This window comes from Anopheles coluzzii, chromosome 3, assembly GCF_943734685.1.
Source record: "Anopheles coluzzii chromosome 3, AcolN3, whole genome shotgun sequence".
In the NCBI taxonomy this organism is placed as follows: Eukaryota; Metazoa; Arthropoda; class Insecta; order Diptera; family Culicidae; genus Anopheles; species Anopheles coluzzii.
This window is the reverse complement of record NC_064671.1, coordinates 84,578,901-84,723,079: the sequence shown is the minus strand read 5'-3', so window position 1 is coordinate 84,723,079 and position 144,179 is coordinate 84,578,901. Positions and strand designations below refer to the sequence as shown.

The 144,179-nt window shown below is 43.1% G+C and overlaps 6 protein-coding genes, 1 long non-coding RNA gene and 1 other non-coding gene across 11 annotated transcripts; 4 read left to right on the top strand and 4 right to left on the bottom strand.

Moving 5' to 3' along the window:
• The first annotated feature begins 32,183 nt into the window (after positions 1-32,183).
• On the top strand, positions 32,184-70,605 carry LOC120958345 (uncharacterized). The gene is made up of 7 exons (XM_049610417.1): positions 32,184-32,539; positions 42,340-43,158; positions 50,431-50,566; positions 59,193-59,335; positions 65,110-65,443; positions 67,199-67,313; positions 69,698-70,605. The coding sequence occupies exons 2-7, from the start codon at positions 43,089-43,091 to the stop codon at positions 69,860-69,862; spliced, it is 963 nt and encodes a 320-aa protein (XP_049466374.1). The 5' UTR covers positions 32,184-32,539; positions 42,340-43,088; the 3' UTR covers positions 69,863-70,605.
• A 10,997-nt stretch (positions 70,606-81,602) lies between these two features.
• LOC120958421 (uncharacterized) lies at positions 81,603-83,514 on the bottom strand. Its single transcript, XM_040381219.2, has 2 exons — positions 82,758-83,514; positions 81,603-82,693 (listed from the first exon to the last, which is right to left on the bottom strand). The coding sequence occupies exons 1-2, from the start codon at positions 82,962-82,964 to the stop codon at positions 82,088-82,090; spliced, it is 813 nt and encodes a 270-aa protein (XP_040237153.2). The 5' UTR covers positions 82,965-83,514; the 3' UTR covers positions 81,603-82,087.
• A 2,112-nt stretch (positions 83,515-85,626) lies between these two features.
• LOC120957883 (ATPase WRNIP1-like) lies at positions 85,627-88,221 on the top strand. The gene is made up of 2 exons (XM_040380308.2): positions 85,627-86,955; positions 87,325-88,221. Exons 1-2 carry the CDS (start codon positions 85,904-85,906, stop codon positions 88,034-88,036), a joined length of 1,764 nt encoding a protein of 587 aa, XP_040236242.2. The 5' UTR covers positions 85,627-85,903; the 3' UTR covers positions 88,037-88,221.
• Positions 88,222-88,276: 55 nt separating this feature from the next.
• LOC120957884 (uncharacterized) lies at positions 88,277-91,621 on the bottom strand. The gene is made up of 9 exons (XR_005751991.2): positions 91,361-91,621; positions 90,918-90,975; positions 90,604-90,716; positions 90,304-90,372; positions 90,020-90,097; positions 89,700-89,788; positions 89,405-89,464; positions 89,070-89,200; positions 88,277-88,369 (listed from the first exon to the last, which is right to left on the bottom strand). It is a non-coding gene; the product is annotated as an uncharacterized LOC120957884 (long non-coding RNA).
• Positions 91,622-92,157: 536 nt separating this feature from the next.
• On the top strand, positions 92,158-123,592 carry LOC120955405 (sarcolemmal membrane-associated protein). Of its 3 annotated transcripts, none has more exons than XM_040376248.2 (11): positions 92,158-92,406; positions 94,627-95,321; positions 118,651-119,016; positions 119,109-119,264; positions 119,343-119,692; positions 119,770-120,082; positions 120,155-120,292; positions 120,359-120,499; positions 120,580-120,700; positions 120,778-121,319; positions 122,014-123,592. In XM_040376248.2, exons 3-11 carry the CDS (start codon positions 118,654-118,656, stop codon positions 123,181-123,183), a joined length of 3,294 nt encoding a protein of 1,097 aa, XP_040232182.2. In that variant the 5' UTR covers positions 92,158-92,406; positions 94,627-95,321; positions 118,651-118,653; the 3' UTR covers positions 123,184-123,592. The 3 variants fall into 3 exon arrangements, with proteins under 3 accessions (XP_040232182.2, XP_040232185.2, XP_040232183.2); XM_040376251.2 differs by having other exon boundaries at positions 92,159-92,406; positions 120,583-120,700; XM_040376249.2 differs by lacking the exon at positions 92,158-92,406 and adding an exon at positions 92,424-92,750.
• A 3,561-nt stretch (positions 123,593-127,153) lies between these two features.
• LOC120955630 (possible lysine-specific histone demethylase 1) lies at positions 127,154-130,953 on the bottom strand. The gene is made up of 2 exons (XM_040376670.2): positions 129,259-130,953; positions 127,154-128,909 (listed from the first exon to the last, which is right to left on the bottom strand). The coding sequence occupies exons 1-2, from the start codon at positions 130,634-130,636 to the stop codon at positions 127,633-127,635; spliced, it is 2,655 nt and encodes an 884-aa protein (XP_040232604.2). The 5' UTR covers positions 130,637-130,953; the 3' UTR covers positions 127,154-127,632.
• Positions 130,954-132,743: 1,790 nt separating this feature from the next.
• Positions 132,744-140,473, top strand: LOC120955629 (uncharacterized). 2 transcript variants are annotated; one of them, XR_005751802.2, is made up of 7 exons: positions 132,744-133,318; positions 133,448-135,630; positions 135,794-136,233; positions 136,415-136,693; positions 136,915-137,652; positions 138,126-138,317; positions 138,382-140,473. XR_005751802.2 is itself a non-coding variant. In XM_040376669.2 (6 exons), the coding sequence occupies exons 1-6, from the start codon at positions 132,973-132,975 to the stop codon at positions 138,229-138,231; spliced, it is 4,092 nt and encodes a 1,363-aa protein (XP_040232603.2). In that variant the 5' UTR covers positions 132,744-132,972; the 3' UTR covers positions 138,232-140,473. The 2 variants fall into 2 exon arrangements, 1 of the variants encoding a protein (XP_040232603.2); XM_040376669.2 differs by having other exon boundaries at positions 138,126-140,473.
• Positions 140,474-143,832: 3,359 nt separating this feature from the next.
• Trnam-cau (transfer RNA methionine (anticodon CAU)) lies at positions 143,833-143,904 on the bottom strand. Its single transcript has one exon. It is a non-coding gene; the product is annotated as a tRNA-Met (tRNA).
• Between the last annotated feature and the right edge of the window lie 275 nt (positions 143,905-144,179).

The following is a 144,179-nucleotide window of genomic DNA, read 5'->3' as shown; positions in this document are numbered from 1 at the left end:
GAAAAAAAACATCCACTGACACGGTGAGATGGAAGAGAAAAGTCCGTGTAAAGATAATTATACCAATTTTATGAGATGAAAGGTACGATTGTTTCGATTAAGGCCAAGAGTACGATTAAATGATAACCCAATCAGTGGAAATTTTGCTCATTTTGTATTTGAAGCAGTACGTACCATCACGCATGATTACAGCTGACTCATGTTCAGGAAAATCTGTATGATGCTATGTTTTTGAATATCAATAATAAGATTTTAATTACAATCATAAATATCCGTCAATTTTTGGGCAAAATAGTCACAAACAGGAAAAAAGCGTTTCAAAATTTAAGTTACAACATTTTCCTACTAATCGATGTTACCCATTCGGAAGACTACATCAAAGGACAGTGTCTCATACACAAAGAACTAAAATAAGCATGTGATGAACCAATTTATGATTTTGATAAAGCTTACTCTGAGGCGTGTCGTGTTGTAGAAAAATAAACAGCTGCAAATGCAAAATGATTAATCCATGAGCATGTGATACTAATTAATACTGATTGACCGTCTGACACTATGTATTCGGTTGACATGCTTATGGATGCTTAGCTAACACACAGTCACATACACACAATCTGACAGCTCACCGGAAATTATCTCATTTGACACGAGGCTTAGCCACCAACTGATGTCTATTTAACCCTACGTGATAGGATTTGCTCGTTGAATGTTACGCGATAGGATTTGTGGAAAAAATGTTACGTTATCCATATAAAAAAATCCACCTTTATCTAATCCAATTGAAATATGTTTTATACAAGTTATGGCAACGTTTTCGAACATCATGGAAAACAAGGGAAATAATAGTTTTAAAATACCATCGGCATTATTATTTGCGCTGTTTTGTTAACAATATATTCCAAATCCATATTGCTTCGAATCCAATAGGAATTTTTGATTCCATTTGTTCATCATCCTTTGCCAGCAAAACAAATCCATCGGTATTATAAACGAACCCGATAACCATCCTAGTCTGGATATGTTTGGATGCATCTCAATAGATGCAAATTGGTGGTTGCTTTTGCATAAGATTAATTAAAATTTCACAATTCCAACAGCTTCACATACACCTCACCATTAAAAACCTCCACCAGGGGTTGCTCTTGAGATTTATTTTCTATTTTTAAAGGATCCGTCATGTGAAAGGGTTGCACTCTAAGAGTAATTGACAGCACGTTGTGGTACGGTTAAGTGGTCATGTTTTACGATGCTGATTGAATGTGTAGCAAGCAATAGATTCACATGAAGGGTAAAAATATGGTGTTGAGTGGGACTAAAATAGACAAGGAACCAAAATAACCAACATAGGGGGCCTTCACGATTCTAGTTAGTTTTTTGTATGGAGTTTGACAGTTGGAGGCTGAAATCATGTAAACAATCCATACAAAACCACACAAAAAACTAGCCTGCGATTTTCAGTCTAGAAAATTTTAGCCTAAAAGCTAGAATTTGATTCGAGTACCTGCTTGAAAACACAGGTTTGTTTACATTTATCCCAAGGTGCATTAAAGAGATCAGGTGGTGGAATCTGGAATCAAAGTGTATGTAGTCCAGGTGGTCTCATAGCATTTTTTCATAACCAATTTTGAAGATCACTTTTTGACAGAACGAGTGAAGAATTTTGCTCCAACGAGCTTTCAGGAGGCTTGACGAATACTCAAAACAATCTTACAATCTTCATTCAGAAGCAGAAGCGATAAAAATCAGCCTTCTAAATTCATACACCTTGGGATAAGCCCACCTGTATATTATACTCACTTAGATAGCTGCTCGAAAACTGCTATACAATGCAAACAGCTGACAGGCTGAAATTTCAGCCTACGAACTTACAACGGAAAGGGCCCCATATTTCCGTTATGCATCGAATCCAGCGAACATGTCAAATTAGTATGAAACGTTGTGCTTCATTTTTCCATTCCTAACTTTCAACCCATTTTAGATTGTGGGTAGAAATAATTTAACCATCTTTAAAAAAAAGTCCTTTCCCAATGCTCAATCCCAATTCCACCCCAAAAACGCTGTTAGAAAATCAATTACTATGATTCCAGCTACGACAAGCCAAAAAGTCAACCCTAAATTCTCGCGGGATAGGAGATAGATAGGAAGAGTCATGAAAATTTTATCACTGCCTGCAACATTTTGGCATCGCAAAAGGGACACAAAGTTGAGTAACCGAAGGCAAAAATGTCATCCTTGTATGTTTTTCCCCCGGATTTTCTAAGGGAACCGTACGGAACCGGAGTAGTGGCAGTAGTTTCCCAACCCAACGCCGGTGCATAAGTGAAACTGACGTTTTAAATTCGATAAACCTGCCCCAAGCGGTGCACCTTGGTGGTGGGTAGGGGAGGAACGTTTCGCCACCAACGCCACCAACGTGTGCAAGGATGCAAAAATAAATTGAGCTCAGATTCATCCCGTCATGTGTAACTCTGGTAATTGGAAGATGCACGAAGAAAAAGGATGGAAAGGTAAACTGAAGCACGTCCTTTGCAAGACATTGCACTGCACGACACACACATACACACGAAAGAGCTAGATGAACGTGTGTATAAACACACAAGCACATGGGTTGACACTTAAGGCAAAACCCGTGTTGCCGGTTTAAAGAATAAACTTCTTTAAACGGAACCATTTTGTATGGCCTCCCAATCCCCTGTTCGTGTTTGTTTGGTAAAGCAAAAAAAAACACACACACAGGATTTTCTCACAAACGAACTGTTTCGTGCTGGAAAGGAAATCGCCATCACCGAACCGGATATAGAACCTGCTTCGCCCGAAGAGTTGGGTAGTTGTGCATTGTCTGCGCATAAGTATGTCCTGTGCATCCGTCCCTCGACACCGAATGGCTGGTCAACGAGCATTGGCAAATTGTTTTCCAACTGCTTGTGTCCTGCCGGAGTTTTGTCTAGATTGACACTTTCGATACACAATTTAGCGTACCGTAAGTCGAGGGACGTGCACGGGATCGGGCGACTGGATGGAGTCAATTCGTTAGTCATTTTGGACAGTTTTGTGCACACTGTTTTAGTGCATGGTGTTTTGTCTTTTTTTTTGGGGGAATAGTATTGCACATTCTGTCTCGTTATGCTTTGAAAGGGATTTTTCAGAAGCATACACAAATTTCATAGATTGGGTGAACATCCATTTGCATAAAGAGAAGGTTGTTGTGAATCTGGATACGTACTGAAAGGAGAGGCTTCATTAGATCTAAAAAACTATCGAAAAGATTATTTTATTCAAATAATTTAAACCGTATGTATATCCACTGATTGTCATTCGTCTCGGTCATACTACACTCTTCTCATGTCTACTGCTATAGCAACAAAAATAGACTCCCTTCAGAATAATCAAGTAGTCGACTGTTCCGAGCGAAACACTGAACCAAACCTGTCAAAATCGATAGCACGTTGACGTTGACAAATATTTTCATTGGATAAATATATACACACTCACTTCGCCCTTCAAATCCTACTCCAATCGATAGTCCTCTAGGGTGGACAAAAATGGACCCGTCACAGATTGATGTGTGGATTTTTCGTGGCTTCGAATTAAAAAATCCTCTTATACACAACCGGACGCTGGATAGCGACCGCAAAGTGGGACAAAAAAACACATACACTCACACAAAAATGTCAACAAGTGATGACATAAAAATCATCACACCAGAGTGCTGCTCTGAGTATGCTAGACAGGTTGGTTCTGTGGTGACAGCATTTTTGTTGAAGGTTCGTGTGTTTGTTTGAAACCGAAATGGCATTGGCTGTGTTTTGCCAGCAAATAGCATGACAACAGAGAGCCATGGATGGACCGTGTCGGTTGACTGGCCCATAAGGCTAAGGTTCCAAAAACCGTGGCTCGACTAGTGGCAAGGACAGTCTATAATTGATCCCAGGAGAAGCACATCGGGCATCTGCTGCCACTGTGTCGGACATGCAGGACATACTGTACGGGGCAACAGGTGCGAACGTCATTAAGGTCAAATCCTTACCGGCCACATTAATAGCCATTTTGCATAATAATTGTCCCAGAAGGGCAATGTTGTGCCAGTAAACAGTGGTAAAGAGTACAACACGTTACAAACTGTTGCTTGCCCACTCCTGGATAAGCAAGGAAAATTTTGATATCATTTTCTTCTGAATCAAAACGATGGAGACGCCCAGTACTTAACAAAAATCACAACATTTTGTTATCTGTAAATAATATTTAACTCAATACAAAATGTCAATACACAAAGTTTTTGTAAAAGGCATCCTTAACAGACTTCAAGTAATTGCATCACCAGCAATAGAAACATTTATTCCTTAAAAAAAGAGATTACAAACTTTATACTACACGCTACACAGAATACATCACAGTATAAACTTCAGACACCTTACAAGACCAATCGTCAAAAGAAATATTTATTCTTTCATTACGGAACCACTCTCACAAGTCTTGTAAAAGGTTAGCACCCTGAAAGCGCTCCACAAACGAACGATGCTTATTGCAAAAGTTTGACACTTTCAGAGCGCCCGTCAAACCGTAAGCCGTATCTGCTTTCTCCCAGGACACTGGTACATCTCGTGGTTGCTGTTTTTCAGCGTGAAAAGAATGAAAGGATGGGCGAAAGAGAAAGAGCGAGAGAGAGAGAGAGAGAGGGAGAAGTTCACACCAACAAGATGCCTTCCCTTTTTAATGTTCACTGATTGTTTTTTCGATGACAAGCCAACTTCGTTCCATGGAAGATGTCGCGAGAATCTCAGCAAACGGAAATGGAAGCAGTTTGTACATCACTTCCTCTCTTACTCTTACAATGCACGCAACGATCATAATGCTAATGTGCCCAGTGGCTGAAGCACGTGACGCGTTGTTTGGGGAGGTTTAACAGCATTTTCCCATAAAACTTATACTACCCATGGGATTACAATTAAAATGTTTGAGATATTACATGCCTTGTCGCTGCTGTAGCGCGTAGTACAGAGTGTACTCACTGTGTTTTAAAATAAAGGTCTCAAGCTTTCCTGTTTCCAGGGCTTCTTTGTGGTAGGCAGCTTCAGGAAGACGCAGGATATGTAATCTCACGAGGGAATTGTATGTTTTAGCTCAAAAGTATAATACAAATATTATTTTTATGACATTTTGGGACAGTTTTTATACAGATTTGTACATAAAAAGAGGAATGATTATTACCTATTTACGTATAGCGAGATATGAACCAGTTAATAATATAAGATTCATTTATTTCAGCTTTATGTGCCACGTACAGTGACACGTTCGGATAAAGAATTAATTTGATGTCAACTACTTCTTCCAAAGACCAACGTTGAAAAGATCGTAGAGTATGAAATGGTTTGATGTTGTGTAGAAAATATTACTCCTAAAACATGTTATTGAAAGTAGTTTCCTATTAACTCTTTTCTCTGAACACCAGCGCTCTTTGCAGCTAACATCTTCCTCAAGCACTACACAAGCTTCACCATGACGTTAAGTGTCAAGTGAGCTTTCAAAGCGCGTCAACCGTAGCCGGTTCATTTTTGTGCTCCCTCAGGGGCGCAAAGAGGCACAAACCAATTTTTGATCATTTAGAATCGACAGCACCCGAGGGTATGGCACACTGACGACCTCCCGGGAGCGATAATGTGGCACCAAAAATTGCATCACTCAGTCGCGTAGTATGCCCTGCCTGTGTGTCTGTATGTCGGTGACAGACTTTCCGGCCTGCTTGGTTGATCTTTTCTCGTGCCACCGTTGCACCGATGCTCAGTAGAAGCGTGCCCTCCGGGACAAGCATTATAATCATCACGTTTCACAAGCGCCTCTGCCAGACCAGAGTTTCGGTCTGTGTTTTGGGGACACGGAAATGCACCGATCCGGCAACACCGATGAGTTGGTACGGTTGGCAGTAGTACGGGCACGTCTTCTTTGCTCCCGTCCTTTGCAGACTGTGCAGGAAGATTGTCGCTCTACCAGGCTTTCATCTCTTCATTATCGTCATTACATCGTCGTTGAGCGTCCCCCATCCCCCAAGAAGGTCAGTTAATGAAGTTCTTTCCGGCGCACCGACGAGAGCAGTTTTCTCCAGTGCTTTAGAAGTTTCGTTTCTTCTTCGGAAGCGAACGATGCAATCAGCCCGTCGGAGGAACGTATCGAGTGTCAGGCGGTGTATGTATCGCAATTTTGCAGCGTTCGCTGTATGAAAACGGCACTGCAAACTGTCAAAGCTCAACGATTGACAGAGCGCGGACGGGGTCTTGGTGTGGGCGACAAGGTGAAACTACTTTAACGCTCAACCAAACCCGGCAGATGTAGCTTTGTGCCAGTGCTGGTAGCGAAATAGTGCTGTTCTTTGTCGTTGTTATCCTTTGCTTTGCTTGGCCGGTTTCATGCTTTCGTGATGATCCACGCCACACGGCAAGGCAAGACGACGAAACAACACGCCAGTGCATCGTGTACATCGTTCTACCCCAAAAGGTATTGAGCTTCTGTTCAGCTCTTCCTGCCAAAAGAGTAGCGTGCTTTTTAGGGTTTCAGGTACAAAGGAACTAGCTGCTGTCATGTTTTTCCCCCCTTCTCGGTACCGACACATAACCAACAGAAGCAAAGGAAACAAACGTGGCAAAGGGGGAAATGTACCCTTTCTTTACATCATGACACATTTCTTTAAGGATGTGTCCCTCTTCTGTGTAAAGGGTTAAAGGTCTTACCATTGGGGGTGAGGGTCGAGAGCGCAAAAAGTATACAACCGCAATGGTGGTAGCTCATAAATGGGAGTGCAGAATACGAGTTTTCACTTTTCATCCGATGATAGACCGGAAATGGTGGAGGAAGACGCGAATTAACCTGTCGTGTGTACGTAACCCTGCTAATTAGCACCGAAAACGCTACTTCCGTCGTCTGGAATCAAGAATTAACCCGATTTCAGGAAGTTTCAACGGTTCCATTCCTGTGGTACTTTCGTCATGTGTGATCATGACATTTGCCTTCTTTGCACGACTTACTTTAGCTAAGGAGCGTGTCTTGTAGGGAAGAGGAAATGACTAATGAAATTTGATGTTTATCCTATACCGAGACAGATCTGCGCCGGATAATTGAAGATTCACATCCCGTCACACGACAAAACATTCCTACGTGCGGTACAATCGAACAATCGTCGAATGCTTCATGGCTTTTCAGGTTTAATTAAATTGATAAATCATCAGAATTACTCCGGTTGGTACGCCCAAAATCAAGCTTTAAATATGGTAGGGTTACTTGTACTTTAAAAGAACTTGTTTTATCTTTAATTATTGATATAAAACCAGTTATTCCGACCTTTATTTGTAGTTAGGCAATGCCATAATGTCATACGTTTTGCGAGAAGATCGAAAGTGCAATACAGGTTTGGATTGATACTCATAGGGAAACGTCTCGGTTCTTTAACGAATTTCAATTAAACAAACGAAGCATACTCGAGCATACGCTCAGCAAAAGTCCACCCCATGAAGGGTAAAAACCCTATGTGCACCAGCCTGCCCTGCAATTGTGATCCACCACAAAACCCAACGGCAGAGCATGGCGTAGCAAGGAGGAAACAAAAACAAGCCCCACGTGTCCAGCTGTTTTACTGTCGACGGAAAATAAGGATGGATCTCGCTGACCAGAATCCTTAAAAGTGTCAAAAGCATTCCACACACACAAAAAAAAACCCCAAACACTCCACTGCCGCCGTCGCAGTATAATGGCCATCTTACCTTTGTAAGAGGATTAACGCATTTTAGTACGGCAGCAAATTTAGCTCGCTTTTTCTGCTGTGGGTTCGTTCGTCCGCACAACAGCTGCGGGGACATCGTGCCACCCCTTGCGGTCGGTGCTCATGTTGGTGGTGAGAGAAAAACCACACGCCTTTTGCTTTTCGGCTCCAATGCTTGGGGTTTACACTTTTTTGCTTGTGTCTTTGCATCTACGCCGGGCACGAAAAGAAGCCTCCCTCCGACGTAGCTGGCTATTTTCATAAGGACGCAACGGCAAGATAGGAAAGAAAAGAGGGAAAAACTGAAATAGCGCTTTTACCTTTGCCGAATGGAAGGCTGGGTGTGAAAATGGATTTAAATCGTACCAAACGCTCATCCAGAGCTTTGGCGCATCTGACGCTGATTTCGGCCGGGTTTTTTTGTTTGTGCTGCGCTCGCAGCAAGCTTCCCATAAGTGGTGTGGTGCGAAAGTGTCAGTATTATGATACTACAACCTATTATTAGCGTTTATCGTTGCATCGGTACGGGTAGCTCAGCTCTGGCTACTACTGAGCATCCAGTGTGTTAGCGTGCTGTCATAAAAACGGGATCAAGCGATTTAGGCGTAACCGATGTGTGACAGTCTGATAAAACAAGGATGGATTTTGAAAAGTGTTTTCTTTTTGTTTGGCTTTTTGGGTGCGTTTTTTTATCTTTTTCTTACTTTTACAGAAAAACTGATTACCTTTAAAATCAATTTCATTTCGGGCTTTCGGTCTCATTCGTCAGTTATTTTTGTATTTCAATGTTCTGAAATTGATCAAATATTTGTTGGCATATTTTTGTCGAATCATACAAACATAATTCCTACAAAGCGGTATTTAATTAATTTAAGAGAGTTTCAATTTCACACATCCAATACTTCGATCAGTAAAGAAGCAATGGAAGAACGAATGAAAACATTATCCGACGGTGTACAGGATAGCTTATAGTTCTTCTTTTTTTGTTCCTGCTAAAAAACCTTAAGCATAATAAAGGAAGGTATTTTAAGGCAAACTTCATATTCCTCTGAAGCTCATACCAAAACCCAGAGAATGCTTTGGCAATGTGCAATCGCGTGGATTTAAGCGCGAACGGTGAAACTGAGTGAATAAACCATGTGGCCATCATCAGCCACACACACTGCAAAAGGCAACGCAAAAGCTTTTCCATTATCCTTGCATTGCGTTGAATGCCTGCGTTGCGTAGACGTTGCGATACAAGGGCATCAAAACTTCCTTCTTTCTTTCCATGCCTTTTTTTAGCACTTGCACTCGGGTGTAGAAGGTCTGTAAAACATCCCACGCCGGGAGCACCGAACTTAAAAAGGTACCTGAAAAGAAAGCAGACCGAAGGCCGCAACCATATAAAGCATGAACACTCTCGCTCTGCATTGTGTGTAGTGGAAATATGCAATAGAAACCAATACGCTTAGCTAGGTGAAGAGTTTGAAAAGACGCAAACGAGAGGGTCAGTGGCACACAAAAAAACGCTCCACCTCGTTGAATGCGTTCATGAGCACATTCCTTTGTCTATTTAGGGTGTTTTAAGCGCTGGCAAGTGTAAGCTGGTGGTCTGTGTGTGTGGCGCTGCAACACCATGCAAGCAGGTTGAGCAGGTACGTTCGGTTCTGCGGGAATGCAAAGTCTTTCGCCCGTCAGGTGTATTTTTTGTGTGTACATTGTAAACCTTCTTTTCTTCTGTAAAGCAGGAAACGATAACAGTAGCGGCATGGGGAGTTTTTTTTTCTTTTTTTGTAGGTTAGGTTATGGCCGCACGTGAGTGGAATTTGTTATTTAGTGTGCATATCAGTTTGCAGCATTCCGTGGTTTATACGGTCGGTGCGTGATGAACTGCCCGTGATGCGGCTGAGTGGAACAAAAAATGAGTTACCCTATTACTGTGTTTATACATGAAAAAGGGTTCATGATGGTTTTTAGATATGCTTGAGAAAAATGCAGATATGTATTAACATGCAAAAAATGAGAATTTGTGTCTAGTTAAGGTGTTTTAGGAGTAAAATAGCTATAATCGCATGATTCTCGGAACCGAAATGAAACAATTATTGCATTGTGCACTTAATGAAATTGCATGTACTGTAAAAAGCTAGTTCAGCTATGTTTTTAAAACTTATTGCAAATTTGCTAGTTCTTACCATCATTCAATTAGGAAAAGAAGACATAGTAGAAAGTGATGTATTTTTGATTTTGTAGTGTTATTGTAAAGAAAAGAGTTTATAATCGAATAGTTTTAGTTTGTTTTGTGTTCTATTGTATTATATTATATTTATTCCTATTACGACTATTACATTGATACGCGGGAGGATGGTGAGCTGTTGCTCCGAACGCGTCGCGGACCCGAATGCCCCCTAATCTCTTCTAATCTCTCTCTCTCGACCTCTCCCTACGTTCCCTCTCGTTGCCGATCGGTACCGAGAGATCGATCTCCATCGGTACCGAGACAGTGGGCACTCGTGCTCGTCAGCCGACGAGAGATCGCTCTCGCGGAGAGCGCACCTGAGTGCCCCGCTTGTAATGCATCCAACAGTTTGATAGTATAGTTTTTTTTCCTTCAAAATGACAGTTAAACAATGGAAAAACAGAAAGAAAAAAATACAAATAATTGTTAATACATATTAAAAGTCGATTAGATCGTACGGCTGGCTTTCTTTTAAAGTCGACAGAGAGCGCCGTAGATGAAGGTAACGAGAGAGAGCGGCGAACATTGATCGTACCGAGGACTCCCAAATGATTCAATTTTCTCAATCGCAACGCAGGGAATGACATGAAACCACTCTTTCTCCTGATTCAGAGACAGTCTACAAGTGTTTTAGCTTCGTTTCTATAATATAGGAAATAAAAAACGAAATAATAAATATAATAAACGCTGAAAAAAGGCTTGTTTTATTGTTCAATTATGTATTTCGAGGAAAAATGTCATGTTGATAACGTTTCAACCAGATTTTTTTTTAAATTAAATACCCTTAAACACAACACTCAAATGTAAACAATCCACATATGCTGGTAAGAGTTTACATTCAAATACCATCTAGGGTTTTAGGTACACACTAGGTACACACTTTGAATTTTTAAGTACTTCTTCTTCTTATTGGCGTGACGATCTGATACCGGCTTGTACAGGCTTTCGAGACTTATTAAGTACCCCAGTCGGATAGCCAGTCCTTACTACGGGGGGACGGACTTTTCAGTTCGTAGGCCACATTACATCGTAAATAACGTTTTTAAGGGTCAATTTTACTTCCCCTTTAGCTGAAGCCGATCTTGTAGAACACGTATGACTTAACACTCATCATGGGTTCAAGCCCCGAATGGACCGTGCCACTAAACGTAGATATAATGGTAAAGAATAGTCTTTAAGTTATTTAGACCACATACTTTAAGTTACTTGGACCGTTTTTCGTTAAAGAAGGCTCGCAATAATGTGGTAAAACGGTAAAAATAATTTTTACATTTACGAAGTTCTGCGTCAAATGGTTCGTTCATTCGTTCCAAAGTTTTTGCGTCAAATGGTTGTAAGGGTGTAATGAAAACGAAGCATCGACACGATAGTTTTATGTTATGAAACTATTACAAAAGTACAATGAAATCAATCAACGCAACATGAAGGCTAATAGAGCCAGGTAAGCAAAACTTTTCTTCATACAACCCTGTACAACTACTCTCGTACCATAAATCCTCTACCAAAACTGTGCTTCGCAAACGCCATACAACCAATACAAAGACATACAAATTTGCATCCTTTGCAGACGGCATAACGATTAATTTCATTTTTATTTGACATTTATTGCTCATGATTGCCGGTGACCGACGAAAAGTAAATCCATCCAAAGTACAACCGAAACAAAAAGTCATTCAAGTTAAGAACTCAGTTTGTGACAGATTTTAACGACACTCTTTGCCATAGCTGAAGCTAGGAAAGCATTGTAGGGCGTTGCAAAACGGTTGTTCGTGGGTGAAGAAATAAAAGAGTGAAGAACAAAAAAGTGTAAACGCTAAGATCGCACTAATGGAACAACACACCGCGAGTAGCCCCACTGGTGGAAGACTGTTGTTAAAACAAATCCAGTACGAACAAACGACCGTTCAGCAAACAGCACAAAAGCTACACATTTTAATGAAACTAACCTCGAATAATGTGTGTCCCTCGGGGAGGGATACCAGCGCAGAAATGAAGTGTTGAAAGTAACAGGAAACAGTAAGCTTCACCCCAAGCATGACTCTTGTTGGCTTGGAAGCCGTTGAAAGGGTTGATAGTAAAGGATGGATGAGAACTGGTACGATAGTTAGCAAGCGGGAATTGCACTTTTTCCCGCTTGTTTTGGCTTAGCCTTTCGCCCCATTTCCCTACCTTTGAAGGAGAGAGAAAGAAGAAAAAAAAACGCTCGCAACGATTCCCGGGACCTTTTATCCAGAGCTTAACCAGGGAACGGGATTACTGTACGCTCCTTTGAAAAGTATGGAAACTTGCGAGCAATGGGAATGAAAATAGTGCTTAATCGTCGGATAATGCCAACCCTGCAAATGACGTTCGGTGGGCGGTTTGGCAGTCAATGGGAAGGCAGGGCCAGAATGCAATTTTATCTGATGGCATTGCGAAGGTGTCGAATGGTGTCATTGCCAATGGTACGGTACGATGTCTTACTTTACCTTCGCACGGGTGTGTTCTGTGCTTTGTTTTAGGTTGATGATAAAGCTTTATACTTTTTGTGCTAGACTAGCACAACTCTCGAGCCAGCAAAAATGCATACTCCAAACAAAGATGTCCGCCAAAGCGGAAATGTATTTTGTTGAACAATTGTACCACAACCATATTGTAAAAACAGCATAGAAACTTTATTGTAAACCTTTTCCCAGCTTCTCGATCATTCCCGCGGTCTGCAGCCATCTGGTAATGGCATGCTGGTAAGCAATTTCGGTGATTAGCCGTGTGTACGGCTAGGTGAAGTATCTGCTCACACCGGAAATGCACCATCCAAGAGATGCATACAGTTAACACGGGTAAGATGATACTTTTTCTCCCTGTGGTGCACTTACTGCGCGAACTCCCGAATTGATCGTAAAATTTTATTATTATGAAAATGCATCGCAAAAGCTTCCGTCTCCAGTTGAATGAAACCAACTCCTTCGTATCGCACCATAGCTTATCCAGAAACATAATAGGAATGACGGCATGCTGAGGCAAGCCCACGTATTGAAATGGCTTGCAGGCAAAACCCATTAAAAGAAATGGCAAAATCCAACCACTCTCAAAACACGAATCCATTCGTCAAACCTACCTACAATTAAGCATTTATTTTCGCATTAATTTTACTTCCCCCGGCCGAAAGTGTTTCCAGCGATCAGCTTTAGCTTTCGTTCAGGTGTTGGTGCTGGCACAGGCGATTGCTTGGAGTAACCGTTGTTCCCACAAACCATTTATCAGTTAATGGTTAGTCTTTCGTGGGTGGTTTCCTTCTTCCCTAGCAGTCGGTTTTGTTTTGCGGTTCCACTGTTCCCCGCCGATGCAAACCAATTAAATCATCGTTTTCATTAACGTCGAAATGGTTCCGGCAGTGTCCCGCGCAGGCACAGTAGGTACTTCATTTGACTTTCACAGTGATTCGGAATTGAAGGCAATGAAAAGGGGCAAATTAAAAGAAGCTAGACTGTTGCTGATGATGGTGATGAAAATCTTACCCCGTTGAATTTGGGCTTTTGGACACGAGGACGGTGAGTGATTTTTTCTAGGATAATTAATGGCACATTGGCATACGAACGCGATGCCGATAGTGGGAAATCGGCCGGGCGGACGATTTATTGCTTTTTGCACGACACGACACAATGCTGGTGCTTAAGGTGACGACAAATGGCTTTGGATACTTGTTGTGCCCAAGGTTGTGGTGAGTCCAATGTGAATTGCGAAAGCCTTGGAAATTCAGCTAAATGTGGTTGTACAAAGTGACTAGCTGTGGTGTAAATAAATGTTGCTATGGAAACCATACAATTTCTTCACTGAGGCGTTTGTGTATCCCTGCACTGTGCTGTTCAAAAGCATAAAAAATAAAGACATAGTTTAGTGTACCGAGTAAAAAAAGATTAATGTAGCTTCACGACGCTTTACAATTTGTTAACTTGCGAAGAAGATGCAACAGTAAGATAATTCATCCATCCTGATCCAGCTGCTCGTAGACCGGAACATTTTTCGCTTCCCTTTCCATCCGGTCCGAGTGTAAGTTGATTATGCATTCCACCGGTTGTCAGAGAGTGGGCTATTATTCGGAGTCGTTAAAATTAAAAAATTCCCCAACACACAGCACGGAAAGCAAGTGAACGGAAAGTGGACGACAAGGAAGGGTCATTACAAGCCACATCCTTTATACGGACAGCACAGCAGCAGCAGCAGGATGCTTCCGTCGGATATTTGTGATGGATTTGTCTCCTACGAAGCGTAACGTCCGTGTAGAAACAAAGACGCACTAAAGACGCTGGGCTCATAAATCATATCAAAGCTCAACCTCCCACCAGTGCCCGGAAGCCTAAGATGATGTACATGATCTCTTGACCGTGTGTGCCGTGTGGACAAAAGGAGGGAAAAGTAGAGCGTGTTTGTTTATTTTCCTTAATGAACTTTCTTTACGTGCAAGCAAGGTTAGACGAGAGGAAATTTCTTAAACATTCTTATGATTGCTATTGGAAGAATGCAGCTCTCCAGTCAATAAGAAAATCTTCCACCAATTGGTCAATAATGAACATCATCAAGCCTCTTGAAAAGTACGTTAAATAGGATTTACACAACAAAGGATAAAGCCTAAGTCAAAAACGAAAGCGATATGGCCATCATCGAAGCTTTGCGTTCATACGAGGAATGATTTTCAACGCTTCGGATCGTGAACCGTGATTGATAGTACCATTCCCAAATGGATTGTCATTAGCCATGTTCAGAGAGGCACAAGTAGTTGCGAGCTTCCTCTAAACGTCCCCAAAGGCCACACAAATCGTCACATAAGTCATTACATTCCCATCACGCGGCAAATATCAGCAAATCTACGGCTACAGCCTGCAACCAACGGATGTGAAGCTTCGAGACGTGAATGCGAAGTAAACAGCACTTCAAGAGTCGCCAGCCAAGAACACCAGTCAGATACGAACGAAACGGTGTAAGCCTACTACGATGTGAACGTACTTTGGTCTACAAACAGATCGGCGCCTGAAAAGGGTAATCATCGAATTTTGGAGCAACTGCTGCACAGCACCGTCATGCCGGGGAATCGTCCTGTCCGATTGTGCTCTCCTTTGGTCTCGTGAGGAGGTTACTCCATTGCGGATATTTTACTGATACACGTCACATGTTCACATCCGTAATGACAAATGTTGCCCTGTCGGGTCGGTGCTGTCGTCTTTCCCCTCTCCAAATGCACCATCCATCATCGATGGCTTTTGATGCTTGTTTTGCCCCCCTACAACGACACAATCCGACGGAGAAGAGGTAGTCTTTGTTTTGCCTCGCAAGCCTACCCACAGAACGACTGTGTGACTTTGGGACCAACACCACGTAGGCAGTATGAATGTGTGATTTTTAGCATTGCGAACGCACATCACGTCTCAACCAGCCCTAAGTACGAGAGCGTCTAATTTCTTGCGAAGAGGATTTTTATTGTCCTGTAGTTTGTGCGATGCCACAGACAGTCCTCTTTCGCAGTGCTCTTTTGCAGCAAGCTCTGTTCCAATTACTGGGTCACCATTTAGCCGCTAGTGGCGAATCCCCTATTCAGTGAAATTGTGCCTTTTTTGGGTTAATTTCATCGATCGATTCAACAGATTCCGCATGCAAACACATACACTTTTTAGATGCTAGAAAGCAAACACCCAACGTTTCGGTTTGTAAATGCACACCAAGTAACGACGCCCATGCATTTGCCATTACTCACATGTGCCGTAATGTACTGCAACCAAACAAGGGACAATAAAAACTGGTCCCCAAACGGGTGCCTTCCATTTCGATAACTCAAGGTACTGTTGCGTTCGGGAACGTGGAACCTAGTCTAGTTGCAAGCACACTCTTGTGGGAATGGTTGTGACTCCTTTGGGGCGATTTATAATCCTTTGCCAGCCTGCAACTCCTTGCAAACGCTCAATTTCTACGTTCTAAAGAGCAGTGTGCTGCCAGCACGTTTAGGATGTAGTTAAACTTGGTTGCCGTTTCTGGTTTCTGCCGAACTAAAGACAACAAAAAGTTCACTCTAAACCACTGTTTCCGAAAGAAGAAATTTCGTGACCGGGCAAGGTAACGTGGAGTTTTTGGGTGATCGGTTTTAAGTGTTAGAATGCTACCTTCATTTTAAACCATTAAACGATGTAATTTATATTACCACACAGTGGAACAGTGTGGTTTATTTGTATTTGTATGTGACGGTAATTGTAAATGTAGCTGGAAATATTCTACAGAATGCTAAATATCAAGTTTTTTGTAGATATTTACGCCATACGGGAAAATACTGTGCACTTATTTACACAAAACAAATCAATAAATTCAAACTAAACCCCTGTTTAGCAAAGGATCATACGAGCATAAAGATTAATCAATAATACCTTTCTTTTCTTCTTAAAACCATTACCACCACAAAACGATCCGTAAGTAGGGTAACCAACTTTAAAGCAAAAGGTGACAAAACACCTTTGCGTCCCCTCCAACGAAATCGAAAGTTCAAAGTCTGGGCCAGTTTGTGGTCACCAACCTGGTTCCCACGTACAACACCACCACTCCCCCAATGTCAACCGATCCGTAACCGAGAATATGGTTCAACTGTTTGACAACAGGGCATGGAAGGAATGGGCCCACGTGAACGCCCGAGTCAGCAGAGCTATAATCTTCAGTTCGTTTCAGAGCAGTCGCAGGGAACAAAGTTGACCCGAAGTGTGACTACTTCTTCACGCTAGCCCCCACCTCACCTCCCCGCTTTCAATGACAACCGGGGAGTGCAAGCCATTTATCAACCGGAACTCTCGGTGTACGTGCCTCGGTTACCTCGGCAGGCAGGCGTTACGGGCCGATTGTTTGCCTTCATTTTCACCGTAAGCCATTCGTATCCATTTCGGAAGGCGAGCGTCGCTGGTGGTGGTGCTTCATTGACGCCTCCCCCAAACCATATCCACGGGTCCCGGGCTGATGCCGTTCGGGAAGTGGATCCTGTTATTTCCTTTGAGAGTTGATCTCCCCGAACGAAGGGTGACTTGCTGCTGCTACCCGGCCTACTTATTTTATTCGGTTGATTTGGCTTAATTTTAACAGTCCACTCAAGCGGCGACACATAATCAGTAGGCGACAGGCGGGCTACATCTAGCCAAAGATGGGACCGGTCGAGCATAATGTAGCCGCTTCTAACAACTGGGGGCGTTTTTGGTTGGTTGAGTAGCAACAGCAGAGCTTTAAGCTGGTTAAAAACGACGATTTCATAGGAACATACGACAAAGATGATACAGTTGACCACTCAAAAGACTTGTTTATTGTATCAATACTAATAGTTTAATACTAACTCTTCAAATAGTAACTTATTAGAACGCTAACTGACTTTAATGAAATCTAAAATCATTATAGCAACCTTTCCAAAGGTTTTTCCGTATTAATGCTGAAAACCATCAACCAGGTTGTGACGCATTGATTGTGCTCTTTGGCACGTTGCCGCATCGCGCTTTTCACAAGCAACACAAACCAAGCATGGAACGTTCCAGCACGCGTCACAACCACCTACCGCGTGCCTGGTTGGGTAAATGAGTTTATACGATTTTCCGTGACGTGTGCGCTGCATCATCTATTGTGTTAACAAATTTATTTCCCACAAACGCCCACAAACCCGACCCACCGACCGACCCGCCGGCGTACCGTGCGCTTTGCCGTGCTTGTCAGTGTCTTTCAATTTTCAATTCCACACCCACGTTGATCTCACGCCACGCTCCTCGGATGGAAGCAACGGTACCGTACAACGCAACCCCGTTGTAATAATTTCCCCGACAATAACGAAGCGCAGCGAAGAAGGATTGTGTTTACGGGCGTACGAACGTCGGGGTGCTTTTGTTTCTCCTTCCACCCCAAGTTTCCGCCATCCCGGGCCGGGAAGTGTAATGAATTTATTTTCTTCCCAATCACGATGTTTCGTTCGCGAGAATGTTTTGCACCTCTCGCGTTTGGCACCGTTCCGTCGGTAGGGTTTTGGTTTGGTAGGTGCAAACAGTGTGCCAAACGCAAAAGGAGCGTCAAGCGCAGTGAAGCTTGATGAAAGTCAATTTTCTCGATCGCTCCGCTTGGAAGAACTTGGTAGAGTTTTATCATTTCAAAAATTGTACGTTTTGAGAAAAACGCGTTGAAGCAGTAAGCATAAATTAGGCTTAATTTGTGCTTATCGAGATCTTCATTGAATCCAGAGAGCTCGATTTGCTAAAAAGAAGCTGGCCATATAATCAATTACTTAAACAATTTATAACTCTTCAGTATATCCATTGAGGAAACTGTGAACAATTCTACAAACATATTATTAAAAAAACTTACTTAAATTTTTTTTCTTACTATACTTTTGTATATTTCTGCTCTGCATAGCATATTACCATAAAACCTTGATATTTTGTCAATTTTTGGAATATACTCCAAATACAAGTCGTACAAAATAATCATATTAACTAAGACTGAAAGATTCTTAAGACTAGAAACAGATCTTGGTACAAAAGTGGTCGTTTCACCTACAATACAAAAGCGAACTGACTGCAAAAGTGCTCTCACTCGCACAATGTATACCCAAACCTTCTCCATCGTCGGCTGCCAACAACTACCAGTAAAAGCAATTCCGTGACTGAGGGCTGAGCAGGCGAAAATAAAGAAAATTCTATTAATTTTATTACCATATAAATGAAATAAAATAAAAATAAAATTGATCGCAATCAAATCGAATGCTCTTTCGATGGTGTGACCGCTGCAGATAGGGAGGTGTGAACCCCACACCATATCCAATCGATGCTATCGATGGTGTGTGTGTGTTTAGCACGATTGTATTATCGGTACGATAAAAGTTTATGGGTGGCCACCGTGTGCGTTCGTGTCGCGTTGGGCGGAAATGGCAAAACAAAACAAACAAAAAAACCGAACAAACCATTGGCCGTTGTCATCTACGCCTGAAAGGGAGGCGGTTGGGAAGGATCCACAAAAATGCGATCGCCCGGCTGTGTTGAGCGACACAGCCAAAACAGGAAATATCGCAAACCACACGCCACCACCAAATTGGTCGCGTTAGCTGACGGAAGTACTGTTTCCCAGGAACACCAGGTTGAACGAAACCATTGGAATGATATTGGGCCATTCTTTGTTTATGTGCTCGACATGGGAAGCTAGAAGTCAGTGTCATGATAAAGGGAGCAAATGAGTGAACGATACGGTACGATAAAATCAGGATCAGTTTACTGTATTGCATTGACAAAGTGTCATAATATCGGTGCTATAATATCAAAATATCATCAATCACGAACACAAGTAATCTCATCGGACTCATTTATCTGATTGCATATATGACCGCATTAGGATTCAGTGTGAAATAATTGTAGAGAAGAATAAAGAGCCAACTCAAAAGGAAAAATCATCAAAAACGGTATTTTTTAATTCAAGTTAGATTTTAACACGCGAATGACATTAAGATGTGCTTTCCTGCGCGTAGTTCTAATGACGATCTCGGAATATAAGGATTTCCATCTGGTTTTAATCATTGGTACACCTTAAACAGCTTGCCACTCAACGATAGTAAGTGCACAGTTATTTCGTTTACTCGCTCGAGAACTTCTTTAAGTTTTAATTATGTTATTTCCGAAACTCCAATGCCTCGATCTACATCTGTTAGGGACACAAGTATTTTATTAGACACTAAACTTTATTTAAACAAACAATTTGACGACGTTATTGCTAGGGCTAGTAAGACTCTCGGACACATAATTAATACACTTTACTGTGGCTTTGTTCGTCTTGTGACTGAGTAGGCATCGGTTGCCTGAATTACAGAGGAAATAGCTCGAATTGAAAGGCTCGAGAAGATTCAAAGGAAATTTACTCGTGTAGCCATTAAGCGGCTTCCATGGAGATATAAATATGTGCTATCATCTTATCGCAAGAGACATCAGTTTGTAGGCCACGATACACTTGAAAAGAGAGGAAGAATTGCCCAAGGAATTTTCATGTTAACATTGTTAACTGGACGCATTGATGTACCTCTATTGTTAATAAATGTAAATTGTATGTCCCTATTAGGCCTTTAAGAACTCGACAATTTATAATGACTGATTTTCGTTACTGTCTTTTCTGTGCTTTATTATTGATGTCCAAGAAATTTAATTTGTTTTCAAGTGTCATTGATTTGTCTTTTCGTGTCCCGAAATATACAAGTGTCATATGAAGTTTTATTATGTCTAACTTTAGGAGCTCATAGTTAATAAAACATTTGTTGTAATTGTGTATGTAAGCCACGGAGGATCGATTCCTTAATAAAAAAAATGATTAATACTCAAATTAGTTTACATAAAACTAATAAAATATAAGTAATAATACAAATGAACACTAGTAGTAAGCGAGAATCACTCGACCACCACATAACTGCAGTGCAATAAATATTCGCATTAAGCTCGTAACATTGGCATTTCGTTGCTCTCAGACTCACTTGGGTGTCGTTTGGACACCCCATGCAGCAGCAGCAGCAGCAGCAATAGTCGGAGAACATTCTTTCTGCAGCGCACTGGGAAAATATTTTCATTACTGCGTCATGGTTTGTGCGAGACCGAAACGACCGTCCTTATTGCAATGCATTCAAAAAGAATGCTTACTTAACCCGTGCGATAGTGTGTATTGTTCTATAGTGAATGGCATTTTTTCTTCTTTCAAGTGTGCACAGTACACAGTGGCCATGTGTGCTTGGGAGTTTTCATATTCTCAAATGGTAAAGCGTTTTACTTCCTCAACACTGCAGCATAAGGTGTCGTCAAGTCAAATCAACTTGGTTTGCTCTAATAAAACGAGGTAACACATTGTTGGAAATTTGGAGGAAAGCAAAATAGTGAACGATGCTGGAGCAGCTCGAAAAACACACGCAAAGCGATGAACAACCTAGCCCATATGTGGAGCAATTTTTATGCCCCAATGAACCAAAAATCAGCCGTCGGCGTAAGTACAGGTACAGCAAAGTACATGGGCATACACCATCGCCGCTACTTCGCTGTTACCTGGCAAAACCGTTAAATTTCCCCCGGTGCAATCCAGGAATTGTGGCAGGATGCTGCCGCCAGACTGCTGTCGGCGCACCGGGACGTAACGATGTGCAAATGGAAAATGTAAATTTTTGCTCGCCCACCCACGTTTCTGCAGCAAATGTTTGCACGGGTATGGATGGATGGGAATGGGATAAGTCGATTGTTTTGATTTGCTTTCTTTGATTTTATTTTATTTTTTCGGCGATGGAACATGTCGAGTTCTGTTTCTGCGCTTTCGCTCGATTTGATTTGATTGATATGGTGAAGGTGGGAAAAGAAAACTTGCCTACCCGCCGGGGGCAATCAATGATCCGTGCACGTTGTGTTCAAATCAGGAACGATTCGTGATTGAGTCGAAAAGTTCGGACCAGATGGTGTTGGAAATAGAGTTTATGGAGTTTATAAAGTTTGGACCGATAATAGTGCCATAGGTAATTGAGAAAAAAAATGCTTTGAAGAGTAACTTTTGTGACGAAATTTTGGAACATTTTTTATTTCTTTTTCTTTTTCACTTTCCTTTGCTCGGTCTTTCTCAGACATTTTGCTTGGATCCTGGAGCAAAACAGTTATGGCAAATTTTTGTATACAGTAAATGTGTTTATTAAGCTAAAATGCATATTTAATCCACCAAAAATAGTAAAATATAATCATTTCTCTCATGTTGCATACCTTCAGGCGTTTAACATGACGAGGCAAGGAAGCAAGGTAAAATATAGTAACTACTCTCATCATGTCTACCTTTAGGCGTTTAACGTGGCTAGGCACAAAGGCAAGAAACCTCTTTAGCCCTGTTGCAATGCAATACCTTTAATAGCCATCTAAACAAATCGAAACAGATATATCTACACCGTTAGCACAAATTGAATTATTTCCGCCATTACACTTGACAATTTTCCATAATGCGTTACGATTAAAGTGATCACTAAACAAGCTATAAAAGCGATTCAACAATCCCGTACGGTTCATAACATTTATGTTTGAGCGTATCACTTCTGTCGCGTTGCCGAGGGTTAAGCGAAATCGGAAAACAACAGTGGAACAAACCATACGATATCGCTTTTTTATCGTTTTGTACCATTGAAAATGGCACCATTTCGTGAATGTGTGCCGTTCGCTTCGTAGCGTTCGATCAGGACGATATTTCAAATCGTCATTTTCACCACAATCCAGCCAAAATTTATGAAACAAAGCCAGCCGACCCACAATGGTGTCTGAAGTGTTTGGAGTGTCCTTTGCGAGCTTCGAACTTCCGTTCACCCATTGGAGAGAAGCGGGCTGTCGGGCAATGTCATGGCCCAAGTTTAGATTGAAGCTGGAATAGCCCAAGGCCATAAATTTATCTCTTTACTTCGACAGTCTGACGGTTTTGGTTTGGCGTTGGATGCTTTATCGGCAACGATCCAATCGACAGTGACTGTGCCTGTTGGAAGGTCGTGTTTCTCTTCGCCCTATCCCGTAGGTTGACCGCAAGCCACCTCTGCCGATGTTCGATTGTCAACAAATTTATTTAGAATTTATGTTTCTCCGAGGTTACACACATGCTGCCCATTGGCTCGTATTGGTTGCAGGGGATGGAATTGAATGCCACGGACCAGTTGTGAAGGGTGTAATGGGAGGAAGGATTCGTGACGTCTGTTCTGTTCGTCACACGCTTTTACATCCACGCTTAGCTTGGAAACGATGGTTGACAGCCAGTTGTACACCATCCAATTTCTATTTTTTTAACTGAACTGAATAGAAAACAGTCACAGTTGGCAACACGTTCCATCATGATATAGCTCAACGTGAGCATGGTGTAAAATCTATCGCATTGGATCTTATTGAACCAATTGAAATGAAAACACTGTTTTAGGCGATGTCGCTGAATGCAGTTTGCTGTTGACGGATCAAACGACGATGAGTTTTTTTCAATAATTCTTTAGAATAGATGTCTTTATAACAGCTCGGTGATGTATGTTGATATTAGTAGTAACCTTTTAGATGAAACGAGGTTTCAAAAGTTTCAAAAATCTTGAACATGTGTTATTTCAGTGTTACTATTCAAAGATTCAGATTTAAATTCAATGTAATGTTACATGTACAATCAAATTGAATGACATTTATTTGAGTACGCAAAAAATATGCAAAAGCACATTCGGCTTTAAAAAATATTTTAACGTCTGGTATTACACTAAATTTGTATGATGTTTTATAGAAAAGGCATGGAAGTAGCAAGCTTTAATGTGTACCTGATGTGTGGTTTATCTATTGTAGTTGAACAAAGAATAATCGATACAAGCATTCCCATTCAATTTACGTTGTGGTAGTTAGACATTTGCATTGAGTGGTTCCAGTTAGTGGTCCAATGATGTGATAAATTTTTAATGGAAACATTAAATCAACACGTGTTGTGTATGAGAGAATTGAATTAATCCACCCAACTATGCAACCTTTAAACTGTTTCAATTCAAGTGCGTTATGATATGTTTTCAAATAGATATTACCATGTGGATTGATTTCGTGTACCTATCTTCATTACTGAAAACATCTGGATATCTGTAAAAGCTTAATGCATGACTATAAATAAGTTCCAATAGAAACTTTAAGTCTCTTTGTAGCACACTCCACCAATCACATTCATTCTAGCGCCTTAAACGATACCAGATCGCATCTAAAAACTTTATTCCAACCTTTAAACTACAAGTACAAGCAACTTAAACATGGAAAATAAAAACAAGAAAGAAAAGCATAAATTTTCAATAAAAATGTTGATGATTTATTAGCCTGTGCCAAAGTTGCGCCAGTCAAACTAAAGAGATTGGAAATATGATGAATCGGGCACGGGTGTTTGTCGGGTGTTTTGGGGTTGAAGTTTGGTTAGAGCTAAAAGAAATGCGCGCTACAAATTCTCTCTCAAGCTCGTGTCTGCTAGCCTGAAGACGAACCATTCCCTGCAAGGTTTGCAAGAAGTTTGTATCGTTCTCGTCTAGCCCGTCCAAGTTCGAAACATAGTTGGAAGATGCGCGTTTATTTGCAGCAAAAAGAAAACAGCACCATAAAACATACCACGAATGAGGGATGATAACGGGGTTCGGGTTCGCGGACGATTGCCTCGGATGTTGGTGTCTGGCTGAGATATTCAGATTTGCACAACCAATAAGCGGGCTGCTGCTGGTGAAACGGAAGAAGCCGGAACCGATTGGAATCCACCGATCCAAAGATCGTTAGCAACTCTTCCATCACGCGAATGGGGTACAGATATGGACGGTCGTCCTCGCGAACGTAACTCGCGATGGTAAAGCGACTGCCGACCTGGAAGTCATATCTTCCAGTCGAATAAAATTGATTGAATTCATAACTTTGTAGTTGGCTGCCAGCAATGTTCCTCTGGAATGGAAAGCGCGATACTCGAAGAAGTGCAGAGATGCTTGTACCAGAGGCACACACTGTTAACCCTTCAGTAAAAAGTTTGTTCGTTTCTTTCCTCTTATTGCTGTTGTGCATGACCCGGCACAAAGGCAACATCAGCTCACCTATTGCAACATTTTGCATGCGGAAACATTTTAGTGACGGGTAGAATCCGCGTTTTCTTATTTTACTCTTGCTGCAACATGTTTCCAACCGATTGCCTCAGTCATGTTGGGATGCTATTTTGTAGTGAGCCGGTAACGTCTCATCGTTGAGGTTATGGTTATGACATTTAAAACTGCCACCATTCCCGATGCAGTACTTGCTGCTGGTAGATGGTAGATTTAAGAATTATCTGAAAATTAGGTAATAAGCTTTACGAACATGTCCTAATATATTTTCATTTATTGCATTTCATCATAGTGAAAGAATGCTTTGTTTTGCAAACGGGAATAAAATACTCTCATCAACACTATACGCCCAAATGTATGTAAACCAAGACTTTTTGCAAAATGACGTAGCTACAGTTGTACGCCTAAATGTATGCAATATGTTCAGTTTATTAAATCTAAGTTAGAATGCCTCTATAATAACACTTAATCTTACTAATCTCAATTCGTTTTATCGATTCAAGTTGGCGTGTCGTTAACTTGTAACTTGTCATAATCTTATCTTTAATAGTTTGTATGAATCAGGAGTTCAACGATTCGATTGCATGTTAAGCCTTGATTAGATTGATCAGTGCTAGCTTATTCAGATAAGAAATGTTGATAAGAAAGATAGTTTAACTTGCATATTAATCGTAAAAGATATGTGAGATAACTTCTTGGATGAAGATGACCTTGATGTTCCTGGGTTTAAATGAATTAAAAACATTTAGTCATTGCAACATTGAATTTGACCTTGCACATGCACATCATTCAACTAATATTGAAGTTAATATTGAAAAATCCACCCAAAATCCATTCCTTTAAAATGTAATTCATTCCTATTCATCCACTGCCGTACTCTGGCTCTTCACGCCATATCCAGCCCATGTGCGTCCTGTGCACATTCAAGTCATCCGGACGGATGAATGGTGTAACGTCCTGCTGTCAAAGTGTGTCCCGCCAGAACGGAAGGATGCATGTCCTATCCTCTACCCATAAAGGGCAAGCGTTTGTGACCGATTAGAGATAGAAGCCAAAAAAACGCCCGACGCTTCCATCACAATACAGGCGCTTGCATGCCTAAATGGAACGAATATTTTAAAACGGTTTGCTCGGAACGATGCGTAATAATGGCGAAGTGGCGAACACACGTGACACGAATGTTTTGGCAAAATGCCAGCCAAAAAGGAAGATTACTGCAAAGCGCACGGCACATAAGCTCCGTAGGCTTTGTTCTGCTGACCAGAATCTTTCGCTGCGCCCGTAGGTCAGTTTGATCCATCATCACTCATCAGGGTGCCGTGTAGCCGTAGCCTCGTCGTTCAACGGCTCTGTCCAAAGCGATGCTGGAAGCGTTTTCCAACGAACGATGCCTCATACAATAGGGCGCCATCACGATCGTATGGGTGATCCGTGATGGAAGTGTCCCGCATTGCATAGCTCGTAACCGCTGGGGAACGAACAAAACGTCGGTGTTGGTAGTCATCCCGGTTCGCAGGACAATGCTGGACACCCGGCATTTGACGTTACTGTGCGGTGCAGTTTCACGCGAGCTTTTAGCATTTCCAAAAGAATGGGCTCCTGAGTAAGGCCATAATGCACATTTGTGCTGAGTTTATGTTATTAATTTACGATACGACGTCTCGGTGACAGCGTGGTTGCGGACTTGAATGCATTGGTGACAGCCTCGAATGGGTAAGCGCTATAACTGTAACTGGGGCAATTGTTTTTGAGAATTATTTCCCGTGCAACCCTGATGAATGGGAAAGGGCCAAAATCCATTTTGGTATTAATTTCTCCAGCTTATCTCTTTTGACTTTGTTCTGTGTACTGTAGATATTTCACAGAAAGATAAACACGAGCAAACACGAAAAGAACATTTTTTCTTAAATAAAGTCCATACATTACTGTCTCGCATAGGTTTTCTTTGGATGGCTGCCAAGAAAAGAAGGTTTTTTATTTGAATACAAAAATGATCGGCTCTTTGATGACCAACTTTACTATTTTTTCTATCATCTAACTCTAACCATCATCAAACTAGAAGTAATTAAAAAAAATATTTTCCAATAAACAATTGAACAGTCTTTTGATTAATCTTCTTCTTCTTCGTCTTTGGCTCAATTTTGATTAATAAAACAATAAAAATCAAATTAGATTAGCTAGTTATATTTAATAACTGTATGACTTTTTAACTATAGATTTGATAAACCTAAATGTTAAACAATTTTACTTAAATAACCATGTATTACAAAATAAACGTACATTTGAAATACTTGTTTCATTATGAAAATTTCCAATGAAATGTTGATAAAAAAAGATAAAAAACAGAGAAAAAAACAAGTTAAACAATCTAAACAATCAATAATCTAAAAAATCTGTAATCGAAATACAAGCAATTTTTAATCGAAATAAATTATAGTTTTAATGCGTCAACTCTCATGCATCCACGTCACTCCCCAAACATGTTTGAATCAATTTATCGCATTCCATACCTAAGCCCATTTAACACCTCCCTTAATCCCCCAAACCAGAAACAAAGCGTAAATCGGCATCTCAGTCTTAAAACTCGCCTACCATAAACTCGAGGTAAGAGACACGTTACCGTACTCAAATGCTTCAGCTCGTCCCAAAACCACGTGGGAATTATAATTGACACCTCCGCACACGCAAATGTCACGCAAATAGTGTGTGCCGACGTAACAGTGCATCGTGCTTCACCGCGAACGCATACGCGGTTATGCGTCATTTAAAATTCAATTGTTTTCAATTAACATCAAAAACTAAACCACCAACACAAGGGCGGGTGGGGGGAAGGGAAAGAAGGGAAGAGCAAGATCCCGTCATTAGGGCAGCTTGCGTGAATAGTCTTTGATGCATAGTTTGGCTTCAAGCGACAAAAGTTGGTTTCCACACCAGCTACAAACGTGCGGGAAGGTACGGCCGTCGTTAGTTGAGACTATGAGGCCATTAATTAATACAGCCAGCCAGGGATGGGATCGGTGTGGCACAGTTTAGAAAACCAGAACGGTGAGAAAGCCCTGCTCCCCTCCTCCCTTCACTCAAGATCGGTTTTATTAGATGAGACAGGGAAAGGTTAAACTCGCCTGCATACATCAATCTCTTATTGGCTGCAGTGTGATGCAACACACTTGCGGCACACATGCATCCCCTTCATTGCATTACCAACAAAACGTTGCAAATTTGAGAAGCGCAATAGTTCGCCCCACATTCAAACTCACAAGCGATTTATAATTCAAACCAGCCGGGGCCGTTTATGCTTTACATCATCAGGCATCCAGCATCCGATTGCTTTCATCACCACCGTCAGCAAAAACTGTGTCACTCGTGCACGGCAGAGTTCATTATCATAACGCTGCATTTGCGCAAAATGTGATCAAACGTGTACGTTTGGCGCTGCATCCGGCGCTGGCATCAATGAAAGACTTCGCTCGTGACAGTAGAAGCGCCACAGTTGAATATGGATGTAGCGCTGGGAGCAATTTCGCGCGACTCACAAACTAAACTCATTCGAAACCGTCTGACCGACACCTTGAGACTGGGATTGTGGGGGACAAAACAGGGCCTTGGCGTACGAGGTGAATCGTTGGTGGATTGAATTTGTTGGCGCCTGAAAGGTAGGCAACGTGACAAAACTCTTGCCCGCATGGGGCCCGTAATGCCTACTTTCCCGCGTTTTGAGGTTCGGGATTGAAATAAATTGCTTTTCACAAGGGGTCAATAGGTTTGAAGCGTATGCCCAGTACGGTAGGTAGTGGCGGCGGCATATGCATAACTTATCTGGACGCCCATTAAACTCGCCCGTGCCGCAGCATTCAGCAGTGTCGGTGCGAATGAATTAAAAGTAAAGTTAATTAAAGCATATTAAAAATCATGACCACCGAAAAGTTCGACCCAACACCATCAGCGGGCGATACATGACGGGTGGCGATGATGATGATGATGCGGCGTGTGGGAAACTCGGAAATAAATTTAATGCATATGAATAAGCAACGAAATAAAATTTATTAAAATTGTATAACGAAGTTTCAGCGTGTTCGGCGGTGTTGCCACTTGCCGATGCTATTTCCACACCGTCCCCGTTTTATTCTTCCACCGCGGTACCGTCGATTGGATCGCAATCTCTCGCAACACTTCTGCTGCACCAGGTGTTGCACCACTTTCTTCACCCAAAGCAGGTACAGGCACTTGTGTCGGTGGAAATTGTACACATGAAAGGTGCTCTCCACTCACACACGATTCTGTTGGGTTTGTGTATGGTTGTGTATGGTTTTGGCTCAGTCGTGTTCATCATAATCGAAACATCAAGTGCTGGCGTTATCTACGCTGTTGTGTACGCTTTCTGTGCGCTTTCGGTGCAAAGGGGACGAAACGGCATAATAGGGTGAAATGCTCATTCTTGAAATTCCTCATCATCAGACAAGGGAAGTATTTTGCTCGACAAGTGAAGGAGACAAAATAGTCAAGAGTTTTTGGAGACAAAATTTTCAAGATTTTTGGTTTTCGGTTTTTGGGCAAATTTAAAATTAATTAATACAACTCTCTTAGCATGACCATGCAACCCCATTCTCCTCCACGGTTGTTAAGTTGTTTCTTCTGGCAAATGGAAAAAGGCGGATGTAGGCTCCGCGTTTGTGTCGGTGGTGAGTTTATTTTAATGCAATTGTACAATGCATCCTGTTTCGTTGTTAGAGAACCATGGAAGGAGCTGCTACGAGCAGCTAGCAAGTTTGTTGCAGTAAAAAAGATAGGCACAAAGTAGGCTACGGTTTCTGCTACAGCGCAACCGCTGAATATGATGAGCTTAGCAGCGGAAGAAAGCTGTCGAGCGTGGGAAGCAGCGCTTGTACTGGGGCGTATTTGAAACCAACATGATTAATGATCATGCTGCTTGTCATTAGCTTTCACGTGAGCTCTTCATGTTATGAGCAAACCTTTTTTTCTGAGCTTTCGCAACGCCTGCAGCTTATGCTAGGGAATTTAATTTCAGGCGTTTTCAGAAACTTTCATTTCAATTAATTATTTTAATAAGAATTATTAATAGTAATACAATTATAACCTCAATCAGTTTAAAATTATTCACGGCTTTTTCAACTACCAGCAACAGAAAACGAATCCCCGTTTCATTATAACCAGTGCCAGTGGCTTCTGCTTCGGCTACAAACCCTCCACAAAGAATCGTACTGTTCTGTTGAATGAGCCACCAATTGAAAGACCATAAATTAATTAAGCGGTCATGCTTTACTTTGCCCCTCCAGCAAACGAAAATGGTGCTCCCTTACGATGTTAAACGACTTTTTGTGGGCTTTCGCTGATTTTGAATCACTGGATCTAACTCAATTTACAGCACCAACTGGGAGGAAACAAACACAAAATGATTGGGCCGACCTTCTCACCTTACGCTGGTTATAAACACTGCCTGCTCGCTAGTTGACCGGAAGAGAGAAGCCACAGCTCATAGCTGCCCTGCAATAAGCCGGATTAGCGACGAAATGGTAAATCCCTTCCCGTTGCGCTTCAAAATATCTTACGCTAGGCCATGGATCAGTGACAACTTTGCTGACACCGGGGGAAAAAATAAACAAGCACGGTAAATTTATCCCATTACAACAAAAAAATTGCACCTCGAGGCCAGTGACGTCAAATTAAAACTTCCACAGGGGAAAGCAACAATTGTGTTTGGTGCGTGCGGCTAAGCTTAACGCCAGGTTTGCATCCACCGCGACTAAACGAATTGGCGCCCGGTCGGCGATTAAAACGGTCGGACGCTGTTAATCAATTTTAATCAAAATCCAACGATTAACAATCTAACGCTCACTAATCTGGGCGCTCGGCGGGGCCGCCAATGAGCCGTCAGAAGTGCCGCCGCTACCGGAACGGTTTCTGTTGCGCGGGATCGAGCGTTGCTTTTTGTTTTGCTTTTGTTTTGACAGTACGATTCGTTCGGCGCTTTTTCCTTAACTGATAGCAAAACTTATCAAAATTGAAGTGTAAATAAATAGAACTGTGGGTAATGTTTGTTCGAACTGGAGCGTGAAACATGGAAAATATTTGCAGCGCAAAAGGTTCTATTGTAAAAACAAACAAGTTTTGCATTAGTATGATGTAATCGGAAGCTTTTGAAAGTTATTCAGACGTGGCGAGCGTTTGTGGCATTGAATTTAGACGAGATGAATTAATTAATTTCGTTAATTTAGTTATTACAGTTCTTTATTTTGTGTACTTAATTATTTGTTAATTAATTTGTTTTACTTATGTGGGTTAGTCCTAATGTAGCTGTAAATACTTTTAACTGTAGAGATGGCAACCAAATTTACACACGTTAAGTCGGTAACCAAGATACTTGTGTATTCCATACTGATTTATTGGTCAGTTCCCTGTATAACATAAAAAAGAATATTTCAACCAATTGTCTACATTTTCGCTATGTTCAGCATAATTATTGTTTGTATATTTTTATTTAATATGCATAAAAAATAATACTGTCTTACAGTTAATTATACGCTTTTAATTAATTTTCCTTTTTCTTGGAAACCCAAAGTAGAACTTTTTTTTTTAAAGTATCAACCTAAAGTAGAACGTCGATTAACCGGTGGCGTATTAACCGGTGGGCGGCTTATTCGTGCGAATGAGTTTGAAAACTGTTCAACCGTGAATTGTTATTTATAAATTGAAAAAAAATATATATATATCGGGGTATTCGGTTGCTTGCTTTAAGGTTAAATAAATTGTTTATGCTGCGTAATATCAGGTGCTATGAATTGAAAATAAAATGTACTTGTATATACTTGAACTGTATAGCATTTAATAGAGTATTTTTAAGTTCATGTTGGCGGGACGATTCATGTTTATTGCCTGCTAAACTGCTCGACAGAAGAGGAAAGGTTCATGAAACACAACTCTACTTAAAAAATAAATTAAAAAAAAAAAACAAAACAAGCACAACAGTTTGAGAGCTCCTGCCTACAAATAGTTTAACTACTTATACATTTTCTATTATTCCTTTTGTAATACAAATTGTCCACCTTTTACTTAAAAATACTAGTCACGCATTTTTGCAGCCCAGGAACGAGTTCTGCCTCTATGAAACATCCGAAACCCGTTTGACTCCGGAAACTATCACACCTACCAAGACAACTCGAATACGGATAATTAAAGCCCTAGCCCTATCCACACACCCACCGCACAAATCACACGATGAGCGAAATTTCACTATGAGATGCGTTGTTTTTGTTCCAACATATCCGCTGCCACCACCGCTCTGCAAAAGCGTGACAATTTTAGACAGCCATCAAGGGGACGCTTACCGCACGCTTACCACACACTTTTCCGTGCTAAGAGCAAAAACAAAACATGTTCCACGAGCTTGGCATCCAGTTTCACAAGTGAAGGGGAAGCACCATTTCCACGAGTACGGCACGAAGAGTAAGGATGCTGGCACGGATGCGGACGACGACACGCAGCACGAGGGCGAAATGCGCGGTCATGTTGAAATAGGTTCGGCACGACACGAGCGTGCCACCATAACAATCCATCCGAACCGGTTCCCGAGACAACGCAGCGTTGCACGAAGCTCCGAAGCATTGTCGTTCGGTTCCGGCGAGCATTGGACGGCGTGCAGGGTTCAGTCGTTTTCAGAGCTCTCGTGCGAGCGGCCGTTGAGCTGGAAAACCATCCCAGAGTGGTCGTTTTGAGTTATCGCGTTCGCCACCGTTGTCCAAAACGAAGAGAAAACGTTCTCGATCCTTGTTGGCGGGAAAGTGTTCCACGTGCGCCACGTGTACGTTGTGTAGGCGAGGAGTTTGAACGGTTGCAATCGTTTGGAAGTAAAAGTGTATAGTGTTTCTTTGAATAGTGTCGGAGATTCGGAAGTCAAGTTTATACTTTCCAACGAAACGAAATTCAAAGTCTCGCACAAAAAAATCATCGCAGCGATCGTGAAGAAAAGGTAATATCATATGAACTTCGTTTAAGGTGCTTTTGGTAGTGCTAATTTATCCACGGTTCAAGTGCGCCTAGTTCAAAGTAAGCAAGCCAGTAGAAAGCAGAGCAATATCCTTAATTGGTCGTTTCCACCATTAGCCCGCAATAAATCCCTGCAACAACCAGTGCCGAACGTAATTAGGTGAACGCTTTCGGGCAAGTGCTTGTGCTTGCAAAAGTCCCGAGGCAAGCAGGAAACACCCAATTCGGGGTAGATTCCCGTTTCGCATGTTAGGACATTATCCGCCAGCCCCGACTACGACTGGTACCCATAACGAACTGACGAACCCCCTATCGATGGTGCAAGATATCGTTCTCTCTCCCACGACACAAAAGGAATTGCTCACCCGCTAGTGCGCAGAAAGACCGGTAGGAAGTGATTATCATTTGCAACCAGTGTGGTTGTTGAATGAGTTTCTTGTTGGGTCCACATGTACTCGACTGTGACGCTACTTAAGGTTCACCTTGGGGAACAATTCTTTAACGCGTCGGTAGAGCGGTGTTTTGTGGGAAGAAATTAGTCCAGAAGCAATAACGCAAATAGTTACTTGATTGGTTTAACGCGGGCAAAGCGTTATGCTCGAGGTGCATCGAACTATTTATGGAACTGCAACATCTTTTTGCTTGATGCACTTGTGTCTTGCGAACGGTTAGCTTCGGATATGTGTGCCAGCAAATAGAACTTCATTGGATTGGATGTAGGTTGAATTACAATTTAAGGCTATCTGGCGATCATTGATCAATGTGATCATGATAGGTTGTAAGATGAATTTTTAATATTTGTACAGTATAATGTTTTTAATCAATAAATATTTATTAGCATCAAACAAAGCATCTATTTTAGCTTTATATTTTTATACCAGAAATAGATAATTGTATTTAATTTTGAAGAAGATTTCATTTCTTTTATCTTTTTGAAGAAGATATCTTTTTTTTTCGTTTAAAGATCTTACAAATACATTGATCATTGATCATTGATTTCTTTTTTTGAGGATCTTCTATATAAAATAATATTAATATAAACGTTTCAACCAGTATCGAAGATAATATTACAAATAAAATGTTCCAATTTATTGATTTTGTTTTGCTCTGTCGGTTAAAATATTTTAAATGCTCACGATTTTCTTGAATGACAATTTGCGATGCTCTTTAATTATTTCGCCTTAATTTGGTTAATTACTAAAATAATCTCATCTGCCATCCCACACCAGCTTTTTCTACCTGACAACACACTTCAAATAATGACCAAAAGCGTAGCTGACAATCATACTCGCTCGTGCTCGTGAGAACGCTTCGAGCATTTTGGACTTTTTAGAAGAGGAGCGTGGCATCAATCGGAAAATTGATGCCGCTTTGCTTGGAGCCCTCCAACCGGTGACAAAGGGTTGAAAAGTGTGCTTGCTAAAGTTTGGTGACTTTGCCAGGTTCAAGTGGAACATGACGATGCAGCCAAAGGAGAAGAGGTGGCCTGTTGTTGATCAATTAACTAGAGATTTTGGTGCCACTCGGTGTTTGAAAACTCCCAAGGATAACTTACGTACCGTACTGAGTCGAGGTTCGATTTAGTTCTTGCTGCAGACGTGCCTTCATCGAAACACTCCTGAACGTTTGCTCTCAGCGCAGACAAATCACACCGTTCCGTTTGCCTTTAATTAAACCACCACCGTTCAGTGGCCAAAATGGCCAACAGAGCCACAGAAAATACGATTTGCATTCGCGAAAGACCATCGTGTGCTGGTGGCGTATTTTTTCGCCTACACTTTTGGTCCGATTGTTTACCTTCCAATTGCGATATAACGGAGCCCCGGCTTTTGGCGCTCTATTGACACACAAACAGCTGCCCGAAGCATCGAGAAGTTCGCGTTTTCACTGCCGGATGTCAGTTTAAGAGAGGATGAGATTTAATTGAATCAGTCATTCTGCCCGGTGTTCATCTTTTTCTCCGATCCGTGAGCTGAGAGATGCACAGTTCCTCACTGTGCCATCTAATATGGAGTAGGTAAAACCATCGCGCTCATACTACACCAGACACACTGATGCAATAAAAGCAAAATGAATTATCTAAAAAACGCTGACCTAGGTGATTTGCACTTCCCAGAGAGCGATGCAACCGGATGCATCGCCTGTCAACTCTCTGAGCACCGAAGGGACAAGATATGACACCATCAAGCTGGACGGGGTAAGGGGCTAGCCTGCATTTTCAATGGCGTTTGCCTACCCTAAGTAGTGAGACAAATAAAAAGAAAAAGGAAGTCAAAAACCTGCTTGAAAACAGATGGGAGCATGAGAGACAGTGAGAATGAATTTTCAATCTCCATATGCAATCAAGCTAGTGCATAACACAAACTGTTGTGCCTTGGCCACCTTCACCATTTCTTTTTCGATGAATCCGTGTAAAACGCTCTTTGCTCTTGTCTATTTTTTGCAATTTAATCTGCATTACATTCAACTTTAAGGCTCACAGCGTCAATTGCAATGTAAACAGATGGTAAACCTTGAGAAGCGTTCGAAAAGCTGATTGGTATTTGTAACGATTTTACACACTCCGAGCGACAACGATAGGATCAGGGTTGCAGATTACCGAATCAAGCAGCCACACTTATGCTTGGCAGAAGGCAGGCTTCTCATATCAAGAAGCACAGCATTTGGTGGTAAGTGCAACGGAAACACACACGTCCAACACGTTCGTTGAATATGGATTTGGAGCGATATTTTACAGCTGGCCACTTGTGTTCCAGTTGCTTTCAATGGACTGGTCGGTTGGCTTTGGATTCGCTCAGCCGAAAACCAGCCGGTAGTTGGTAAGGACAGGACAAGCAGAAGAAAGAAAAAGAGCAAAATCATATCGAGAAAATCCGATTAAATTGGGCGAGAGATCAGCTCAACCGTATTTGGTAGAACCTCGTTGTGCAAAGCTTATTGTAAGTTCCGCAACATGGCGCTGCCATAAGTAGTGTAACCATGTCGATGCAACCTATACCATGCATATTCTTCCAGTATTGTAAAGAGTATTTCATAGCGTTCGCTTGCGTTTTCTATTTTGAATATTCTCCTTATGTCTAAAACTAGGACTTAAAATATTAAAAAAAAGATTTATCTTAAAAAAGGCTCGTGAATTATCGGTACAATCAATATGATATAGATATGATATAATGACTGCATTGTTTGTTACAAGGAATTGCCATTTTTTTATAGCATGTATCATTCAAAAATAGTTAATTCAAATTGAAATCAGGCATTATAATGACACGTAAGGGCCTTTATGTAAAGCACCATGAAATACAGTCAATTTAACATGAAAAATATAACAAAAACTATCGCCATCCTTGTACCAATCGCACCAGTTCTCGGAAATGATGTTTTCCCATCCACATAACATTACTCTGCGCCAATAATAATTACTGTCTGTGTGTTGTTGTTGCTGCGACTGATGTTGCTACTGATGCTGTTCGTGTGTTTGTCTGCTTATGGAAAGCTTCGAAAAGAGCAGGAAAAGTACAATGCATTAAAATCCCCGCTTCCGCCTGCTTGATAAGATACACAATAACAAAACGAACAGCGTAGGTGCCTCGTTTACGAATTCATTTATCAGAATGAATATTAATTGCTTCATTCGCCGTTGCACCTTCGCTCCAAACCAAATCCATCCCATCGAGCGGTGAAACCCCCTTTTTCATGGGCAATTTGTGAAGCCAAGCACAATAAGTGAAAGATGTGTTGTTACATCATGTTGTTTCACTGTTTTTTCGACAGAAGATAAATACAGTTTAAACATTCGGTTTTGGTTGGTCAGCAGGTCAGAAAGTCGTGATAGAATGGGACGAATGAAAAATGGCAATGAAAAACATGGACACCTTTCCGGTGTCAGAGGTCATTTTACAACATTTTTAACCTTGGACCGCCGTGTGACTGTTCCAATTACTGTTCACTGGATCAGCCAATTGATACCGGTGGAAGAGGCAGCGTCGGTGGATCGATGCAAAATGTTTGATTAAACAGTTTCCATTTATCGTGGCTGATTCCTCCATTCCACACAAATGAGTGATACGAATTTCCATCTGATTTGAATGTTCGTTTTGCTGGTTGCAATTAAAATATGATGCAACCGAGTCAGTGTAGAAATAACAGAACGCTATTTCGCATTTGACGATTTTTACTCAGGAAGATTTGATCAATCAATACTATGGAATTGCTACATATTTTTTAGTTGAACAATGTATATAAGTAAATTCATAAGCTGTTTTATCAGAGGTAGTTTCTTATGATAAATGGCGTCACACTTCTGGACTGCCTTGTAAGTGAAATAATTATTGTAACACTTTTGTTATAATTACTTTAACTGGCAACTTCGCGCTTCTCAGCAAGCAAAACTCAAGCATAATTTCAGGATGGAAAGAAAAGTGTCAAGCTTACACAAACTTCGAAAGTTCTGCTCTCAGCAACGGTTCAGCAGTCCTTTGCGTCACGTTTCTATCCTTCTTATCGTTTTTAATCTCAATATGGCGCTTTATTCTTGTGCATCTGGTAGTCCCTTCTCCTTTTTCGTGTCGCTCTGAAGGAGTTTGGTTCGGTTTGAAAATGCTTCGGAAGCAAGAAGAAAATTGGTGCTGACTCACGTAGCGGACGCAGCTGTTTCTCTTCACTGCATTCAGTGTGAAAATTGAAAATTAAAACCAACGTTCAAATAATATCATTAAATTATAATCATACTCCAGCGATTGGTCAAGAAGACATAAGAACTATGGGATAGAAAATTCAAACCAAACTAATGGAAAAGATCGCCAAAAACAGAACTGTGAAATGATTAAATGAATGAACGTATGGTTGTGTTGTATCATACGAGTTTTCAATTAATTTTCATTCATTTACATTTTACATTTACAGTTTTACTTTTTCAAATTTCACACTCATTCCTCTTCACACCGATTGTCGACCACTCGTCCGATGTGGAATAGTCCATTGGCAATCCCGTAATGGATGGTTAGAAGAGTAATCACAAGAATGCTGCCCTATCCGCAACCACAACTGTGATGATACGCAGAATAAACGAGGTGGACTTTCCCGTCCAGTTGGCGGGAATTAAATTATAACTTTATTTGCCTTTCTCTTCCCATTAACTCATAAAACTCATCTGAGTTTTTTGTGCTCGTGTTACTGCTCGTTGTACGACTACCAATTTGAATCCAGCCAATTGCCATCTGTTAAATGGTGGAAAGTATCTTTTACTCGACTTAACGACGAAGGAAGGACAAATAATTTTTACATCGAGAAAAATGAAACCGCACGAGGTTGGGCTAACAGTCGTATATTTTCCACTCACCCTGAAGCTGGGATGGAGCAAAATGAGCAAAATTGGAAGTGTAATTTAATACGAAAAATTGAAATAGCGACAGAGAAAAAAAGGGTTTTGTTAAGTGAAGCACACAATTTCGGGTCTCTACCATCTGTGTTACCGAAGAACTGAAATTAGTAAATGAGTTTCAACCTTTTCCTTTGTGATTGTGGTTATAGTAGAGCAGAGAGGTTCGTCAAATTATGAAAGGTGTAAGGAATACATAAAAAAGCAAGAGATAGAACGTAGTTACTAGGGGAAAGGATAATAAGCTGATTCAATAAAGATCGAGTATCTACTAAATGCAGTTATTAATTCATTCAACATTCCTTGATTCCAAATTACGTTCTAATAACTGTTAAACTTGAAACTTCTCTAGAATGTGCACGTGACATCTCTAAATATATAAACCTAAAGAAAAAGTGTTTCCTTTTCTTAAAGTACCGATGAGTTTATTTTATTGTTCACTACGAAGTACTCCATAATTCTATACCTCCTGTATCGTTGCCACACTTTCGTAAGTTACTTCTCTTTCTCGTAAGCGTGCTAACCACAACATTCGGTGCCAAAATAACCACAAACTTTACCGACAAACTACCACGAAACATTGCAACTTTACGATCAGCAAAGGCACCACCGACCGATGTTGAGACGTTCGTGTAGTTTCTCAGGGAATTAGCGCCAAGACACGGTAGTGTTAATACTACAACTACTCCTATTTATGCTTCCCATGCCAGACACAAACAGTTTCCTGTGCTTGGGGTAGCAAAGACAATGAACCTGAACCTGTAAAACCCTCAGCCATCCGAACACTTCCACACGATCCGCGAGCTTTGAACTTGGGAAGATGCAGTGACTGCAGAAAACTTTCTCGTGCGAGACTGTTGTACCCAAGCACTCCAGAAAAAGCAAGTGTTTCTCACTCATGGCAAAAGAAGGATAAGATTTAATTGGTTTAATTTACACCGGCCACTAGTGAGCTTGAATCTTGTGGTATTAATAACACGATATGGTAGCTTTGCTGAATCTTCTAGGCTAGTTGGCTATTTTTCTGTCCGTCTACAGGTAATAAAAGTTAAATTCTCTTAAGGTTTATTGTGATAGGTGTGTACAAAATTTATACAAAAATGGTCAAGATGAACATCCACTGATTTATCAAATTTAACAATTTCTTCTACGTATACACCATTATTGCTGAGAAGTACAAACAAATATAGGATCAGCCGAAAAGACAACAAGATAAGAAAAGAAAAAGGAGAAGATACCTTTTTCATACGTAGAAGACATTTAAAGTACTTTTAACTGTTAGCTTCATAATAGTACTATAAGTTTCACCTAATTTTCCTTAATTTGTTCATCACAGATCAATGATAGACATCGCGGCCTCTATTGTAATATGCTCAAACATTCAATAAAACAAATATATTTTTAAATAAAGTTTTGAGACGTTTTATTGACAAAGACATCGCAAAATCCCAGAAAATAGCACAGCTTAACTTCCTGACAGTTCATTAAAGTACAAGTATCAGTTTCTAAAGAACGCAACCTTACTATTTTACAACTTTTGCTTCTCCCTACCCAAAAAAGGAACTTCATTTTAAGCCACCTCGGCATTACAGCGCTTTTCCCATGGATGAAGTTTCAATTTATTATGAATAAAATTAAATCAGTACACTGTGTATCGGAAACTTCTTCCCCGTTCGCTTGATTTGTACAGCCCGATTCGATGGCTTGTCAAAAAGAATTCCCCCAGCCCGCTCTGAACGCTGAGAGAGCTGTGGGTATTGTTTTACCAAACTTCTTCCACAGCTAAACGACGTTATCAGCAAGTCTTTTTTTTCAATAGTTACCAATAGTTTGCAGCGAGAAGAAGATATCTAGCAAAGTTGCTCATACCCAGACCCGCTATCGGTGTCTTCCAATGCGCAAGAGAATAGCTTTATTGACAAAACGGATGTATTAAGCCGAGCTGAGAAGGCTTAATGAAGGTGCACCGTTTGCGTTGTGCATTCTAGCGTCCCCTCTTTCGGTGGCATATCCTCATCGGTCGACCGCCATACAGCCGATACAACTTCGCGACGTTACAAAAATGAATGGTAGTTAGAATGGATGGCGGGAAAGAGCAAACTTCTTCGATCCCCTTCATTAACTGGGAAAGTTTGCCGAACGAGCTGTCTTTAAATTTCCCCCACTACCGAGCAGAACAGAACGCCGGAAACAATGGCCTGTGAACAACAGGGAGCATAGCACACGGAACGTCCGTCCCCTTGAGTTCGCTTGAACTTTATAATGAAGGGCTAAAGTTTGGTCAAATGTTTGTCATTGAAGCATAATAGTTTAGTTTTATTTTTGACAACCACTCATTAGCCAGGCGTAGCCAACCCCAACTCATAGCGATCCGGCATGCCTTTATCACCATCATTGGTTATAGAGCACGACCCGTTGCCGGGAATCACAAAACCCCATGCTAAACGCCACCATCATTGCGTGGCATGTGCGACCAAAGTTCGAATGAACGTTTCGGTGGTATTCGATTTGAAAGGGTCGGGAACGTTCCAAGATGAAGACAACCAAACAAACAAAAAACATATGCTGTTGGTTTCCATTATCAGGTGACTTCTTTGGCACCGGGAACGACTCATCTCGCCGTGGATTGAATCGGGCCAATTTGCTGCCGTACTGGTTTGAACCGAACGGTTGTTACCGTCCGCTGATAGAATGGCCGGAATGGCGTGCCCACAATCATGCTGACCCGGGCCGGCTGGCCACATCTGAGGTGATTAATTATGATGCTTCATCAAGTGGGCAGCGCCTGATAGTCGAAACAAAGAGGCAAAAGTCTTGCTGCGTTCCGGATTGGCTGAACAGCATGGTCAGCTGAGTGGAGTTGTTCTAGAAAATAAATCATGGTAACAAAAGCACCACTGCACGAAATTGATATTAGGCTACACAAAGTGAATTAAATTAAATGTGGTCCAATAGGTTTCCTCTAGAATGCTCGGCGTCTGCTTATCAATTGGTGATGTTTCAATCGCCCGCGTTTCGTGGAAAAACGCGTTTGCGTCTGTGAGCGTTGCGATTAGACTAGCTGTATTTAAAATAAAGCAACATACATTCACACATGTTTGTGGAGTGAAATTACGTATTAGTGTAAAACAAACCTGGGCCATCGTGCCAAGAGTTCGTCTGAGATTTGATGTTGTGTTTTGAGAACTCATGAATCGCGATTTGCGTCACAAGAGTTTCGGGAAAGAAAGTTCAATTCTTAAGCCCCACAATATTGTGATTTTTCAATATTGAAATGAAGAAAATGTAATTTGTAGCTAAATTATGTGGTACAACTCCATTGTGTACATGCTGAACTCATCAACTGGAATGAGAAAGCTTATAAGTTTGAGCACACTATATTACCAATTTTTATACAATAAATAAAATTGAAATGACGGACACTTACTGAAATTTAATACATTTTATTTTTTTGTGTTTACCTTCCTTAAAAAGTAACCATATACTCACTCGTTCTCCGACTGTCTTGATGATTTATGTTATTTCATTCGTGAAATTTATAAGAAAACTTTCCTACCGCAACCGGTACGGAAAGCAAAGAAAACGAAGGCCACGTAAACGGTTCCCAGGGTCAAAGTTGTTTTGCGGGTTATGAAGTGTCACACACAGACACACATACTCACTTAACTTGCAAGAGAAAAAATGCCCTCGGGCAAGCAATATGCATTAGATTGGGCAAGGCGAATATGGGGTACAGAAAGTTACGCCGAGAGGGCGTAAATTGAAGATGTTTGAAGTTTCGGTTGGTTATAATGAACACCAGCAAGAAGGGGAAGCAGAAAAGAAATGTTTCCACCATTTCTTTAGAATTTTAGAGCAAAAGAGCCTCGGGCAAAAGTTTTCTTGTCACGGAAAGGAATAGAGAAAAAATGTTAAAAATGAATGCCTAAATGTTTATGGGGCCGTTTATTACAAGTGTCATCGTTTTGTTCGGTCTTTTTGCGTTCACTGCTGACTGCCGGACGAAAGTGCGTGTCGTTGTAAAGGTCGGTTCATCAAAGCGCTTTCTAACTTTGTCATTTCAATTATCTTTGCCCATCTTTGTACCAGCTTGGGGCAACAAATACTAAATACGAAACGAACGAGTTGTCACAGCTTGGCTTGGAACTTTGCAAGCCGGAAGGATGTACCTTTGTGTCACTAAAAGCTTATCAAAATAGCCAACAGAAACTTTTCCATTGCGCGGGAAGAAAACATCGACAGCGACACAAAAGTCACCTAAAATAATAGCAATAAAAAATCATAAAGCAAATACACCGTTTTCTCTTGTAAACCACCCGCAAGACGCATTCGTATCGTATAATTCAAACATGATTTTTACCTTGACCATTTTTTTCATCCTGCCTTTCTCACCCTCGGCTCAACAGGTTACAACAAGGCGTCAACAAACAATAAACATCCTGCGGCACTGCTTGGATTGTTGACTTTCTCTCACGTTCGTACATGCTCACGGGAAACGAGCATCAAAAGCAAACGACCTGTCCCACCAGCCAGTCGGGGTGAAATACAGTACGGCTAGGTGACGGAGACGACCAAGCAGGGGAAAAAATAAGCCTCCCTTCTAACCAATCCAACCGCAAAGGCTACCGCAAACCTTCCAAAAGAAAGGAAAGGGAAGAGAAAAGAACGACTCGGAGCACGAGACTTCCCACAGTGACAATATGCTCCTGGCGGTGACGAGTACGACCGAAAAACCTCAACGCAAGTAGACGCTACGAAAAGTTTTCGCCCTTCCTCCCAGCGACGCTAGGGAAAGGAGAAGGCCAAACGCGTGGGAACGAAAGTACGAAGGCGTTCGTGCATAAGGTCGAGCTGTGGACGGTCTCAGCAGCGAGCAAAGAAAAATAACGTTCTTTTTCTGCACATTTGCACACATACACACGGCGAAACGGGGTCAAAGGGCAAGTGAAAGCGTAGCGTAACCTTTTCCACCAAAGATTGACCGAGAAGTTAAACGAAGCATAACAAAGCGGGAATTAAATTTGAACAGCTTGTTCTTTAACGCAAGCAAGCAAAACAAAAAGACACATACAGTGAAGTAATACACATACCCGGGTGAAGTGAAAAATCCTCCGTACAGGACACACACAGGGAGACGACAGATTCATCACACAGAATGAGGATTAGGCGGAGCGTGAATATTAGCAACGGCAGTGTCTTTCATCTGGCCCTCGTCACCATGGCAGGTAAGTACTGCTCAGGGATGGGAGCTTACGAGAAGGTGTTATTTTTTAGCTGGCTCTACCATGGTTTTACTTTTGTAGATAGAGCCATGAATGTTCACGGTTTCGAAAGAAATCCTTTCTTTTAGAGAGGTGAGAAAAGGGAATTGGTTTATACAGTGCACATGATCGCAAAGATCAACATTATCTCGTCACACAGTGTTGTATTACTGCCTGTCTTTTAGAATGCATTGAACTGATTTTAACAATATATCAAGTTGGTGTAACACAAAGCAAATATGTTATTTTGATTAAAAATTCAACAAGACAGTGTCAAATCATGACGCAAAAGGTTCGACTAAGCGCCTAAAGGTATGCAATTTGAAGAATATCCGTTCCACCATGGATTTAACAAGGTATTTTTTGTTACATGGGCTTTTACTTATGATATGTTTAGAATTTGTTTTGACGTTTTAAAAACAATTAAAATTTATGTTATGAAAATATTCTACCTGAAAAATTATGAGTAGCCCATGTTTTGGTCATTAATACCTAATTCCAATCCACAAAAGAAATGGCGAATGAGGTCAATAGTATCTATACAAACAAATAAAAACGCAATAAAGCAGCGGTCGGCAAAGTCCGGCCAACAGACAGTCAACGAGTTTTTTCATGAGGAATCAGTTATCAATTTGTCTGACATAGCTTGTTCGTTATGCACTTTGATCATTACCAAATGTACTTTTTCATAATTTATTGCCCGTTAAGGCTTTTGTTCCTCACAAAAATGTTCGCATTCTCTTGGCCCGCGGCTCTCCGTGATTTACAAATTTGGCCTTTACCTGAAAAGTTTGCCGACCGCTGCACTGAAGAATAACACATTAAATTGCCTACATTTAGGCGCAAGATCAGGCAGGAAGCCGAGAAAAGAAATAGGAAAATTATTGCTTGCTCTTACTTAAAATGCTATTACCTATGCACAGTTGATTGATTAAAATGGTAAAGCAGTGTAATGATGATTGTGACGATGATACAAAACATTAGTATTAGTGTAGTCAACTTCCCTTGAAATTGAATAGATGTTCGGAATTGTAAAAAATCATAAATATTTCCAAGCATTTTGCAAGCAAGTCTTGCAATTCTGGTTTGATTTTTTTTTTACAAAATTCACTTTAATTTGTCATAAACCCAGTAATATTATAAGAAAAACAATACACGCATATAAATATTGTAATCCTTTAAAATAATATTCATTTTGGGTTCACAATGCCCCAAGGATAAATCATTCAAACTGCAACTAACCGTGTTCTCAGTTTGATTTGTTTTGCTGTTTTCTCCGATCAGCTAAATCGCATAACCTCAAGTGGAAAATACACTTTAAGAGAATGCATTAGTAACGCCACCCAAAAAAAAAAATGCCAAAAAAGTAAGCACAGTGAAACCCAAATAAAAGTATCCCCACTCACAATAGCACACATGCTTGTCGGTGCTTCGTGCTTTGTGTGTGAAATATTCTGCCACACAGAAACGCAAACACCAGCAACGGTGAAAGTGCTGCTATTTTCTACTGCTGCTATCGCCGCAGCTTTCCACCGCATCACAGAACGGTGCACCATTATCCGTTCATTGAACACGGGGCGGTTTCGGTTGGCTAGTGCATCGTGGTGCCCCGGAGCATACTTCCGGTGTTCGTAACCCTGCTTATCTCACCTCCCCGGGGGGCGATTTCGGCAACATTACATTTATTTACATGTCCTGGGAGTTTCGGCGTGGAGAGTGTACGGTTTCGGCGGGTTGTAAAAACCTTAAAGCTGGCAATACGTGGAAGGGCTTCACACCCTACCCTAGGTCAGTTTCGCCAGTGTTTGGTTAGGGTCAGTAGCATAGTGCAAAAACGCAAGTGCATGTCGAACTGCAGAGTGGAGGAAGGATCTGCTAACGAAAAACCAACATTCGATTGCAGCAGCAAAACAGACCACATCGCTGAAGAGCGCAAGGGCAGTGTGCGGGTGACGCTTAACGAATTTCTCTTCCCGCTTCAACCAAGCTGCGCCCGAAAGCTTCACATACGTGTGTGTGTGTGTATGAGAGAAAGAGAGAGAAAGAGTGAGTTTGTGCTTTCGATTTACAGGCAACGAACTGCTAATCGGATGATCGAGAACGGGTATAAAAGGGGTATACCAATACAAATTCCAGCATCCCAATTTAGGCCCTGTGGCCACAGACTCATCAAACGTTCGTGGGACACTACCGCGGATACACACATACACATATAAAGCGTCTAGCGCCAACGGAGTGGTTGGTAACAAAATCAATTAAAACGAAGCCGCGTACTGTGCCGATGGCTGCGGGGTCGAAATTGTGTGGCGCTTTTCGTGTGTCCACTGGAACGTGCCATAAAGCAATCATACTTACAGGGAATTGCAATTGCCACAATGTTCGGCGTATTTCAATTTTGAGAGTGCGTGTCGGGAGAAAATAGATAACTCGATAACGGAATAATTTGGGACCATTTTGCTGATTTCATTTGTTACAGTAATTTGTTAAATTTAATATTATGTTTGGTTGTGTTTTGCTTCCAGGAATTCCGCTTAGATTGATACTATATTGATTCACATTTTACAAATAATGTTTCTATTATCCACAGTGTACTAACAGTTACACCATGACTTTGCAAAGCATGAACATTGATTTTCCTCACACAAATTTGCCTGACATATCTATACATACCATCGTGGAGCATTTCACCAATAATAATTGCCAATTATTTGAGGTACTGTTGTATACATGTACATTTTAAGTTTTATTAATTTAGAGTATGAAAAACATGGTTCGAGACATCTTTACCGACGGAGTGGAAATAAAAACTCTCGCTGTGTGATAGTGAGCAACCAGTTTAATTTGCTTTTATTAATTTCTCTTTAATTTGTTAGTGGAAATTTTCAACAAAGTAGGATAAAACCTACGAAACAACATTTTCATTGTGTTAAGCTCATCGAGAATGATTATTTACCCAAATGCCTCTTGCTTACCATATTCTGTCTCAAAAATTTTAATCATTTTCCCATCCAATCTGAATGGTTAAAACCAATCTAGCATAGCATGTTAACCAGCAGCACAAAACTGATACCTATGCTGTGAATGGTTGGAACATTGGTGCGAGCACATTTCACGGCACCATAAACATGACCCTTACTACTCGAACTTGAACAGGTTGACCATGACACCCGCGTCATTCCGTTTTTCCCCCACTGTTGTTTTCCAATCGGACCGCTTCATCATTATGAAGACCCGTGTGCATGTTCTTTTCGGTCCTGCAGCTCGTTATTCATTAATGATTTCATCTGTTGTTAAATAATCAAATAAAATTTAAAACAAAAGACTCTCTGCACTATACGTTTCCCTTTTGGAAACACGCGATGAAGTGGAAAGGTAGAGTGCAAGGAAGAAGGGAATAGTTGGGGACAATTATGGCTGACGGGAAGGCCGAGGCCCTCATTTGTTATTGCAGAGTCTGGAAATCGGGGGTAAGTAAAATACCGAATACAACCTACCGAACCAATCACCCACAAACTACGTGACCGACCACTGCAAAAAGCGCACCTATATAGTGCAATTGTGATTGCAATATTTTCCACCCAGCTTACCGACCACTTCCTCTCTATTCCTTCAGTGCACCCGAGGAAGCGGTGGAGCGTTAAAACTGCGTACACCGTACCGAATATGACTATAAACAGCACCAGCAGCACACTAGCAACCCACGTATAGATGAGAGGCATGCGGACAGTTGAGACGAACAGCAAAAAGAACTCTCTACTGCACATTTAATTAAAATTCACCGGAGCTCGTGCTCCACTCCGAATCTGAACCAAGAGAAGCTAACAAAAATATTTACTGCTGAAAAAACTAGAGAGAGGAAGTTGCAGTGAATCGATCATACCGTTTCCCGGGACTGCGCGGCGCACTCACTAGCTTAATTTAACTACAAGCCAAACTCAGTCAAACTAATAAACATGGAACGATATAAAACAAAGAAAAAAACTCAAAGAGATTGGGTGATAGTTTTTGACCACATGTACGATGAGACTGACGATGAGGGTGATGTGAAGAGAGCGTACAAAGAGGGAACAACGCTGAGAGAGATCGATATAAAAAAAAAAACAAACAAAGTTACAAAAAACATGTCAGTCCACAGTCTTTATTTTGTTACTTTGTTGATCTAGTTCATTAGAGGGGTTTTAATGAAAGCAATGAACATTTATTTGATTATACTTTGTTGTGAATATTTTAGTAGATTTTTGTTTTGTTCACGTGTTTTTTAATGATTCTTAATGAAGTGGTTTTTCGTTCATGATTTTTTTTTTTTGTTGAATTATATAGTTACTCACTTCAGGTCTAGATGCAAGTTCCAATCCTTATAGAAAACATAAATATATTTGTGACTGGCTCTTAGAATATGTTTTGTGTAGAAACCTGTTTTCAAAAGGAATTCTATGAACTATAGGATTACAATACACCCGTTAAGTTAGAACATTTTAATAACCACTCATGACTAAACGCATTCTATTGCATATGCCTAATATTGTTGTTTGTGTGTAAAATATATCGCATGTTCGTGAAAATTCAACGCGAAAATCGCTTAAATATTGTCGTTGCTGGGAGATTAACGCTCATTTCAGTTCTCGGTTCTCCTCTTTAACTACACTAATCTACATTGAAGCATCACTGGTCATATATTTTGCTAATGTTTTATATCTCTCTTACTCAGCCCATCTACTTATATGAGCTGTAATAATATCACAAGCATCCGTTCAGTCCCAAAAACCCATGCACACGAACAATTTATGTGCGTTACAAGCAGTTTTGTGCTTTGTACGGTTCTGGGAATAATGTCCCATGTGAGTGTGTGCGCGGGGAGTACGAGTAGTTGTAATTAAAATCGTTGTGAACGGTATGGTTCCGGAAAATCCACCTTATGGACCAATGACTGAACCTATCTACCTGTTTCCGTTCGATATTTCATGCAAAAAGCGTGAACTCATGCTCATCAAGCAACTAAACACTGCACGATGCAGTAGTACGGTGCATGGCTGACACACGGATTGCAGTTCATAATCTTCCGGTAATTAGTCGCACCGTGACAACAATGTTCGGCTTACCGACACGGACGCACTCCCGGAAGCGTACACTCGGTTGAACGTACCATCGTAGCCCTTGTCTAAACTAAGCCTCGATCGGAACTGGAACGAGTGCGTTGGTTGCACGAAAAATCAATAGATATTTAAATAAATTAATTTATTTTCCATCAACGGGGTAGGCTCCAAAATCGCGTTGTCTATCTAGAGTGACCTGGATGGCTCCCTAAGGTATACGCGTACGTTCCATTGAAACGGAAGAGCGCTGATTCGAGAGGCACTTGAAAATGTTGGCATAGAAACGTGATGTACGTAAAAAGGTCCACAAGATTGTGTGTAGCTTTTGGCGATGAATAATGAGACACTAGTTGAATGCAGTTGGTACAAATAATAATGATTATATTGCAGTTAACAAACTGAAAAAGACATGGTGAACTTTGGCACGATGTGTCGGTAATCGGACAATCCAGCTCCTACGAGTTAGGTTGTGCATCAAATCTCGATCATACCGTAGCATAGTACAATCACTACATAGCTACGTGGTAAAATATGTCTACTCCTATCGCAAAGATCTAAATTTGATATCACAACTTACATTTCCTACTGACAGTGATAAAAACATCCAACTAACTTTGGAATGCATGTTACTATCTGTAGGTCATTCGCTGTGGCAATCAACCAGAAAAAGCTTATCTCCTCTCGTTCGGATAGCTATTTTTCTCGCGCAATACAATCTAAAATCGATCGAAATTGTGTTTCCGTTGCAAAATCTCAATTTAATACCATTCCTGCAAATACCCTTTTAACACTTCCTCTCGAAATCACATCGACCATGCTTAATAAGCACTTATCAATTGCGTATGTGAGTTGTGGAAATGTATGTGTTCGTGAGTACAAATACCATTCCATTCTAAGCTCAGGCGTATTAAATTTTAGTTTGAAATCAATTACCCTATCCCACGGGAATAGGACCTCGTGGAATGCATGGTGCAAAGTAGGGATTTTGATACGATAATTATTATAAGCCATAAGCGTTCAGCTTGGGGTTTTAAGGAAAAGGCAACATGAGGATAGAATCCTGGATAGCCTTAGGGAAGAATTATATTAAAGCTATTAGATAGTTGTACGAGATAACGCAGAAAACTATCTTCTCGTTTCTAGACATCGTACCCTTCCTCTGAGCGCAAACGTGTTTGAGATGGACTTAATTGAGATGTTCTTCTGTGTATACCTTTCTCGTCCCTTTCCCAGATTTGCTCAGTGCTTGGGATAGATTGATTGAAATGGCGTTTCTAAAATATAGAAGAGATTAGTCGATGTAGAGTGTCGTAGTAAATTTGCAGCTAACATGCATCGCAAGCAGAGGACCAGACTCCAAACTAATAGGATCTGACGTCATGCTCGTTGACCTGTAATCAATCTAAAAACGAGATAGTAATTTCATGAGGAAAGTTATTGAACTTAGTAGAATCTGGTTATATTGTGGCATAAGGGTATTGTAAAGATAATGCCCGGGTGCTCTTCTTTGAACGCCGACGGAGTTACACAAATGATACCAAAGTATGCTAAGCCTTTGCAAAATAATAAATAACTTCCTAAAGGCTTCGCAAAATATACATTCTGCTCGATATAGCTCCGCTCAACAAATGGCATGTTATAGTCAATGAGATTAATTTCACACTAAAAAGCTCCTGCTCCATAATGCTCCAGTTTGGTCAAAACTAAACATGCACCGTAAAGGATGCACCAAAAGAGTGAACCAAATTCGCTTACTAAGCCACTGGACGATTAACCTATCAATGTTAACGGTTGATCGGAATCGCCATCGGAGACTCTTTTAGCTTGGAGTGTCACACGGTCTCACGAGCGTGACTGCAGAAAACTGACCGTGCGATTCCATAGGCGAGCATAAAAGGGCCGAGAGTTTGGGGCCTGAGCTTTTTGGTCATCAGTTTTGCAGCAGCTTCATTGATTGCGTGACTTGGGCAACGTTGTGGCACACAGGACCCTATCATGATTGAAATTGTCCTAATCGTCCTTACACGTACCGCTGAACGAGACTCCCTGCTTGTACCAACCATGCCTTGATGCATCCATGCACGTTCTTCAGCTCCGCTCTAACCGTTCTCTTTTTTCTTCAAATTATTTCATGTCCCTGTAGCGCTCGTGCGACAAGTTATCACGGAGGACTGTGGACAGGAGGAGCTGGTACAGTGCACAAGACCGCTGCAGGTCCTATCGGCCACATCGGAGCTGTCCTTCGTTACCAAGAAGGAGGAGCTGGATAAACTTTGCCCGTGAGTATTACCCGCTTGTACCATTCAACCAACCAACCAACCAACCAACCAACCAACCAACCAAACCATCGTCCTTCTGTTCTGTGTGGTGTACCCGACATCATCACCATCCCCGGCATCATCTTCCGCAATATATTCATTGAATCTAGCAGCTCGTTTTGGCTTACCCATTCCGAGGTCGGTGTCGTCGGTCAATTTTAGCCGCTGAGCGTAATCACGTCCCCTTTCTCACGTACAGCCGAGATTTTTCGCTACCATTTGGTATTGATTTCATGCCTGAACGTTCGGTGAGAGTTTGGTAAAGGTGGACGCTCACATGACCTCTTGTAACATCATCGGCTGATGGACAATCGGTGCACCGAAGTTTTCGGTTTCTCTCTTATTAACCTCGGACACCCTGATCCTTGATCGGGGAGGAATTTAATGCTGAAGAGAGGGATTAGTATCCACTGATGCAATGTAATCACTTTTACGCTCTGTTGCTAAACGAAATGGGATAGATAAGTTGACTTTATCAAGAAGATTACGGTGTGATTTTAATGATATGGAGCTTAAATGGAGCAGATACTGTATCCAAGGTAAACTCCTGGCTATTCATTTGCAACGAAAACTAACTCTTTGAAGCTGGTCGGGACATGATGCAACAGTACACACTTAATTCGTGTGTCGAAGTTGTGAGTAAAACTTCCTTGTTCAGCGCCTAAACGCAAACAATATGGTTTAGAACAAGTCCACTGGATTTTTTAAACATATTATGTTTCGATTTTTGTCTCTAGAAAGTAAAAATACATCTCATTAGAATCATCAAATGGTTGTAATGATTGTTAGTATTGCACTTTGCATTTGAGAAGCAATGCTATAGTTTTTTGGTAGTTCTTAACAAGAGAAATGAAATCATGAAGCGATCCAAATGTTCCGTTTATAGGAGCTCGTAGCTCACCGTATAGTCCAGCGCTGTCCCATTCCCATAACAAAACCATACAACGATCCGGTCGGATGCAGTTGAAGTTCTGAGGAAACCGCATCTGCTTTACATGTTGGTGTCTGTTGCCATCCAGCCACTTCCCTTTGTTTTACGTTTGCCACTCTATTTGCACCGGAAACAGCTGTGTGAAAGTTTGCCGGAAAAGTCCGTCCTACCGGTCGTTGGGGAACCCCAAACCAACCGCCACCGGAACAACAAAACGGTTGGGCCGATGTACGAAACCAACAACCCAATCCGCCGTTAGGGGTTGACCGGATGGGGCAAACAACACCGGATCGGGTCGCAGAAAGTTAACTCTACGGGGTAAAGGGGTCGAACAGGAAAGCGTCAAACTATTTTCGGGGTTGTCGTCGAGTTCATTCTCATTCTCACGTGCTCTTTACTATCCCACACCTCAGCACAGCGTCGTGATAGTATTCCAGACTCGAACTAGGCGAATAATTAGAAGCGGGAAACTTTTCTAATTTAACGTTTTAGCACATTTCCGTTAGACAACGTGAGGTTCGCTCAAGGAGGCGGCAGTTTCCAACGTTAGCTGACTGCATATTCGACTGCGCTCTCGGAGCTAAGGTTTAGATTGCAAAAGGTTGATAAGTGTACATCGTCGTATGAAGGGCCAGCTTCGAATATCCACCTCAACCGATCGCATTGTATGTCACCATCGTCTCTTACTGGAAATTCTCTCAAACTATTTAGAACAACGACAGAGACGACGACTGTCAAATCTCACCAGGTCTTGCTGTTGACACGAGAATTAGTCCCATTGGCTGAGAAATGAGCTATGCGATGAGAAAAGTTTGAGGTAACACTGGCGAGTTTGACTTCAAATTTACCCTTTCATTGTGAATGCCAAAAGCTGTCAAAAGAAATCCAATTTCGTCGATGCGTCTGGCATTGGTCTGGCTGATGCTGGCGGCTATAAAGACTATGAATAGTGTCTGAGATTTAATGGTAATATTTTCTGCGGAGAGACCATGTATTTTGATTTTTCCTGCGTGTCTAATTCCGCACAGCAATAGCAAATATACTGGCCATATTGTGTCGTTTTTTAATTAAGGCTCCCCGGCAGTAGTTCAATTGCCAATCAACTATTGCGTTTGAGTTATTGGCACGCTTTTCCATGCATAACAAACATGGAAAAGGACATTTTTGAATGCGCTATGATATTGTAGTGACTAAAATCAAATAGCAATCGCCCCAATATTGGTTTCCGTGTTAGTATTTCCAACGTGTGAAACCTATTTTATGATTAGAAATAACTCTCCCACTCAATACACTCACATCAAACATACGTGTTCGTTGCCACAGTTGACTGGTTTTCTCCTGCTGAGCTCTTGATGAGTGATATTTATAAGAGGCTTTATTGTGCATCGACACCTTCCGATCTTTTCTTTAACCTTATCATACGGATCCAATATCGAATGCACCAGTGAATAAAGAGTGCAATAGAAGCTCAGTATGACTTTCTTACCAATACGATTCGAATGTTGCATTCTCCAACAGCCAACATAGTCCTTTAGGATACGCACAATATCGTACCGTACCGCTCACCAAGTAATGAACAGGCTTCGAGAATATTGTCCATTCCGAAGCATCCAATTTCAACAGAAATGTTATCCTCACAAGGCACAGAAAAATTCAATAAGAAAATATATATCCGCTGGGCTTTGCTCTGCCTACTTAGGCCAAGATATTTCAAATAATTCTAACCCAGCAGTAGCAGCAGCACGCCGAGCAGATTTCGTCCTGAGTAGTCCATAGAAAACAAAATTCAATACTATCGCTTTAACTTTTACCCTCTTACCAGCCTTCTTTTCGAGGTTTGGCAATTTCCTTTCGAATGACTTGCAATGAAAACTCTGTGTGGGGGGTTGAAGATAGGAAAGCTAAACATTTCTATGCTCCATTTGACCTCTCGGTGCAGCCTCGGTTTACCAACGGTGGACGATTTCCAAGAAGGAACATTCCTCAAAAGATGACGACGTTCGCGGTGCATCGCAGTCGCTGTTACAACGAAACTATTGCTATTTGCACTGTACAAATAAAACATGCGCTTCAAACATAAATAAACATTACAGAACCATTTGTACACGACCGTTTACTCCGAGGGACGGCCCCAGAGCTATGAACGATTGTGAGAATCAACTCGAGACCACAGTTTCGTCAGAAGATGGGTTCGAAGACCCCGAGACAAGATTGCATCTGTCCGTTTTGCAATAGGTAAGCCCGTACATCCATTTGGACAGTGGGATACACTTTTCCGCACGCACGGCTCGACTTAGTCATCTGCCAAAAAGTTCACATATCAAATCAGATGAAATATAAATGAACTAGCAAACCACCTACCGATGAATGGTACGTTCAAAGGGTTTGAGCCGTGTTGACCCGTGGAAACACCCTCTCGGACAAAATGTGTCCCAGTTTCTGTGTTTACGTGTGCACTGAAGCAACGAATGTAAATACAGACCACATGGACTCGAAGGCCTGCCGTGACGGGCAAAGTCCCCAATGGAAATGTGGCGTAAAGTTCGCTTCAAATCCACCCCAAACAGAGTGGCAACCAAACAGATGTACTTAGTAAATACCAAAAAGCTGAACTGGGTGTGTGCTGTGTCACCGGACCTTCAATCGTTACCTTCGTACAGAGCTTAACCTTCAAGCCTTCGTGGCGATTATGCAGAGTAGAGGGAGAGCAAATCGACTTAAGCAAATACACTGACCATTCCTTATGCTTTTCACTTCCCCGCTGCACCGTTGCGTCTGGGAAAGGATACAGTTGTTATCGTAACAATGTGACCGGAAATGGAGAAAACGGGAGTGAGATAAAGCTGGATGCAAGACCCCCATTCATCGGGGATAGTAACGAGGAAGTGTATATATTGTAAAGTTCTAGCAAAGAACATCCTACTCTCCCAAAGCCTCAAACCGTCCCTTGCCCAGTGATGTCATCGTTCGACCAATGTCAGCAAGGCAAATGTGACAGAACCTATGTCCTGTGTACGGGGCATCGTTGGAGACGTCCGTTTATCGGATTCATTCATGTCACACGTCGTGTCTAAAAAGAGGATGGGCCATTGGCAACGGTAGAAGTATAGTATGGTCAGTATAAAGGATTGCAAAGAAAAACGAAGGATTAATCTTTCACAACCCTTTCGTGGGAAGTTTTTGTGCAAGACAGAGAACATGGCCCTTGTAATGGCTGGATCTTCGAACCGGTTGGAAAGGTTCAACTTGAGGTGGAAACTTCGATAGCTTTTACTGCGACAGAAGCAAGTAACGTGGGGTGTGAAATTGAACACGGTTCCACAAACAAACACACTCAATTACATACCCGAATAGTTGCAACTCTATTGGCACGGTGGATAGAGAGGACTTTGAATTTAGATGAGCAGAATAGGTTAGTTGCTTAGTGAAAGAGATAGAAGATAGAAAGCATGTTGGTTCTGTCGATTATGTTAGATCGAGATGTCTTCAATGGAATTGTATCGATATTTTATGCCAGTTATTTCTCTATCGGACGGATGGCATTGCAAGAGAATTGATTTATATGAATGTTCCATGCTTCGAAAGCAAGAGTATTGTGGAAATGGTTGTTGATGTTCCGCATGGTTCCAGCAATTGAATTCCATCTTATATAGATTCACAAATCTAATAAACGATATTCTTCGTAAAAATTGACTTCGAACCAATTAAAATTGAAAATAAAAGCTAAAGAATTTTGTGCTTTCCATTCTTCGGAGCCAAACGATAGTCCTTTTTTCTCTTTTTAAACCATTTGTCTTAGTAGAACATTTCTGAACTACACACATCTAATTATAACGTTCTATCGATGATAAATTTAATCCCTTGCAATTCATGTAGAATGTTTATTATTAAAAAAATAATAATAGGTAACAGTTAGTTGTGAAATCTAATTTTATTTTTATTATATAATTTATCTTTTCAACAAGATATTGTATGTTTATCCTTAAAAGCCTTTGTTCTGCATAAAACAACTGGTAAATTAAATTATACACGGGAAGCCCTCACTTCTACCAACTTCAAATTAACCAAAAAGAAAGCAAAAGCTCTCAGACACCCAAAAGCACATGTGGAACGTAATTAAAATTTATGACAAAAGCTGCTCGTTTTCATTTCGACTTCGACGCAAAGTGAGCCCGAGGTGGAAGCCACCCCTTTCCCCTTGCTCCTCTTTTTGAGAGCCACATAATCAGCAAACCAGTCTTCTCGCGACAAACAAACAGCACGAAACGGATTCTGTTGTTCGCTGAAATTATCTCTCACGAACTCTCCGTAAATGCAACATGCCGTCAGTTATTTGGTCAGTGTGTCTTTTCAGCAAACGCATCGAGACGAACATCTGACTGACGAAAGCAACGCAGCGGACGGTTTAGAGCGCATCACGCAGCTCTCTTTTGATGCGGATAGGGCTGAGCTGGAAGGTCGTACGTGCCGCATACGTGCAGCTCTGAAATCGTATTCTCTACGGAGGCGTTTATCTTCGGAACGGTGTTGACGACATAATTTTGACTCACCGGCACACCAGACGAAGTGAAAGAGTAAGAAAAAGCCCATTCAAAAGTATAACGGTGGCCGCAGCTTGGTTGACATTCCCTCTGCGGACACACACATGTGCGTCGTGTGGAATGAATAATGATAGCCGGGAAAAGGCCGCCTGCCGCTCTGCGCTCTGTTTTTGTATGTTTTCTTTCTCGGCTAAAAGGACTCTAGCACACGTACACACTGACAAGGTAGAAGTTTAATGGAAAGTTGATACGGAAATGCAAGCAAAAAACGCAAAACTCCACCAAAACAACCAGCAGCACGTGTCGGGAGTTTCTAAGCCTAACTTTCATACACAGATACAACGCGTTTGTCGTTCGGGGGCGAAAGAAGGGTAGCCTCAACAACTCTAACCTCACACTGGCTGGCGGGAAAACACATTCGGCTGTGGTTGTGTATCAAAATAAATTAAAGCCCGTGGGCAGCGGCAGACAGGGAGGGGTGTGATTTAATTTATGAAATTTTCCTAATGAAATTAACTCAATTTAAAGGGAGTAATTTAGCGCATTTCCTTTCAGCCGTTTTCTCCCCCAAGGACTGTGTGGTAAACGTCCGAACAGGAACCGGAAATGGGTTGGCAATTAAAACGAGTAAGCTTGTCTGTATCGCTGCATGTCCCGTTGCCCACAGTGATAAGCGGAAACGGGTACGACCAGCAGGGAGGCTGCGTATCACAAAGCTAACACGTTCCCTCTGTATACACCCGAAAAGAAGGGAGGCTTGCCTGCATTAAAATGCCAAATGTACGAAATGTGTGTACACACATCATACGGAAATGTCAGACAGAAGATATGTTGAGACAAATTACACCATCATTTGCAGTACCCGGCACACTCCAACCATAAACTCCCATTCGTCGTTTATTACCCTTTACAACCGTAACATTTCATTCACCTTTTGACCTTCCTCTCACCCTCCGAAAGTTTCCCCTGTTTTCCAAAGAGATGCGCGGAGGTGATGTTTCAACGCGGAGGGTGTATGGGCCATTTCCCAATTCGACTACCAAACTCACCTAATGAATAATAACTGAATAAGCACGTCATTGCTGGCGGATTGCCAAACGGAGCGAAAGTGTGGCTTGGTGGGTGTAGGCGAGAGTGATGAGGCTCATTTTTATGGCTCGTTATCAGATCATGAGCTGTAAAATTGTGTTACAACCCAAGTGGGGGGGGGGGGGGGGCGGGAGAACGGATGTACGATGTAATTAGCGTGCGTGTAAATCAATAATTGTTTACACAAAACACTCGGTCTCTCTTTCTCACTCACTGTTTGGTCATAAGCGTTGGTGAAAGTGTAATTTTGCAACTGAAAATGATAGGCTTGCTGTGGATAGGTGGTTTTTAAGCTCATGCCGACAGCTCGTTTCACTAAATGAATGATTGTTCCTCTCTTCTGGAAGATTTTTTCAAGCTGGAATTAACCATTTTGTACATGTTCTCTGTGATCAGCATGAATGATGTGTTTTGCAGTGGTGTTGCCACTCACATATTTGTCGTAGGCAAATAATTATCAAATATGTTTAGGTCTTTACCGACTACCCCTTCGAATCTTATAAATCTTTGGTAAAATGTTCGAAAAATATAGAAAAGGTATAAAAAAAATCAGGAACAACTGCTTTAGCCGTTTTGGTTTAAAAGTAGTAATATTTAAATTAGATAAATAAAGCACAATGTTATTACACACTATCGAACCTGGAAAATCTGAGTTGGTCATTATCAAAACAGTATGCATAACTTTTTACATTAAGTATGCAGTGCTAAGACTAGTAATCATGAGCCTCTTTTTGATTTACTAGCTTCATAAAGAGTTTAATAAATAGTAAATAATAATGTCCCTCCTGAATAAGAAAAAAATAATTATAATGCATCAAAACCAAAGCATTCACGAAGAATGAGGAAAAAAATATTGCACTTGTCAACCGTTTTTAGTTTTACAATAAATCAAATCCATGAATATTAAACACACTTCTATTAGAATTATTATTTGTTACACACAATAAATCAATAGCAAAATAATAAGAAATAATAAGCTTGACTCAAAATATCTTAATTGAAAATGCTTTTAAATACTATCACAACATCAATATGTAGTCACATCAACAATCTTTAAAGCCCAAAAAGTGACAACCAATCCTAATAAACCTATACTTAACCTTTCACTTATGTGTACTAAGCCATATGAGACGCTTTAATCTTTGCACCACTACCATTTTATGTGGCCACCGTTCTTACGCTCTCACAGTTTCCGTCCATCGACATCATTTCCTGAAGTCTCTCCCAACCAGCTCCAAGTGTAGAAATGTGTTTTTGCTTTTATCTCCAAGCCTACTATTTTCCCACCACCACACAGTCTGGCGCCACTTCTCGTTCGATGGCGACACCATGGCTAGCCAACGTTCATTATACAGTAAATCAATTCATTCCAGCGTCGACTCGCTGTCTGCTCTACAGCATCCACCGTTTCAGCTAGTCTTCGCAGTGCCTAACGCATCGTACAACTGGCACCAACTGACAACCATGACGACGACGCCGTCGACCACGTTGTCCCAGTTTGTTTGCGACGACAAGGACGCTGAAACGAGGACACGCACGCAGCATTTTTCCGTGCTTTTAACCTCTCTATACACATTGAGAGAGGGAGACAAGATGAGGTAGTATAGCAAAAAGTGTTTAGATGCCAGTTTTGACCTACTCTCTCCGGGTTGGCTATGTTGCCAAAAATTCTGCGCTTCATAAGCGCAAAACAAAGGATAAAGGCTTTGAGGTTTAGCACGTGCATTACATTATGGATCGTAAAAGTGTTTACTGAAGAGACACATACAAGTTTGTTGTTTTATATGTGCGTGAGTGTTGGTGTTGAAGAAAGATAAGAATGTTTTATTATAATAATAAAGCAATATTGTAATCTCTTCCTGTTTGATCAACTAATGATGTTTGATAACAAACCACGAACAAATATTTTCGTAAAATCTTCCCACGAGTTCCCAATCCTCATATATCATCTTAATCATACCAATAAGCGATGAGCACATCGATGCATTACCCACTCTCAACTATTTTCCTTCCGCTTCATTCACAGCGATCTGCACAAAGGACTGCACTGCATACGAAGCTACACCCGGCGCTGCATGAATATTCATCAACGAGACCACTTCAACAAACTCTACCACGGCACTAATGAAGTGATACACGAGCTCTGCGAGGAAGGCCCATATCAGGAAGGCACGTACGTATTGTAATAATTATATCAATGTGTTTCATCTCTGTTCCGTTGACGTTTCTTTTGTTCCTCTGTCCATTGCCATCCATTTTGTGTTGAGCTGTATTGTTGTGTTGTAAAGGGAGAAGCTGTCCTGCGGTTAGCCTGTATCATCACGTGTATACGAAGGTGTTGTCAATGTTGTCAAGGTGTCGTTTTGTTGTGTGCAACACGTTTCATGGTGCCATTTGCTTGATAATTAATTTGTTTTATAGTGATGGTCACAGTTGAGCGTAGCCAAAGGTAAAAAGTTAGCAATTGAAGTTTTATAACAATAATTGCATCCTTTTAGGGGTGCAAGTCCTTTCACAACCAGTTTTTATATTATATTATCTGTTACAACAACTCTGCAATGATATTGGCTATTTGGTTGATAGCAGTTTCGTTTGAAGGCAATGTAGGAGAAAACATTCACAAAATCCCCACCCTAAAATTACTGGCAATCAGTGTCCATCGAGAAGGTTAGGTGCTCATTAACAGCCTCTTATCATCGTCTTTAACGGTCTAACTCTCTAGAACCTGTGTTGATAATCACGCTGATTATCATCCGGATACAACTTTCGCATCGTTTGCCGTTTTTGTTGTTCGATTCGCTTTCATACTGGAAGGGAAATGCCAAGGGCAAAACTTTCCCATTCTCCTGTCCTAGTTTCTCAGTTCTCATCTTCGTGAAAATCAAATTAGCCTTCTGGATTACAGCTCAACAGTGGGCGCTCAATCCACGGAGAAGGAATTTTCCCACCACAAACACCTTTTTGTTCAACGATTGTGTTGTTGGTAAGCTATTATCTGTGTGTGTTAATTAGCTGTAATTGAGCTGTTTTCATATTCAAGTGGCTTAAACGCCACTACCTGACCACCGTAATCATCACCATCGTTCGCGAACTAATCGTGTGCAGAGCAATTGGTCCAGCGAGATGAAAACTGCCTTTTCAATCGCTTGTTTTCGAGAATCCTTCTTATAACCACACGGAGCTGTTCTCCACCTTAACATCATCAATTTTAGCACTCTTACTGCGCTGTTGGCAGTATCTGTGGAAGGTGCATTGAATGCAGCTCTCAGTGAAACGGTTGGCTTTGGCTTAACGAGAAAAGTTTTACTTCCCATCAACAAATTGTGCCGGCGAGAAAGTGTGCCTGCAGCGTGTAGGCGGTTGAGGTGTAGGTTTGGGTGATGGAAACGATCATCACCATCATCGTCCAAAATACACCGTTTAGCTCACCGTTTAGTAACACTCACTGTAGGAAGGATAGCACCGAGTGCCATAATAAAGAAGTTACAATTTCGGGAACAGAGTTATCTATACTTTTAATAGATAGGAAAATAAATTTAAATAATTTGCAAACAATAATAAATTGGAAGTTTGCTCTTTGCTGAAGGATAAAAATATTGATAATGTGGGCTAAAAGATAATAATAAAAAGATCTTGGAATAGCTTGATTTTACTGTTATTTCTGAAATATCTTAATGACATCAAGCATGTTTGATGAAATGCATATTTGTCTTATTTTATTTCTAATCCATTCCTCTTCATATATAGTATAATAAGCAAACGGAACAAAATATTACTTGTTTTTAAGAATTTAATTCTCGATATCAAAATACATGGAGGCGCATGGTGTTTCATAACAAAAATCTAATATCAATCATCGTTTATCACATTCCGCATTCAATTCTAAGTGATCGAAAATTCATACAAAATTTAAAAAAAAATTAATAAGATAAACACTTCTCAAATGAATTCCTATACTAGTGCTATCCTGGTGTTATGACGCAAAATAAGCTTGCATTCTTATTCTATCACAGATTTCTGAAGTAGTTGTAACTTCAAACGGATGCAATGCCCTTCCGATAAGTCGTCGTGCTGAGCTTTCTTGCTGTACTATCTCACATATTCGTAACAATTCCTCTTCTCACTGACTCGAAGCTTCAAAACGTCGAAGGGACGTCCTCCTCGCCTTCGAATCCGCCAGTCCAGTGATACTGGATGTCACTGGGACCATGCTGGGACTAGGGCACAATGGTTAGCTAAAAGCACAATAATCATGCGTTTGAAAGCATGCCCGGTCACTTTGGCGTTGTCAAACCAGCGGGAGAGAGCGTACCTTCAAAAGGGAAAGGTTCTGTGAACGTGCCGAGTAGCAAGTGGCAAAAGTGGTGTACATGCAAGCGATGCACCGGTCGGTTTTGGGAAGTGAGATGGACTCCATTGAGACGGACAACAAAAGCGCCTGTCGCTGTGCGAAGGAAATCTTATCAATTTTCCCCTGACTGATGATATCCTCCATTTGGAGCAGTGTCACGTACCCAATATCACACGTCCGCTCATGCATCAAAACGACGATGACTTCAAAATGAATGCGGCCGTATGTGTGTGTAGGAGGATAAAATAGAAAAATAGGATGCATCTCTAACGATGACCGATGTTGTCCCAGGTTGGAAGATATAGCAGCATAAATATGGAATAAAAGAGGAAGGATGCGAAGAAGATAGAAACTACATCAGCTTTTTCCTATACCACTTTCTTTCCTCTACTCCTCACTGGGCAAAATAGCATACACGCAGACACACTCTCTCTCGTCGTGGCTACTCGGAATGCAATCCGATTTACGTCGGCACCTTTTAACTGGATTTATATGCATCGAACCAATAATATGATACCAATCTTTCAAACTGTCAGCTTTTGCACCACACATCGACGAGGTGGATCGAATCTATGTCGAACTCTGGAACGTAGTCCGTGATGTCCAGGGCAGTGCCGAGTACGTGCGTCACATATTCTATTTCCGTTTCACCGTTGCAACCGGACCACGATGGCTACGAGGGCACAATGAGTGGTGGGCCGCAATGTGATGGAATTCTACTGTATTCATCAGCCAAGATTTGGACGTTTTTCGCGTTTCGGAGAACATTCGTGCAATGATGGATTTGACGTGGGCCACGAGTATCATGCATCCCAACGAACGTTTGGTTGTTTTGTTCGCCAAATGTGCTGCGAAGAGAATTCGTTTAAAAGGATTTCAGGCACGTTGCGAGAACAGGTAACGTCTACCAGAATCACGATAAAGACCCACAAATGTTCCGTAATGTGTTGATCTCTTCTGTACGTTGTGCAATCATAGATTGAGAGCATATTTGAACGATCTGATCAAGCCTTGGTGAAATCGTGTCACATTCTTTTATGAGCATCACAAAATGGTATCACAAAATGTTTATCAAATGGAAGAATCTTGCAATTTCAAATATTAAAATGTTGCAAAAAATATCGTTTAGTCAATTCGAGTCGGTAAACTTTTTCTCAGCACTGCTTCATTCCGGAACACGCAATACAAAATACACAAAATAATCATAAAATCAAAGCATCTCTTGCAAATCACGCTGCAGGTGATGATTATGGTAGAATGAATTGTAAAACCATCATGCTTCGTTTACGAACTAGCAGTTGATGTCGAAAGAAATGAAGTTATTTTCGATCCTTGCGTTTGAAAAATATCGCGTTCACACCCGTAACGGCACAAAGTTTTGTTCAAAGAAATTTGGCCGTGTTTTACTTTTTCCCCAAACGCCATGTAATAAGCCCAACCTTATGGCTTAACACTGATCGGACTTTTTGTATTGCCAACAAGGGGAGGTAAAGTTGTTCATTTCCATCTAATTTGCTCCGTGATTGGGCACGTCAGTGATGAGGAAAAACTTTTGTCCACCTTCACGCATAAACTCACACGCCGCTCGAATGGATAAGCGTAAAGGTGGTTCAGGGGAATCGACAATTAGCAGTCAAGTTGAACGAGCCCAAAACTACCTTACGAAACACCAACGAGTCACTGACGACTTGAAAGCTAATGATCCGATGTGAAGAGAGCAATCACAGCAACAACCAAGGAAGGAAAAAACAACTCAAATCAGTAATGAGAATGGTGAAAATGAAAATGTAACAGAAAAACGACCTCTTATCAACAATATCAGCAGAAAAGTGTACATAATGCTGTAGTTCTTATTACGCATTGCGGTAGTCAGTTAGAATTTCAGAATATCCGCTCAGTCCGGAGTCATGTGAGAGAAAATTGCACAAGAATTGTGGGGTGAATGCACTTACGGGTTTGGATTGCCCTTTCTCGGGAAAATGAAAAGTAAGGCGATTAATTCCATTTAATTGTATGCCACCTTGTTTCGCATGATATTTGTTTAGAAGAACTTTAGCATGGAGGAAAGACCGGTGAAAGATGTTCCTCTTGTGGGTAATTCATTATGCGTCTGAGAGAAGGCGAAAACCAGTTCCTTGTTCGCCGCTAATTAGTAGCGATTGCTGTGCTGTGCTTAGTTTGAAGTTAAACACCTGACTCTCTATACACTGGCTGATTATCGTGCATTTGAGAGCAGAATACGATGATTCAGACGTTGCACGACACGAGATTCACTTCAGCCATGGTTTGTTGGGTTCGTTGTGTTGTGCTACTTAACGGATAATGGTTCGGTTTCGCTACAGCCACCACAGCAGGATGTGGTTTTGGAATGGAATGATATTTAATCTTGAGTACATTGTTTACGTTGCTACTTCGTCGAGTGTTTTGTTGCTGAACACCGCAGAGAAAATTGTTATTATGAGAGAATTGCTACTTCATCGAGATATTCTTTTAGTAATAAAATATCACGCGTTATACGTATAGCATTTTGTTAAAATGTAGAATTGAAACAGATATCTTTGTTTAAATCTTTTTAATATTGATTGCTCAAGTAAAATGTTTCGCGGTATGCATTTTTTTTGTGAATTTTAAGTGAGGTACCATGCGCCTCCATTGTGATATTGGTCTTCATAATAAAGCAAATTTTGTGAATTATTAACTAGTCAAATAAGCTATTAAATAATATTGATTTTTATTCCTAAAACATAGTTCTTTACGACCAGCCAATTCTAACAGCCTATTAAATCTCAAGTTCACTGTCCAGTCCTCATCCTACATCATAAAATGCATGGCAGCACATGTGTGTCAAAGGTCAAGTCCTGCCAAATTTGGCACGCTTCATCAATTCACCTCTAGACTCCTCGACTTAGATCCACTCCTTCCTTAGGCAATCGATTTCAAAGGCAAGTGTCAATAATTCAATCGTTTCCTCTCTGGATTGGATAATGTTCTTCACCTCATCCTTAAACTCAACCAGAAACCACAGAACCAAACCATTGCGGTTTGAGGAGGCCACATTATGATGTCTAATGGTCGTGTTGGTTGAATGTGTGGGCACAGGTTTTCGTTTGTGTGGTTGTGGGATGCCTTAATGTAAATTGTCTTATCAGATTAAACAACATTAATATTCTACACACAATATAATAACCCTTTTCATCACTTTTAAGAGCTTTCGCTAGCTGTTCTCTTTTGTGTCTTAATCGTACTTTTTTATACTCATTTTAATGTACTCATAATATATGCTTACCATTTTTTTGTTGCATTTCAACCACCAGTCAAAGGAAGCTCGAAGCTGTACCGCTTGTTTTTGCTCCTCTTTTTTGCCAATTTCATAATGTCTTTACCAATAGAATCTTGGATCGTATTCGTACGTTTCGAATGTCAACGACAGGACAAAAGCACCCACCCATACGTCCATGATTCTAAACAGTGTGGTCCAAAAAGGAAACCCCAAAATTGAATTGACATTCACCGTATCCGTAATAACAAACCAAATCCAGGGGAGAAAAAAACTTACCGTATGTGTTTGCATCTGTTCTCTCCATTTCTATAGACTTTCTTAGACATGCACCGTGCATGCGGCATGTGAAAAAAGACTACGAGGTGTGTGCGATCCACTACCAGAGCACCATGGCGAAGATAGGCCAGTCGGTGGCAACGACAACCACCACGACGGTAGCGTCGTCCATCTACCCAACAATGGCCACACATCCGGCGGCCGTCATGAGCAATGGTGGTGGGCAGTACCACAACGGTGACATGAGTCAGCATCAGCATCACCATCACAGACAGCAGCAGCAGCAGCACGAACATTTGGGCCGAAGCCATCCAAACAGCACCAAGTCGGTGGAGGATGCGGAGGAAGAACGGCTTAAAACGGTTTGCTGGTAAGTTTTTAAAGAGACATCGAGATGGTCTGATGTATGGGTAAAGGTTTAAGAATGGGTTTGGGCCAGATAGTTGTGATCATTGCGTCCAACATCTCCTTCTAGACGAAACACTGGTATTTTTCGTTTTTATCCACTTTAAACAACTTTTAAGGATCTTTTCACCGAAACACTTGAATGCCTTCACTTGGACCTTGCTTGACATATTGGCGTTACATATAGTTAAAGCTAACATTCTAAAATGTTCAAAGGTTTGTCATAATACAGGCAACCACAACCTTTGGTTTGATTAATCTGTCGACCTTTTAACAAACTCGGATCTTTTCAATCCAACAAACTAGAACGCAAACCGAGCAAGATCATACTAACACACACCGAGCAAATCCATTCTGATTGTATCCGTCCTAATTGATGATTGTAACAACCGGCATGCAATACGACCCAAGGAACGTTTCATAAACAGTAACTAACTACCATTAGACCTAAGCATCATCGTCCGTTTTCGTCCACCATCCAAGGCCAATCAAATTTATTGTTTCTCACGAAGCTGACAGCTCACACCGACCGGTAAAGTGACCGCTGTGACTCTGACAGTGCACTATTTCCCATGTAACGGCTACCTTCGCTTGGGCTTACACCATCGCACCATCTTGTGGTTTTGAGCTCCGCTTTTCCCCGAATTGTTCTCGTCAGTTTTTTGTTGCCTTTTTGCTGAATGATATTGAACCTTAGTTTGTGAAATTGAACCCCTCCCTGAAGCTGAGACAGCAAATGTCAGCCTGCCAAATGACCATTCAATTTTTGGACCATCACCACCACAGCGAGCGGAGCAAACGAGTCTGGGTTTATTGTATTGTTTCTTCGCTCGAAAGGCAACCCGGAGGCAACAAAAGATGACGTCCAGTTAGTTAGCAGCGAGCAGTAAACGACCATCAAATTAGGTTTTTTTGTTGATCTTACGTGTAAGTGTCGTGGGCAATAACACGAACGAATCATTTACGCTCTCAGTAAAGGCCGATGACCGGTTCAGCTTTGGCCAGTTTCAGTTTGTCGTCCCTTCTTTCCATTTAGATGTTATTGTCTTATTGTCGCAGGAATTGGATGGAATTGGAAACTCATCAATTGGCCGTCTGATCGATAATGTGAATGTTCATGGCTAGGTTTGTTAGTGTGTGTATGTGTATATAGTTCGAGTAATACATCATACCAAATGAATCAAACACCAATGTAGGTTTATTATCGATTATTTGACATGTTAATTGCATACTTTTGGGCGTTTAACATTTCAAATTTCTCATTGTTACAATATGAAAACATTGTTAACTTATGAGGTTTAAGATATACATATATATCATCTTATTTGCATGAATGCAGTTTCTGATAATACCTTATTAAACCACCTTCTTAACATACAAACTCTATCGACTCTTTAATGATACTCCCCATCAACAACTGACATCACACGCTTGAGTCAATCCGTTCTGTGTAGTCAGCTTTCCCTTCAAATGCATCGAAGTGCATTTCCCGTCAATTTCACACCGATTACACGCACCACTTGCGGCACAAAGTCGGTTCTGGATGGGAGGGTGTGAACTGTATTTATCTCCTTTCCCGAGGCCTAAGACGCTACGGTGCGCTAAGACGTTCAAATACCCTTGCGTTGTACGAGTCCCACTCATCTTCCGAGCACTAAACGTTCTTCTTATCTTCTCTTCCTCTCTCTTTCTCTTCTTCTCTCACTTGTCTCTATTACAGTGCCTTCCAGAAGTACATGCAGTGCTCGGAGTTTACGGTGCGGCATGCCTGCGGCGACGAGACGGCGCTGTTCACGCGCAAATTCCTCGACAAGATGTCCAACACGTTGATGCGGGTAAGTCTGGCGTGTGTTGAACCGGAAAAGTCGGTACGATGCAGAACATTTCGCTGCAACTGGCCGTGCTTTTGGTGTTGACTTTGCACGAAGTTGTGATTCTAACCAGCGCTCTGTGAAGGTTTCCCCTTTCTGCTCGCCGTTCGGTTGTTTATTTACTGATGTGTCTAGTTGGTGCCTGTACGTGTGTGTGTGTGTGTGTGTGTGTGTGTGTGTGTGTGTGTGTGTGTGTGTGTGTGTGTGTGTGTGTGTGTGTGTGTGTGTGTGTGTGTGTGTGTGTGTGTGTGTGTGTGTGTGTGTGTGTGTGTGTGTGTGTGTGTGTGTGTGTGTGTGTGTGTGTGTGTGTGTGTGTGTGTGTGTGTGTGTGTGTGTGTTGGAGAGCAAACATCAATCGCTTAGATGCTGCTCCTCTTCGATCCCTTTTCCTTAGGTCGATCTCGTTCCTCGGACTCGGCCGTAACGGGGTGACAAAGTGAGAGCTAATTAGGGACTGATAATTGTTTTATTAACAACACCATTGTAACGATGTTAAACGCAATCAGGCATGCTTTGGCCGTTTGGTCGAGTGAAGATAGATTTGAATGGACCCTTCGAAATCTTTGAACATCTTTCAATGCTAGCTTTTCATGACCTTTGACTTGGAATGCTAAATTGATGTGCAGATAGAATTACCTAAACCTATGAAATTAAGAATTACGAAAAGGAAAACTTTGATTATCTAAAAGTGTTGACAAATATTAGTACTGGTAAAGAAACATATTGGAAAAACATTCTCTTTAATAAATCAGATTCAATAGAAATCTGTGAGCTGTACAAAATTACTTTCTTAGAAGTGGCATCATAAAAATCGTTCGTATTTTAAATCGTTCAATCATGTGTTCCCGGTATCAATACATAGAATATTGTCCAGCAATAAAGTTAACATTAATTTAATATGGCTTTTCCATGGATTGAATCACTTTTGATTTGTGCAATGGTTTTTAGTATGCTTTGTCATCTAGTGCCCACATCACGTAATATTACTAAAAATTGTAAACTAATTTGATGAACCTCATGTGCTCTTCTTGAAATTGAACATTTATACCAATTACATTACAACATGTTTTTCAAATTTCATGAATTTACCAATCCGGACACATGTACCAATAAATGGATGGACAGTTCTCGCATCACATTGGAGGCACTTTTGAAACGACCACGCAAATACATTAATCCCCATTGTTACCATAATTTCCTCCCCAAATAGCAATGCGTTGTTCTAATTCACACGATACAATTACCAGCTTCACACAACAATAAAAACAAGCAGCAATATTGTGTCCTTTTGCTACCGTTTCCCCAATACATCCATCGTGGCAAACCAATTAAGCCAATTTGTATCCAGAATCACCTCTAACCTTCCACCACAAAGAGGTTCCAAGCGAATCATTTAAGCCAACCGAACGCGATTCCCACCTCGTCGCTTTTTTGTTTGCAAATGCAACAACGTTGTACAACCAGTTTTTACACCCACTCGTCTACATACTCATCAGAATGTCTCTACATCACAACACTACACACGGGAGGACGAGTCGGATCGATGAATAAAACATGGCACACCCGTTAAACCGCCACTGGACGGTGTGGTGGCGTATTTTACTGCATTTAGTTGTGCGTGAAAATAACACACTACATTCAAACGTTTAGCCCACTCCCGAACAATCATGATGTAGGGGAAATGGTACAAAACTTACAATGGAGTTTACAATGGGGCGGTATTTTAAATGCCTGGGTCACGGTCTACGTTTTTCAGTTGCATCCACATTTACCCGTTCACAACATAAATAGAGCTTCTGTTGCCCACTTCATGCATATTGTATTAGAAGAAGTGTGGCTCTCTCCCATTTGCTCTGTCTCTCTCTCTCTCTCTCTCTCTCTCTCTCTCTCTCTATCTCTCTTTCTCTCTCTCTCTCTCTCATTCTCTCTAAGTTTCTATTGCAATGGCTCACAATAAGGGAAGTCCAACTAGGAAGGGCAACGAGTAGGCCATGATTTATGCTGCACTCGTTAACTGGGTGACAATGAAAACTGTGCAACGGTTTTGTTGAAATGCACGAGTACAAGGTGGTTGCAACTAGCACCCCAACATGTACATCTGCATGTACTGCGTGTTTGGACTGTTTTCATCCAGAATAGAAATGCAGTTCGAAAGGGTGGACTTCCAAACTTTTAAGCAACACACATGCTTTCGTTTCGACTGTCCTTCCAATAGAATTCTACCATGAAAGACCCATTCTATGACATTATTGATTTTTTATTCCATTTTCTCTCATCTCTCTCTTACTCTCTCTTTTGCCACGCTTGCGGTCACAACCTCCAACTCATCGCTGGACCGGTCAAAACAGATGCACTGCGTCGATTACACGCCGGAAAGTGGCAAATGCCGGGATTACTTCAGCTCAAGCGCAACCCCGACGGGTCTAACGCGGTGGAGTTCATCAAACATGGTCACACTCGCCATTGTCACGGTGCTTGCGGTTGTGCACCACTGGCTGGGAACGTTTATTTAATCGCCACCCATATTGACGCCGATCGGTGCACGATCGCACCCGGTACGATCTCGATGACAGCGACGGGGAATCAGCGAAAGCAAGGATGCATCTCCATTGGCTGCAGGTAAATGACCATAGAAGCGCTGTAAATTGAGTGGAAAGTAATGTTTAATGGGTGATTGAAATGCATAAAAAGGTGCAAAAATCACATCCATACAAGCTGACAAAAGAGAACAGCTAAAGCTTTGTTACACGCGGAAGAAAGGCAAACACTCAAATGCAAAAACGAAAAAAAGAAACAACAAAAATTAGATAATGAAGCACATACCAACACAAGGCTACACGCTGGAGTTAAAGTAAAACGAAAAAGAAGTAGACTGGACTCGTGCGAAGGGAAAGTATAGGGAAAGCAACACGGTATCCTCTTGTTTCTCTTTATCTGAGGGTAAATACAGCTGGCGCCGTGACCAGGATGCAAACTCGTTTATTTTTCCGTAATTACCGATGATAGGCAGTACGGATTGATTATTTCATTTTTCAGTTTAGAGAAATGTTTCACAACGTGTAAAAAAAGATGAAAAACGATTAATGAAAGAAAGGAAGCAAAACCGACGGTCCTATGAACTATTGTTACTATTGATTATTCCTTGTAATATTGCCTTCACAACAATTACTAGATGAAAAGGGAAGAAAAGATCATAAGCAACACAAGCGAAAGAAAAACTCTTACGGGCAAAGCTCAAATGTTTAGTAAAATAACTAACTAATATATAATAAAAGAGAAAAAACACACAGACGTCAAGCCGATCAAATAAAACAACACAAAATGGTTACGATGCTCTTCTTACGTTCCATCGCATGCTCCAAAACATTCGTTATTGCTTTTGATTTTATCGCACAAATGCTCCATCTAAACACTTTACTATTAAGTAGCAAAGGGGAGAGACTAAACAAAAAGTAGCTAAGCTGATGAACATAGGACTGCTCACTGCGCTAAATCCAAACTTGCCCATCGCATTGGTATCGCTTTAACCGTTTAATCTTTAAACCTAAGCTCCCTTACTCTCTCCACCCTTTTCTCCTTCGCCGAAAGCTTAGTGATCGTTTTCCTAGTTGGCAAACAATCTGTTACTTCTTATTCCTACTGTAAAGGTATAGTATTGAAGGCCGGCGACAGGTTGGGTTGAGGTGTAGTCGAATGTGGCAAGAATAGAAAAGGGAAAAAGCTATAGAAAATTGTATAGGAAAGGTAAAAGATCATGGAAAGCGAGTTGAAAGTGTTTATAAAGCAGCATTATGACATAATAAGAATAAGGAATGGAAAATCAAACGAAAAAAGAGCTAAAAAATGATTAACAAGCGAACAAGCGATACGAAAAGCACAAAAAGCAGCAAAAACAAACAGAAATGAATAAAAGTATCAAACCTGTACACTATAAAAAATATAAAAATGGGTCGTTTGTGTTTTATTTACATTAATTGGATGCATTAATAAGCTCGTGGAATGGAAAAGCACTCATTTTCAACCATTGCCCAGCTCCATTACATACCGCACTGCGTTTGCTTTAATTGGATGTGAAAATGAGATTAGATGCAATGGCTTTAACTGCACCGAACCGTGCGATATCATGATAATAATGCATGCAATAAATCAAAAATACATCAAACGATCGCAGTTCGAAAGAAATCCGCAGCAAAAACTAGCTCAAAGGTAATGAAATTGACACGTGAGTTGGTGGGTTGTTATTTCCCAACGCCCTTTTTTCTTTACACCATTTGTTTCACAGCAGCACATTGAATCAGCATTTTTCCACAGAGTGAACGCTTCATCGACCAATTCATTGCTGTCTCGTGAAGGTAGATTTATTCATGCTCGCGCTCGGGTGTGTCCTCCAATTATGGCGTAATTATATCAACAAGACCTATCCCCGTAAATCAATTTAAAATAATGACAAACATGAAAGCGAACCATCCGCTCACTGCATAGTGGTGCAGTTGCACTTTCTCCCCCGAAATGCGGAACCAATCGCCTACAGTTCCGAACCGTGATGAGGCACGGAAGGTAAAAAGGGTTAGTGCAACGGTAAGAAATAGGAAAAATAATACAAACCCGACAAAAAAAGCAAAAACAAACCAATCTACAAGCGGCATACTGGCCCATGCCCGGTATAGTTTGCTCATAACGCATGGATTATTTCCAATTTTAGCTTGCACTCGAATGAATACAATTTACACAGCGTCAGCAAACGATGGCACCGTGTTGGAAGCTGTTTTTGTTTTGTTTCCAATTTTCCCTTTTCCCGCAACCCATGCATATGTATGTAAAAATGATTAATAACAGCACCCACGAGGTAATAGTCTGAGGTAATAAAACATTCCCGCAACCATTCGTGGGTTCAAACGAGTATGACAGCAAAATAAACCAGGAAAGTTTGTTGCTGCTGGACGAGGTTTTGGGAAAGCTTCATATATTCATCCTCAATTGGGCTTTTTATGTTTGTTTTTTAAGCTCTCTTTATTTATGAGTCATTTCAATTACAAACCGCACTGTTTGTTGTTACATCTTAATTAATACCAACCCGCTTCGTGATTAGTACTGGATAATTGAAATCCAAAGTTTTGACAACTTTAATTAAAGCCCTAAAATCAGGTGCTCTTGGAAACGTTTCACTAATTGATTGGGATATTTTCAGCGCACTACAGCAAACTCTTGATTTGATTTACTAAAATGTAATGATTGCTCGGAAATCCAATGAACAAACGGATGTAAACATTTGCTTGGGATGCTATATTAAAATGTATTACTTTTTGTTTGTTTAGTAACGCTTCACTTGATTTAAATGTTACAATGCCTGGGGGAGTGAAATGACACAGTACTGAAACTGAAATGTAACAATATTGAACCCACAAAAAGGCTCTTCAGGCGTCGAAACAACATGTTGAACTATTCTTTTTTTATGAATCAGTAACGCAGAATGATCGAAACAAAGCACAATGATGCAAAATAAATTGCCCACAGTTTTACTGGAGTGTTCATTCCACCCATCGATAGAATGGGAACAATACAAACACCCACAGCGTATGTGCTCAACAATTCTAAAACAAACCAACCACAATAAACAAACAAACAAATCGAACAAACGAAACCAACTGACAAACAGAAACACCCATAAATCCATCCCACCGTATCGTACTGGCTGTGGCTGCGATTGCAACATAATGCAACTCGTTTGAACACACTCTTTTCCACCGACCGGGCGGACGAGTGCGGTTTTTGAAACTTTTGCATTCAATCATCACCTTTTCTCGTGGGAAGTGAAGGATGGGGCGTCTCCATTAGTCGGTGGTTTTTCTCGTTCTCTTTTCCAAACTTTCACCTTCGAACACACAGCTGTTGATTCATGCAAAATCGTGAGATAAAAGCATGTAGTTTGTCCAGGAAATGGATCAAAGTGATTTAATTCGAAAAGAGTCGGTCACACGCTAACCGGAAGGGATAAGGACGGTTTGCCGGAAAAGCAAACTAATCCATAAACAAGTGGACATCTTCATTTGTAGAACAGTGAGACGGCGGGTCAATGCTAAGTAAACAGTGTCCTCTTGATTGTTTTGGGATACTTTGTGTCATCATCCTTAAAATCGTCTTGGTTGATGAGGTAAGGTAAGTGACTGTAGGACGTAAGCTGAGAACCTTGAATAGCCGGTGAGAAACGGAGCAACGAAGAGTGTCCGGCAGGTTCGGGCGTCAAAACTTTTCTCAACAGGAAAGACAAACAATCCCCAACTTACTGTATTTGTTTAGCAAAGGGTACATCATTTAAGCCCATGCTATTTCGAGGTAATCACTTTTCACCAGCAAACTGAAGACGGTGATCGACTTTGGGCACACATTTTCACTACCATTTAAGCTCTCTGTGTTGTACAAATAGAACCATCGGAGAGCTGCGGTTTTGCGACAGTGAGTCTGGAAAGTGTAAACCAAACAATTTCACTTGCCAAAACGAAACATTGAAAGACATCCGAGCTTAGAGCAGACAAACTGGAAGCGAGCTTGAACCTTCCCGCTGACAGTACACCTCTGGTAAGCTGATGTGATTTTTAACGAGAGTGGCAAAAGCAACACATCAAAAAGCACGCGTCCTCGCTATGGTAAGCCACGATCAGGTGTTCGAGCAAATACTGTTTGTTTGTCTTGTGTATTTGACGCACAGTTTTACTAGATTGTGTGTTTTAATTTGCTATTTTTTGAGCTCCAGCCACACCAGGCCGCCGAATATGTTCTTCTCAATTATTTAACCAAGCTGTACGGTTCGGTGAGGCGGAAAATGTGCTCTGACTTTCGGTGTCTCAGGACAACTTTTGCCAACACGAGCTGGGTATTCGATCTACGTGCAAAGACTGTTGAGCGAGCTCACCGTAACGAGTTACCGAAAGTGCGTTAACGCGTGTGTTATGTGACACGATTACCAAATGTGACACGACAGCCTGAAGGTTTTTTTTGTTTATTTTGTCTCTAGTAAATTCACTTCACCAATAAATGAAATAGCTCACTGATAAATTGTATGAAAATGCCGCAAATATTGTAAAAATGTGTGATAAACATGAATTTTTGCAGTGGTTTACAATTTTTAGATGTTTATAAATGCTCATCTCTTATGTAGGATATGTGCTGTCGCCTAAAAGTATGCAATTAGATGCTTTGTTTGTAACAGATCGGGCACCCTTTTTACGATTTTCCAATCATTTTATAAAACTCATTCTTTTTATGTTTTATGCAATATATTGGCACAGTTTGTAGAATATATTTATATTTAAATTAAACTATATACATCACTTAATTTTTTTTATCATTTTATACCTCATATTACTAATTTACCGCCGTGTATGAAACAGATTGAATCCCACTGGTGGATTCAGGATTTAGCATCGAAAGCCTTTTAGTCAAAAATCATATAGGACGGCTGAATATTTACATCGTAAAAGTACATAAACTTTTTTGAGCCACAAAATATCCAGCACACATTGGCAAAATTACTTAGTAAACCCTATAACGCATTTAAGTATACATTGCATACATTTAGGCGGTTAGAAAGAGGGTTGATATTCAGTAGTGCCTCTGTCGGCATTGTATTTTTGAAATAATTTTGAAAATTCGTCCGAAAATTAAACTATTTCTATGCCTCCTCAAGCTAGTTTCAGTTCGATGTGCAACAACTCTTCACTGTTGCACGTTCATCATAAAGTAAAGCCGCCTGCGATCCACACCGCATCGATTGCTGCGAAAATGAAGCTCCGTTCAAGTAGCATACCGCCCATTCAACGCTCAATGACTGCCGAAATTGGCTCACGCCCGATCCGATACAACCCCGCCAGCGAAGTCCATTTGAATCACGAACCCACTCAAATCCCGGTCTAGGTTTGATTCAATAAAGAGAAAGAGGAAAAGCTCGTTCCATGTCGTGCCGGTACGTAGCCCACACTGATTGAGTGTCTGTATGTGTGTGAAAGAGAGAAAGAGAACGCTGTCTCAACAACAACAAAAATGCATCCTGCCGTACAGCACGCCGTACAAAGATGTAGCAAACGGGCAGCGTAACGAGAGGGACGCACGTTCGGGCACGTCCGGTGAACATTCCGAGGGAAAAAAAAGATCTGCAAATAAACAACGAACGCAAGCTCGTCCACAAACGATATCGACCAGGTGATGATGAAAGAGCGTTCCGCACCGCCCGCAAATGTATTCCTTCTTGAATCTCACAGAGGGAGAGAGAGAAAGAACGAACCAAAAAAAGAACGTTGATGCACCGCGATAAAAATAAAATGCACCAAATTGAAAAGGCGAGCCGGATATTGAGCGGCGGTATAGTGCGGGGCGATCCAAACAGGAATTCCGGGTGACTACCCGGGAAACCTTTAGTTAGAGCCGGGGATTTTTTTTTTTACGAAGTTATTCTACAGCCAGCAGAAAATGGCTACATTTTTGCGTTGTCCGGGATGCTGAAAGAATGTTCCAAATGAAACCACCACTACACGTGGGAAAAAACATTTGCACCCGTGCACCAAGCAACTCGTTTGGCGGCTAGGAAGCTTTCTTTGATGGTATGCATCTGCATCTGAAAATGAGGTTTTGCAGGTGCTGCTTTTTCCGAAACAAAATACTATTTTAATTTGGTTATATTGATTAAAAGAAAAAAATTTACTTAAGCAGCATACTGCATGCTTTTGCATACTTTTAGGCTAAGGTATTGCATACTTTTAGGCGTTTTAAGCAAAAGAGTCGAATTATCTACTTAAAAGTAACTGCGATTAAATTCAAAACGTTCTTTAATACCTTATGTTTCATGCTCAAAGATATACAATATCTTATGCACACTAAAAAAATAAAAATTGCTGCAATAAAGTAACGCTGGCCAGTATCACTTCAAAGCAATCCATCGCTCGGTTAGTCCTTATTAGCTGAGGGATTGCATTTTTCCGTGTTATTATACACCCATCTAAACAGATTCATAGATATAATTATCCCTTTTTCTTGGTAAAGCAAAACACTGCGCTGATTTTGTTCGCACCTTTACAGCGGGCGAGCGGATGAGTTAAAAATCCCAGCATGAATATACCACCCTTAAACCCTGGCGCGCATTGTTTGACACGGCAATTAAAAGTGTAAACGGTATCCTTTTTAGCGGCTGGTTTTTTTTATTTTCCTTCCAGCTTTTTTTGTGTTTTGCAAAAAAGCTTCACCAGGTGACCAGATGAGGTTTGGTTAGCAAGAATGTGCTTTCGTGCCAAAGTAGGCGATGAAAAATTGCACCTCAAAATAATAAGCGTTCCTACACGACATGCTGCGTTGAGATACAGTGATGGACATAAAAATATAAACATGCATGTGTAGCTTGAATTATTTTGATATTTTAGTTTATATAAAAATATTAATTGGCTCTTCTAACGACAGTGTGGCAATATCCTTGCATCGAATAACACCAGGCTTACATATTTCGAAAGTTCTGTTTCTTATAGTCCTATAGTAAATTGTAAATTGTAAAGTTCTATGGAAGTAAATCAATCTAAAATAATGAAGTTTAAGACAGAAAGCAATAGTGTATTTCAATTAAGTTATTACGATACCACAAAAGTTATACTGTTTGTCAATAAAAAATATTGTTGACTAATTGTTTCTTAAATCATAAATAAATTCTAGTGTAACCTGATGATTTGTTTTACCAGCCATCTCTAAAGAGCTAATAACAATTTTGTATAAATCTCATTTTGCCAATGTCTTCAAGAAATCCGTGGGGAATTTGACAGTATGACATTATGCAAACAAAGTAGAATTTTTTGCCGAAAAATGATGATCCAATACGAAAATGTTAGTATATCATTAAACTGAGCCAAATACGCCACTCCCTGTAAACCAGTCTCGTGTGACAATTGTTAATTATACCTTTAGTAAAGTTCACATTTTTTGCTTGACAAAAGACCCTATCCCTTGTGATCTTTTTGCAGTGATTTATCCAAAGCGTTGAGCTCAAAATAAATCATACCGACCGAAACTTTACATGCTAAATAGCTCGCCCAAAACTCTTTTCTCAAGCTCATGGCGCTCATCAGTTCAACAGTTTGCTGGGTCCCATGCAACATTCCTCCCAGCGATCCGTCGGTAGAGGAGTATTGGTTTTTATATGGTCATTCCTTCGCAAACAAAAAAACACGAACATCATCAAACTTCCCTCAGCTCAACCCTACCCTGTTTGCCGGATCGTTTTGTTTGATGGTTTTGGCAGGAAAGTGCTCCCACTGGAGCAGAAAAATGAGCGAATTAAATTGTTCACTTTTTGTGCAGTTAAATGGTCGGGCAGGAGGGGAGCGGGGGGTGTTCAGAAACATCCGGTTTTCGTTGGTGCGCAAACGAAAGGGAGCAACATCAACACAAAAAAAGAAGGGAATGAACCCACAACGGGGTTGGATGAATTGCTCGGTTATAAATTAATTATTATGTTGTTTTCCCCCACCTTTTTTTGTTGCGATGTTCTTTTAGTTTGTTTTCCGGGAAGCGAAACCTGTGCCCCTTTTACGCTTCGACACCTTCCGGTTTGGGGATCACCTGGGGACGTCCTGGACGTTCTCGCTTCCTCGCTACGGTACGGATTAATTGCGAGTGAAAGGGCTTACACACCCGTTGGTCGTACAAGGTGCTAGCGAAATTTTTAAAACCCTTTTCAACACTGCCAGCGGGTCCACTGGCATTCCCTCGCCGTCGTGCGCATAAGAAACGCTGCCGTTGCGTCGAGAACATGTGTGCTGATGTGGATCATCTCCTTTCCCAGACACAGACACGGGGAAATTAAAATTAACCAGACGGTCCATCATTTATGCACGGCCATTTTCGAACCACTTTTCAAGCCACCAGTACGCCGGCTGCGGTGATCATCGGGGCGTTAATGGTGTGTGTGTGGGTACTGTTTGCTGGATGGATAATATTCAATTTGAGCGCATGTACACCCGCACCGGAACTGGCCGGCCGTACGTGTATGCGAACAGTCGACGCATTATGAGATCGCAATTATTTGTAATCCTGACCATTACAGCCCCGTCATCGAACCCGTTTACAGGGTAAAAAAAACACGCACATCTCGAGGCTATCAATCAGCACAGCAGCAGCCGGGCCCAAAACTAACGCCGCGGGCACCTTCAATAATCGAGAAAGTATGCAAACAGTGCACCGGACAGGATGTTTGAACTGGTATGTAACCTGATACAGCTCGGTGCATGTGTTTGTGCCGAGCGTTTTGAGTAATGGTGAGATTTATTTGAGTGTTATTGAAGGTACTTGCGAAGATTGCACTCGAGCAAACACAACATGCTCGGTGGTACCGTTTTACTGCCGGTGGACATTCGGTGGAGTTCGAGTGGTTCGCTTGCCCCGTGCGATGATGCTCTGAGCTGCTGTACTGCAGCAAGTTACTCGGAAGAGGTTTGTGCTTTATTAACCCTTCAGGGGGTTTCCTGGTACCGGTCTTATACCAACTTACAGGGAGCCAAACGTTTTGCTAGCATCGTGAGAAGCTTCTGCTACGCGTTTCCATGCACGTTGGGAAATACGCAGGGAAGAGCTTAGACAAAATTCTTACAAATTCATAGAAAAACATATTAAAATTTTATAAAATATTGCACAAGGTTCGTTGAGTGTTAAGTTATGATTTTGATCGGATGTATAACAATCGGATATTATGCTTTTCAGGTAAAATATCACTTAAATTTGGCTTGTTTGTCTGAATATTGTGGGTTTTGCTTACTACATTAACATAGAAATCATGTTATGTAGAGTATTACATCCGATTTAATTGTTCAAGTATGTTAAAATTTATATAAAATACACAATTGTACAATAACAATTTGCCACATCAGGACAATTCTCTTCAAAAAGTGTAAAAATTGTCAATCTACGTATCTTCAAGTCACTTCCTTAGCGATAGCTGCAAGCTAAAGCATACCGTAACACTCTTCTCCAATGGCTACAGCAGCGCAAAACACCTTAGAACAGTTTACTGTAAATGTGTCACATCCAATGAAATCAGGTTTAATTAGCTGTTCATCAGCTTCCAATACGTTGGCTCTGTATTCATTGGCATTGGCATAATACTCTATTTCTTCGGACTAATCCGTGCTGGATTTCTGCATAACATTGACTGATTTATGCCCTCATACTCATAATATTCATCATTATTGAATCCTCAAAAATAATTAGCTAAGCATTAAGATGAATGTAAAAAAAAGTTTTATCCTTTGAGGATCTTACTTACTTACTTATCCGGCGCTACAACCACTTTGCGGTCTTGGCCTGCCTTAGGAGTGTCTGAAACCGCTCACGGTCTCGCGTCTTCGTCTGCCAGTCCGTTATCCCGGCCTTAATGGCGGACGCCTCCACGCCATCTTGCCACCTCAATTTGGGCCTACCACGCCTCCTCTGTCCTTGAGGATGGCCTATAAAAACTTTACGGGCTGGGTCGTCCGTTTCCATGCGTACAACATGGCCAGCCCACCGGAGCCTGGCGAGCTTAATACGCTGCACGACAGTGAGGTCGCCGTACATCTCGTATAGCTCGGCTGCTCAATTGTCCTTCCACACATAAGGGGCCAAGTATCCTTCTGAGCATCTTCCTCTCGAACGCGGCTAAGAGGGTTTCGTCAGATTTGGACAGTGTCCATGGCTCAGAGGCGTATGTGAGTACTGGTATTATATAGGTACTAGGGTAAACGTACCTATAGTGGTGCTAGTACCAATAGTGGTGGTATTGCACTAAAATGCGTCTCATACGATAAATTAACAGTAGTTAAGTTATTTATGATTGTGTGAAATGTTCTCTAGCCTTTTACAAAGAATTTAAAAATGAAATGGGGCCATTCCGTTTCTTAGTGACCGAAAAATCCATTATTTTGTGAAAGGTATCAACATTTTTGCAAAATCCTTAGGATTTCATAACGATACTCATATTTTTGTTAACGTTCTAAATGACCACATAACAACGCTATTATTAGTTTTTTTAACATAATTGTTATCAAATGATGTTGTTTTATTCAAAATCATTGGCTTTTGACCATATTTACGTATTTTTAAGTGTTTTTTTACGATAGTGCCATTATAGGTACACCAAACAGGCATGTTCCTATAGTGGTCCTAGTTCTAACATCAATAAAAACAGCTAATTTTAGATTTTTTTCGACGACATTTTTGACATGTCGTACTGTTTTCATTAAAATAAGCAACAAAAATTAATTTTCTGTAAGTAATTTGTGAAACAAAGGCCAAAATTCGCTTATCTGGCTGAGTGAAAAATCGACTTCAAATCGAACAAACTCTTCTGAGTATGGGTTTACGACAGGTGTTATTCAGTACTTCAGTCAATATTTTCATCAACCAAATTCATACATTTTTTACGATCAAATTACGAAAGATATCATTATTATGGCAGTAATCCATGTTATTCATATGAAAACAGCCTCAAAACTAACTTATATTGATATTATACACTGTTTTGAGGCATCTTTATTTACCACCACTATAGGAACACAATACGACGACTATAGGAACCATACCACCATTATAGGTACAACGAAGCAATCACAAAAATATGTATTTTTTTCGTAGATTCGATGTGTTTTATGGTAAAAATGGTTTTGATTGCGAAGATAAAACATATTCCAACTGTTATGTGTTGAAATATTCAGAAATTGTCGTTTCTGACACTTAAAATCCATTAAAATACATCTGTACCACCACAAATTGCACCACTATTGGTACATTTACCCTATATAGTCCCAGCTTCGTCCGTCGCGACAGGTTCTTTGAGGTGAACTGCTTTTTCCTTTGAGGATCACATTAGGGAAAACTCTTGTTTTACTCAGTCATTCAAAAAAATAATCACAGATGAGAGCTGTATGGAGCTCAGTTCGCAAGAATAATGGTTCACGCACGCATTATCATTTTGTGATTGTATTATTAAATAACTAATAATTTCACGTTACATTACACTCCTTCTCCTTTTTGGAACACTTTTACCTCTTAGTTACCAATTCTGTTCGCATTCTGTTCTGTGCGTGTATTTGTTTCCTTTAAGTTTATCTTCCTAGCAATGATCGTATTTTACTATTCTACTAGTTATATTACTATGAGCTTGTGATTTTATTTATATCTTTAATTGAATTTCCATCAATTTTTATATTCTGGATTTACACTAAACTTTAGTGAAACACTATTTTACGTTTTGGTATCATATTTGACTTCATTTTAATTAATTGAAAAAATCATGAGTTCTTATTTAATAATTTCTTTTAATGAACTCCCTAGTCCTAATTGACTTGGGCCTAAGCCTACCGCACTGATGCTCTTTCGGTTGTTAACACTGATGATATCTTCGGGTAGATGCTGGTGATCGCTGTCCCATGGGGCATGACACATTTTATGCAATCTCAGCATAAAATGTATTCTGCGACGTTTTGCTGTGCAGAACCATGGGAGAGTGCTACGACGATCTTGTGGTGTGATTCTTACGACAGGAAGTAGACGTCTGCTTTGCTTCCGTTTTGGCTCGAACTACACCCTATGCATGCAACATTACTGCATACATAAAACCTTCCAAAACCTGTAAACATGAAGCTCAAAATTTTTGAAAAACACGCAATTTATTTAAAAAAAAAACACACTACAAAGTACAAAACGTTTCGAAAACCTCCGCTGCACCTCCCTTGCTATTGGTTCTGTTTCGCTTTCGCACCATCGTTCTGCTCCATCTGGCCCGGTATCTTTAGCCACTGTTCGCACTTCTTCTTGGACGTTTCAATCTGCTCCCACGGTATCTCGTCCCGCGTCATCCAATCGAACCGCCGATCGTAGTACAGATCGTAGTGGGGGCCGGACGTCGGGAAGAGCTCGCGCTCATTCTCCGACATTGCGTCCAGCATACGCCACATCCCCGACATCGAGTCCGTCTCCAGCCCGCAGAACGATTCCTCCGACACGATCGCCCGCACGCGCCCCTTCTTACGCTGCTGCAGCGCCTGCTGCTGTTCGCGCCGTTTCTTCTCCTCCTGATGGTGCTGCAGGTCACACTTGCGCAGCATCTCGTCGATAAACGACCGGAACTTGGGGCTGAAATCGGTGGCCGTTTGCAGATCCACCGGACAGGCGGCACAACCGGAACCGCTCGACGTGCCCGCCGGTTCGGGTCCCGTTTCCTTCGCCTGCTTCCGGTGCCGGTTCTCGCCCGTCGCCATCAGCTCATCGTAAGCGCACCGGAACTCGGGTGTAAATTGATTCATTAGCAGCAGCTCATCCGTCTCATCCACGCCGGGTTTCTACGCAAAACAAACACGTGTAACCGGGGGGGAAATACGCTGTACCTAGCTGTCCAATGCATACCTTCTTGCGCTGATCCAACAGTATGTACGATTCATCCAGATCGGAGAACGGATCGGACAGGGCACTACACTCGGACGAATCGCCATCGGTCGGCCGGTTGCCACGTGGCATCTCGAGCGCAGACAGTGGGCGCAATATTTGGAAGATGTTTTCCGCAAACTGTTGGCGCACATCCGGATCTTCGCTCGTGATCGGAAACGCGTCCATTGCACTGCACGGTCAGCGTACGTTTGGTGCCGCCTGCGGTGCCGGCCCGGGAATGCTGGCCTACCGTGACCGCCGCTGTTGAAATTGTTGGATCGATAAGCATCCGACCTGGCGTTTGGTTGGCACTGCTGTGCTGTGTTCCGAATTTTTTTGGCGGGGTAGCACCATCGCGAAATGATAAACTTGACATTCCCCTTGCACTACTTTTCAGCACCTTTTTTTTTTTTGCAACGTGCCCGATTGCCCGTTAGCTGCGGTAGGTGGGTCTCTGGCCTTTTTTATTGCAGGCAGTAGAAAGCGCATCGAACTAAAAGGGGGAGTCTCAGACTGGGACAAAGAACGATTCGTGTTGAATTCTCCCCTCCTAAGTTAGGTGATGAGTAGATAGTTGTAGTAGTTCCCCCCTGTAAGTTTCCATGTTGCATGGTTCGGTAGGAAACAAGGAGCGAATGACAACCTACGACAACACGATACCCCATCCCACGTGTACGCTTTGCTAAACGGGAAATGGGGTAGCCTTTGTTGTACTGTGCACTATCAATCCTTTGGTTCAATTATGAAGTTGTCGAAAGGCAGCAGGAATGCGATGAACCTGACTCCCCATGTCACGTATCTTTTAGTGAGGAATTTTAGGAATGCTACTTATTTTATTATATTTGAAAATTCTGTTCCTTGGAATTTGAGCGAAAGTGTTACGGAATTGAGTTGTAAAATCGGAGATTTTTTACATCTTTTTTGACTGGTCGTAAAAAAAAATCTTATTGAGGAATTATCGTTCGAAAACATTATAATTTTACTACGTTCACTTAACATTATCAGGATGAGTGAAATATTTATATAATTTCATCTTTCATGAGAGCTATCGAAATTAGTTTAATATATTAACAGCTTTTAACGTTCTTGTATTAAGGAACTGAATAATGCAGTCCACCACGCAACAGAACATAACACCTAGATCGTGTTATTGAATCTCACACACATCACCTGAAAACCACAACAAAACAGTGCAGTTTAAAGACGCTTGCAAGGATTTTATTTGTCAGTTACCAACTCAAATTCAAAACGAAATCATTTATTAAAATATATCAAAGACAATTAATTACTGCTACTATCCTTCTGGCGATTAAATAGCGGTTAGAATACATTTTATGTTATTTTGCTGATAGTGATCAATTTGTATAGAAACAGATACAAAAAAAAAGAAAAAAAAAGTTCTCATAAAATCAGGATTTGAACACACGCTTTCTGTGTTCGGAAGTAAAAAAGTTGTCACAAAACTCTTTGAAAGTTACAACTGCGAATAATCAAAGTCGTTATATACACAAATTAGCATGGCGGAATGCTATTTGTTCTGATTCAATTCAAAATACGAAATATTTCAAAGAGAATTCGTTACAGCCGTGAAAGTTTCAGTTAAAATATTTGTTTGCCTAATCAGGTGACTATTCAAGTGCCACAGATTAAGCATAAACGACTGGAAAATCAAATATCCATTGAAAACAAAGAAAGCAGCTTAGCTTCACTGCGCCACAGATTTAGCTAAACCGACTAGAAAATCAAAAATCCACAGAAAAAAAACGAAAAATCCATACCTTCACTAGTTCGCTCAATAGATAGCGCTTTGCAACTCATCACTATGTTGCTGTTCTTTTCTTGCAATGTGTTTCGCCTATTTTTATGTAATCATGGCCTATATTCCCTTCTATCTTTTCGAGCAAAAATCTATAAGAATGGTCGTGGTCGAATGGTCATATACAAAGGTATCAACACCAACGACCATTACTCAAATCTTATTTCCTTCATTTATGATGGTTATGATGAGGCTATCCCAGCAACAGATGTTGCCACCAGTTATTTTGATATTTTTTAATTGAATCAGTCATTTACCGTCTGCTAAACGAAGTCTTTAAAGATTCCTTTTAGTGGATTTGTGGCACTTGTTTTTTTAATGAGACGTGGTTTAGGATGGTCAACCGCAATAAAAAAAAATAACATAAATTTAGAACAAAACTCTCAGTATAAGAAATTTAACACTGTTTAAAACTTGGTTATTGGTTAATTATTGGCTAATTGGTAAATCACTTTGTTCTTGAATACCTTGATAGCAGCTCGTTACTTATCTGTGCATGCTTTTGTCCCCTGGGTCATTAGGAGCAATACATTGCTCCTTGGGATTGTTGCTTGGGAACCCACGGATGACATTCCGCAAGCAGACGCGAATTACCACCAGTGTGGCCAGATTATTTTGGCAGTTTTCGATAGGCGCATCAAAATTTTATCGGTAGTTTTCGGTAGGTTAAAACTCGAAACTTAACTCGAGTTAAAAGAAGTGAAAGCGAAAGAAGTGTTAAGCGGGATGGAGCGGGAGGGGGTTATAATGCGCAAGATGAAAGTTCCATTTCAAGAGAATATGCATCCTTTACCTACGATATGGATTAGATTTGGTTCAGCGGTTACACAAATGAAGGACTTTCTGAAATGTTGATCTGAAAATTGTACTAAGAATCCTTAGCCAAAGAAGGACTAAGATGCACATTTTCTTCTCAATGGTGGCAAGTTCTTTTTCTTTGGCCTCCACGCGACCTTAAAGCCGCTGCAGTGCTCCATCGGATACGATTTTATCGTACGTGCTGATTAAGCTTAAACGACTGAAAAATCAAATATCTGTGATTTTCGGAAGGATAAATGGAAAATCGGTAGTTTTAGGGCGGTCATCTGTGAATCGATAGGCATATAAAAAATCGGTAGGAATACAGATAAATCGGTATTTCTGGTCACTCTGATTACCCCAATGTTTACATCCGCAGTTGACAATCAGCGTCGGTCTCGGTTTGCCCGCGAGTTTTTCAAAATCAGTCCCGTTCTCATTCAACAGGCGGTAGCATTACTGCTCTATTTTCCTATTCTGTGCCATTACGATCGCACCGTTCAGATGCACGATGGCGAGCTCGAGTGAATTTGATGATCCACAACCATCGACCAGCACACGCAAAGCGGTCTGTCCGATCTGCGACAAGTGGTTCCCGATCGCCGACATCGAGCAGCATGTAGATGAGTGTCTGACGATGACTCACGGAAACGATGGCAGTCCGGACGAACAGCAGCAACAGCAGCCAGCTTCCAATACACCAACATCCTCGCAAGGGCCAAAGCGAAACTTTAGCATCTTCGAGCGCAGCCCAAAACCGGCAAAGCGCGGTCGAAATGAAACCGCCCCGTCGGCACCTACCGTAACGTCCAGCGCTAAAGCGGAGCAACCGATCGAAATCACCAGCCTCGACACGGACGATGAGGAGGAGCCGGCAGCAAGCGACAGCCAAAACAAAAAACCCAAAATGATGGATCCAGCGCCAGCCGCTCGACTGGCACCGTCGTGCCCAAATGCGACCCCAGAATCGAACGTACCGCTGGCCGAACGGGTCCGTCCCTCGACCATCGAAGAGTACGTCGGGCAGGAGCAGATCATCGGGCAGAACACGATACTGCGCAAACTGTTCGAGCACGATACGATCCCGAGCATGATCCTGTGGGGCCCGCCCGGCTGTGGCAAAACGACACTCGCCAACATAATTGCCAACCGGTGCAAGCGGAACGTGGGCACGCTGCGGTTCGCCAAGCTGTCCGCCACGATGGCGGGCGTGGCGGAGGTGAAGGAGGTGGTAAAGGTGGCCAAGAACGAGTCGAAGTTTAATCGCCGCACGATCCTGTTCATGGACGAGATCCATCGGTTCAACAAGCAGCAGCAGGACATCTTTCTGCCGCACGTGGAATCCGGCACGATCACGCTGATCGGTGCGACGACGGAGAATCCCTCGTTCAGCCTGAACTCGGCCCTGCTCAGCCGGTGCCGGGTGATCGTGCTGGAGAAACATACGGTGGACAGCATGATGCGCATCATGGAGCGGGCGCTGCCCGAGTACAAAGCGGTCATGGTGCCGGCAAGCCTGAACAACAACGTACCGGACCTGAGCAAGACATCGTACGTACCGCGGTAAGTTGAAATTTGTTAGAACGATTGTTAAATGCTTTAAGTTACCTTCGAATGATGTATCTAAAAAGGAATTGCTGAAATAAGGTATTATAAGAATAAATAACAAGGGATGTGATTAAGCAAAGGCTTTAGCGAATAAATTACGAATACGAACTGTTTCCCGCGAAGCATTGAACAATATGGAAGTTTAACATGCAATTCCATGGCTTGCTTAAATGAACCCAATTGATCGTTACGGCTAAAGAAAAAGAAAAGGACAATTGTGTTTAAAGTGAGTTTTTAAGACGTTTGTATATTGTCCCCCCCATATTGCCTACTTGTAATAACGTTTTTTTCCAAATTCTTCATACTGCCCTCCTCCCCTTGTAGGATGCTTGTACACGAGGAAACTATCCGATGGCTGGCGGAAACCTGCGACGGTGACGCACGGATCGGGCTGAACAGTCTGCAGCTTGCCTTATCGAGTGCTGCCGCGCCGCCGCCCGCCACCAACGGCCGCTCGTTCACCGATTCGCTCATCACCGTCACGCTGGAGGATGTGCGCGAGGGTCTGAAGAAATCGCACCTGCTGTACGATCGGAAGGGCGACCAGCACTACGACATCATATCCGCGCTGCACAAATCCATCCGCGCCTCGGACGACAACGCCGCCCTGTACTGGGCGACGCGCATGGTTGCGTCCGGCGAGGATCCGCGCTACATCTGCCGGCGCATGGTGCGGATGGCGAGCGAAGATATCGGGCTGGCGGACGCGAACGCACTGCAGGTAGCGACCGCAACGCTGAGCGCCGTCCAGTCCGTCGGGCTGCCGGAAGCGGACTGCATCATCGCGCAGTGTGCGGTGTATCTGGCCCGCGCCCCGAAAAGCCGCGAGGTGTACGAAGCGTACAAGCGGTGCCGGGCATCGATCGACGGGTGGAAGGGCCCGATGCCGGGCGTGCCGCTGCATTTGCGCAACGCGCCGACCAAGCTGATGAAAGACCTCCGGTACGGGGCCGGGTACAATCTGCTGCACAAGGACGAGTCGGGCCTAACGTACATGCCGGAGGGGCTGGAAGATGAGAACTATTTTTCGGAATAGTTCACGCCGTTGGAAAAGGGGCGTGTTAGACACCCCCACACGCTTGTTGTTCTTCTTCTGCCGGTATCTCATTTTCGCTGTAAAGTATTATTTCCTCCTTGTGAAGGGGGGACACGACCGATACCCGTATCAACCAACTGCGTATTGGCGTTCCATTTACAAAATACAAAAAAGTAAAACACGTTTTCATTGTTTATAAAACGTAGCTTCTTTTATTCCTGCGATGAGAGTTATCACAACAAAAGAGGATCACCGAAGCATATCACACACTGGCGGTCGATCGAGAGCGTTCGTTGATGACGTCCCCACTCATATCTCAATGATGTCAGAACGCTTGATGGAAAAGAAAATACAAAAAAAAGTTGTTTGCTTAGTTTTACAGAAATGTCATGCGCAAGGTAAAATATGGAAAAATGGTAGATGTTTCAGGGTTGAATTTTTCATAGACGGCAAGGAGAAAGAAACCGACTATGAAATCCGTCATTTAAGCTCAGGATCAATAAGAGCACAATTCATCAACGACTTTTTTTCAATACTGTTATCATAGAACAGCTGTCCTAGTACAGTGAACGGCAACCGATACGGTTCAAAGAGTAAAAACATTACTACACAAGTAACTGAGAAGATCCACAAGAGTCGTACCATAAATTATGACAAATATAAATGTGATACATTATTTTCCTATCTTCCATCTATTGATGAAAAACAGTGGAATGTAATTCGCTTTTGTAAATACTGAACTACGGTAGACCACTCTCTTGATCTTTTCTGTTGTATGAATATTTAACAGAAGCCTGCTGATCAAGGAGTTTGTGATAATTTACCTCTTTTGCACAATATAAACCTCGCCAGATTCGAAATTTTAACCAATATCGTTAACTGTTTCAATGTTTTTAATACATTGGCAGTGTATTTATTTTCCAATTGAATAAAACTTTCCTTAAAAAGGACGATGGAAAAAACCGCAAGGTTGCCGACCGCTTGCACTAGGGTTTCTATGCTTCTAGGATAAATAATACGAATTTTTAGATACCTTTCATAAACGGACTCAATATTGAAAGCTGATGATTTTCTCCCATAAAAAGTTAGCGTCCTCTCAGTCGCAGAAGGGCAGAATATCCGCGATTAATGATGGTAAGAAGACGATGATCACGGGACGAGCTCCTGCGAAAGGAAAAGGAAAAAATCTCTTATTGTTGTTTCGATTCACTTGTTTTAGTTTTGAGGGAGGTTTTAAAAAGCAAAAGCTTCAGATAAGCATTCCTAATCAAGAAAATTCATCTAATAAGAGGAGGAAGATAAGGATATTGTTCATCATTTACAGGTAACACGCTCTTAAGTCGTCTTAAAATCATTTTTAATACTCACCAATATTTTAATACAGCTTTTCAGTGAACAATCGTCGACATTGTCCCAAACCACGCCACGCTATGAAATGTGAGAAGAGAAAAAAAACAACCGAGCATTATAATTTGCGGACGAGAGAAGGACTACATTATAGCTGCTTGTTTCATCGAACTTTCAGTATGGTGCATGGTACAAGTAGAATCATAAAATAATTCATTCCACAATATAGGGTAAACCAATCATCATGAAAAATCACAGTGAATTTCCGGAGGTTTAAATTTACAACAAATTATGTATAATTAAAAACATTTCTTACCTGTGGAAATAAGCTGTCCCCTCCTTTTTCGAACTATTAAAACGGCTGTTGCAGCGAAAAACTTCTCCAAGGGCATCGCGTGGTGATTTCTGTAGAAAAGAATAAAAATTTAAACGGTAATGTTGCAGAGCGTAAGATACCCGACGAGCGAGTACTGCTGCTAAGCGCGCAGCATAATTTAACTCAGTGTGGTGCATATTGAATCACTTATTCATTCCGTGTTTAAGGGTATTGTGCTGTTTTATCCTCATAATATTTTATCATGCTGGCGATGATGGGTACTTCTAGACATTTTAATAGTTTTGCTCGATTTCGCTTACCTTTCATCAATTACGCATAGCAAATTGTAATCATCTGCTGGTGGTGCCTGACCCATCTCCATGCTCGATGTGATGTACCTGGAAATAATGAATAATGATGAAATTAATATCTTGTTCCTTGGCAAAATCGCATTGCAGTGAGTTGCTTAAGATAGCCTTCAGTTAGTGGTGCATGATTGAAATAATCATCGGTTATCATGGTTTTTTAAGTCATGTGTCATCAACGCGAGGAATAAATCCTATTCGTTAAGTACATTTTAAAAAGCTTAAAAGGTAAAGCTTACCTGGTTGACATCGAATCCGATTGGAAAAACGTTAATACCAGAAATTAATCTGTTTAGGTAGCGTCCCTCCTAGCGAGAGATAAAGGTCAAGATAAAAGATACATATTAGATATTTGGCAACGATAGATGTAAATGATGCATTAGAACTTTACTAGATTCAGTGTGGTGCATATTGAATCATTAATTCATTCCATAGTTAAGGGTATTGTGCTGTTTTATCCTCATATTAATCATCGCTCATCGTCGCTTGCGATGGTTAATAGTTAAGACATTTCAAAAAATCAACTCAATTTTGCTTACCTAGTATCGAACGTAAGGACGCGTGTATAAGAAAATTCGAACGCCATTCTCTTATCCTTGGAATAATCGCCTACGGAGAGGCCTGTATATTTCCATGCCGATTCATGATGTACCTGTGAATCAAGAATCATGAATAATGAATAAATTAATAACGCGTTTCTTGGTAAAATGATTTTAGATAGCGAATAGTAACAGCATTCAGTTAGTGGTGCATGATTGAAATAATCATCGGTTATCATAGTTTTTTAAGTCATGTGTCATCAACGCGAGGAATAAATCCGATTCGTTGAATTCATTACGTTAGTTGAACTTACCTTGTGGCAGTGCCGCTGGATTCATGCCGCAGATGACGCCTTTACCCGCCGGATGTGCCTAAAATGAAAGAACAAACAGCATCGGCTATAGTACGAGCACTATCAAGTATAGCAATGTAAAAAAAGGACGCAATGTGGTCGAATAAATAATATAGGCAGTATGCTTTAATTAAAGAGCGAGTAATTCAAGACAAAGATACGAATTGTTTTCAATCATGCTTCCTCAATAGCATCAGCAACTGAAAAACACGCGGAACGCACATGGAGTTAGCCAAACATAACCTAACAATGTACAACAAAGTACAAGACCAAACAATGTCGGTACCAGTCAATGAGCAATTAAATTGCGGGAAAATCACAACGCGGTAATTCTGAACTAGTTGAGGGAAAGCGAAATACTACGATTAAATTAAAGATTTAACTATAAAAACATTCGAACTTACCACAAGTAGCCAGCCGGGTGTTGGGAACCACGCTACCACATGGTAGACGGAGCTTGGAGGTCATATTTTTCAGTAAAATTCCATTACAAATACACACGCAACTAGCTACCGCTTGGGTTTTAACGTTGCTCTAGCTAATTTAGTAAGATTATTGATCATTTTAATAAACTTTAATAACAACAACTTGGCAGCTTTCGTGGTGTAATATACGAGAACGTCCTTCTCAGTCGAGGGCGCAAGAGAAAAGAACATTTACGGAAAGATTTGACATGAACAATACATGAATCCGGCAGGCAGGGAAGCCGAGGAGGTGCCGAAGCTGGCCGAACCTTTCAAAGTCGACGAACCTGTGAATGTCGACCATTTGACAGGCGTCAAGCAGAGTGCTAAATTTTGCATTTTTTGTTTTATTAATTATTTTCAGCACTAAAATGGTTGAAGAATTCGTTTAATAGTTATATTTTTATTAATTATTTCCTCGAACGGAATTGTAAAATATAGACACATAAAAATAACATTTAGCACAAATTGATCCGTACTAAAACCGTGCGCGGCGTTTATAACGTCACGTTCCATACTGCAAGTTCGTTATTTCGTTGGATCTTTTGTACGTTTAAAATTGTTTTTCTGATCTTACTACTGTGTACAATACACTATCAGTTTCATAAAGTTATCCACCTATTAACGTTTATCTGTCCATTGTTTCGCTACCTGCCAATAATTCTTCCCACCCAACCTGTCACCTGCGCATTTCATGCGCCATGGCCACGGGGTAGCTCCCACCGTACGACGGGGTGACTGCAACGAAGAACAAAACTACTTTTTGTTGTTTTCCACTGAAGTCTCTCGCCCGACACATTCGTAGTTCTTTGGAAAACGCAGCGCCCTGTTGGCTCGTTCCGCGATCCCGTCTTTTTTTTGCGTAAGCTCAGCTGCAACGGAGACGAAACCGAGAACAAACCGTTAAAAAGCGGAACGCGAACGCGAGGAAGCGGAGAAATAGTTCCAATTTGTTTTTTCAACCACTTCGACATATACCGAACGAGGTAATAGAAATCGGGGGGCACCAGAATCGAAAGTGCTACTTGTCGTGGTCGTCGGATGCCATGGGCGAGAGGGATAGGGTGTGCGTGTGTGTGAGAACAAAACTTCCCATTCTGCTGCTGGTGCTGGTGCTGGTGCTGCTCCCATCAAAGCAACCATTTGGGGCTGAGTTTTGGTATTGGGAGTGTCTTTTTCTGCTGCGAACGCGAAACGCGTAGGGGCGCTCGAAGAAAGTCGGCATCGAACTCAGGTCCGCTCCGAAGCAAAGTAACTAGCAAAATAGAAGAAAAAAGAAGAAAAAACGGAATCCTTTCACTCCTGGCCTCTCGCTCTCGCCGTGGAATGGGTATGTGTGTGTCTGTGTGTGTTTGTGTCAAGTGTGAAAAATTAGCTCCCCATTATCGCCACCAAAGCGGGATCGAGGAAGCGAAAAGTGTCCGTGCAATTGCGTCAAGAAAAGGAGTATCAGCAGCAGCAGTGCTAGAAACAAAAGCAGAAAAAAAAACAAGTAAAACGGGTGTGCGATGTGTGCCGTGTTCAGGAGTAGTGTAGTAGAGAACGCAGGCACACATACACAACACTCCCTCGTTCGTGCCGCAAAACAAAAGGGTTGTAGGTGTGCAGCGGATTTGCGCACAGGGTGGGGTAGGGTGGGGCGAAGTCTTCTCCGTGAGAGGAAGAATATGTGTTTTTTTTGTCCCTTCTACTACCACCACAACCACCCTTCGGTTAAAAGTATTTCGTTTCTTCATGTGTGTGTGTGTCTGTGCCGTGCGCGCGATGTATGTGTGTGGAATTTTGTGTCGCACATCGGAACCGGAAAAAGGAAACGGACGTAACAGCAGGTGTAGGATGGGAATGTGAAAGACACCGTAGAACGGGGGTGGGGGGGGAGGGTGGAGCCGTGCGGGAAGGAAACGGGAATTGGCAGAAATGGCACGTAAATCACACACACACACATACACGCACGCGGCGATGCATTTCGGTGTGCAACTGTAGTACGAATGCAACTGTCCCCACTTCACACTTCATCCCCTCACTCCTGCCCGTATCGTTAAGGTTCCGCTTTTTTTGCGGTGCGCTGGTGGCCACTTACACTCACTGTGAAGTTAGAAGGAAAGTAAGGTTCAGGCAGTGTGAAAAATTTGAACTGTTTCTAACAAAACTCTTTCAAGCTAGTTTGAGATTGGCACAACATGTGTAAAATAGTTCAATTACATAGATCAGATCGAATTCGGCACCAAATGCAGGAAATGGCACATCTTATATAATATTTGGCTCTGGATAAATGAAGCTTTAAAGTAAAGAAATTGTTGCTTTATTTTGCTGATTTTAAAAACACAATTGGTTCGGTAACGCAATTCATATAAGATAATCTTTTTTCTAGTTCATCAAACGATTAGAATTTGATACAGGATGGTAGAATAAAACATATTGGAAACATTGCTACAAATGTTGAATGCCCTTTGCTCTTTGTGAACAAAATGTTATAGAAGGCACATGTGGATTTTTAGGGCAATTTGTCCCTTAACTTCAAATAGCTTACTGTTTTTTTTTCAACAATTTAAACAAACGTTTTGGAATTTAAACGTTAATATCAGTAGAAAGGCAGAGCAACGCTTATGGTCTTTACACTGTATGAAGTCTTTTATGAGTTCATGTGTTAGTTATTTCGAATAGTTGAAAATGCTTCACACGAAATTTGACACTTCAACAGAAAACTCCTATATATTCCTATAGCATTTCACATAATTGGAACAGTTGAAAATTCACAAAAACCCTCAAGCACAATGGCCTTGGTATCTTCATTTTGTTGATGTTTGACACACCCGGAAGACGATGAGCAGTTTTTTAAAAAAAATATTTATTCAATAAGAAGCATTTGAGTAGAACGGTTTGACACTTCCCCCCATTTTCTGTGTGTTTGTGAACTTGAATAGGAAACAACCATGAACCGTGGACATCCTTAAACATTAAATCGATTCGTTGCGCTTTTGATGGACCCATCAAGCCGCCTTCTTCTCCTCCATCTCCTCTGCAGCCATCGAGCTGATCGTAATTGTAGTCCGTCGTTAAAGATACAAGCCCAATATATTTCACTTTAAACCACCACCACCTGCTAAGAGTTATTACTCCCACGTGACTGATTAAACAACCGATCCTTTCGTTCTGCTCTCTAACACACTCACACAAAAATCTCGCCAATCCACCTCCATTTGCAGTGAGTGTCCGTGTGTCCTTCGCTCAACAATACGACCAGCTTCGTCTGCCGGCCACCGTGATGTTGTGAAGTTTGCGAAACCCAAGTGCGCGCGCCACGACAGGGTCAAGAAGGAAAAGCCCTGCTAAGTTACCGTAGCTACCTCTGATGGTGGCAAGAAAATTGATCACAGCAACTCGTTCGTTTTGCGTTTGTGCCTGTGTACACACACACACACACCGAAAAAAAAGTGATACAAAATTTGATCGATTGAAGCAAGTGAAGCGCAAGCAATAACAAGTGCAAGTGTGTATGTGTGTTTGTGCGTAAGTGTGCGCCCATGTGTAACAAATGATAACGCAAAGTGTTGCCACAATTTAACGACACCGACACGTGGAAGTGCTGCTCCCTTCATTTGCATACCCTTCTTTGTTTCTGTTTTTGCGTGCGAATCATCATATCGGAAATTTTGAATATTTAATTTTCATCAACGAAAAAAGAACCTAAAAAATTGCAAAAACGAAGGCAAATCTCTTTCTTGAAGATTCAGGAAGCACAACAACGCCCAAGAAGCTCATCAACACATCATCCGTCGCCGGGATATCTTTACGTATATATATTTTTTTTATTTCGACATTGTTTATCAATCCCCGACCCTTTGCTTGCTGCTGCCCCCCACCGGTCAGCAATAACGGCCCCTCGCAGTGATCAGTTCAGGTAAATTTTACGATAATATTTAGCCAATCACTTCACAACTACACATTCTCACAAGCTTAGTTTATTATACGCTTTTACTGAAGAGAGAATCTTATCTTTTTATTATTGGGCATCAGCTGCCAAAACCTTATTTTAATAATGGCGCGATGGGTTCCGATGGGGTTCGATCAACCGGACGATCATCCGATGCGTATGACAAGTCGTTGCTGTTACCATTAAACCACCACGCTGTCTCGACCTATGATACGTTTAAAATGCTATATATTTGAAAAATCTCTGTATGTGTAAAATTCGGCTTGGATTTTGAATTCGTTTAAACATAGTGCTTGATAAAAGATCCAAATTTAAAGATAAAATCCTTATATCAAGCTTCTAAACTGCACGTCCAATCAATTACGATATTGAAAATTTGCAAGGAGCTGAATTTCTCGATTTGTTTTGCTTTAAACATAGGCAAAATCTACATAATTTCCATAAACACAGTGTTACTATCAATATCAACGTCCATCCCTTTCCCAATCGAATGATCGATCATCTTATCGAGCCGGTGAGATATGTCATTTGCCTCGTACAAGTAGGTCAGTTTGCAAGTAGGTCGTTGAATGATGGAGGTAAAACAGAGAATGCAAATATTTGAAAGCCATCGAGACACACACACTCGTCATGAGCCTTTTTCTTGTGCTGTCTGATTGAGAGGATTCGAACACAAAAAAATAATAATTAAGAGACCACCTCGTCTCACAATCTCGTCGGACTGTATTTGATCTTGTTTTTCCTTCCCACCAACTGGTTGATTTATGAATGGAAATAATTCATAAAATCCATCTTTCCCGTACAATCACGTATTTGTGGCGGCTTATTTGTGTGGACAATCGACAGTGTGGACGTAGTCCCCCCCCCCTCCCCCTGCTCCCAAACTAGTTCTCGTACGTTCTTATCAGCCGGGGATTGATTATGAGCAAGTGGCTTAAAAAAGTATTAATTTAAAGAATTTGCCACTGGCGGGCGGTACGCGACGATCTCGGCGGCTCTGGGCGCAATTTGTCTTGTGCATCAGGCGCTTTTCAGACGTGTTTTTTGTGTGCGCACCGACTGCATACATCTCCTCTGCCTGCAGCTGGCACTGCATTGCGTTATGGTGGGTGCTGTGAGTGCTCGTGAATGCTGAGTGTGTTTGTTGTGTCTTTGAGCACGGACATGATTCTGGTGCTATTTCTTATCGCGCACGATCGGCAAGGGTGATTGCAAATGGTCATTGACTGTTGTTGATGGACGTACTGCTTTTGCTTTTTAGTGGATTAAAAAGGTTTACATTTTCATGTCGCATATTGCATTTGTTTGACATTTTAGCTTGTATATTTACGATTTAGTGCATCATTTTCACATTTACTGCATACTATTTATTAAATACATAATTACAAACCTAGCCAGAAATTTTTAACCTTCACCGTGGGGTGGTTTTTCTCGTTCCTCGTTGGCAGAACCGATCCGGTTTTGAAACATTCATTATTTTGCGATACATTTTTGGTGCCGCGTAATTATGCGTTAAAATAGCCGCACACATACACACACGCACAAGCACAACCTTCCTTATAAACAATTCCGCACGCGTGTACCGGGTGATGTATGTGCGGTGCGAAAAGATCCGTTTAGCCCCCTGCAAGAAGGAGTAAAACCACACGCTTAATACACGCACAGTATCTCTGTTACTCCCCCTGTGCAGAGGGAACGTTTGCGCCATCGCGACGGCTTTTCCCACGTAAACTACCCGAACAACAACCCCCGCCCCGAACCCATTTCGAACCAAAATCCGTTGTCGGGTTTTCGTGAGTCAAAATTTTTGCAAGGCCGTGCGATTCGTTCTGCTTTTTTTTTTGGCTCGCTGGGGCGATGAGTGCGTGCTTGGGATTGCGGGAACGCCGCGGGTTTCCTTTTGCCTCCGAGGAGTTCAAGTGCTGTTCAAGACTAATTTTGATCTCTCTAAACCCGAACAGCATTGCGTGCCGTGTTCTGTGTGGTTATGTATGCGTGTGTGTGTGTGTGTCTGGGAGTAGTGTGCCGAAGAGGACGTGACGTGCACTACCTTCTATTCTCGTTTTGGGGGTGTTTATGTAACAGGAATGATTATGAAAAAGTGACCTGGTTGCGCTTGATACGGTAGTCGTGGAGAAATATTCCAATCGCTTTTTGGGTTCTTCTGCTGTGCAGGGTGGGGTTGAGCATCTGCTCCAGGCAGTAGTGTGAGTTTGAGCGAGCGGAGTTTATGATTAGCAAAAAAATACCAAAACTATTTGCCAATGATTCAAAATATTTAACTTCAATAACTATGCAAAGTGTCTTGATTACTGGTTTGAGCAATTCTTTTTAACTTTCATAGCTAAATCAACGAATCTGTATGGTTATGATCGTACGTTCAGCACGGATGGCTCTATGGTGTCATGCATAAGGTACAGGGTTAACACGCGACAAGTCGTTAGTTCAATTCCAATCCACATCGGCGGCTCGTGTAGCGGGTCTCCTAGTGTGATGGCATGTAAAAGTCTCCTTATGTTGACAGACGATTTGACAGATGTCAACGAGATTTTAAGTATACAATAAGAGTCAATTCGTGTGTCACAATAGTAGCCAAATCATTGTTCTGCTATCAAAACAAGGCAAAATTTCCAATTCAATTTAGCATTTGAGCTTTATCTGTTATTGGGGCCCTTTGATGGTCACTTTTGAACGACACTTTTAAATCTTTGAACGTTATAAAAATCAGCCTTCTAAATACATACAACTTGGGATAAGCCCACCTGTGTATTATACCCACTTCGATATCTGCTCGAAAACTGCTATACAATGCAAACAGCTGACAGGCTGAAACTTAAGTCTACGAAATTAAAACGAAAATGGCCCCAATGAAAGTAAATAGTTTCAACAATTCTTTAATATTCATGTTAAAGTTATGTGTATTATGACGAAAACCACGTTACTTCACGAGTTACATTCAACCATTAAATGAGTCAATACTATTTGCGGCTGTTTGCTAAGCAATCGGTTGCCTGATAACCCCAATTTGGTTCATTATTTTTACGCTACTGCGCACGAAGTTCAAACTTAATTTTTCTTTAAAAAAAACTTGTTTTTTGCAATACAAACGCCCGACGAATTTAACGACGAGATCACCAGCCGCCTTTCCTGCACATGCCTTTCAGCAATCCGCTTAGCCTGTCCAAATGGCGATTGCTTTTTTGATGAAATGTGGATTAAACTTCGATTAAACGTGTCAAACCTAAAGCGCACAACACACACACACACACACACACACACACACACACACACACACACACACACACACACACACACACACACACACACACACACACACACACACACACACACACACACACACACACACACACACACACACACACACACACACATACACACACACACACACACACACACACACACACACACACACACACACACACACACACACACACACACACACACAAACAGCTCACTAAACGATCACACGCTGCTGCCGTCTTCAAAGCTGAACGGAATTGGAAACAGTTCGGTTGTTTTCCACCTTCTCCATTGCCTGGCTCTAGGCGCACGAAGGAAGAGCCGCCCGTTTGGTGATGGAAAGCGTGCGGAAGAAAATTTGGGAAAACATTCCACCGGCTGCACACACACACACACACACACCGAAACGGCGGGTAAATGCGATTTTGTACGCTTTCATTCCGGTGGAAGTTTTCCGCTGGGAGGGTTTTTTTCTCCTTTTTGTGACTTATTTTTCACTTCTTTTTTTCCAATTTGATTTGTTGTCACCTTTGCCATTACATTCCATTTGCCTTTTTCCGCCCGCCAGTCAGATGATGGAATGTGTATGTGTGTTTGTGTATGTTTTGGAATTTGATGTCTGTTGATTTCTTAAATTGGAGACTTGTGATTATTATTTATATAGCTCTTTTCAGCTTTTTTTAGGGTAGTGAGTCATTAAAACATTGCCACTTTCTGTTTGGCGTACACTCTTTTTGTAGATTAATTAGTTGTATCTTTTTCTGTAGTATCTCTTTACTGTGCGCTTTAATGTGACTTTTGCGTGCATATGTTGTGTCAGGTGGCTACCTTTTTTGGGGGAAATGCGGTATAATCGCACAAGTTTGTGTGTCTGTATCTTTTCCCCTGCCTGCCTGCTGCATGACGACAGTTTAATCTTCTAATCGTTGCTGTTTTCAATAATTCGCCTTCTGCTTTCCGGTTCCGATCGGTAGAAATGAAACCAAACCAACCAGGGGGGGGGGGGGGGGGGAAGCGAGGCCACACACACAGGCCTTCTCCGTAGTAGGACTCGCGACAAGGTCGTGACCGCTCGGAAAGAACTAGTTTCTATTCCGTTATGGCTACGGTTTAAATCAAATTAAGTACGGAAAGGCGACAACCCGTGGAAGTGTTCGTGTTTGGGTGTGGGTTGTTCGTTCCCGTTCTCATTCGTCCTAGAACTTTGAGATTATATGTCATTAGTTGTGTCTCTTTTTTTATAGTTGATACAAATAATTGAACTCTCGCTTCAATCAATCTAATCACAAGAGTTTGATTCGCTGCAAAGAATGGACTAGATGGGGATGATCCTAAGGGTAATTTATTCAGAGATTTCTTAAGTTAAATGTTTTAAAATGATCGAAGACAATTTGTTTTAATTGTCTTAGGAGAATTAAAAGGGGATTTTCCCCAGAGTTCTCTCGTGTCAATATCCTTTCAGTCAGTATTGCAAAATGGAACATATTATTCATAATAAACTCTACTTGAAAATCATCGTTCATTTGAATAAGGATCAATGTTAGTGCATTAACTTCTTCATTGAATGTATGCTCTCTCAATTTCTTCAAATGTATGCTTTATCGGTGCGCTGTCAGTCTGTGTGGATTCATGGATGATTATTATGTTCCATCGTTGCGGTCAATTGGTCGTGAGCAGAAGAAAAAAAAACAAACCAACCACCAGGGGTCAGCGTGAATCGAATGAAGCTGGGCGGGTGTCTCACACATGCAATTGAACTAATTGACCTCGGGAATTAAAATGTCCCCAGCTCTCATGCACCTTTCGGGCGCTTCGGACGCTTCGGGCGCTTCTTCATCTGCTGGGTCACTCCCGGAAAGAAGGTTTTTGCTGCCACTGGTGGTTACCAACGATGACTAATCATGTTCTTCTCTGAGCAAGCAGCTGTGTGAGTGTTGTTTTTCCTTCCAATCCAATGACGTACGGTTACAGTTGATAAGAATTAATGAAGGGTTTCTCGTTCCATTATGTGTGAAAAGTATTGAAACATTGTTAGGGTGGTGTGTCGAACGATATCATGTGAAAGATGTATCCTCACTCCATGAAACATTTGTTAGTAATAATTAAATTAATTCACCTCACGAACTTCACACACCCCACGGATGTCGGTGGGTAGTTGTATTGATTGGTCGTCGTTCGGTTATGAATGGTTTAAAACCAAACACACCACTAGCACAGTTTGCGGCATACGTGGTCTGTGTGCAATAGTGTGAGAACCTACATCTTCCTGTTTTGCACAACCAGAATCCGTTATGATCGTTTGGGGGGGATGATGAACAATCAACACCCCCCACCACATTCCTTAAGACATGCTACGGCAACCTGTACCCAGGCCAGAACAGAGAGGGCTCATGATGATGCTCCACCACCGGGGGAGGTCCCGTTTTTGCGTCCCGTGCTTGTTCAGGAGGAGCGGATATTCGGTTAACTTTCCGGGCACGTTTGTTGCTGGCTCAGGGTTAGCATAAAACCATACACACACAGCAGGCACATAATGCCACTGGGTCACCGGTCGTTTTTTCGTCCACTCAGCTGAAGTCTGCAAAACTCATTTAAGCCGTACGACGGGAGTTGGTGCCCATTTTTTGTTGTGCCGTTTCCTGGGGGAACTTTGTCAGTGTCAAGCTAACGCTTCCGTTCTGGGGAACAATTCGGATGTTGTTGGTTCGGGTCGTAAGCATGTTTTATTCAATCTTCCGAGGGCCGATCCATCGTCCTTCAGTTCCTTGGAAAGGCAAATCTTGTTAGGATTTAAGATGGATGCCGAACTATATACCTTCTGTAAGTTTTGTTAATGGCTTCAGTAGAATACCCTTAGTTGCACGCACGCTACTCTAAGATGTTTAGTATTGTATTAAGTTTTATTTTTTTCTGGGAATTAAATTGAATTTCATACTCAAGTTAACCTCTCCGCAAGTTCGTATGGATTGCACGTATGTCAATCACTATTGGCTTATACAATTTTCTGCACCTGAATATCCTGGGTGTGTTAATATGAGAGAAATTCAATTTCCCACCGACAAGCTGCGCGTTGACGTCCAGAGTGACGTCCGGCATTAGTGACACCTTGCATATGCAATCTCCCGTAGTTGCAATCAACAGGTCACGTTGCACTCTTGCTCGAGTGCTCTACAAAATTCCGGTATGGTAATAACTAATCCACCGTACTTATTCGGGCGGAGAAATACCTTCAAAAATAACACCGGTTCGTCCTTCCGGTGCTGCTGGGAGCTGCGGCAGCTTTTCGGTGGACGATTGTGATGCATTTGTGCAAATGGAGCAATTCCAGACACAGCTGCCATGCACTTGCCATCTCTGTCCCCCTCTCTCTCTCTCTATCTCCCTGGATGATGAAGAATACATCCAGCTGGCTGCTGTGGAGCTTGTTGTTGAGTTAGTGGTTCCGCATCGGTGTTTTTTTGTTTCTTTCCCCCCGTTTTGTTTTTTTGGACCTGTCGGAATAAATAAATGTGGTTGATTGATGGGTGGCACGGCAGAAGAACACATGGCAAAGGGGGGAGGTTCTCTGGCGGCGGAATGCTGCCATCCGGAAGTGATGAACTTGTCTGGCGCGCTAGGCTTTTTAATTTGTCTATCTTCATTTTGATGTTTGTTTAGAGTTTGTTTCTCTCCGACGCAGTTCCGTGCGTGTGTTAATGCATTTTGATTGCATTTGTTTTGTATGCGTGCTACTGTATAAATAGGTAAATTTCATTATGAAATCAGTGAATGGTAGGTTCTTATACATTTTTGTTTGCCCTTTTTTGGCTCACAATAAGTGTAACGCCGGTGGATTTTATCATTGTACCAGAGCGGTTGTTCGGATTCGACAATTAATTTTCAACAAATTGATTGCTAACAATGAACACAAATATAATGGAAATATGGCAATTCAAAACATTGGAATTGATAAAAAATAGTAATAAAACTAAATAATAACAACAAAACCTTTATCTACAAAAAACAAGATCAAGTTGTACAATTTTGGAAAATATAAAAATTGGGCTTTTCAAGGTTTGATACGTTTTTTGACGTTGACAGTTGACGGTTGAAATCATGTCCTAAACTGTATATGAACTTTTTTATAATGGAAAAAACATCTTACCATTTTTATTCATATTTATTATTTATTTCAAATTTATGATTATTTTGGTACCGTAAGCCTAACTGAGATAATCTTGTAAGCTATATTAAAAAAAGAATGTATCGATCAACTCTTCTAGTTATGCTAATCATGAAAGAGTAAATTACGAAAGATCACATCGAGCCGAACTGTCAAACTAGCATATGCACTAGTGATGTGCTGTATGGAGCGCACCCACGGCTCCGATCCGACTCCGACTATTGTTAGTTCGATTCCGACTCCGGCAAAATGGAACCACTAGATCCGCCCGGAGTCGGAGTCGTTCGGAGTCGTCCGGAGTCGACCGGAGTCGTTCGTAGTCGACCGGAGTCGTCCGGAGTCGACGACTCCGAACGACTCCGAATGACTCTGAACGACTCCGAACGACTCCGAACGACTCCGACTCCGAACGACTCCGGCGACTCCGGACGACTCCGAATGACTCCGAACGACTCCGAACCACTCCGAACAACTCCAAACGACTCCCACTCCGGGCGACTCCGGACGACTCCGAATGACTCCGAACGACTCCGAACGACTCCGAACGACTCCGGACGACTCCTAACGACTCCGAACGACTCCGGACGACTCCGACTCCGGGCGACTCCGGACGACTCCGGACGACTCCGACGACTCCGAATGACTCCGAACGACTCCAAAAGACTCCGGACGACTCCGACTCCGGGCGACTCCGGACGACTCCGGACGACTCCGAACGACTCCGAACGACTCCGAACGACTCCGAACGACTCCGAACGACTCCGGATGACTCCGACTCCGCGCGACTCCGGGCGACTCCGTACGACTCCGGACGATTCCGAACGACTCCAGATATTGCAGCGCGAACCTACCTTCCGGAGTCGATTCCGAATTTATCGGAGTCGGATCAGAGTCGACTCTGAATTTTTGCCAACTTTACCCATCACTAATATGCACATAGTTGCTCCTCAAGTTGCTTAAAGAATAATTTGAAGATTCTGCAAATATTTCTAGCTCCAAGAATAGAGCGCCAAAGTTTTGAATAATTTCCGGGCTACTGCAACGAAGTCACTAATTAAACGTGCGATAATGAACCGGGACCAATGATTAGTAGTAGTAAAACGATTCACTCCAGGTGTTGATTTTAACAGCTGGCAGCTAATTGATATGCGGATTTATTCTGTACCTGCTATCTGCAAAATTAACACATTCTCGTATGGTGCCCTGCCCTCTGTGGTGCTCCTGGAAGCTGCAGCAGTCAGTCGGTGCAAGCGAACCACTGCCGGCCAATGTCACGTTTAGAGAGTTAGGAGCCTGTTCGCTTCGCTCGTCGTTTCGCGAAACCGGCTAATGAAGTCGTCGGCTGTCATTTGCAATTAATGCAAAGGCAATTTAATAGCGCTGGGTAATGGCTAGATGTGCAAGAAATGCCAAAATGATTCTCTTTTTGTGCTTTATTTTGCACTTTGACACATGCAATAAATGTTACGCTAGATACGCTAATAAGAAGGCGTTGAACTAGGGATGCAAAAGATGTGCAAATTAGGTTACGGCACAACCTGTTGAGCAACTGCCTCCCAAACGGCGATCACTTTCTCCGGAAATACAAATGCTTCTTTCGCGTGTTTCGCACAAACGGTCCCGGGTTTTTTGAAGTGGCGGCTGTACGTACAAGTTGGCGCAGATGAACCTTTCTGGGCCCGCTAATGGATCGTTTAATTGGGTGCATCAGTGAGGCAGTAAACGGCTGCTTTATGGGAACAACGGGCGCACAATAACACACCGACCCTTTAGAATCATTATTATCGTACATCAATCAGAGGAGCAGCAGGAACGGCGGTTAACCATCCAGATGCGTTTCCCACTTTTAACCGGTTGCTTAATACACGTGCATAATTTAAAGCGAAATTTCCTTCCAAACAGCAGCGCACACACACATTCGCTGTGGCCGTGATTTACGATGGTTCGACGCACCAACAGCCTCGTAATGGCGGGGCACTAAAGAAGGGGTGATTAATTTGAAACCGAAAACACCTGTTATTAGTGGCGCGAGGAAGATGATGATGATGGCGGCGATCATGAGACGATGCCTGTAACACATTGTACCGTAAAGCAATAACTTACAGAAAGGAGGTTTGTTGTGTGTACACCCAAAAACCGCCTTCTTGCCGCGAATCGTGTCGAACACACTCTTTTCTTGAACACGATCGGTATATGGGGGGTTTGTTTTTGTGTACAATTGAACTGTCAAACTATTTCGCTTCTCTATGGCTGTGTTTTCTTGTTTAGCTTATCGCATATCGGCTTTGATCGGCTATGATCATTCGCCCTGGTATGTAACGTTGTTGTGCTGTGCCTACGTAACTATTGCGATGACGCTCAATGCCATCGTCGAATGTGAAATTCCTCTATTCAGAATCCAAATAAGCAAGCTGTTCGTCTAACCTTAACCAATGTGTGTGTGTGTATTTTAATACCTCACAATTTTTTAACAGCTTTTTCATGCTTGAATATTAATCTTATTGAGGGTTGGTCCAGTTTGAAAGTTTGAAGCATTCATTCTTATTGGTTGAAATATTTATGTACCGAGTTACGTTTTCGATAATCAGTCATCGGAAAACCATTTTATTTATAATATTTATATATATTTTTTTTAAAAAGAGTGTGTTTTGTTTGTTTTTGAATTAGTTGTTTTTAAAATCCGTTTCAAACATGTTCTTGTTAACGGTGAACTCCCTGTATTTTAACCAATTGGAAAATTAATTTGAATTTATCAAAAATCAATTACATGTTACACAGTATCTTGATTTTATTCGTAATTATCAGAACATTTCAGGCATCTCAACCCCCCTCTCCCCCCTCCCCTTGGAATCTGTAAACCATTTACTAGATTTTTTTAAATTATTTACTCTACTTTTATGAATCAATGGGCCTCATCGCGAACGAAAGTCGATAACGGAGTGGATAATTTAGCCGATCGGTTAGCAAAATTCCAATGTTATCCAATTGTGTTTTCTCAATCAGAATCTTCGCTAACCGATCGGTTTGGCAGTGGAGTGGAATGGTGTTTGCCGCCATAGCAACGTGGTTAAAAAGTCGAGCAGTGGGATATGCAGTTGAAAACTTCATATAAAAAAAAACCATTTCAGTCGGATAGCCATATCTACTGCTCCACCCCAGTTGATATAACAGTGGAAAACTAAATAATATTAAAACCCATGTTTCACAGCTCGCAAAAAAAGATGTTTTATCGCTGTTTGAGTTATTTAAGATGTTTTATCACTCAATTTAGCTAAAATATTATTTTTTAGAAAATATAAATTTACCTGTTTTTTTTTAAATAAATAATCAAAATACATAAATTTAGGTTTATAACAGGTATCTAGTTTTTATAGTTCAAGCTAAGAAATAAGAAACCAAAAAAAATCCTTTTCTGCTAATCCTTCTCTTTTATCCAACCTTATGTTATGGCCTTATGGCATGTTAGAATCGGTTCCGACACGTAAATGCAACGAGATTGGGAAGACCAGTATTATCACTAGGTACAAGAAATTATAATCAACTCATATCCGTTGGAGCGGCGAGTTCCGGTCGGAATCGTTTGCGTCGTTTTGCACCTATCGAAGGTGTTGTGCCTTCTTGTACCTTCCGGACTATCCCCAAAAACTAAGGGTCGCTTATGGAAGGGTACAGCCCGGGCGCCTCGTGACAAACGTGTCACCCAATGATTTTTTTTGTTCATCCATTTAAACGAATATATACACTTGAATAGCTTCTCTTCTGAATCACATACATTACAATTTTAACGTAGTTTTTACTCATTTACATTACAATTTTAACGTACTCATTGTCGTATCAAGCTCGCCAGTCTTCAGTGGACGGTCCTTGTTCAAGGCATGGAAACGATCGTCCCAGGTGTTGTGCAGGGAGAGATGGTGGGGGGAGATTTCATCTCTTGGCTTTGAATCAAATACACTTTAATTTTTTTCTTGGGGGAGTGGGGGATATTGGTCGGAATCCCTCATATATGAGCCCCTCTAGTCTTTGAGTCCCTTCGTCCATGGTGTCTCTATCGTTCATGGAGGCCCGCGATGAGACTACTGTACACACCATATATGCTGGACTTTATATCCACGGAGCCTCCTGCAGCCAATCAGTCCGCTTACGGTTAAATCCGCAATTGCGGAGAGGACGTAGTAGGTTTAAATTTAAGTGGCCAGATGACTTGGAGGCGTCAGTCATTAAGGCCAGGATAATGGACTGGCGAGGGCGAGAGACCGTGAGCGGTTTCGGACACTCCTTATTGCACGGAATAAGTGTACCGCGTTGTTTCAATATATTTTTGCACGAGGGCGCAAAATACGGACGTTCACGGATCCAACGTTCGCGGTGGCTGGAGTTGATGGACGCACATGGTATATGGCACAGGACAAGCGTCAGTGAAGGTGGCAATCTCAGAAAGGATTCAAACCTCGTCCTCCAGTTCATACGATTTTGTTTCAAATAGACTTGTTCAGCCTACAACCCGTTTTACACTTTACCCGGATTGTTTGAATAGGCCTACAGTCAGTACTGTCTAAGGCCTGGTGTGGATTTTTCACTAGATGGTCCGTAAATAAGCCAAATTTACTATTTTATTCATTCCGCAAAACAACACCTCTAAATGTAAACAAAAGTGTGATTGACAGATAGGCAAAATCAATGGCTACTCGAATCGGAAAGAGTTATCCACCGGTGGAGAAATTATCCACCGGTGGAAAAAATTATCCACCGGTGGAAAATAAATTCCACCGGTGGATTCGAGCAAATTAACCGATCGGATAAATTTTATCGACTTTCGTTCGCGATGAGGCCCAATCTTATGGGATTCTTTTTCAAATTGTGGGAACAAATAAGAATAACTATCCATAAGAAGGTTAGTGTGATCAATCGCAAAAGAGTGAATTAATGAGCTAGTGTGTTTGATTGCAAAGAGCGATTCAAATCCCTGTAGCAGCGACTCTATAGCAGTGTGGTATTCTATGGTGTGAGTTGGCTGTACCGTTAATTTCAGAGTAATTCGTTTAAATAATTCTTTTTAGCAGTTCATGTTCATATTTTTACACTACACATCGAATGAGCGTCTGTTTTTAGGCTGAAATTCAGCCTCCAATTGTCAAACTGCATGTGAGAAACTCTTTTAAAATCCAATTATTTGTTTTTGCTATTATTAAGCTAGATGTTCGCATCATTCCGCCATAAGGCAATGGATATCTTCAATAAAAATAAAAATATCTAGTAAGCCTTCTTCAAAAGCAGACACACACACACTCACATTTATTTATTGCGCACAATAAACATATGCTTTGCCCATTTGCATCCGCCATCTCATCTCGCACAAAGCAACGCAGATAGCTCAGACGACCCTCCTCCCCTTCACGCCCCTCGTATCAGCTCGTGTGTGCACTTGACTGACTCTGTTTCAAGCGCCACTCTTGAGCCTAAGGAGAAGCGTTTACAAGAGCGCGGTTCCGTTTCAAGAGCAAGCACAAGCAGCAGAGGCAGGAGCAGCAATCTAAACACCCACACACAGAGTACCCACGCCATAAGCCGAACCGCCGGGCTTCTTATCGGATTACGCATTGCAAAGTGATGATGAGTCCTCCGCGTTGGTTCCGCGGCGCATGCATCTTTTTCCTACTACGCATGCATCTTTCTCCGGCACGTGCTCAACCGCGTGTGTGTGTGTGTGTGTGTGTGGGGAGTGTCATCGTAAGTGAATGTGTGTTTTTATATGATGATAATGAAAACATTTTTTAATGCCTGCACGTTTCCTTCGCGCTGGCGCTTATCAGCACGGTTGAATAATAATGCATTTGTTGTGAATGCAGCGGCGGGCGGCTGCGTGCTTTTTTGTGGGTACGAGAAAGTGTATATTGAATTTGGAAAACTGTGTGGTCGCTTTTGGTGGAGGTACCCCAATTTACGTGACGGAAGAAAAGCAAATACGCGTTCCTCCCCACTACACAACCGAAAAGCAGGGATCGTTCCCGTTTGGTGCTCATTGCGGTTGCGGCGGGGCTTTGGCCGGCGTTGAGAAAATGCGGTTCTGCTGCGGCTCTTGTAACTGGGCGGAAAGTGAAGAAAAAATAAATAAATAACACGGTACACTACTCCCGTACAGCATGTGTACGCGGACATTGCCACAAACACAGGCGCGTTTGGCCACAATCGGAGCAACAGGAAGGCAAATCGGATTCTAAATTTATCACGGAGCAAGAGACCACTACTAGAGCGCGCGGTCCTAGACTAGCTGCTGCTGTGTGTAGCGTCAGCGCCAGGTTCGTTTCCCCTTGTGTGTTTCCCTGCACTACCCACTTTCCCCGCAGCCCCTGACAAGCTGGCCATGCCGGTCGGAGACCGGTGTGTGTACGGATGGATGGACGAAGGACCACCGACGTGTTTCTTTCTCTCTCGGCCATGCCTAAAATTATCCTCTTCCATTACCGAATTTTCACACACCGCCGGAGTAGGGAGGCGAAAAAAAAACATGCGCCGGTAGTAGTAGTATTACCCTGATGGTGTTGCATTTTCAGGTTTTTTTTTCTCCCAACGAGGGCAACGACGACGGCATTCAGCGCGCGCGATAGTGGTTGATTTGCTACCGACAGGAAGAGCGAAGGCTTGCGTTTCCGGGTGATTCTTTATTCGCAGCCATTTTTTCTAAGACTGCAAATCGTTGCCTTCTCCCTTCTTAAGAAGTAAAGTAAATATTATTGGGAAACTGTTTTTTAATATTTTAAAGGAAATATTGTTGAGAATTTCAAATCTACGCTCAAATGCGTTTAAAAATAATTTAAAACATTACACTTTACTAATATTTAGAATTGTATTACTTTGCTCCAATAGTGTTCTGTTGGAGTTCCACCAACAATGCCCAACATAATGCCAACACAGACGCATACAAACACATAATTAGATCGAACCGGCGATGATGTCATTCGATCGATGGTGTAGAGCAGGAGGAATTGGCAGTGTTCGCTTTTTTCCCAATTTTCCAAACGATAGTAGAAACCTCGAGGAAATTGATACATCCAATGCTGCTCTTTCTTCCCTTGTGTGTGCCGTTGGGCGTTAGTGTGTCTAATGAAATGGGGATCTAGCTTTTCTTGACCCACGCTAGCGAGGAGGAAGAAAATAAAAAGCCAGAAACAAAACAATCAAATTGCCCAATCGGAAAGAAAATACACAATCCAACCGATGCGAACAATGTTAATTGTGGATTAAATTAGGCCCACCGATACACGAGATCCCCTCCCCCGATCGCCTTTTTCACTCCTGCCTGCTCCTTTGTTGTCTGTAGCAATAGTGGAACACACCCGCCGCGGGGCGTTAGTGGTGGTTTCTAGAGGGGCTGTGTTGCACTTATTATCTGGATGGATACTTCATTACCGCAAAGTAGGGCCATTGACCAAGGCCACAAAACTACTCAGCACCAAACCGCGCTTACCTCTTCCCGGGTGTGGTGTGGGACGGGACACAGGTGTGTGTGTGTGTGTGAATTGGAGTGAAAGTGACCATCGGGCCGTGCGCGCCCGATGGGGTTTGTATGGCCTGCTTCCGGGCGAGGCAACGGGGAGGGGGAGTTCCATTGGATGACAATTTGTTTTCAAATTTCATGCTCCGGCGGGAGACAATTTGTCACCTTCTTTGGTGGGGGGGGGGGGGGGGGGGGAGGGGGGGGCGGTAGCGAATGGTGCAAGACGCCCGAGAGGGGCCCTCTGGTGGCCCTCAGCTTGATTGCTTATCGTGATGGCGCTGGAAAAATGACCATTTGTACAAAGAAAAGTGTCTTGTCCAGGGGGTGGAAAACAAATGGAATTGGACAAATCATGAACAAAGTACAGCAATTTGTTTCGGTATAGCAACAAGAAAAAAAAAAGATGAACATAAGCATGAAATGCCGATTGGAATGAGAAATATCTGTTCGCTGTCTTTTGTTTCATGTTAGAAATTTAAGCTTAGGCTTCGTTTATAATTGCAGATGTGAGGATTCCAATTGGAAATGAAACATAGCAAATAAGATCAAAGAAATGAATTGCCTGATTGTACATGAGTAAAAACCACATATTAAAATCAACAAAACATTACAGTATGGAAATACGGGGCAATATGGTCATGCTAAGTATTTTATTCATGATTTCGTTAAATGACGTAAAACAATTTTTCACGAGCAGAACTTTTTCTTCATATTCACATGATAGGAAATTCCAATTATTATTGTTTAAACTAACTTTGAACTTGGGGCACAGTTGGTTATAATGATATGTCCACGAATTTGTACAATAAAATGTTCAAAATATTGAATATTTTTTATAGTTGCCATTTGGTCCCATTTGTAGGTATAAAAGGTGCTCAATTTGCAAACGTAGAAGATGCAATCTTTCAATCATTTCTATCATTTATCTATCATTTATTTAAGAAGTAAATACATTTCAGTAATTAAAAAAGATTAAAATGTTGTTAGTTTGATACAAAATAGCGTGGGGAGTTCACATAGCGTCCTGACCATCTACTGCATGTACACGATGTGCACGACAGCTGGCAAAATGACGAAATAAATCTTTATAATGGATTTACCTAGATCACATCCCTCGCCTGTATTGAAACCATACAATACTACTACTATGCAACCATCAGAATTCACACAGACTTGACGCTAGCCGGCTTGGAATGAATCGTGTAAAAGTGGATTAAATATTTCACATTTTCTGCTTTAAATTGCAATTCCATTTCCGATTTACGTACGTGGCTTTATTGATTTAAGGTTCATTTGCTAATTCGAAAAGCCACCGCGTGCCTCGCCAACCTGTTTTTCAAGCAAACACGACACAATCGCCGTGTTGTGCTGTGCTGGTGGGTGACGCCATGTCTGCCAACTTCTTCAATCCGTCGTTAAATATGAAATCAGCGGTGCCAGAAGCAAACAAGAAAACGGTTGCTCTAACGCATGAATCAAAGAGACCAGCTGCTGGTGTGTTGTGTCTGGTATTTGCTTCTGGCTTTGGATTCATTAGTGCTCGTAGTCAACTGAAGTGTGGTGGGGATTGGGTGAGTTGGAATTGGAAAGAAGAAACAACGACTACACACGATGATCGCGGTGTAGTTGTTTTGTTCCCAGACTCTACTACTACGCGCACACGAAACTCTCCGCGATCGGGCAGAATGTAATGATCGTTAGTAAATCAAGTCGTTGTTATGTGCGTTTCCCTTCCGCGCTCTCTGCTTTACTCCCCTCCTTTTGCACTCCAATCCGAGGGATTGAACTAACTTTATTTTGAAAACCGTTTAAATGGCCCCAGCAGAATGCCGCTTCAGCGTGCTTTGGAACCTGGAGGAAGTTAGCCGGCCTGGGCCTTGGCCGTTGTTGATTACGCGTGTAGCGTGTGGAATCAGAATCTGTTTCGTTTCGGAGTTTGATCCACCAGACAGACAGACACACTCACACGCCCTTTTTAGGTAGACCGTCCGGAAGAAAGTCCGCGGCACAAGCACGGTGGAGGATAATCAACTAGCCAGAACGTAGAACAAGCGGAACAACGGCATACCAGAACAACAGTGCGCGGAGTGCGCGTTCTGCTGGTGCATGTTGTACCGACTTCCTGCTCGCCAGTGTTGTCGCACTCGAATGGATTCGATCGACGGTCAAGAAAAAAACAGAACAAGCGCAAGGCATTTACGGTGGAGCATGAATCACAAGTTCCTTCGACAGCAATGCGCAGTCTTGTGGCGCGCGCGCAGCTCGCCAGGTTCGCCTGTTTGTTGTGTGTGCTTCTAGATGTTGTTGTGCACACTGAGTGTAGCAATTTGAAGTAATTGACCGTGCGCCGCCGTGCCCCACACACACGCGGCACAGCAAGCAATGGTGGTGGAGGAGGTACCATCGTTCAATTTGCATAAATTGGTCCAAACATTCTTGTTTTGCAACCTCGCTTTACTTGATCGCGCAGCCCTACTTTTTGATGTAATTATTATTTGCCCACTCCTTGGGATCTGTGCTCACGGCAGCTATAGAAGACATTGCATGCTATTTCCTGTAAAGGGCATTTAGACTTTACTCTATAGTGGATCGAGCTACAAAAGTTTTTGTGCTCGGTGTGTATGGTAATGAAATTGAGTAAAATCAGCGAAATCCTATGCAACTTAGCTCGTATAGCATCGGCCTACCGGATAACTGATGAGGTCGACACAAATGCCGTGTGTGCAATTCCTCAAGTGCGCGTAGTCGTCAGCTGCATTCAACAAATTCAGTGCTCCACCACATACTTCGCCTCACATGGGGGGCCTCCGGTGCATGTAAAATCTGATGAGAAGTATGTCTGTGTGCTCTCGGGGTTTCGTGTTCGCGCGGTGGAATGTGTATCTAGCACAAAACAACAACACTTGTGTCTCTTTACAATTGCTTCTGCTGCTGCTGTTGCAACGAAACTCGCGCGTCGCGCAATGATTGCCTTTGCTCGCGTCGAGCAAATACACAAAAACACAGAGCACGCAGTCTCTCAACAGCGCTGCTAATTCCATCAGACACTCGTCGCATTCTCAACTCATCTCCATATAATTAAATGCGCAAAAGTGGAAGACGCAAACGTACGTCAGGCGGGGTAGATAATGTGGAAAGCATTGGGAAGGTTTTGTGTTAGGCTTAGCAGCAGCAACACAGGGAACGCAGGGAGTGTCGCTGAGATACATGTCCCCCGTATCTGTAGGTTTTGCGCGGTAGTTATCATCTTCTTGGGGACGGTTGAGTCACGACCGAAGTTGGTGTCGCTTGCCTTGCAACTAATAGTTTAAATGCATGGTAGACAATAATAAGCTAGACAATGGGCTTAAGTACTTGATGATGGCATACGCGACTGCGTGTGCAGTCTGCGTTGTGAGAGAACGAGTTAGCGCATCGTAAATATCGGTGGAAGTTTTAGGCTTTAGTCTGCTGCTCTGTTGTCTTCAATATTACAAATTGGAGCTGGAAATTGGATGAATAATTATGCTACGAAATAGGCATTCTAAAGACATTGAAAGCTTTATTACATCATAATCAACTCAATTCCGGTTTTTCTTTTTTCCCAAACCTCTGATCACGTCTTGCTGTCTCTGCGCGAATCGGTGCTCACGAACCATGCCATCTAATCCCGTATTTCCTTCTCAAACTTGGACGCCCTTTTTCCGTAAACCATCTGTCATTATTAGGATTAATAGTCGATGGAGAGTGGAGAGTTTCTCAACACATCGGAACAGTTGGCCCAACGATCCGGATATAAAACCCGGGAAATGTTTATGACGCGCGAGCTTCTGGTTCGATTTTAACGCAATCAAGTAACACACTTCCAGCGATTCTTTCCCTTCGCTGCCAATGCCGCTTGGCTAGTTAGTGTGAGCGAGTTTTACTTTCGACACTAACACGGACGGCCGTACCAGGGGTGTGTAAAATCATCCACAAAACGTGCAGCACCACCAATAGGCAACAGCGTCTATGAAACCGCACAACACTAGCACGGCATTCCAACGCACCACCACAGCGGGAGCGAAAACGATACCGCCAATACTCAGCTGTTCACGGTCATACAGCTCCTTCCTCGGCGAGTTGGGGGTGGTCGTCTGTCAGTCATTCTTTCACCGTGGCTGAGAGGTGTGGTAATAAAGAGGGGAGGTGTGTTTCTGTGTTGAGTGCTCTTTCCTTGGTTCTTCCATAGCTTCCAACAGCTCCGGTCGCTGTTGCCGTAATGGCCGTAACTCCATAACCGGGTAACCGAGTTGCCCGATGGTACTGCCTGCCGAAGTTCAACCCCACAAACACTGCCCTCCATCCCCCGAATAGGAAACATATAACGGTTGATGTGGTGCGGATTTATCAATCAAAAAATTTTACGATTACGGCTTTCGCATCGCGCGCATCGTGTGTGTGTGTGTGTGTTATGGGCTAATAATAGCAAAACGGTAGCAACAGCAGCAGCACCAACACCTGGGATCGCTGCATGCCGACACATGACACGACGGAGCGTTGATAGACGGCAGTACCAGCAGCAGCACCATTTCGGTATGATGATCATCCACGATTTGCGCCAACTTCCTCATTCCTGGTGGGTCATCCTTGGCAATGGGTACGAGACACCCTGCACACAGGGTATGCTTAAGTAGCTGTACCTTAATTAAAGTCCTTAAATAAATCGATAGGATGGGTGGAATGCTCTTGAATGCCTATTCAATCGGTGGAGAATATCCAATTTAGGCCACACGTGTGAATATTGTGCCAGTCAGATTGGATTGTAGTGCTTTTTGTTCTAATTAAACTCCATCTGCAGGATGGGGTACCGTGGTACAGTCGTCAAGCTGTACGACTTACCTAACATACACGTCCATCATGAGTGAGTTCGAATCTCGAATCGACAGAGCGCCCCTACAAAATACCAAAACATTTTTGTTGTCCTTTAAGGAGGATACAACAATTAGTTAAAGTGTTCCCAAAGGATGTAAGTAGTTTTGGGAACACAGGCACAGGCCTTTGTTATGGCCAAACAAGAATAAGAACAACAAACCTCCATCTATACACATCATTCCAGTATTAAACCCACGTGTGGATCAAATTTCACTTTGTGTGCACTTTTTTGAGTATTACTCTGTTTGCCTACCACTCAATCGAACGCTTCGGTTGATTAGGTTTGGTTGGTTTGGCCTTTAACCTTCTTGCAGAAGCTGCTGCAGAATGCTTTTTATCCTATACCGAGTCCAAGTGTTAGCCCAATAAGATGAAGTTACTTAACGATAACAGAAATTATTGATTTCAAAGCTACTATGTTACGATGGAAGCTTGATCCACCGATAGAAATATCGATGGAAATGGAAAATGGAACAAAAAACGGCCAAATACCTCGCCAATGTGTGTGTGTGTTTACGTTGGCATTGAAAGTTTTTGTTGGTCCGTGCAGTTATCGGAACTGTGGAGTCTTTACTTTCGCAACTTTTTTGCTTCCACGGTGGCGACGGTCTCTAATGCCCGTTGACAAAACACTCCCAGCTGTAACTGGTCGACGTAATGGTACCCTCGGCCCCTTACTCGCCAACGTGTTGTGGTGGCAAAAGGCTGACCGAGACGTATCGCCGGCGAGAACTGCCGTGGAACGAGGTTAATGTACGCAACGTGCCGGAGCAAGAACGTTGCTCTTCGGTTGGTTGGTTGCTTTGGTTTTGTTTCTCGGTTATGCTGAACCTCTCTACCACCGGTTTAAATTATGACACTGCAGTATGCAGAACGTGAGTACATCTGAGCAGACCTTTTGATAATATTAATAGCCTTGTTGGTAGTGTTTTGAGGTTAGACTCAAATGAATAAGCAGTTTGGTTAACGCGACAAATATCTGAAAAGATAATGAATTGTTTAAAGTAATGTGTCGTATCCAAACACATGATCAAAAAGCATTGTTTTTGTGTTGTTATTACGAAGCTTACGACAACCACAACACCACAGAAAAAAGTTTGTTGGGAACTTTGTTTCTTTTGCCGCATTATACGACCACAAATTATGAACCACTTCATTTAGTTAGCTGTAGCTTCATGCTGATTTGCTGATTTGGCCGCAAAAACAGAGCTAGATTTGTTGCATCTCTTGGAGCCTGAGCGACGTAACCGACAATAATTAGTTTAAGCGACGAGATGATGCCATAACATCTTAATTAGGTTGCTCCCCTCCTTGATAACCGACCACAAACTGCTGCTCCGAGCGTCTCAAATTATAATCTGTTTAGCAGACACAGTAAAGCATTGCTCTGCTCTATGATTGGGTTATTGTTTGCTATAATATGCAGTGTTGTTGACGGTTTGAGTGTTTGCGGTTTGATTTTTATGGATGTGATCTCGTCTGCAAAGTGGAATACACCTCGTCTCTCTATGCTGCACACTTTCCCATTACGCGAAGGCAGAAGAAGTGAACTCTTCGAGTAATCTTGAAGCATTCTCTTCGCCACGTGGCTCTGCATGAGCATCATTATCCGGTTGATCACCGGATCCGGCGCTCCAAGCGATGGCTGGATATCTTGAACATGTTTTTACTCTTCCCTTCGATCCCCGTATGTCACCGTTTAGTAATTTTATGCTATGCGTTTTGTGTGATATTTAAAGTTTGTGTCTTGCACGCTCGGTAGCGTTTACTGGTGACGGGCCCGCGCGATACTCTCTGAAGCGGAACTCATCCGGAGAACGTATGGTCGAAAAGATAAACTTGTGGAACTCTGGAAGACGACGACATCAGACTCGCGCCCACTTTATACTCTGCACAGCGGCTCACACACGCACCCTCCCGTAGCTGGAATCTGAACTCCGCGCCGATTTCTGGGCGACTTCAAACACTCATCCCTCCATTGCTCATAACGGGCGGCGTCGATAATGTGAAGCATATCCATGCGGAAACATTCCATTCCATATTTTCCGCAGCTCGGCCGCTTTTGGGATAATCTCTGCTGAACGCATCTTCTTCGATTGTCTTTGGCTGTGTCGGTGCTTCCATGTAGCAATGGTATATGGTTTCTCTATTTTTGGAGAAAAAAAGCTGAAAGCAACATGTGTCTGACGTTAACGGGCACGCGGTGGGCGGAGTACTAATCAAAAAGCAATCAACGTTAAAGCTTCTTGCTTAACCCACGTGTGCTAGTGCTGCACCCCTTTTTCCAGCGTTTGCCCTCAGAGAGTTGCATTTCGGGGAAGAAGCGGTCTTTGCATGTTTAAAGATGGTAGAATCAAACACCGTTGTATCTGCTGCGTTGGGTGGAGTACTTACATGCTTTATACGCATTAGATCGGTGTGTACCTGTGTTGCGCTGTCGTTGCGTTTGCTAATATTCCAGGAAGTTCTTGCATCGCCTCTCATGCATGCAGTATACTTTCAGAACTTTGGGTCGAATGTGAAGGTGGGTGAGGTCGGTGTAATGTGCTGTGTAGTGAGTGGGAGAGAAGGAGAAGGGTCCATGTGTTAATGTTTCGTTCGTGCTTAAAACCAGCAGGCACGTTGTAACTACTATAGCGGATTGTGGAGTGCTTGCGAGTGCCGTTAGATTCGCACCGAGGAACTCCCGAGCAGCAACGAGTCACGAGTCAGGCTCTGACGAGAAACACGGTGCATCAGTAACGCGTGTGTAGCTCAGCTTTGAGCTACATCTATATTACCTTGACAATGCAACCACCGTTGTAACCATTCTCCCCCTAGTCAGATAGTGTTCTGTTGGGTAACTCTCTCCCGTAGTATTATCATGTTTTGGACCCGATCCAAGTTTTGGCAGGCTCCGCGTGTTGCCTGAAGTTGTTATTAAACAAGCGAAAACTGGTCTACATACACGTACATTTTGCGTACAACTTTAACCGGTCTCGCTTAATATATGCAACTCACTTTCCGTAATGAGGCTTCGTTGCCGTTTTAATGATGCCTTAGCGTCACTCGTATGACGCCTAGAGAGTGCGCTCACTGGGTTAAGGGCGCGTTCGATGTGCGCGGATATTCGTCATGGATTTAGTTTATATTTGCCTGCAAATGGGTGCGGCAAGTGCGGTGAACGGGTACAGCGAACGAAGCCCCAGTGTAAAACGTGTTTTAAATGTTGATGAACGACAACCCTTTCCCCCCAAGAGTGCGAGAGAGAGAGAGCGAGCAACTTGGGGATGGGTTGTTTGTGTATGTGTTTGTTGTGTGTATTGCAACCTTGATAGGTCTGTTCGCTGCTCTTAATTTATGTTACTATTTATTCGCTTTATTGCCAACAGTAGCCGGCAAACCACCGGTCAGGAAGAGATGTACAATACTGATGTGGATTATTTAACGATCATTTGTTAATGTATGTCTCTACCTCTCTCTCTTTTCCCCCGTTTCCGCAGGTCATGGTGTTTATAAATAACAGAGATGAGTATTTACCATTCCTGAAAGCGCCAGGAGTAAGAATGCAAACTCCTTTGGTTAACAACGTGACGACGACCACTACGACACTAAACCGAGACGTTGCAGCGCAGGTGCAACAGCAGCAACAGCAGCAACAACAGCAGCTTGGCAACATTAACAACAACAACGCGACCACCAACAATAACATCAACGCGAATACACTCATCAACAACAACAACAGCATCACGTGCGGCACGTTGAATGTGAGCAACAACATAAACAACAACAACAGCCTCAACAACAATGGCCAGCCGCAGGTTGCCCGGGCCCTGCTCATCTGCCGACCGAATTCTCATCCGTTTAATGTAAGTGAGCCAGGAAGGAGTGAAAGCATTTCTCTCCCCGCCAAAACGTTCTAATTCATCCTCTCTTCCAACACACACCTCTCATTGGACAGAATCGAACACTTTACCTTGAGCCCGGCGCCCAAGCTAAGGTAGGACGGTCGGTGGCGAGAATACGCGTCTCGGAAAACAATGCAATCTTCGACTGCAAGGTGCTGTCGCGCAACCATGCTGTGCTGTGGTACAAAGATGGTCGTTTCTTCATCAAGGTAAGTGTGTGGCAGTGTGGGAGCATTATAATCGATTACAATATCGCTAATTCTCGATTTTCCTTCGTCACTCTGCAGGATACGGGCAGCAGCAATGGCACGTTCATCAACAACATTCGCCTCAGCCAGACGTGCACCGAGTCGGAGCCGCACGAGATCAGCTCGGGCGACATCGTGCAGTTCGGCGTGGACGTTATGGAGAATACGCGGCGCGAAACGCACGGCTGCATTACGGCCACGCTCAAGCTCTTCCTGCCGGACGGCCGGGAAACGAAGGCCAGCCAGAAGGTGGGCATCGGGGGTCAGAGCGCCATCATACCGCCGGTCGATCTGTACCGATTGAATCAGTACATCCAGGAGGCGAATCAGCGCGAACAGATACTCGAGACGAAGCTGATCAGCCTGCAGAAGATGGTTGAGTCGACCAAGTGAGTTTGCGCTGCGCTGGAGAGGGCTTTGAAGAGCGTTCTATGTTTGACTGTTTTGTAACTGCGTGCATTTGTAGGCAAAATTCCTTCCTGGGCTGGCAGGCGATGATCGACGAGGATCGGCTGCTGAGTCGGATCGATATGCTGGAGAAGAAGCTACAGTACTGCCAGAAGAACATCACCGAGGACAAGCTGCGGGAGGAGCTGCTGAAGCTGGTGGACGAGAAGGAGGAGTACCAGAACGCGGCCAAGGAGGCTATGTACAAACTGCACCAGGAGCGGCACGAAGCGGTGCACAAGCAGATCTCGCTCGAGAAAGCACTCTGCACCAGCGAGGATGAGTGTTCGCTGTTGCGGGAGCAGCTGACCAAAACGAAGCAGCAGTTGCAGGTAAGTTGAAATTGATACAGTCACGAATAGCAGAGTGTTACATACGGCGTTTGTTGGACGTGTTTCACGCAGGAAATGACCGTCTGTATGGATACGCTGAAGAGCCAGTACGATGAAAAGGTGGCGTCGAGCGAGGAGCAACTGAAGGCGAAAGAGTCCGAAATCACCAGTCTCACGCACAAGCTCGACCACTTCGTTGACGTTTATGCGGTAAGCTTGAGCCTTCTTTCGTTTATTAGTACAACTGTGTTCTAAGCGAAACTTTCACCACTGTAGATCGGATCATCAGACGATGAGCAGCAGCAGCAACAGCAACAGCAGATACACAGTTCGGCCATGTCGAACTGGTTGAAGAACTCAGATATTAAGAAACTGGAAGGATCTGAAGACATAATTAAGGCCATTTGTAATGATACTGTAAGTAGTGTGGAGGAGAGAAACCCGCGATGTGTCTGATTTTAAGTGTCTGAACTTAATCCTGTTCTCTTGTACCAAAGCAGGAAAGCGAGATTACCGGTAGTGATTACACGGAAGGACTGACGAAGCTGCAACGACGCATTAATACGCTTGAGAAAAATTTCACCCTACTATTCGGAGGAGATCTAAAGTCGGAAAATGGTAAAAAAAGAAACTTTGTGATGTTTTACGCTTTAAAATGCAGAACTTAATCATTTTTTTCCTCCTCTTCCTCACAGAATCAGGCGACTCAAACGATCTAGAGAACGATACAACGGACCCGATCGAGCTGACGGGGACAACCAATGCGACAACGATCCCGGCCGGTGATGCACAACCAGATGATGACGCACCCGCCGGAGACGCAAGCACGCTAGTGCGTGGAGCAGAAAATGGACCGGCGGCGACGCTGCTGCCGGTGGAATGCGATGGCAATCAGAACGATGTGAACAGTGCCAGTCCCACCAGCAATCGCAACGGTGCTGGGGATGGCGAGGATGCCGGTGTTGGCGCTACGACGCAAAGCGAACAGGGTGGAGCTGTGCCGGAGGGACAGGAAACGGTTGTTGGAGGCGGTGCAACGACGGTACCCGCGACGGCCGCTGCTCCGCCGTACGGCGGCCAGGCAGCAGATCAGATCAATCAGAACGTGCTGAAGCGGAACATTCGGCTGATCAAGAACGACTGCATGACGCTGTTGCGGCAGGTCGAGCGAACGATAGCGCAGAAACAATCGGAACAGATCATCCAGAAAGCCAAGTACGACGAGCTGGAGACGGAGGTAAGTGATCGTATTGCGTTGTTTTCTCTGTGCCATTCTGCTCGGAGAGACAGTTGGGAAAAGATTTGCCAAAGCGATGCTTTACTAAAGAGTCATTCAAAACATGAATTGACTCATGTAGTTGAATCTCGAGATCTAATAGTGTAAGACTCTTTCTTCGTGACGGTTCACGTGATTCATCATTCTAAATTAATGGTTATTTGTGACACTGAATATAAATTCATCTCCTTTGATTCATTAATCTGTTTGATACGAATTATGATTCAAAATTCATGAATCTTTCAAAAGAATCACGAGAATCATCTTCCCAATTCATAATTATTTGAGAACTTGTGATTCGTTTTTGAAGACTTTGATTCATTTTTAAAGATATCTGAGAGTCTATCGTAAAAATATTCTGGATTCAACATTCACGAAACTTTGAGAGTTATAAAATGATTACACTTTCTAAATTCATGATCATTTCTGAATTTGAGCTATTTTAGAGATCAATTCGCGATTCTTTAAAGAATAAAAAATCTACCTTCCAAGATTAATGATTTAAAAAAACTTACTTTAAAATTGGACAGCCAATTTATTAGACTTTGCTTTATTCAAATGTCTTTGTGATTCCGATTCACTGATTTATTAAATTACAAGTTCGTTACGAATGAAAGTATCATACAACTATTTCAAAATGTGTTTCCCTTCACAGCTGTTGGCGTTCAAGGCGGAACTGGAAAGCCGACCGAAACAGGACGAGCTGGATCAGAAGCAGCAGCTTTGTGATAGCCTCGCCGAGAACCTTTCGACGCTAAGGAGCGAGGTAGATGAGCTGCGCACGCTCAACGATCGCTGTCAGCTAGAGATGGAGCGCATGGAGATCGAGCTGCTGAAGCAGAAAAATATCGAAAACGAAAAGATCAGTGCAATGGCCGCAGCTGCGGCAGCAGCGGCGGCGGCGACGGCGGCAGCAGCCTCAGCCACTCAGCCATCCGCCGAGGAAACGGTTTCGGTTGTGGTTAAGGAAGAGCAGGAATTGCTGCAAACCAGTGCCACCGAACCGACGGAAAAGTCCTCCTCGACGCCGGAATCGGAATCAACGGCAAAGGACGCAGTGAAGGAGGAGCAACCCCACCACCAGCAAACGCAAGAAACGCTGATGATGATGCCGACGACGCTGCTGGTGGTGACGGACAATGCACCGGTGGCGGAAATGCCCTCGCCCGTCCTAATACCCACGGTACCGATGGTGGACGTGGAAACGCAAACCGACGCGCCTCCCGAGGTGCCTGTGGTGGTGGTGCCGAGTATGCCCGTACCAGATCTACCTCTAGCGGCCGCGGCCCCGTCCGATGCGACCGATACGAGTGGCGATGGAGGCGACGCGTCGATCTGCTCCAATCTGGACGATCTGGACGACGATGACGAGGACGATGACGAGAAGACGGAAACCATCGAAGCGACCGCCCTGTACAATGCGCCGGTGTTGGACATGGTCATTGATCCCATTGCCGCAGCACCCCGCGATGTCAGTGTGACGGACAAACCGTGCGAAGGTAGCCGCAATGGGGGCAGTGCTCTGCTGATGGCTTACCCCGCGGACGATGCCACCGGCGACGGTAAGGAGGAGCAGCTGGGGACGAGCGCGATCGATTACGAGCTGGCCATGATCAACCATCCGGATGTGCAGCGGGAGGAGGAACTGATCGCGTTCAAGGAGAAGTACTCCCACCTGAGCGAGGAGCACGTGCGGCTGAAGCAGCAGCTGCAGCAGCTGTCCCAGGACCTGAGCCAATCCCGGCACTGGTTGGCACTGCAGATAGCGGCCTGCATCATGCCAGTCTTGGCCATAGTTTGCTACTTTCTGATCGGTCGTTCGTAATGCTTGGTTTGAGCGTCGCAATCTGTAGGTTATAGAGAGAGATATGCCAGCCACACAAGGGGCATTAATTTAGCTCGAAAAGCAATCCCGACTCGGTAACAACACCTTTTGCCACGGAAGAGGGAGACACGAAACAAGAGACAGGAAAAGGGAGTGCGCGTAGTAGTAGTGAAATATAAATGAATGTGTTGCTGCAGGATTAAATTGTTGTTCAGAAATGGTTAGTTTTCCGGTTTCTTTTTTTTACTTTATCTTTTACTATTACCTTTTGTTTTTTTTTTGTGTTGAAGTGCAACGCCCGTCTGAGAGGAAGCCAAGCGAAAATGGGGCAAAAAAATTATCTCGTTATATCGTTAGTGTACCGTTAGTTAACAAGAAATGAAAGGAGACAACGCCCACACACACCCCCATGTTTCTTTTTTTCTCTTCTGTTGTTTATAGATATTATTTATTACTAAAACATTTGCAAAATGGTCCGCACCAGCCAGAAGCGGGGTTTTGGGCGGTTTTGGTCAGTGCAGGGGTGTTGTTGAGTGTCTGTGTACTGTCCGGCTAGTAGAATTGTGAAGTGAAGTGTAGCTTTATTGAAATGTTTGTTTTTTTGTTGCATTATAACCCGGTGGCAATAATCTTCCGTTTCTGTTGTGGGAGGGAAAACAATCTCACTTTACATATTAAACCCAATTCCCCTCCACGCACGCAGACACACACAAGCATACAAACCGCAAAGTAGAATCCCTCCTTCCGCCGTTGTAAATTCATATAATCGACAGTACTGTATTTATTAACCATTAAATCCGGACGCTAATTTTATCGGCAAACGCTTCTACCGATGAAATATGCCCTCCCCCCTTACCCTCGGGAAAAGGAGAAGAATCAATAATTAATATTACTAATAATACAGTTTAAGACACAGAGCGGGAGAGAAAGAGAAGAGTGCGGATGAAATATCAGAAAAGTAGGCCAAGAATACTGTTGGATGTGTAGGACGAGGAGGAGAAAAAGGACCGATGGGGGAGTCCGAAATCGCTGTACCAGTTAAACATGACGAGCAATAAGCAAGTGTGTGTAAGGATTGCGCCTGAATGATTGCATGATAATGCAAGTGCGTGCGTGTCTGTGTGTTGTGAGTGTGTGAGTGATAAAGTGAAATCCGAATGCAAAAGTGTGTGGGAAGAAAGTTATGGAAGAAATGTTTGTAACGACGATGGTAGGCGATGTGTGCAGAGTAACAGAGGCGTGCTTCTCTCTTGCAGGGCTTCAGTTTCTCCTTGTTCCCCGTTGAATACGAAGTCCGCAAGGCCAAATTCATCACCTTCCGCGTGTGTGTTTGTCTCCTATGCACCAACTCGCATGAGCGTGTTGTGAGAACAGCAAGGGACAAAAAGGGATGAAGGTGCAGTTTCGAATATCAGAACCTTCTAAAAGCACCCCGTTGATCCCCGGCTCCCGTTTATAGGCTAGAGCTTTTGTATGAATCTATATAAGACCGCCTAAACAGTACGTTTAATGCTACCACTACAACTACTACTACTACAATTACTATTACTACCTACCAGTACTACTAATATCGCTTCGAAAACCCGTTGGGACACACTCACTACTGGCATTTTGCATCGCAGCACACATTGACACAGTCGTCCACGCTACCGAAACACGTTTCTTCCTGTACGATGACGGCAGTGTGCGGGGAATAAGCTGACAGGGCATTGGAAAGGATACCATTTTGGCGGAAGGGAGTTTGGAGTTTGCTGTGGCCATTAGGGGAATGCAAAGTACAAAACAAAAGAAAAGCGGGATGAAAATGGCAGCATATGAATCCAGTTTGCATTAGCAAAAAGCGCGAAAGAGCTTTCATTGTGAATGTGGGTGAGACGTTCAGATGGTATCGAAAAGAGCAAAATGGAGAAGGTGGCCTGCATGGAATGCAATAAATAAACATGCTTCCCGCATCAACGCGCGAAGTTTCCGAAGTTCTCCATCGCATCGCATTGTCGTCGTTGACGCGCGGGAACTTCGTGTGCACTTGGAAAGTAGTGGAATAGGAATTATTAATACACACACACACACTCATCCACAGACAGAGAAGACAAACGCCGGGCAGACATAATTAAAGCTATGAGATTTCTGAGATTAAGAGCGGCAAAAACCGCGCGCACACCGAGGATGGCGGCTCCGCTCTCTTGTTCCCTCTTCTCATTTAGCTAGGAAGCAGAGACGGTAGCGCGGTAGCAGAAGCAGCAGCAGCAGTAGCAACAAATGCATATATAATTGTCAGTTTGTCAGGAACGCTTGAGTTTAATATGTATTATATTGGAATACACGGCGGAAATAGAATCGAAAGCCGATCGCGCGCAACACTGTCGAAGCTGTCTCGAACCATAGAGGGGAAGAAGCGCGTGCGCGATAAAAGAGTAGTGCAAGTGAAGGTGGAAGACGAGAAGCAGCAGTTACAATAGTATGACGACGAACAAAAAGGAAGTAAATAATAAAGAAGAAAAAAAAAAGCGATATAATTATAATATACAAAAAAGAATGAAAACAGCGTGCTTCTGGAGGATTAATGAATATGGAATGGATAATATCACGTGTTGTAACGGTGATGCTCTGGAGCCTTCTGAAGATCGTGTATACGAGCTATGTGGACGACCAACGAGATCTCTACACCTCTTTGCTAATAATTTTGTTTTTAGGCATTCCAGCTTTCTTCAACAAGTGTTGAAGAACCCCCAGAGGACCCCCCGAGGACCCCCAGAGGATTGAAAGAATTCTGCTTCGGATGGAAGAATCTTTAAAAATCGAACAAGGAATCGCAAATATCTCTTCGATCGTCATTTGATCCTCATTCTGGTCAACCAGCTAAACTCGAACCGGAGCTAGAAGAGTCGTCCTCGAGGATTTGCGAATCTTAAATAGCTTCTCCAATCTCTTTGCAGAATCAATTATTTGCTCTAAAGATATATGATTCGTGAGTGTTGTCTTCCGCATGCAGAAGAGAGGATGGCAAGAACTCCGTTAGCTCGTCGTTAATTACTATAAGTTTATTCCAAGAACTGTTATAGGTATGAATCACAGGGAATGATTCATTTGATATTCATACCTAATTCTTACAGTTTATTAGATTGCTGGACCTCAGGTCAGGTGGTACGAACCAGCATCGTATGGTTCAATTCAAAGAATTTCGTAAGTTTGGGACTAGTTCCTTCAAAGTTTTAAGGATAAATGTTAATTTCCAAATTTCTGATGTATCCTATGTTGATGCCCCACGTAAAAACCTTTATTAACTACATTATCAACACACAATCCCTCACCATGAACCATACACTGGAATATCCTTTCAAGCTTTGCCGTGCTCATCTTGTCATGATCCTCTCGTTGTCTTAACGGTTATCGTTTTATCGCTTCGGTCGCCCGGAGTCATCTGGAGTTGTCCGGAGTCGGAGTCAAAGTCGTCCGATGTCGGCTGGAGTAGGCCCTCGAAACAATGGCCTGGTGCCAAGGTGCACGCACAAAGAGAAAGACAAAAAAACACAACTAAATGAAATGCCTGACCACAAGCACAAGTACTCTGAACCCCTCCGATTGACTCCGAGCGACTCCAGACTACTCCGCGCAACTCCCATGCTGGACGATTCCGACTCCAGACGACTCTGGACGACAAAGGACGGAACTGGTGATTCCCATTTTGCCGGAGTCGGAATCGGACTAACAACAGTCGGAGTAGGATCGGAGTCGTGGGTGCGCTTCAGCTGTGTTCTCTGTACACTGTCTTGGGATCCTGGGACTAATCCAACCCTAATTCGGACGTCTCAGAAGTCTTAGATCTCGTCATTCTTTTACCTCAAATTTATGAATCTTAAGATCATAACCTTGATGATTTTTTGATTATTTGATCTGATGTTAGTTTTTCTCTATTAATTTATAAAGCTCATTGCTGCATATTGAGCAGAGCAATCAACAAAGCATTACATTTTGTTCTCGACTTATTCATATTTATTTATCTACAGTATTGAACATGGCAGACGGAAATAATGAACATATTAATACCATTGTACTCCGCAGTGCACTAAAGAGAATGAGGGCACACATCCAACATACACACACACATACACACAGCACAAAAACATTCCGATATGAAATTTGATCAAATTTGCTCGAGCAGTTGGATATTTTCTACAATCAATCGTGTACTACACACACAGGGTTCAGTGGGAACGAGAGTGCTAAGGAGCTAAACGAACGCAAACGGGTGATGTGTGTGTACAGAGTTGGAGTGAGTGGATGTGTGTTTATCGTGCAGTAAAAATGGCCTACCAATGCCCATCAATTCCCTCGCTTTGTATGTATGTATGTGTGTGTGTGTGTGTGTGTGTGTGTGTGTGTGTGTGTGTGTGTGTCACTGTGTGCAGTTTGTGCGGCAAGAGAGCGCCCCCAGACCGGTGAGCGCGATCACTTCTTTGCGCTTTCGTCCTTGGGCGCCTCCGGATAGCAGTTGGGAAAGCCGAGATAGTAGTCGGCGATCCGGCCCGCCTCTCTCAGCCCGCTGAGCAGGGCACCGTGCACCGTGGCCGGATAGTTGCGGATCGTATGCTCACCGGCAAAGAAGAGCCGCGGAATGTCGATCGGATTGCTGTCCTCGTCATCGTTCTCCTCGTTGTCTTTCTTGTCACCGTTTTTGTCATGGCGTTGCTGCTGCTGCTGAGGCGCAGTTGGAGGCTTTTGTGGTGGTGGTGGTGGTTTTGCACCTTCCGGCGCTTTCGGTGTAACTGGCGCGGCCAGCAGATCGTAATCACTGCCCGACGCACCGACCGACACGAAGCTGTACGATCCGCGGGCCCACGGATCCGCCCGCCACCGCGTGACGACCGTTTCCTTCGGCTGCGGGACGGCCGAATTGCCGAAGATGCCCTTCAGCACGGCGATGCAGCGGCCCACGATCACGTCGTCCGATACGTTTTCCATGATGGCGGCCGATTGACCCGCGACTAGAGCTAGCAGCACCGGCGACTGGGAGATGTTCCAGAACAGGAACAGCTCGCCGCGGCTGGCCGTGGTGCTACCGACGTGCCCGAACAGGTTCGTGTTCGGGTCCCAGAAGATGCGGTCGAAGCACAGCACCACCTTGTTCAGGTTGCCGAAGCCGAGCCGCCGGATGGCCAGCTGTTTCCACTCCGGCAGCTCCGGATCGAACCGGACCGTGTTGAGCTGCTTCGATTCCTTCGCGATGGCAAGCTTCAGTATGCCGAGCGTAAGCGTGCACAGCACCAGATCGGCCCGATAGCACACGGTCGAGTTGTTGGACTTCAAGTCGGCCGTCACCTCGACGCCTCCCGGCCGGTACCGGATGCAGGTGACGGCCGTGTTCACCCGCACGTCCAGATTCTCGGTGAGCGCGATCGGTACGCACGAGTACCCATTCTTAACCGTCGTGTGGCTGCCGATGAACTCGAAATCGTCGTCCTGATCCCAGTGCTTAAGGGACAGATTACTGAGCGGGGTCGCGTTCGCAAACTCCAGGTTCGCAAAGTGCCAGTCCAGTATCTGGCGATCCTTCGAGGAGAGATACACCTCCGACACTTGCTCGTTCTCCAGCTCGCGCACCTTCGCTTCCAGCTCGGTCTGGTAGGCTTGCAATCGTTCCACCTCCTTCCAGGCCAGCTGCTCCTCGCGTGCCATCACGCGTAGCTGAAACTCGTGCTCGAAGTACTTTGTCCCCGCACTGTCACCTGGCGGAGAGGGAAAATGCCGAAGAGAAGATGCAATTAAAGCTTGTCGTTGAGATAGAGGTGAGTTTTTTACATGCTCTGAATGTATCGATAAACAAACACACGACTACTTGGAAGCCATCCATCGATTCATCTCACTGTCTCAGTTCATATAGGACCTAATTCTACATCTTTCAGATCATTCAAAGAAGATTCCTATTGGATTCCAAACAATCTTAGTGGATTAACGAATAAATGCGATCGAACAAACTGATCAATTTTAGTTCATTTATCCATTCCTTAAACTCTATATTCTAAATCTTTAGGTTGTAATTCCAACCTTCAAAAAACTATAAACTAACGACCTTACCTCCAGAAGCGTCCTGTCCCGCTGCTCCACCACCGCCACCACCACCACTACCACCCTCCTTCGCCGGTGGCGGTGGTTTCGGTGGCTTCGTGTCGATCAGATGCTGCTGCTTCGCCTTCAGGTCCCGTATCCGGGCGAGCGTTTCCACCAGCTGTTGCTGATTCGCCAGCAGCTTCTGCTGGCAGCCGATAATGCCGCCCAGATGCTGCACCTGCTTCTCCTTCACGTGCTTTTCCTGCAGCTTAATGATCCACTCGAGCGCCTGCCCGAGCGAAACGGGATGATTGCCGGCGTAGTTAAAGTCCAGCTGGTGGGAAAGATAGCTCGTCGCCTCGAGCAGCCGGTTAAACTCCCGCTCCACCATGTCGTCCTTGTGCTTCGGTACCGGTTTGCCGCCGGCCCCGTACAGCGGACAGACGCTCTTGATCGGGCACATCTCCATGCCCGTCTGCTTGCTCAGTATCGTCAGCGGGTTGCCCCAGGTGCCGGTCACCACCATCGCGCCCAGATCCGCCGTGTAGGCGTTCTTGCGGAACGTTGCAATCCGACCGCCGACACGATCCCGCGCCTCCAGCACGATCACATCGAACCCGAACTGCTGCAGCTGCTGGGCCGCGGCTAGTCCCGAGATTCCCGCGCCGATAACAATCACCTTGGCGTGCTTCTTCACCGGCAGTGGAATCAAGCGCTTAAAGATTCCAAAGTTAATGAACCCGTGCCGCTCCAGGAATGCGTGCACGCTTCGGACAAGCGACGGATCGCTGTCGAACGGTGATTCCATCTTCTTCAGTGCATTCTCCACCGTCAGCTGTACCGTCGGTTCCTCGATCCACATCTGCAGGATGCGGTTGCGCACGTTCAGGAACACGCGCTGCGCCACCAGCCCGTGCTTGATGATGTGCGGAAAGCAGACGGCTTCCGAGGCGGTCATCTTGTCGACTGGGAGACGCGACTGAAATGCTGCACCCTCCAGCCCCGTCATCAACTCCTGGTACGGGTTCGGGTCCGGACCGGTGGCGGACTTTTCTTCCACCTCACGTTTTTTCGATTTCGGCGTCGGCGGTGCGTCCGCTTTGGTAGTTGTTTCCGCTTTACGGTCGGGCGTGATGACCCCGTCCCCACGCTCACAGGCACTGCCGGGTCGGGCGGTGGACGTGTTCGTTTTCGCACCATTGTCACCGTAGCCCACCTTTACCTTCTTGCGCCGGCTCGTTCGACGCCCCTCGTCCGATTCGGATTTGCTCGGACGCTTCACGGAGATGTCGGTCATCTCCACGTCCGAGTCGTCGCTGATAAGCGTCACCGTTTCGACCGGTTCCATCGTCGGTGCGGCGGTGTCGTCCCGCGGTTGCCCTGCAGTTGCCGCCGATCCTTTCATATCCTTGGCGTGAATGTATCCTGCTCACCGTCTATGGCACCATTTTCTTTTGCCGCAACCCGCCCCTATGAGGGGGAACACCGAACGAGTGATGGCGCGTAAACCTAGCCTTTTTTATGAGTACTGCGTCCTTTTTATCTCCCACAATCCAGCAAACAGTAAAACAAAACTCGATAAACTTCACCAACGGGTCACCAAAGGGTCATCGAGCAGGTAAAGAATGCAATTTTTATGACTCGCGTTTGCGGAGAAAAGCTGTTTGTCCTCCTTTTTTAGCTTGTGGTTGACAGATGGCGATTTGTTTGGGAAAATACGTTATTCCCGCTGAACAAGTTTTGACAGTTGCGAAGTGTGATGAAATACCCACTGTACAAGGAATGTTGCAAACCGACCAAACTTTTGTGGAATGGAATTGCCGCAAATAGACGCTACCCAAATGACAAAAATCCACAAAACGACCACTCAATAGGGTTTAAAACGGCTCAAGCTCTCAACTTAAAAGGAATCTAAAAATACTTCGTTTAGCAGACTGTGAACGACTCTTGCATTCTACAAATACCAAAAAAAAAGTTGGTGGCGCCATCTGTTAGTGGGATAGCCACGAAGTGGAGCTTTCCTCGCTTGGAGGAGAGCTTTCTCTATATACTGTTGTATGGTTTCGCATTGACGTTATGCATCGCTAGAACTAGAACGGCGATACGATTGTTTAAATACTAAACTCCAATGTAAAGCATCAGAACTGAAGCAAGTAAGGCACTGGTCTAATCTTGTTGCGCGCAACATTGTTGCAGACAAAATGTATGGATTTTGACAGCTAGCGCAACTTTGTTGCATGCCAAATTCAATCCAATTTGATTTTTGTCTGGCAACATTTTCTATTTACCTTGGTCATGGTAATCGGGTGTATGAAATGACACAGCAGCAGCGTGCGTTTTGTTGACATCCGCTAAATTTGGATTTTAAGCATTTATAATACATTTTTTGGTGTATATTTTGTTTTTTCAACACTTCATTCAGTAATCTAATGATAAAAAATAAACTCTGAGCTGTTAATTGGCAATTTTTTTACGCTAAACAATGTCAAAGCGAAATGTTGCCAGCAACATTCATAGACCACCTCAGCGATATGTTGCCGAGCAACAATGTTGCGCGCAACAACATTAGACCGCTGCCTAAGACTTGAGTGATGGTCAATGGTATTGATACCCATATATCTGCTATATAGGTCATGATTAGATGAAGCTTGTTGAAACACATTGCAAGAAAAGGACAACAATATAATGTTGAGTTATTATAATACTTCATCCAATGAGCAAACCAGCGAAGCTACGGAGCTTTCGTTTTTTTTCCTATGGATATTTGATTTAACAGTCGTTTAAGCTTAATCTGTGGCGCTTGGGGTCGAATTGCATATAACACTGTCTCTAGACGACGCAAAAAATCTTCCGCGATCCTTTTTGGCGACACTTTTCATATGTCATACCGTCTATGTTTTAGCATGAAAGTATGGTTTACTTCGACCAATTTCCATCAACCTTTTAAGAAGAAGCAGAAGAAGAAGAAGAAGAATAACAAAAAGAAAAAGAAGAAGAAGAAGAAGAAGAAGAAGAAGAAGAAGAAGAAGAAGAAGAAGAAGAAGAAGAAGAAGAAGAAGAAGAAGAAGAAGAAGAAGAAGAAGAACGATGCATCGCGAAGCGCGAGCGCCCCGTTTCTGTGAAAAATTAATAAATCCGCGAAGGCCGAAAATACACGAACTGAAATTTCACGGTTGCAAAATTCTGCCTGCTGTCAGGCCTTGCATTTTCGGCCTAAAACTGAGAAGTTTTTTTTCAGAACAAAGAGCTCGCAGAAAATTTGTCACAGTACAAAATTTGGTCGTCTTGAAGCAGTGTAATATACATTACCACCAAAAGTTAATACCCCGTTCCACAATTCCACACTGAATTAAAAAAAAAACACTGAAAAGAAGAATGGAGCGCATAAAAGCGAATTTCTAAAGTTCCGTCAGATAACGGTCATATAACCCGAATCCGTCGTTTGGCTTTTGTCACACCTCGCGTTTCGACGTTCGATAGCAACCGTGCCGTCGCGCCAACGCTTGACAGCTGTCACCTTGAACTCCATTGTTCTTCGCAGCGAAAACGCGAAAACAGCAAGTTACGAAAGGCTGCTAGCTTGTGGTGAATGTTTCGCGCAGTTGTGTTTTACGAAAGCAGTCGTCGCATCCTCCCAGTTTGGTGGTACCAGTTGCCAGCGCGTTCAAAATACCTTTTCTCCCTCTTTGAAGCCTGCATCAGCTAGCGCCCATCGAATGCAACTCGTCGCCGACGCCGTTCATGCCTACATCGTTGACCGAGCGCACGCGTTTCCTATGCACAATGGGCAATCCGGACGAGGAAAAGCTGCCATCGGCCCCGTCGCCCAGCAGCGGTGACCTTCCGGACGGGCTGGTGCTGGTGAGCAGCGGTAGCGAGGCACAGGACGCCGAGGACGAGGACCACGAGGAGGGCGAGATACAGGACGAAGATGAGGACGAGCAGCAGCAGCAGCAGCAACAGGAGCTGGAAGACATCAGCTCGGAGGAGGAATCGACCATCCGCGAGCGAATGGCGGCACTGGAAGCGATGGACAAGAAGCTTGGCATGATGAAGAAGAAAATCGCCAACCGCAGCATATACGAAGGTACGGGGAGGGAGTTCCAATTGGGGCTTTGTTATGTTTACCTTCACCCCCCCCGCCCAAACGATTATTGCTTACGTTCGCGTTGCCAAATGTGTGTCACCGCTGTGCGCTTTGTTCTCTCTTTTTTAGGCTACCTGGACGAGGAGGACGTAATGAATGGGAAGGAAAACTATTGCTATTACTACCCGCAACATCAGCAGTCTTCGTACCGCACCCAAAAAACGTACAAATCGAGCGCACCGGTCGGGCGGGAGGACAGTCGGCACGGTACGAGCAAGCGGGAGAAGCGTACCTCCGGCACGAAGCGGCACGCGGAAAAGCCACCCAAAGAGAAGCCCGTGAAACGGTCCTCCCATCGGCACCGCAAGCGCCGCAAGTATGCGTCCCGCTCGCCCTCGCCCGCCCAGCGCCGCCCGGTGTCGACGGACTCGGAACCGGAGACGACGGCGGTCGATCGCGAGTACCTGAAGATTGCGTGCGGCATCGGCAACAGCAAGAGCGGGCGGCTGCCGGGCGGCAGAAATCCGCTGAAAAAGAAACTGCTGCTACAGGCGGCTCAAAAGCGAAAAAGTGCGACGGTAGGTAAGCGAACGCCGGTCGCGATTGTATCGCTGGACAGTTCCTCGAGCGAGCACGACATGGAGCTGGAGGACGACGAGGGCGACGGGGAGGAAGAGGAGGAGGAGGAGGAAGAGTTGAAGCTGCGTCTGCTGGCGCTGAGCACGAAACCGGTCGTGCGGGAGGCAGGGCTGAGCGACATCATCTCCGAGCTGCAGATACCGTCGCCACCGCCGCCGCCCGCTATACAGCTACAGACCGACGCGACGGCGGACGACCAGTCCGCGGAGGAGCTGCGGTTGATTGCACTCAAGACGGCGATACTGAAGAAGCACGCGACGCGGTGCAAACGCCGCGAGCTGGACAACGAACAGCCGTACTCGCCGAGCGACGACATTGTGCTGTCGCCCGTCCGGGAGATGCCACCCCCGTACGACCCCAGCGGGGTGTACAGCGATGGGCGAGAATCGGTCGAGCTGCTCGATGACGACACAGACGACGTGCAGATCGTGGAGCCGCAGTACGAGCACATCGATCTGGTCGATTCGGACGACAATGGGAACGACATGGAGATTAGCCCGCTGGCCAGCCCGCTGGGCGGCACCGACCGGGCGGAACAGGATATGGAGGAAGATTCGCAGCAACCGATCGACATGGAGCTGGCAAGCAGTAGCGAAAACAGCAGGAGCGGTAGACCGTCCCCGATTGGGGACGGTCGTCGCAGCGGGATGGATCAGAAGCTGCTGCTGCTGCACACGACGGCGGCCGATTCGTGCGATTCGGCACTGTTCCACCGGAGGGGCGATTTGGTGCCGGAAAGCCCACCCGTTACGCCCGATTCGATGGAGGAAGCGGAAGCGGAAGCGTTGCGACACTTGCTACTCACAAAGATGCGGCAAAAGCAGAGCAAAAGGCAGGAGCAGGAAGTCGTGGTACGGGACGAAATGGCGGTGCCAACCGTCCGGGACGAAGCGCTGGAAACAGTTCCTACGGAAGCTTCATCTCCCGAAGTTCCTCTCCAACGAGAACCAGAAGTAGAGGAAGAGGAACAAGAAGAAGAGATTCATTCCGCACCTAAGACCCAGCAAGACCCAGCACGCCCCAACTTAATCACGCTCGTCGATCAAAAACAACCCGTACGAAAGCGTAGGAAAAAATCACTCGCCATTGCCAGCGCCTCGGATGTGCCGGCTGCTCCGGTGACTCCAGTAAGCCCATCACCCACACTACCCGAACTCCCACCCAAACCGGCTAAAGCAGCACCCGCGCTGGTGCAAACGCAAAAGCTGGTCAACAATCCGAACAAACTGATCAACCTGAACCGTTCGGCTGCACCTTCGCCTCCGATGCTGCCCGCCACGGCGCCACTGCGAACCGAATCGCCCAAAGAGCTGACGACGGTCGACACGTTCGTGTCGCGTCCCGTCCCAAAGCTCGTCATCCAGCTGGGCCATTCCGATTCCGACTCGGACGTTGATTTCGGCGGGGTGACTCCGGAGAGCGGTGGTGCTGTCAATGGAACCGCAATGCCACCAACGGCACGGTTCGAGGAACAGTTGGATAAGTTTTTAAAAAGTGTACGCAGCAAAAGCACGCCCGCAGGGACCAACGAAGTGGGCGAAGAAGAATTGCTACATTCTGAGCGGGCGGGTGCGAGCAGTGGGAAGAGTATACATTCCATCCGGCAGCAGCAGGCGTCGAAGCAGGCAGCAAAGAAGCAACCAACGAGCAGCAGTACTATGGCAACGCCGACGGTGAGATATTTTTTCGCATTTTTTTATTTCTTTCTGTATGATCATATTTTCTTTGTGGAAATTGCCCTTTACGAGTCTGTCTAAAAATGCTCCACGTTTGGCTGGGCTGAGGTATGATTACTTTCAAAATTAATCCACTAACCTGTCCCCGGTGTCTGTGCAGGCTGTGAAACATCTTTCGAAATCGGCTCAGCTGGAGTACATGAAGCTGGTCGCCCGTATGGCACAGCTGGAACGGGACAAGCTTGCACGGCAACAAACGCAAGCGACAGTACGCCGTACCTCGGACAACGGCAGCAGCAGCAGCAATGCCGTGCCGCGAGACAACTCAGTTCCTAAGGTAGTAGTAGCAGCTAGTGAAGAACCGGTTAGTAGTAAGTCTGCTGCAGAGCAGCGGACGGAACCAAAGTCAGGGAAAAGTCCGGGCCGGCGAAAACAATCGCACAGCGGCAGCACGCCCACAAAGGTTGCGGAAGCTCAGGAACCGGTGCTGGATCCGATCGAAAGGAAACTGCAGCAAATACGGGCCAGCCTGCCGAACCTTACGGAAGCGTCACGGAATCGATTGCTTCTCACCGCCGAGACGCAACTCGAGAATCACAGGTAAAAAGCGAGAGTCGGGGTTTTCTCTAGTGATTCTTCACTTTTTTGTTTATTGTTTTGTTTTTTTTTTGCACCTGACCGACAACCGTTTATATCCTTCTCCTTCTTGTGTAATCCCGGACAATTTACATTCAACTATACATGCACATGTACACACAAAAAAAAACTCAAACCCAAACAGCGACAGCTTTCTGAGCGATCTAGAGCATCACAACGCCACGATCATCGAGGCCCAGCAGGCCCGCCGGGAGCTGTACCATCTCGAGAGCCGGATCGATCTGCTGCGGGAAAAGCTGGCGCTGCTCGAGAGGGTGCACGAGCGGCAACGGGTCCGGACGCGCGACACGCTCGCCAACCTGCACACGACGCGCAAGAAGATCCTGTCCGGGCGGAAGCGGTCCGGCGAGCTGGAGCGCATGTGCATCCAGATCGGGCGTGCCGTCAAGGGGGAATCGTATCAGTAAGTTCACCGCAATCGCACACACACACTCTCTCTCTCTTAAACTAGTCCGACTGCTGTGGGGAGGGATGCCGACTGGCCGGTGGTTTTTTACGTTCTAGATCGCACCGAAGGGACGGGACGACGCTCGTTATGACCGGGAATGGAGCGAACGTTTGCTCTCCTCTCTCTCTCTCCGTTTTTTTTTTATCTTATCACACACCAAACGCACTCTCTTCCAGGATGCCAGTGGGCGCGAATGGTCGCGAGGTGCAGCAGCAGATGCGCATCTTGATCGCGGAAATGCAGCAGCTGAAAAGCATCCGCAAGCCGACGCTGGAGGAATTTAAGGAAGAAATGATCGCCAACCACAAGCGGCGGTTGGCGAACGCGTATGACAATGAGCAGAGCGAAGAACGGCAGCAGGTGGTGCCCGAGGAGGAGCAGGAGGATGAGGAGGAAGAGGAGGCGGAGGAGCAGGAAGTGGAGGTACAATCAACACCGGTGGATGGCGCTGTTGTGGTGGATGCAGAGCAGAAATGTGCTTCCGAAATGAGTGAGCAAAAGGAGGAGCTGTGTGATCCGCAAACCGTTCCTAACGAGGAGATCGAACAGGAAGATGCAGAAGATGTACAAGAACCTGCGGAACAGCTCGAGCAGCTTGATATGCAATCGATAGAGGCTGCCAAGGAGGCTGACAGGAGCGACAGTAAACCTTTAGAGCAATTGTCTGTACAAACCGATGCACCGGAAGCGGCTGACAAGGACGACCACGTGACGGTGCTGGCGAACAGTGCCACCGTACAAGCAGAGCCTCAGAGTGAGGTGCAGATGCGGCCGGAAGAAGAGACAGTGCCGCCGGCTCCAGTGCCGGACCAGTGCCAGATGGACAATACAGCGAACGAAACCGAAGAGCTCGTTGTTGGTGAATCGTACCGAATTGAAAAGTATACGTCGCCGCTAATGTCCTTAAAGCAAAGGTAAGTTATCGCGCTCGATCCTCCCGGGTGATGATCGATCACCAAAAGTTGACACTAATCATTATCAGCTACGTTAAAATGAAAACAATTCCCTCTCTTTTCCCTCTCCCCCCACTTTCCCATTTGCTTTCATTTCTGTGTAACTTTCCCTCTTGTACGCATCTGTGTTTTGGGTGTTCTTTTTTCATAAAATTACACTCGTATTGTGAACTGTAATGTTTTCTACATGCGATGAGTCATTTCTTCCTTGTTTTCCTGTATGTTTTATGTTGCAATTGGTTTGCTAAATTGCACTTTTACATTTTAAATTTTTGAAATGGTACAAACTCAATTCACCATGATCGTCTCTGTTCACCTACCATGATCAATCCTTCCAATCCCTGTGTCCCCGTTGTATCATAATCCCTCTCCGTCATGCTTTTCTCTCTCTCTCTCTCTTTCTCTCTTTTTCCCGCTCTCTTTATCCTCCACAGTGCACAGAACATTCCCACCGACGGTATCCTTTGCCCGTACGAGCTCGGCGGTCAGTGCGTTGATCGGGACTGCAAGTACGAGCACTTTAATCAGCGGGCGGCCTAGAAAACTCGAATGTTGCAATGGCGTTTTTTACCTCCACCACCCCCCGCACACAACCTCATGTTGGAGGTGGCGGTTTGTGTAACGCTGTGTGTGCCATCCATTGTTTTTCGATTGTTTGTGCTGATTTTCCTCTTTTCTTTCCGCACGCAGCGTGTCTTCCGAATAGTTCCGAGTAGCCACGAACCGGTTGGTTAAGGGTTGTCCTCCTCCTGCTGCTGGACGTGCTTAACATATCCTTCGAAGATGCGGGATGGTCTCGCCTCCCCTCTTGGCTGTGTGCTTTAACCGTGCGGTTAAAACAGTGCTTAAAACAATCGATTCTCTCCGTCCGTACGTCCTGTGCATGTCCGTTTTCTTTTACGGAAGCGAAGCACCCAAACGTGTCGAATTCCCTTCCGTCCCCCGTCCCCCGTCGTCGTCGAATTGTAGAAATATCAGCATCAACAACCAAGGACGAGCGTAGGAAAGCTTCACAACAGCAACAACTCGGGCCTGTGTGTGTGTGTAAGACAACGACGAGACTCGTGTCCAGTGGCTGCGTGTGTATGTGCGGCCACGTGCGAGTCGCGTTTACCTGAAATTGGGTAAGTTTGCTAACCAGATGTCCCTCCGATATTCTGTTTCCGTTTGTTCAGTCTTCCATCACCAACCGCGGGTAGGGGACTGGCTGTATCTGTGTGTTTGTGTGTGTGTGCGCGCGTTTATGTGCAGAAACGGTTACCGTGCAAAGTGCGAAGATAGAATGGAAGAGAAGAGACTGTTCGAAGCGACGCGTTACTCTATATATTTTAAGTGAGAGTGGATCAGAGAGAGAAAGAGAGAGAAGCAAACGTATCAGCAGCGCGCGCAGTTGTTGGCAAACATCATATGACGCCCCCTTCACCCCTGGTCGGGTCGGGGGTGAAGCCACCGTCCTCTTCTCACCCTGGCCTAAAAGAAGAAGCTTAAATAGCGTTTAAGAGTGGTGTTTAATAATCGTTTGGCAAGTTCATCGTGTGACGCATGCCAAAGCCATCGCGGAAGATTCTACCCCCGTTGTGCAGACGACATCATCGAACGATATTAACCGGTTTAGCATCTTCACCCGGTGGTTGAGACCGTTTGGGTTGGAATATGGGGCGGGAAAGGTGAAGATGAAGCAGACATTGGTTTAAGTGCTTAGCTAGAAGAAAGAAAAAAAGTACAAAACTTCCCTTTTCTACCCCACACTCCTACTCTCTTATACTGGTAATCACAGGTAGAGACAAGATCGAACAAAATTAGTTACCCCGACGAGGATGAGGGTTTTTTGAACTCCCGCTCCCCATAACTCCATAATCATAGAGGGAAGTGAGGGAAGTAAGTTTAAAGCTCTGGGAACTAATTATGAATGGAACTTGTTTTAAACCTCTCTCTCCTTTTTCTTTCGTTTTCGCTGTTGAAATGCTGCTTGCTTGTTTATTATTATAAACGTGTTAAGTTTTCAATACATATTTTGAATTCAAAACACTCTTCAGAAGACAGTACTTAGTGCACGCTAGGGGCGTGCGATTTGAATGTGTGTTTGTAGATAAATAATTGGCAGTGTGCGATTTTCCTTCGTTGTTGTTACTAATGGCGAACAAATATGTTTCCATTCACTTGTTTGTTTTGTGCAAACCCAACGACTAGGATTACGAGTACACTAAATACTTCTACACTACAAGAAGGTGCGCTCTGCTGTGCAACGATGGGTGTGTAGTGTACAGAGTACTTTTTTCGGGGTTAAGTTTTCGTTAAGTTGTGGTTCTTTGCTTTACTTCTCACAACCATCACACTATGTTGAATTAGTTTACGCCCGCACTTACGGTGAAATTGTGCGCCTCTTTTGTATATAATTGATTCTTATTATTAAACCATCCTCTTGTTTTCACCCACCGTTCGTTAGAGTGCATTCGAGCACTACAGAGAGAGAGAACAGAGTTAAGTTGCCATCCGTTTTCATTTTACACGTTTGTATGTTGTGTTTATGCGTTCACTAGCTGTTACTCTTTCGGGGGATTTTTTGTTTCTCTTTCTTTTATTGTACTCTATTAGAGCTCAAATTTTTAGTTTCATTTGCATCTCATGTACGATAGTAAAAAAAAAACCAAGTGATACACTGTGCAGACACAGCACGCGAACAAAACCAGAAAACGAACGAATTCATTGCGGTAGGAGGAAATGTATTTTTTAAGACTGAAAGAAGAAAAAATAAATGATGTATTGAAACAGTGAAAAATAACACCCTCTCTGTGGTCTGGGTTTGAAATTATTGGAGGGTTTAAGATATTGAGAAATGGTTAACAAGAGTTACTAACTGGCACACTCGTTGGTTCTTCTTCTCTAAGTGAGTTTGAGGTTGGAATGCTAAAAAGAGTAGCTAATAAGTAAAAGAAATAGTGTAATTAGTGCAACATAATTTTGGAAAAGACTGTCACACCAAAATAATCGGCTCCTAAATCAATTCCACTTAAGGCACTAATGCCGAATCCTTAATTGAGCTATACCTGATACTGCATCCATACCACGGTCCTAGGTCTTGTGTTCTATTTTGATAGATTCGGGAATTGATTCTGACGCCATATCACACTTTGAACTGATCCTAAACCCATACCGATCCTAGAACTGATTCTATCATATCAGTTCTGGAACTAATCCTCCTCTTACCATCTTGTGACCTCCTACCGGATCTGAAGCTGATCCTAAACTCAAAACGATCGTTCAATTGATCCTTACCCCATATCAGTCCTTGAATTGATCTGCAACATAACCCAGTACCTGGAACATAGTCTGATCGCATACCGGTCCAGAAGCCATATCACTTCTGGAATTCATTCTTCCCCGTATTCTGGACCTAAAAATAGGTTTCTCTGTTTTTATTCCAGCCTAAAACTTTGGTTCCCTAACACTGTCCTATGAAACGGATCGCTAATCTATTCCACCTAAGGAACGAATACAGTACGTACTCCTAGTAACTGATTCCACGTACTACTTCTTACTAGAATTTGAGATGTGGCGGCTTAGAGTCTGCAGCTTAAATTAAGATTTTGTTTGCTAAAGGAGTATAATACAGGATTTTTCAGGAGTTCTCATAGATGTGGGACACTGTATTGACTCCTTGTTACGTGAAATGAACTTAATGTAACGGGAATTGGACTCTATAACACCCTTGTTGGACAAATCCAATAGGAATTTCCAATTGGAGTTGTACAAACAGGATGCCGTAGAGTCCAATTCCCATCATATGAAGTTCACTTCCCATAAGAAAGAGTCAAGGAAGTGTCCCACAACTATGAGAACCCTCTGGAAAACTTTGTAAGGAAGTAAGCTAGATGAATGACACCTCTAGTCCAAATGGCAGCAATACAAAAAATGAAGAACACCTTCAAATCTCTAAATGGAACGAAATAAGCGATTTCATTATCGAACGATCACTGTAACGCATTTGATCTGCAAAATGAGGATCCTAATGTGATGAGAATGGCACTGCCCGTTCCAACCAGACGAAACTTCATGCGAGTGGTCAAGGGAGTCCCTTGCAGTAACCGACTAAAGTGCCAGCGAAATAAGAAAGTTCAATAGCTACCCACGTTAAATAGAATGAACATGGCCAATAAACAAATAATCGTACAAACATTTAAATTAGTCATTCGTAACCGCACACAGGCGCACTGCTGCTCTGGAAAAGCCAAGGAGAAAGGGGACGAACAAACCGCACAAAATATCAACCACCGAGAGCAGTTGAACGAAACCAACTTGAAAGTTTGCTGCGCAAGCAGAAATTAATGAGTTCTTATCAAAATATTTGATTTATGAACTGAGGCTACCGAGATAAAGTAGTAGTTGGGGAGGGGGGTGAATGAGAAAAACGAACCGTACGTAGATTGATGGTTTGTAAAAGAGAGAAGAAAAACGAGAAGAAAAATAACAACAGTTGTAAAGAGGAGAAGAGAAAAGAAAAAAGGAAAACACACACCCCCACCGACGGAAAGTTGAAAGTAAGCAACAAAATGCGAAAGTGCAAGTAGAAACGGAGAAAGAAAACAAAGTAAAGAAAGGAACCCAAGGACGTGACATTTGTCAAGCGAGCGAGTGAAACAGTGGAGTGGATAGAAATGGACAACAAGGGCAAAGCTTGCCATGGATGCGACTGAGCAGTAGCAAGCAATGGACAAGAAAAGCAGTAGGCTGCTGCTGCTGCTGCTGCTGTTTGTTGAAAATGGCGGATGGAAAATGGAAAAGTTTTTCTCCGTTGCCACTGGCCACTGCCGGCGGGGGAGGTTTTTAAGCATCTCGGACGAGAGGTACTGTGTTCGTGTCCATTTTTCTAACCTGTTTTCCTCCGTCCCTTGGAGTGAAGGGGGTGGCCGGGGGGTGCAATAACAGGAAAATAAAACTTACCCGTCCGAAATTTGGGGGGAGGAAACGAAAATTAAAAGAGCTTCGGGTGGAAAAGTTTGCTTTCGTTTTATTTCTTCTTTTTTTTTAGGTATGTCCACTGTGTATGGAGACGCCAAAATTTCTGTTTGAATTGATTTCGGTAAACAACAAATTTATTTACACCGGGCAATTCTGTGTGTATTGACCCTCCTCTCACCCTAACTAACTCCTCCGCTCACTTTGATCGTCCGAGTGAATCATTTCCATCTGCAGCGAAATGAGGAGAGCTGCAAAACGGAGCGAAGTTGGTTGCTATGGAGAGCAAAATGTTCTGTTCTGCCCGGCATCGGTTGCTAACTGGGTGGATCTGACATTTCTTTCCCGCGGCAAAGGATGAGAAGGGAAGAAAACTACCCCACACAAACATACACAGGCGCGCAACGGGCGGTCAAGGAGGTGTGTACCGGGGTGGTATTGATGAGTGGGAAGTTTTGATGGGTGCATCCAGGCGGAAACCCGGGCACTGGCCGCGAACTTTCACTTTTGCGCGCGCTCTCTGTCGCTAGCGTAGCATGTGTCCATCGGGTGGTGTGGTAGTGACGGATTCATTCCAGTGGGGAACAGCTTTAAAGTTTTCCCTTTCGCTTCAACTCCGCTTGGCTGATGCGTAATAAGGGCGTGCTGCGCCTGGTAATGATCGACACAGAACTCGTACACCGTCCTAATCAGCATCACAATCATTGGGTGGGAGAGAATGCTGAAGAAGTTAAAAATTCTTCTACTCCCACCTGTGGGAAAAGTTTAACTTCAGTAGCCTCAGCTCAGCTTCCAGTTTTGGTAAAGTTTTTGTTGGTTGTTGTTGTTCCTTTCAAGTGTTGCGAAGCGTGAAGAGCATTGTTTACAGATTCGCGCGAACGATGGATTTGATTGATATGCAAAGTGAAGGATGATTTTTGTTGTTGTTGAACGGAACACGCCAAGCACTGTAGAGAGTGCTTAGAATTGAAGGAAGAAAAATGAAGGTTTGTTAGATGCTAAAAAGCTAGCTCTGAAGGTTTTGCAGAGTGATTATAGTGTGTGAGGTGTTTTGACAATTGATCAGAAGTGCTTGGTTGGTTGGTTTGTTTTTGTAGAGGCTTTGGGTCTCGCGACTGCATTCCGTCTCTCAAAAAAAAAAGTTAAGTTCGACCATGAAAAACCTGAGAATCCCTCACATATTTCTAGCAGAGCGTAGTTTCGATCTACGGACCTCTGGGTTATGGGCCCAGCACGCTTCCACTGCGCCACTCTGCTTGTTGCGAATGGCTTAGTATGCTGAGATCAGATCAAAAACATTACTTGATATGGTCTCGACTTTGGGTTGATTTGATCACTATTGTTGTACTAGTTTTTTTACGAATGTTATAGGTATCGATAAAATGACTAAATTATTCATTTGAAATCAATTATGTAACGTATTTTTTTTATATTTGAGGCTGAAAAAAAAAGTTGTAAGCCACAAATGGCCAAGAAGAATGTTAGATTTTACGTTTAGAATTATTTTATCGACTTACAGGGTTTTCCAAGAG

Bases quoted from the DNA above. Each gene is read 5' to 3' on its own strand.
- LOC120958345 (XM_049610417.1), top strand. From the start codon at position 43,089: ATGAGGATTAGGCGGAGCGTGAATATTAGCAACGGCAGTGTCTTTCAT. The intron at 43,159-50,430 runs GTAAGTACTGCT...ATGTCCCTGTAG, and splicing joins GGCCCTCGTCACCATGGCAG to CGCTCGTGCGACAAGTTATC. The intron at 50,567-59,192 runs GTGAGTATTACC...CTTCATTCACAG, and splicing joins GAGCTGGATAAACTTTGCCC to CGATCTGCACAAAGGACTGC.
- LOC120958421 (XM_040381219.2), bottom strand. From the start codon at position 82,964: ATGGACGCGTTTCCGATCACGAGCGAAGATCCGGATGTGCGCCAACAG. The intron at 82,694-82,757 runs GTATGCATTGGA...TGTTTTGCGTAG, and splicing joins TGTTGGATCAGCGCAAGAAG to AAACCCGGCGTGGATGAGAC.
- LOC120957883 (XM_040380308.2), top strand. From the start codon at position 85,904: ATGGCGAGCTCGAGTGAATTTGATGATCCACAACCATCGACCAGCACA. The intron at 86,956-87,324 runs GTAAGTTGAAAT...CTCCCCTTGTAG, and splicing joins AAGACATCGTACGTACCGCG to GATGCTTGTACACGAGGAAA.
- LOC120955405 (XM_040376248.2), top strand. From the start codon at position 118,654: ATGGTGTTTATAAATAACAGAGATGAGTATTTACCATTCCTGAAAGCG. The intron at 120,293-120,358 runs GTAAGCTTGAGC...TCACCACTGTAG, and splicing joins ACTTCGTTGACGTTTATGCG to ATCGGATCATCAGACGATGA. The intron at 120,500-120,579 runs GTAAGTAGTGTG...CTTGTACCAAAG, and splicing joins AGGCCATTTGTAATGATACT to CAGGAAAGCGAGATTACCGG.
- LOC120955630 (XM_040376670.2), bottom strand. From the start codon at position 130,636: ATGAAAGGATCGGCGGCAACTGCAGGGCAACCGCGGGACGACACCGCC. The intron at 128,910-129,258 runs GTAAGGTCGTTA...CCTCTCCGCCAG, and splicing joins GGGACAGGACGCTTCTGGAG to GTGACAGTGCGGGGACAAAG.
- LOC120955629 (XM_040376669.2), top strand. From the start codon at position 132,973: ATGCCTACATCGTTGACCGAGCGCACGCGTTTCCTATGCACAATGGGC. The intron at 135,631-135,793 runs GTGAGATATTTT...GTGTCTGTGCAG, and splicing joins GTACTATGGCAACGCCGACG to GCTGTGAAACATCTTTCGAA. The intron at 137,653-138,125 runs GTAAGTTATCGC...TATCCTCCACAG, and splicing joins CTAATGTCCTTAAAGCAAAG to TGCACAGAACATTCCCACCG.